A 120,935-nucleotide genomic window follows, 5' to 3' on the forward strand; every position below is an offset into this window, starting at 1 on the left:
TTGGTGACGTCATATTCCTTGGTGATTTCAATGCTAATTTGTTTGGGCCTCGTATGCCAGGTTTCCCAACCTCAACACGTGAAAAGACGCTTAATCAATTTATAGACTCGTGCGATCTGCAACCAGCAAATCTCTTGAACTTATGCACTGGTCCAGTCGAAACGTTTTGCTCTTTTAGTGGACGGAGCAAGTCGACCATTGACTTTGTCCTCTTTCCACTTCACCTTATCGATTTATTGACAATGTGTAAAGTACTTGATGACGACACTTTAAATCTTTCGGATCATTACCCAATTCTCTGTTCTCTTAGCTTATTCATTACGAAAAAAAATCGGAATTTTGTTCCTTCCAGAAAACGCTTAGTTTGGTCAAAACTAGACCGCATCACAATCACAGAATCGTACACTAATTCACTATGTGAAAAATTAGACACTTCCGACTTCACTGAACAAATACTGTCTTGTCCAGTTGACATTGATCGCTACTCATCAAAATTAATTAACGCTCTACGTGAAACTGCCGACAACAATATTCCCTCCTCTCGTTTCAAACCATACTTAAAGCCTTATTGGAAAGATGTGCAACCCTTTCACAAAAAAGCGTGGGAGTTGCGTAATAAATGGATTCAAGCTGGAAGACCGAGAGGACTGCAACATGCTACTTTCCGCAATTATAAAGAATCAAAACGAGAGTTTAGGCGTGAATTGAGACGTCTACAGCGAAACGACAAACGTGAAAAGTACGAATTTATTGAAAATTCTATCGAGCTCGATCAAGCACTCTTCTGGCGCAATGTCAATTTGTGTAGGAAAAACAACTGCGATAGTTTTCCGATCTTGAAAGTGAACGATACTACAATTTCCGAGCCTGCTTCTGTTGTTAATGCTTTTGCGGAACACTTTAAAAAGTTGTACGAGCCAACAGAAGATGACAATTTTTCAAATGATTTTGAAGCTCACATTGATGACGTACTTGACAACCTTGTAGAAGAAAGCCACAACAATACCGAGATTATACTTTCAACACCTTTCTCAGTTGAAGAAATCTTATGTGCAATTAGAAAGCTCAAACGTGGAAAAGCCGGAGGACCGGACTCCCTAACATATGAACACATTATTTTTGGGGGACCATCTCTAGTTAACTGCTTGATGCGCCTATTCAATGCAATGGTTACTGTCGAATATATTCCCTCCTCCTTTAAGTCTGCGTATTTGGTACCCATTTTTAAAGGTGGTAACAAAAGCCGTTTTGACGTCTCCAATTATAGAGGAATCTCATTACTTCCATCGTTGCACAAATTATTTGAATTATGTATTTCTCAACGCTTACAGCCTTGGCTAATTGAAAATAAAATACCGCACTCCCTACAAGCTGGTTATCAATCCGGCCAAAGCAACATTACTGCAGCTTTTGCATTCTTGAGACAATTTATCACCATATTGAAAGACGCAGTAAAACATTCATGTGTAGCCTAGATTTTCATAAAGCTTTTGATTCTATATGGTGGAATGGTTTATTTTACAAGCTATACACCATGAACCTCAATGCAAAACTTTGGCGAATTCTGCGTACCATGTTTCATGGACAAAACTGTCAAATCGCTCTTGGTACTTATGTATCAAATAATTACCCTATTTTCCAAGGTGTAAGACAAGGTAGCGTTCTTTCAATTACCTTATTCTTAATTTATGTAAATAAGTTGTTTGTTGAACTGGAAAATACTAGTTTAGGATGTTATATTGGTACGTCATTTGTAGGGTCACCCGCCTTAGCTGACGACATTTCGATTTTATCGACTACACGCACTACTTGTCAGAGATTACTGGACATAGTTGCAAATATTGCTCCAATTGGAGATTAAAACTCTCGTTGTCAAAAAGCAAAATCATTGTCTTTGGAGAAAGTAACAGAGAACGCAAAAGACTGTGTAAGCATAGAAATATTTCTCTGTATAACTGTTGTCTTGAAGAAGTTAATGACATCACTGTTATTGGCATGCGAATCACAAACACATTATCAACAATGGAACGTACACTTTCAGCTAGTAAAAAAGCTAGATGTTTAATTAATTCTTTACGTAGTGTTGGCATTGGACCACACGGTCTAAATCCTATTGTGAGCACGGAAGTGTGGAAACGCATGTGTCTTCCAGCAGCCTTACATACTTGTGAGCTATGGACTATTACAAATATTGAACTGCAAATGCTTGAAAAGTGTCAGCGTTATGCTGCCAAAGTTATCCAAGGTTTACCTCCCAGAACACCCACTGACTTAGCTTTAAGTGCTTTAGGATTGATATCAGTTGAAGCTTACATGGATAATTGCAAACTGCGTTTTTTTGGAATGCTTTGTAACTGTGATAATTCAGCCATTAGAAAATGTATATTTTTACAACGTCTTTTTGAATTTAAGCTTGCTTCTGTTCAAAACTCTCGGGGATTTATTCCTGATATTACGAGAATTTTGTCAAAATACAACCTTCTGTGTTTTTTTGATGAATTTTGTGCAACAGGGTATTTTCCTCCAAAAGCAATATGGAAAACTATTGTAAAGGAAGCTATTAATGAAAAAGAGTATACTGCTTGGAGACAAAGGCTTGAAGGAAGAGAGGATTTATCTCTTTTTTCTCAACTACACAAAAAAATCAAACCTCTTTATTTATATACTGTATTACGTAACCTCCCGCATCGCAGGTTTACTATTTATAGAATTGTAGCAGCTCTTGCATTACCAGCAGACCTTCTATGTACGAAATGTCAGTGTGCTGTTGAAAATTATTTAACCCACTTGCTCACTTCCTGTATTGATACTACTGAATTGAGAGATGCTTTTTGGACAACAGTATTTGATAAGGTTAATGTACATTTTGCTGTAACTTTATTTAACTTAGACGATATCGGTTTGTTTCTTGTATTTTACAAGATAACAACCACAACTTTCAACAACCACACGAATACGAAATATTCCAAGAACTTGCCTTTGATTTTATAAGTGCGTGCTTGAATGCTTGGTAAGCGTCCGATGTAGTAAACAAAATACATCGCACATGATAACTTACATCTTTTTGATGTAAACGAGCTCTGGATGTTTGAACATTTTAGCTTATTCAGCTGAAAGAACGATCTCAAATGTAATTACCTCTTCTTTTTTTTTTCATTTAATTTGCATCTGTATGAGTTTATTTGTGTGTTGTAACTCTTCTCTTTCTTGAGGAGGAATAAAGAAACACAACAACAACAACAACTAGCTGGACAATACGCTCACTACACATTCCAATGCTACTTAACTGTGACAAAAGTCTAACAAGACTCTCGCACCTACGTGACACATCTCCCCGTCTGTCGGGCTGGTCAAGGTCAAGTAGCAGCCTAGACAAACTACCACTGACGTGGTCACGAACGAACTCGGTGTCGTCCATGTTCAAAATTAACTGCGAGGTCACCATGTGTTTGGGACTCCCTAACAAAGTGATAAGTAGTTTCATGTAAAATGACACCGACGATTTTTTGAAGTCGTATTTGACTATATGTATGCTCATTTTGGCTTGTGTTCGCTGGCTAGTGGTCTAGGGGGACCTATGACTTCGATAGTTGAAAATGGGGAATACGAATCCAAAATGTAGAGTTCCATTGGTGAAAACTTGGAGTTCGAAAGTTGAATGTGTGGAGTTCGAAAGTTGAAAATTGGGAGTTCGAAAGTTGAAAATGTGGAGTTGTATAGTTGAAAATGTGGAGTTCGAAAGTTGAAAATGTGGAGTTGTATAGTTGAAAATGTGGAGTTCGAAAGTTGAAAATGTGGAGTTGTATAGTTGAAAATGTGGAGTTCGAAAGTTGAAAATGTGGAGTTGTATAGTTGAAAATGTGGAGTTTGAATGTTGAATGTTGAGTTGTATAGTTGAAAATGTGGAGTTCGAATGTTGAATGTTGAGTTGTATAGTTGAAAATGTGGAGTTCGAATGTTGAATGTTGAGTTGTATAGTTGAAAATGGGGAGTTCGAATGTTGAATGTTGAGTTGTATTGTTGAAAATGTGGAGTTCGAATGTTGAGTTGTATAGTTGAAAATGTGAAATTCGAATGTTGAATGTTGAGTTGTATAGTTGAAAATTGGGAGTTCGAATATTGGCCTTGATTACGCGCCATACCTGCAGTATTATACTGCGGGAGAATAAGACACGAGGTACAATTGTAATGATAGCACATGTACACGATAGCAAAGCTCCACTCTAACGTGATTGCTTGGCAAGAATAGAATATACTTGGCCCTGACTGAATAATTCCACGAATCAACATAAGCATAAGGGGTCCTATTCTCTCATAATTTATTGGAGGGTTCGAAACTCAATTAACTGCTGTGCTTTCGTCTTTTAGAGTTTTGAGAGTTTCAACAAGAGCTAAAAATAGCGACATGTCAAGATATACAACTCAAAACTGATCAGAATTCCATAGAAGTACTAAAATTACATTGAATGTAACCTCTCAACGGTGTCATGGAAATATTTCGTTTAATACTGTACCTAGCTTATCAACTCTATACTGCCCGCAGGGTTACACCGAGAAATGCAGCAAATACTGCGTTTAGCTTACTGTCAACAACAAATAGATACAAGAAACAAGATCATATATGACTCTCAGAGACCTGTGAGGCACACATCGAGACGGTGACGGTGTATTTTCTGATAACATTCTCACCTGAACGACCATATAAATGTGTGCTTTGCCTGTGTGCCGAACAGTTACCGATCGCGTGAGAATAAGCTCCTTTGTGTTAAGTCTTTTACCAAGTTTGCTATGATTATAAAAAGGGGGAAAACATCAATCCTGCTCACGCCATAGACGAAAGACATCTTTACACACGCAGTCCTGAGGTGATCATTTACCAACAGCGCCATTATGCATCAATGAAATATAGCATTGACAGTAGAGGGGTCTTCCCCCCTATACTGTCTATGAATAAAGGTTTGATACTGACGCCTTGAACTCGACAGTTACCGCGTGACCTTTTACAAGGCCATTTAAGTTAGTCGGCCATATTGTAATATGGATCCCAGTAATCTTGGACATGGTGCATCAAGAGACAGAATTCCCTCTAAGGAAAGATGCTGTGGGACAACTAATAAGAGACCCATGAATAGACGGTGCGTCAAGTCGGTATTGTTGTCATGGAGCAGGACGTTAACCGTCATTTTGTGTCTGTCCGTGTTTGTTGCCCTGTACCTACTGAACAAGTTCGGTTCCTTGCTGTATCTTCGGCGGGCGATTTCCGAAACGTCGCTTGGATTTCTGTTACCAGGCAGCAGTGATGCCTGGCAGAACGGAACTCTGCGACCCCATGATGACTTTGTGGTTCCGAATATAGCTCACTTTACCTGGTTTTCTTGCCACGAATTTGATTTCATCAACGTGCTGAGTGTCATCAGCGTGTTCAAAATCATGAAACCCGAGCGAATTCTTTTCCATACCGATTGTGAACCAACTGGACAGTGGTGGGAAGAAGCAAAACTCATACCCTCCTGGATGTTGTCCACCGTGATCCGCCACGCTCGTGTGTTCGGACGAAAGCTCAATCCGAAATATCCCGAACACTGGTCGGACGTGGCAAGGCTACAAATTCTGTCGAGCATCGGTGGCGTGTATTTTGACACTGACGTTTTCGTTGTCGCCCCGTTAGAGAAACTCAGACGTTATGACTATGTCGTTGGTCGTCCGAGCGGTTATGCTTTGACTAACGGTATCATCTTCGCCTCGCCAAACTCAATATTTTTGAAGATATTCTATGAAAGTTACAAACAATACAACCCACAGTGTTACGCGTGCAATTCCGTCTTCAACCAGCACAGCCTAGCGAGCAAGCATAGAGAGCACATACACATAGAAAATCACAGTTTGGTCACACCGAATTTTCGCCATTGGAAGACATTGTTTTTTGAGCGGTTTCCCTGGCAGCAGGGCCATTACAAAAGTCTGGACAGCTCATTTGGAGAAATGTGTCGATATATTTACTATGGTGACATTTCGGAAATAGCACCTGGTTCTGGCTTAGAGAAACCCTGGTGAAGGATTTGAAAGAGAACGCTAAACAGACATTAAAGCGCACAGGAAGACAGAAATAGTAGACCTCGATCTTTTTTTACCGAAACGGTGTGAGCTAAGGGGGACGTGGATAATTGAAGTATGCGCACGGTAAACGAAACTTAGTGCGTTCGGCCTCAACTCCTCCCCCCCCCCCCCCTCCTAAACGAAAGTTTGGAAGTGCGAAAATCCAACCAAGCCTCGTTCGGTATCATACATATGATTGGTAATTACGTCACTATGAATATACGCTGTTTTCAATCGGGTTCGAACCGACAACATACAGCATCTAGTCACCTAGTAGAGAAGTAAAAGACAGAAATACTTCGTCAAATTACCCATCACGCCAATCTGATGAAAACGTGTCATCAACGATGACTTGTTCCATTATGTCAGATATACTAGTCTTTATGTTATGTAGTCTTTCCATTATATGGTGTGTTCCTGTCATTATGTAATGTAGTTTTTCCATCATGTGCTATAGTCCTGTCATTTTATTTAGTCTTTCCATTATGATGTGTAGTCCCTCTATTATGTTATGTAGTCCTTCCATTATGTGGTGTTATCCCGTCATTATGCTATGTAGTCTTATCATTATGTGGTGTACTCCTGTCATGTTATGTAGTCTTTCCATTATGTCATATATTCCCGTCATCATGTTATGTAGTTTTTCCATTATGTGGTGTAGCCCTGTCATTATGTTATGTACATGTAGTCTCTTTGTTATGTTATGTATTCTATCCATTATGTGGTGTAGTACCTCCATTATGTTATGGAGTCTTTCCATTACGTGGTGTTATGTAGTTATTTAATCATGCGGTCTAAACTTGTCATTATTTGATGTAGTTGTTCCATTATGTGAAATAAACTTGTCATTATGATGTAGTTGTTCATTACGTGGTCTGAACTTGTCATTATGTGACGTATAGTTGTTCCATTATGTGATGTAGTCCCGCCATTGTGTTATGTATAGTTTTTCTATCAAGTGATGCAGTCCTGTCGTTATGTTATGTAGTCTTTCCATAATGTGATGTATTCCTGTCGTTATGTATGTGTTGTCTCTTCATTATGTATATGTGGTCTCAACTTCATTATGTCGACTACTTTGCCTCGATTTCGAATTCCCAAAGGTCTGTACCTATCGCCATGGTCAATCTAACCCAATGCTTTGTTTAGACGTGAAGATGAAATTGTCGATGGTATCATCGTTGTCTAGAGTTCAGTTGATAAAAGGCGAGATAGCGACGAAAGGGAACCGATAGCGGCAGTTATTGTATTTGTAGCCCGGGGGCCGTGCGGCCGTGCGCAGCGGCAGCTGGGGAGTTGACACCATCTCCCATCCTCGCTTGCTAAAGCTCGGTGCCAAGGTCTCTTTTCCGCGCAGTATGTGCTCCCGTTAGTGGGAGACTGCACTGTAGTCGAACTATACGACCCGTGCGAGAAGACGATGCACCATCTCCGTGAAATGGGCTAGAATGTTTTGGACAGCCGTGGCTGTGACAAACGGCCAAACACTGCTGAAAGCGATGCTGGAGTCTGAACTGCAGTCAGTTTTGTACTTTGTCCAATTTTGGAATGTACCCTACCACTCTCTCTTGTAGTGTGAGTGGAACTTGAGTATAATAAAGATCGTTGATTGTTGAACGTCAGTAATTAAATTACCTTTGCATGGCAGGGCTATGGAAAGTCGTTCTGAACCACCGGCATTATGTGAACCGGGTAGTTTGTAAAGTATATGGTACGCTGTGAGTTTTTGCTACGTTCAAACATTATGATACGTAGCCTTACCATCAAGGTAAGGTTTGAAACAGACTTGTCTGACCTGCAAATAAAACTGTCCGTTCTAGTCGAAAAATAAACACAAATCCTACAGTCAGTTACCTCGCTCCATGCGGAAGGCTCTCTACTGGCCAAAAAAAACCTCTCATGTCACGATAAAATGAAAACTTATGTTTTTTTTGGCCAGTGAGTCGAGACGGGTCGTTAGTTCACAGGTGCTCGTTTCAGCTGTCGTTCGCTGGGTAGTCTGATAAATAGATCGATTTTCGGCTCGATCTGTCGGTCCCGTGGTCGGTATGCCCGCCACTGCAACCTAAATTGTAGTGGCGGTCATATCGACAGCTTCAATGGCCTATGTCTTTTTGACGACACTTCATCGCACACAGACTCCAACAAACCTAAATTGCAGTGGCGGGCATATCGACTACGGGATAGACAGATCAAGCCGAAAATCGATCTACTTAGCAGACTACAAAATTCAAGCTAACGAGCGCCTGTGCGTTAGGGACCGTTCACTTTTTACGGCCGGGGGGGCGGCAAAATCCAGGGGGTCATCCTAATTTTGGAATCCGTGAAGGGGGGGTCATCGCTTTTTCACTGGCAGGAAAGGGAGGGGGGGTCACCACATTTTCAAAAACATAATACCTACAATAAAGTTCACTTTATGCCATGGCCATGATCGACCCTCTTTTCCGGCGGGCCGCCTTCGGCGGCCCACAACAATAAATTGACTTTATGTATTACCCATGACCCTCTTAACGGGCAGAGGCCTTTGGCAGCCCACTCCAAATTAGCTTTACTTCGTGCAACGGCCATGATCGACCCTCTTTACCGGCGGCCCACTACAATTAATTGACTTTATGCATTAGCCCATGACTATCTTAACGGCCGGATGCCTTCAGCGGCCCTGTCCAGTAAAGTTATGCAATGGCCATGATCGACCCTCTTTACCAGCGGGCCACCTTTGGTTGCCCGCTAGAATAAAGTTGACTTTACGTAATGGCCCATGACCCTCTTAACCGGATGGCTGCGTTTGGCGAACCACTCCAATAAAGTTTACTTCATACAATGTCCATGGACATATTTTGTCTATGGAAATGAAGTTAAAAATTGCCTTACAGTCGTCCTAATTAGGCCTAACAGACGTTTGCATGGATGTGGCTGAGAAGTTTGTGCACTGGCATCTCTGCTACACGAATAAAGTGCGCCGCGTATCGGAGTTCAAATCCAAACCGTGCGGGTAAATTTGACATATGGGTTTTGGTTATTTTTCAGCAGGGTGGGGGGGGGGGGGGGGGGGTGGGGGGGGGTTGGGTTCATCAATATTTTCGTCTGACAAAGGGGGTCATCTTTTTTCACGAAAAATGCAGGGCGGTCTATATTTTTTTGAACACCGGCGACAAGATTTTGCCCCCCCCCCCAGGCCGTAAAAACTGAACAGTCCCTTAGTTCGACTAAATGCAGTCTCCAAGTAACCAGAGCATCATGCTTGTAACACAGTCATTTTATAGTCAATCAAATCCAGCTAATCGTAGAAGGATGTTTCGAAAATAACGAGAAACACGACAAGAAACACGAGCACACGTGTCACTGCCGCTGGTCGCCGAGAACAGCGCCCTCCCATATAAACATAACGAAGAGACGACCTAACATAATGAAGAGACCTCATAACATGCTGACAAGAGTGTATTACGTAATGGGAAGACAATATCATGCATTGGCAAGACTACAACAAATAATGTCAAGGTTTATTAAACATAATGGACAAACTATATATAACACCATATAACGCGATAAGGGAGCAATCATTATTTACGGCCTGGGGGTCGGAGGAATCGGTTGGGTTCACTCAAAAAATTAAAAGCGACAAGGATGTTGCTCAAAATGTAGAGAGAAAGAAAGGGGTCACTCAATTTTCGTGCATAATAAATTGAAACACCTCTCTGATTCCACTATTGCACACATTAATTTCTCAAAATTTTAATGCGACAGGGGATGACACTCCTTTTCGCGCTCTCCCCGTATTCTAGCAGTTTGAGAAGTAAAAAAAAAACAAACTGAAAATAGCCTAGATTGCACCAGACTGCACAATTGCACGCATTTATTTATTAAATTTTTCACAGGGTGTAGGACAAAACTGAACTGTTGTAAAGTCATCCTTATATTATCACCGTGACACATTTTAATTGACTTCAGTCGTAACCATTTTGACATTTAACCATACCGTAGTCAGTCCTCACATTCACAGCTGGCAGGTAGAGAAATTGCACGGCCGGAGAGTTTGAAAACAAATAATGATTGGACCAAAAACAAATGTGACTTTGACTGATAGTCCTCTGGTATCGTTTACAGAAATGTAATATTTTGCAAATGACACAAGGAGGTCGCAGTTTATAATTCCTGCACTATTCTTTGGTCTTCAATCTCTGGCAAACTGAGAACTGTTCTTCTACAAAATGTAATCATTGTCATTGTTCGACTGTTGAATATTTTGACTCAAAAACTGATCATGCAAAGAAATTAATAAAAATATCAGTGCTCAGTATCATTTTAGACAGTTTTACCAAATGCAAAATAAATAGCAACACCTCTAAGATTACACAATAAACACACATCAATTTCTCAACATTTTCGATGTGACAGAGGGGACCCCCTCTCGTGCTCTCCCCTTTGGGATGTTCTAACAGTTTTACGCAGTAAAAAAACAAAAAAATTAAAAACACCTCTCAGATCGCACCAGACTGCAACATTACACATATCAATTTCTCAAACTTTTCCAACCAAGAGAGGGAACACCCCCTCTGGCACTTCCCCTCTCAGTGTCTTGCGTGTTCTCCCCCAGTATTTACAAATTCTGCCAGGTAAGGTATCCTAGCGGTAATCGAAATACAGAACTAAAATCACGAAAATAATGATAAACTATCAGATCTTTAATTCGTCTTTCAATTTTTTATCTTTTGACAATGAAAATTTGCAATGATATAGCGTTCTAAGACTTGGTTGAATGGTAGGCGGGTTAGCGCTTGTAAAAACATACCCCCTCCAAATTTATAACATAAAGTCAGCATGCCCTATACAATGCTTCAAGAAAATCGAATTTGAATTTGAATTTTTATTTTAACCTTGAAGGTTGTAATATGACTGTTGTGAGGAATGTTTTGTCATAATGTGAAGGCGGCTTTGTTTTGCGACAGAATATCGTCAACAATGGAAATATCCTACATGGAAAGTTTGTGGTCTTTCACGAAAAAAGCTTCGAAAACCTACTCGCATGCCGACACAGTTCAAACAATTTACTGTGTCTGGCCTGATTCGTTTGTTGCACGTCATGATACACCACAAAAACACAAGATTGTGTGGGTTGCAAATGGATACGTATACCTGCAGTATTATACTGCGGGAGAATAAGCCACGAGAGACAATTGTAATGACAGAACATGTACACGATAGCAAAGCGATACTTTCACGTGATTGCTTGGCAGGAATGAAATATACTGGGCCCTGACTGAACAATTCCACAAATCAACATATAGCATAAGGAGTCCTATCCTTTCATAATTTATTGAAGGGTCCTGAAACACAATTGACTGTTGTACTTTCGTCTTGTAGAGTTATGAGAGCTTGGACAAGTGCTAAAAATAGCGACATGGCAAGACATACAACTCAAAACTGATCAGAATATCCATAGAAGTACTAAAATCACATTGAATGTAACCACTCAACGGTTTCATGGAAATAGTTCGTTTGAATGCTGTAAGTTACTTATAACTCTATACACCCCGCAGGGTCACACCGAGAAATGCAGCAAATACGGCGTTTAGTTTACTATCAACGACCGAAAAAGATACAAGAAACAATGTCATATAGGACTCTCGGAGACTTGTGTGGCACACATCGGTACGGTAACGGTGTATTTTCTGATAACATCTCACCTGAATAACCATACTAAGTGTGTGCCGAACAATTAGGCCCTATCGATTGCGTGACAATAAAGTTATTTGTGTGAGTCTTTTACCAAGTTTGCAGGAAAACATGACTCCTGCTCTAGCCATAACGAAAGACATCTTTTCACGTACGGTGGCTTAACGCAGTCCTGAGGTGATCAGTTACCAACACCGCTATGCGCCAGTGAAATAAAGCATAGACAGTAAAGGGGTCTCCCCCTCTACTGTCTATGAAAAAGGTTTGACCTGACTCCGTGACCTCGTCATTTACCGCTTGACGTTTTTACCACCTGTCAATAAACGACCATGTGCAGGTAAGTAAGTCGGCCATATTGTAACATGGAACCCAGTCATCTTCGACATGGTGCATCAAGAGACAGAATTCCCTCTGAGGAAAGATGCTGTTGGACAACTAATAAGAGACCCATGAATAGACGGTGCGTCAAGTCGGTATTGTTGTCATGGAGCAGGACGCTAACCGTATTTTTTGTCTGTCCGTGTTTGTCACCCTGTACCTGCTGAACAAGTTCGGTTCCTTGCTGTATCTTCGGCGGGCGATTTCCGAAACGTCGCTTGGATTTCTGTTACCAGGCAGCAGTGATGCCCGGCAGAACGGAACTCTGCGACCCCATGATGACTTTGTAGTTCCGAATATAGCTCACTTTATCTGGTTTTCTTGCCACGAATTTGATTTCATCAACGTACTGAGTGTCGTCAGCGTGTTCAGAATCATGAAACCCGAGAGAATTCTTTTCCATACCGATTGTGAACCAACTGGACAGTGGTGGGAAGAAACAAAGCTCATACCCATCCTGGAGGTTGTCCATCGTGATCCGCCACGCTCGGTGTTCGGACGAAAGCTCAATCCGAAATATCCCGAACACTGGTCGGACGTGGCAAGGCTACAAATTCTGTCGAGCATCGGTGGCGTGTATTTTGACACTGACATTTTCGTTGTCGCCCCATTAGAGCAGCTCAGACGTTACGACTATGTTGTTGGTCGTTCAAGCGGTTATGCTGTGACTAACGGTATCATCTTCGCCTCGCCAAACTCTATATTTTTGAAGATATTCTATGAAAGTTACAAAGACTATAACCCGCACTGTTACTCGTGCAATTCCGTCTTCAACCAACACAGCCTAGCGAGCAAGCATAGAGAACACATACATATAGAAAATCACAGTTTGGTCACACCGAATTTTCGCCATTGGAAGACATTGTTTTTGAGCGGTTTCCCTGGCGGCAGGGCCATTACACTTTTCACGTGTGGATGAGGGCCTTCAAGTCGAAACACCCGGATGTCAACTTCAATCCGGAGTACATCAAAAGTCTGGACAGCTCATTTGGAGAAATGTGTCGATATATTTATTATGGTGACATTTCGGAAATAGCACCTGGTTCTGGCTTAGAGAAACCCTGGTGGAAGGATTTGAAGGAGAATGCTAAACAGACGTCAAAGCGCATAGGAAACAGAAATGGTAGACCTCGATTTTTTTTACCGAAACGGTGTGAGCTAAGGGGGCCGTGGATAATTAAAGTATACGCGGCGCGGTAAACGAAACTTAGTGCGTTTGGCCTCAACCTCCCCCCCCCCCCTCCCCCAAACGAAAGTTTGGAAGTGCAAAAATCCAACCAAGCCCGTGCTGTATCACACATATGACCGGTAAATAAGTCACTATGAATATACGGTGTTTTCAATCGGGTTCGAATCGACAACATACAGCATCCAGTCACCTAGTGGAGAAGTAAAAGACAGAAATACTCGGCCAAATCACGCATCATGCCATTCTGATGAAAATGTGTCATCAACGATGACTTGTTCCATTATGTCATATGTACTTATCTTCATGTTATGCAGTCTTTCAATTATATATGTAGCGTGGTTTTGTCATTATGTTATGTAGTCTTTCCATTATGAGGTGTAGTCCTGTCAATTATGTTATGTAGTCTCTTGTTATGTTATGTATTCTATCCATTACGTGGTATTATATAGTTTTTTTCATTATTATTATTATTATTGTTGTTGTTGTTGTTGTTGTTGTTGTTGTTGTTACTATTATTACATCTTTATTCGGACAATGAGCATGTCCATATATATAAATGATTACAGAATTGGGGATAAAAGATACAAAAAAGGTGAAATCAAGAAAAATTCATTTATGGCTTTGACCATGAAGATATATTTCTGTACAAAGAAACTCAGATTAGAAGAATGAATTTATCCATCTTCTCCTCAAGTCAGAAGTGAAGTACATCATACACCTTACGTATAATTAAGTTTTCACACATAGAAATCCTTTTCATCAAACTGTTGATTTGCTTTCTAAGCAAAGCGTCAAAAGTGTCAATCCTATTATATACATACATGGTACTGGCGCTGCTGCGTCTGTCATATCGCAGAAATATGCAACCAGCGTTATTGTAAGCAACTTTCAATTGTTTCAGGGCGCTTTTATGATAGCTGACCCACAAATTACAACCATACAATTGATAAGAATATGCTTTAAATAGTTTACAGAGAAAAAATTTCTCAAAAGCATGTCAGCAGAGATATAAAAAGATCTCCTCTGACGCCCGATATCAGAATTGTCACTGAAGGTATTTGTCAACAGATAGCCGAGGTGATCTTTTCTTTTCAACTTGAACAAATCGCAGTTTAACTCCCTTGAGATAAACAGCCGGAATATGTTCAATCATACATCGCTTGGAAATCGTACACATACATACAGTTTTCTCTGTATTGAAAACAATATCATGAATATTGCCATAATTGCTACAAATATTTGAAACTATCAGATCTTTAATTCGGCTTTCAATTTTTTTTATCTTTTGACAATGAAAATTTGCAATGATATAGCGTTCTACGACGTTGACTGAAAATTGCGAAAGGTAGGCGGGTTAGCGCTTGTAAAAACATACCCCCTACAAATTTATAACATAAAATCAGCATGACCTTTACTATGCTACTAGAAAATCGAATTTCATTTGAACCTTGAAGGTTGTAATATGACTGCTGTGATGAATGTTTTGTCATAATGTGAAGGTCATGGCTTTGTTTTGCGACAGAATATCGTCAACAATGGAAAAATTCTCATTAAGTTTGTGGTCTTCCTCGGAAGCTTCGAAAACCTACTCGCATGTCGACGCAGTACAAAGAATTTACTGTGTGTGGCCTGATTCGTTTGTGGCACGTCATGTTACCACAGACACACAAGATTGTGGGTTACAAATGGATACATAATACCTGCAGTATTATACTGCAGGAGATTAAGCCACGAGAGACAATCGTTACGATTGTCTCTCGTGGCTATATAAAGGGTCCTATTCTTTCATAATTTATTGAAGGGTCCTAATACACAATTGACTGTTGTACTTTCGTCTTTTAGAGTTATGAGAGCTTGGACAAGTGCTAAAAATAGCGACATGGCAAGACATACAACTCAAAACTGATCAGAATATCCATAGAAGTACCAAAATTACATTGAATGTAACCTCTCAACGGTTTCATGGAAATATTTCTTTTGAATACTGTACTACTTATCAACTCTATACAGCCCGCAGGGTCACACCTAGAAATGCAGCAAATACGGCGTATAGCTTACCATCAACGACCGAAAATTAGATATAAGAAACAATGTCATATAGGACTCTCAGAGAGAGACTTACGCCCGGGCTTGTGTGGTACACACTGGTACGGTGACGCTGTATTTTCTGATAACATCTCACCTGAATGGCCATCATATTACAAATATGTGCTTTGCCTGTGTGCCGAACTGTTACCGATCGCGTGAGAATAAAGTCCTCTGTGTGAAGTCCTTTACCAAATTTGCTATAATAATAAAAAGCAGGTAAAACATCAATCCCGCTCACGCTATAGATGAAAGGCATCTTTCCACATACTTCAGCCTCACGCCATCCTGTGGTGACCATTTACCGACAGCGCCACCATTCCCCAGTGAAATGAAGGTTTGCAGCTGACGCCGTGACCTCGTCACTCTGATATAACCGCGTGACCTCTTTATCACCTGTCAATAAACGACCAGGTAAGTTAATTATTAAAGTGCGGTCTATGGAATTATTGGTAAGTCGGCCATATTGAAATATGGATTCGAGTCGTGATCTTCGACATGGTGCATCAAAGGACGGAATTCTCTCTAAGGAAAGATACTGTTTGACTAGATAAGAGACAGATGGCTAGAAGGTGCGTCAAGTCGGAATTGTTGTCATGGAGCAGGACGCTGGCCATAATTTTATGTCTTTCCGTGTCTGTCGCCCTGTACTTGCTGAACAAGTTCGGTTCCCTGCTGTATCTTCGGCGGGCGATTTCCGAAACGTCGCTTGGATTTCTGTTACCAGGCAGCAGTGATGCCTGGCAGAACGGAACTCTGCGACCCCATGATGACTTTGTGGTTCCGAATATAGCTCACTTTATCTGGTTTTCTTGCCACGAATTTGATTTCACCAACGTACTGAGTGTCATCAGCGTGTTCAAAATCATGAAACCCGAGAGAATTCTTTTCCATACCGATTGTGAACCAACTGGACAGTGGTGGGAAGAAGCAAAGCTCATACCCATCTGGAGGTTGTCCACCGTGATCCGCCACGCTCGGTGTTCGGACGAAAGCTCAATCCGAAATATCCCGAACACTGGTCGGACGTGGCAAGGCTACAAATTCTGTCGAGCATCGGTGGCGTGTATTTTGACACTGACATTTTCGTTGTCGCCCCGTTAGAACAACTCAGACGTTACGACTATGTCGTTGGTCGTCCAAGCGGTTATGTTTGAATAATGGTATCATCTTCGCCTCGCCAAACTCATATTTTTGAAGATATTCTATGAAAGTTACAAACAATACAACCCGCACTGTTACTCGTGCAATTCCGTCTTCAACCAACACAGCCTAGCGAGCAAGCATAAAGAACACATACACATAGAAAATCACAGTTTGGTAACACCGAATTCTCTCCATTGGAAAACACTGTTCTTTGAACGGTTTCCCTGGCAACAGGGTCATTACACTTTTCACGTGTGGATGAGGGCCTTCAAGTCAAAATACCCGGATATTCACTTCAATCCGGAATACATCAAAAGTCTGGACAGCTCATTTGGAGAAATGTGTCGATATATTTACTATGGTGACATTTCGGAAATAGCACCTGGTGCTGACTCAGTGAAACCCTGGTGGAAGGATTTGAAAGAGAATGCTAAACAGACATAGGGAAAAGTACACCTCGATTTTTTTTACCGAAACGGTGTGAGCTAAGTGAAGATGGATAAAAGTTCACAAATATTTTGAAGAAAATTAATTATCATGTACGAGTTTTTTGTTTGTATCTTTGTTTACTTGTGTCTTTTTGATAAAATACATGTCATGCCAAACACACGACGTCTTTTTCAGATACGTGGAGAACGTTGAATGTTGTTGCCTTTCGAAAATTTCAAATTGTCATGGCATATCTGCAAGAGCCCAACGAATACACTACTAAGTGTGGCCCACAAACTTCATAAATTGTATTTAACGGGATCATCTTGCCCATGTCTTATCGACTAAATGTTTCCAAAGTCAGTCATTTCTATTTTACATAAAATATTTGCACACACATCTCGATCCAATCTGACGGATTTCAATCATAAACTTTATTATCATAGGATGACGTATAATCAATATTGCACGGTTTATTTCTGAGAACATTCTGAACACTCGTAAAGGTCAAATTTCCAAACTGTGATTAAGATCAAACAATTATTCCTCTTTAAAAAGATCTTCATACAATATATTCTATGAGATTGTTCGTACAAAGCAAAATTGTCATAAAATAGAACGATGTTTACCATAAAAAGCCCTGTCCCAACATTGCCCGTCATACATTTAAAACTTAGTAAAACAAATTTCAACGAGTTTTCAAAAAAGGTACCGCGAACATCGGTTATACTGACGACCATAATTCTAGAAAAAAATTCGTGGAGTTTGTGTAACTTTGAATGTTAAAAGGAAGATTTTTAAAAGACTACAAAAACTGCATATGTTCCGATACATAAAGTCGTCATACATTCTGCCTTTTGTGCTTTCCTCCACGCTCGATATTAAAGGTATACAGTCACCTGTAATCTAAATATGCCAATATATGGTCAAAGGGGCGTTCCTTGGTATTCAAAATGCCGATGTGAGGGCGCTGTTTTTAAAAGCGGCCACCCGCTGTGATTGGTTAGATTTTCTCTTTCCATGGTAACTGTGGCAAAATTGGAACAGGTGACAGTATACCATTAAGGGGCCATTGACGCGTGGTTTGCAAAACCCTAGACTGGTCCCCTTTGAATCCTGAGAGCGAACTTTTGGAAACGAAAATCTGCAGAACAGCATTTCCACATTCGACTTTGGGTTTACCGCAATCACACAAAATTGAAGCAATACGGCAAAAATATCACCAACACCCTGGCCCCATCGTCCATTCTCTGATGTCTAACAACCCGATGTAATATTTTTAGCACTCTGTCCTATGTTGAAAGTCTTCAAGTTAAAGTTGTTTTCCTAACAAGACACTATAACGTGTTGCCAGTTGAAACATGAACTACCATGCACAGGCATATCATAAACCTAGCTTTTCACTCCAATTCCCCGTATGTACGTCACACCAGCCGTACCCATTGACCAAAATCGGCACATTTAATGTTTGATGTTGAAAAAATTATCATGCAGCTAAATGAATTACAAAACATTTAAAGCCCTACCCCATTTCCTGTGTAGAGGCCCACGATGCAATAAAAAGCATTAGGTTGGACTAAACCATAGGAGTAAGACGATTTCAGAGGGGATCTCATCGTTGCACAAAATTGGGAGCAAAGCTTTCCTGATGAGCAAAGTCAGATATGGGGACGTAGATGATTAAAACATGCACATGACGAGATTCGTAGCATTTTAGCGAGGATTAAACTCTTTTTGAACTGTCGTGCGCAAATCTGCACCAATGTACTACGAATGCGCAACAGAAATCGTGAATCTGCATGTCAGGTTTTGTTTTGAAATATTTCTTGTTAGAAAATTTACGAATTGAGATACGGACAACCAGTACTTTACTCTTTCTGTGGGAAACTCCAATAATCGTTTTCGTTGTCGTATTTTTGCACTTCCAAACCTTGGTTGAGGGGCGGGGGAGGGGAAAGGCTTTGAGGTCCAACGCGATGAATCGCGTCTACCCTGTGCGTATGTTGATTATCAAGGCGCCCTTTAGAGCAATACTCTGCTGGTCGACAATTCAAAGCTCCATTAAAATGAAAGAAAAATTATCTACATGACACATCGTAGAACGCTATATCATTGCAAATTGTCATCGTCAAAAGATAAAAAATTGAAAGACGGATTAAATCTGATAGTTCATCATTATTTTCGTGATTTTAGTTCTTGCTTATCATGAGGTGCCAAACTTTCCTTAGTACACTGGCACACGAAAACGTATGAATGGATTTCAGAGAACGAATGATTTCTTTGGAATCGCGGGCACCTCAAAAACTTGGTTGCCAAAAATATAGCGTCATCGAAAATATGAACATTACGTATTCGCTTGGCAAAATAAAAGCAGTAATAAGACTACAGAATTTTAGAATAAATAACACAGATAAAACGATGCCGCTACCGAGGTTTACATATTTAGTACCGTACAGAAAATAAACTGAGGCATTCGACCTGCTTCTGTTCATAATTCTTCAGGGCTTGTAATGTCTAACTTTTTAGTTCGGCTTTCAACATCGATGCGTTCCCGTTCAACTCTCTCGGAACAGCTACTATCGTATTAGTACTGGGAGTCTCGCCGTTGGTGGCGCTGTCCGCCGGTTTGGGCTTGAATCTCTCGTACATCCAAGAGGATATGAGAATGAAAAATAACGCGCAGACAAACATGAAGTTCAACTTGAAGTTCGCCGGGAAGAGCATGGAACACAATATTGCTGTGAGAAAGATTGCAAATGTTGCCGAGTAGATCTTGGCGATGTTATCAATGTTTTTGATTATTGCAGCGACAAGAAGGCCTCCAGCGCCCCCTAGCAATATGGTGAGAACCAGGAGCCAGGTGATTGTCATGTTTAAGTTTCCCTGTATCTCCAAAGGTTTGCCACGAGTGACGTAGAGAGCCCAGACGCTGGTCATTAAGACACCATAGAAATACAACTGTATTTGTTGCTCCATGAACGGCCGCCTGTCGTTTTTGAAAAGATACTGTAAAAAATACAGAAAATACGAAAGAATTTGGTCAGTGGTGGCAACGGGAGGAGCTTAAGAATCGGCAGTCTGAGAGTATACACAATAAAATTATCTTTGTCATATCCTCATATTGTACAGCATTGTTAGGGTCATTATCAACCCCGTCACCATCATATGTCGTCGTCATCATCATCATCATCATCATCATCACTGATTGTCACGTCATCATCACCATCATCATAGTTCGGTGCTGAAACTCGGGCAATGGCGTCTACGTTTTTAATATCAGGTTTTTGCGTTACTTAGACTACATCTACACACACTTCTGCTTTAGCATTAATACCTTAAAATCATTCAAATAAACAGTTAATGTGCAACATATTATGACACTACGGGCACGGGCTTCTCAATCAGTCTCTCGGCATTTATCCTTGCCATCATCGATGTTGTTGGCTTTTCAAGACCACATAGTACATTTCACATCAATGTATCCAAGTGGCAGTTTATCAACATTCTATAAAATATTGTCGTTATGATGAAACATTCAATCATCAAGTGCAATGGCCATTTTCACTTCAAATAACTACAACTACAATACCCGCTCATCTAATTAGATTTCGCTCAGATAGTTTTCACTAGGTCATCACGGTCAAAATGTTATAATTTGGAGTAAATCATAAAATTATGCTCCACGGATATATCGGCCGCGGACTACAGTAAACCTCTCGCTATCTTTAGTTAGATTTTTTTGTTATATCAAAGTTTACAGCTTTATGACTTAGCACAACCTGAAAGAGTAAGATCTGAAATACTTGAGCATGTGTTCTGGATCAATCCCTCTTCGGTTCGGTGGAAAAAATGTTATTAACTAGTCGTGAAGCACAAAGCAACCTTACCTCTGTGTAAATGGACGCCGCCGTCGACAATCCTGCGCTTATCAGACTGAGAAAGACTGCCTTGAGAAGGATATATGCGGAGGTTTCGGTCCCTACTTGGGCCGTGGAAGAGCCGGACACCTGCGACAGGCTTATACAAACATGAGTAGAAGGAGTGCCAGCCATCTCATCGGAGGGACGTCCCTCTTGAAGACGAAACGGTAAATCAGCGCCGTCATGATGACACGCGACTGGATCAGAACATTCCACACCGGCGGAGGGGTGAAGTGGAGGGCGTATAGGAATAGATTGTTGTTGATGCCGTATATAAAAGAAGGCACAGCAAATCTCCATGAAACTTTATGGTCTTTAAACCCCCCTGATATCCAAAAATTACAAGGCAGGTGGTGAGCTTGACCATTTCAATCAACACCACTATGGTGGACAAGGAGATGGGATATTGTCCGGCATTGTACTCTTTGACACCGTACGTTATCACTTGCTTGGCTACCTCGAAAGCAACGAAGGCGGCACATATGAGTAAGTTCCGTACGGTATTCGATGCTCTCCTCAGAGATGATGAAACATCCTTCTCCTTCTCAAACCGTTCAATGTCCTCTTCGGTCTTAAATGATGCCATCTGGATGAGCCTATCTCCCGGATCGTAATCGGACTCTGTTTCGGATGAATCGAGCAATCCCAACTCTGGTTCCTCCGAAGAAACAACGGACACCGTCTCCAGCTCTTGTCTCTTCTCTTCCAGGTTTTCCTCTTTAGATCCTGCCTCGGCGCTGTAAAAGCAATGTGAAAAGTGATGAGTGGTATAATAGGTTGGGAAAAGCAGTCCCTAGGTCAAATGGACTGTGGAAAAATCAATATTTTCACTGTTTCTGGCCCGATGAAGCCCCAGGAATTAATGTTCGATGAAACCCGTGGTGACATTAGTGTTCAGTTGTTTCTGTGTCGCGATTTTTTTTTCATTTGTATACACAAGCTGTGTGGAAAATCTGAAAATTTTGCGGTATTGTCAACAAACTCTCGATGAAGTGGTGACACTCACAGGGTGTTGTGTGCGTCAATATTAGACCGTGTTTGAAAACTATCCAATGGACACATTGTACTAAAAGCGATCGCAAGACAGTGGCGAGGCTTTCCTTACGCACAACAATTTACATTTGTTTGTTTTGAAATCAGGCGATGATCAACCAAGGTTATATTTTCCTAGGGAGGAATTCCTGTTCTTTGAACGTTTAAAGAGCCAGTAGCTGTAACGTATTGTTAATTTATTCATCGTTTTTGTTTTGTATGCCAATTGGAAGTGCTTTTCTCCCCAAAAGATGTTGAAACACTCATTATTTAGTTTGTCGACACAGTATCTATACGCGTAAAATGTATTTACATTTGAATTCTCTTCAAGACGAGATTTCACTTGTCAACAGTAAAAAACTGTTCACACATTTGCAGGCTGAGTTGACAAGCTGAATTCTGTACGCTTGGAAAAAAAAACTAAAAAAGTCATCAAAAGTTACAGCTACTGGCCCTTTGATAAACTTTGAACGCAAGTCAACTCTTATAAACACAAATGACAACATTTAAAGGTGTCACTCCCGCCTTCTATGGCCATGTATGGTATCGCCTGTGATTTTTGTAAATAGGTTAAACGTTGTGAGAATCAGTAACTGACCCGGAAACATTGCACCGCCCGCGTCATGCCAGTCTGAAAGCAGTGAAATCATAAAATGGAAAGAGATTTTTCACAGTTTGGTGAAATACGAGGACACGGCACGGTGGCAGTGATCGCGTAATTTGAAGGTGCTATCGCTTGAGGGCGCTTCTGACCCCGCGTCGCTTTCCGCATGCTGTCACTTTGTCCCTCGACAGTACACTTGCTTTGTCAGTGCTGTATGTATGGAACGGCCAAATGACCAAGTGACTTGCACAAAATTTTGTCAAATTTTTGACGGGCTCATTCTCTAGGTATCTAGGAACTAATTAGCAAAGCAAGATATGGCAATCGCTAATAGTTTTGAAGAAGTGTCTTGTGGCCATGTGGCAAAGGTTTAATATACGATATAGACCTAAAATATACAACACAAAATGGTCATGGTCGTACTTTCATCATGGATCTTTAATGGAACGAAGGGGTTGACCTTCTGATGACCCGCATAGGCGCAACCTACCCCGCTACAGATAGCTGGGTTTCCACGGCTAGGTATTGTTTATGACGGTTCCCGATTCCCTTCCGTGGTGTTATTTTCTATGTTCAATGTGTCTTGAGTTAGGCCTACTTGATATTTTTGTTATATGTAATTTAGGGACGAAATGTTGGCCTACGTCAAGGTAATTGTCACAGTTCTAGTGTTGGTCCAGATCGCCGGGCACAACTGGCTCCAGTGGACCATGCAATTTGCACAATGCAATGCTTGAAGGTGAAACTTCTTCACAATCATTGGCAAATAGAACAGTAAATCCGTGTCCATATACATAAATCTGAGTAAGATAAAACTGGCGATACCAGCTCTTTCTGAAGGTCAAAAAGGTCGCCGCTTGTCCATGGGCAATAAGATAGTACAGTGACATCATGCGGCGTTTCTTCCTGTATACGTCAAATACGCATAGCATAGCATAGCATAGCATAGCATAGCATAGCATTTCAATGCTATGAATATCCCTTCTACATTTTGCACTTATTGCATCTACACTTGCCTTTTGCCAATCTGCGTGTCCCATGCATGGTGCATCGCGGTAATGTCATTCTTTGGGTAGTTGTGTGTGTTTGATTGTAGAATCCGTACGCTACACTCCCTATCGTCGTCGTCTCTGCCGCCCGACCCGCGACTTGCGGACATGTTCTAGGTAGCTACAAACCCACAATGCAGAGATCACTCATGCATGCAAGGTCCAAAGTTCAAACCCTTCATCGGGCATCCGGCAGTTTTAAAAAATATGTATATTTACATTTATGGTGCGTTCGTAAAACTGAGATTGAACTGACAACTGCCTAATATCCGTCGCGATGCAGAGGCTAAATTTACAAACATTTTCTTTTCAAAACGAAACAACTTTATATCACATTTTACATTTTGTAGCTGGAACTTCTCGACAAATTTCATAAATTTGAGAGTGCAAGAAAGATTTTGCAGTATTACTCATATTTATAGGTTCTTTCCTGAGATATGGTTCATCGGGGATAGGAAAATTGAGATTCATTCTTTTTATTTTTTCCATCGAACCAACTTTATAATGTCATGAAATCATGTTGTGGAATACAGTGTATTTAGGTTTTACTTGTCAAACTTGTATTGAATTTGCATAAATTAATTTCCAGACCCGGCTGTGGAGTTGACGATAGTTAGGAATTGGTAGGTTTATTTCATTTTATTATACACAACAGTGGGACTTTTTTACTCGATTTTCTGGATAATGCACAATTTTTATGCCAAATGAATATTCTCAATCGATTATGACTCATTATCATCAGTGATTTGCATAATCACAACGATGCTCATAATACAGTTTGCATAAGTTGACATCTACATTTATGAAATCAACCGTACGAGAAGACTTTCAATCCATGCAACTCTAGTTACGAAAATATAGCAATGTTGTTTTGTTTTTTATTTTAGCTCACATTTGGTGTACCAATGTGAGGTTATCGTATAAGCTGAATCAGTTCATTTGCATCTGATTTGCATGTCTGTATGTCTGTATATTTGTGGGTATGTGCGGATGTATGTCCGTCACACACAAAGGCTCCCATACCGCCAAAGCTACCATCTCAGTATTTGGTGTACAGGTAGATGCAGGGGTTGAGATGTGAATTTGTTGAAATGAACACATCAGTGTCAAAAATGTGCAAATGAGGTAAGAAAAAGTGAAATCCTGCAAACGTGCAGGAGGCATGCCAGTGAGAAACAGGCAAACTCCACTGATCTTGACTCATTTCCTGTCATTGTTTATGAACTGTTACATATTAACAGACCAGCTGCAACCATAGACAGTAGATGGGGGAAGACCGTTTATACTAAACTAAGAGGGGCTTGTTTCTGCTATGCATGTTGCTAAAGTTGACCTCCAGTACCTAAAGTTAGACCTTAATTACTTTTGTCATTCTTGTTTTTCTGGTTTAAATATTTCTTGTTGTTTTTCTGGTTGTACTGTGCAGAAATCATTGCCATAACATCAACGTAGAATTTTCCTCCACTGAACAGATAGAAACAACATTTATTGTTGATCATTGGTAACCCATACTGGTATATACCAATTCTGATCAAATTTGAGCGACACCATATAATTGCGGTGTTTTTTTTATTTTTGCCAGCAGGAGAAAACTGCCCATACATGTATAAGTAATTTACCATGTTCATCAGTCATTTAGCGGATTTTGCTTTGCATATGGTATGTATAACAAGGCAACTACATGAACATAAAGGCCAAAGTTGTTGCTGCCTTGCTGAAAAGTAATATGGGTCCCAATGGATCAATCAGTGGGGTGCTGTGAATTTACATTGATAGGACTGACAGTTACAACTTGTTGTTTGCAATGTACATGTACATTTATCATGTAGTACAGTCTGTAACGGTTATTTTGATTGGCTAAAACCAATTTGCTGTAGGAATTCATCATTGAAGTTGCATTCACAAATATCAGGGGAGGGAGCTGGAAGAATTAAGGGGATTTGAGTGTTTGTGAATGGTTTAGGGTAGTAGAGGGAGATTTGAATGGTTTGGGGTGGTACAGGGAGATTTGAATGATTTGGGGTAGTAGAAGGGGGTTTGAATGGTGTGGGGTTGTAGAGGGGCATTTGAATGGTGTGGGGTAGTAGAGGGAGATTTGAATGATTTAGGGTAGTACAGGGAGATTTGAATGGTTTGGGGTATAGAGGGCATTTGAATGGTTTGGGGTAGTAGAGGGGGATTTAAATGCTTTAGGGTAGTACAGAGAGATTTGAATGGTTTGGGGTAGTAGAGGGGGATTTAAATGCTTTTGGTAGTACAGAGAGATTTGAATGGTTTGGGGTAGTAGAGGGGCATTTGAATGGTTTGGGTAGTAGAGGGGGATTTAAATGCTTTAGGGTAGTACAGAGAGATTTGAATGGTTTGGGGTAGTAGAGGGGTATTTGAATGGTTGGGGTAGTAGAGGGAGATTTGAATGGTTTGGGGTAGTAGAGGGCCATTTGAATGGTTTGGGTAGTACAGGGAGATTTGAATGGTTTGGGGTAGTAGAGGGGTATTTGAATGGTGTGGGGATAGTAAGGGAGACGTTTAAATTGTTTGCAAATGGTGTGGGGGGATCTGAAAATAATTTTATCCCCTAATTTTTTAGCTACTATAGACTATAGTCTATAGAAGTGATTGGGATGAGTATCGTCCGGCGTCCGGCGTCAGTCTGTATGTATGTATGTATGTATGTATGTATGTATGTATGTATGTCCGTTTGTGAGGCGCCCGTCCACTCAAATATCTTGAGAACCGCAGTACTTACTGATTTGATATTTGTTGTGTAGATGAAAAATATGATTTTGAGAAACTAATTTTTTTTAATTTTTTGATATTGTTGAAAATAGGCAAATTAATGCCCAAAAAGGCGTTTTTGGTAAAAAATCTTCTTCTTCATAACCGCTGGTCAGACAGCTTTGTTATTTGGTATACAGGTCCCTAGGGACAACCCAACTTAGATTTGTTCAAATTGTGATGAAATATGCAAATGTGTATTTTTAAGGAATTTTTTTGTCATTTTTGGTCCAAATTTGACTTACATTGTATGTAATTCTTGTACTGTATAAACCCTATCAATTCACCCAGAAAAAATAATTAATATTATTTTCAATAATTGAATAATCATCAAAGCCAAAATAATTTTAGTGTAGAATTATCAGAAAGTTCAACTTTTTGACAGTCCATAGTGAAATGCTTACCATCTTAGAGGATTAAAACATGTAAAGGCAACTTTCCTGAATCCCAACTTTGACATATTCTGAACCGTCATTTATTGTGCCCTGTATGTTATCTCAAAGAAATTGCTCGTAATAGTTTGTCATGATAGGGTGGTCAAATAAATAGAGATAGAGAGGTTCTAATCTTCATGTATGGTTGACTTGCTGAGGATAAAATACAATTACTTTTTGAGGAAAAAAATAGAGTGGTCAAAGTGATAGGGTTTTTAAGGTAAAGCTGGGCTGTAAGATTCCTCATGTGCTATTTATAGCAATTATGCAATCTGTGTAAACAGTGCAATGAAAGTGTTACATGATTCCTTACAATGCTTTTGATGACCTTGAACTTCTTAAGTTTCAAACATTTGTCTCTTCAGTGTGCTTTCTCTGAGTACGTACAGTCTCAACTTATTCAACAGAACTTACTTACAATGTTAATTTGAAAGTTAAAATGTGGTGGTTAGGATGAAAATAACCAGCTTAAGATTCTTTATAACCTGACAGATATGCTGTATTTTTATGACGTAAAGCTTGATTTAAGCAAGTCTTGTTTTCTTTAAAGGGGAAGTTTCACCAAGGATGAAGTTTACATATGTGGTAGCTCTGTGGTCATTTACCCAGGAAAAACTATTTCGCCATTTATAACTTGCGCGATTTTTGACAAAACCGATAAAAATGGTACAGGAAGTTGCCCATGTAATTGAATCATGGGAAAAAAGCTCCAAGCTGGAGCTTGCATCATGTGATATGGAAGGGACCATCTTAGGACGGGTATGGCCCCCACATTGTTGACTCACAGTAACACAGTAGTAAACAGCAACACAAATCTGACAGTGGACAGTTTATTAGAAGTGATTGATCGTTTATGCAAGGATACTCAGTATAAACAAAAGTTATGTAAATACGCACAGCCTGGTTTAAGCATGGGTGAGTGGACAATGCCATACCCATGGGAAGATGGTTCCTTCCATACACATTATGCAAGCTCCAAGCTTGGCGCTTTTTTTCCATGATTCAAATTATATTGGCAACTTCCTGTACTATTTCTGTCAGTTTTTGTAAAAAATCAGGCGAGTTATAAATGGCGACAATAGCTTTTCCGGGGTAAGTGACGACAAAGCTAGCACACATGTAAAAATCATCCTTGGTGGAACTTCCCCTTTAAATAGAATGTAATTAACTCTCGTTTATTAGCTACTATAGACTAATATAGTATGTACCATATGTACATGTATGTATGTATGTATGTATGTAGTATGTATGTACGTATGTCCGTTTGTGAGGCGTCCGTCCACTCAAATATCTGAGAACTGGCAGTACTTACTGATTTGATATTTATGTGTGGATGAAAAAATATGATTTGAGAAACTAATTTTATTAATTTTTGATATTGTTGAAAATATGCAAATTAGCACCAAAAAGGCGTTTTTGGTAAAAAATCTTCTTCATAACCACTGGTCAGACAGCTTTGTTATTTGGTATACAGGTCCCTTGGGATAACCCAACTTAGATTTGTTCAAATTGTGATGAAATATGCAAATCTGTATTTTTACAGAATTTGTTTTTCCCATTTTTGGTCAGGCCATCCTGAAATGAGCTATCAAAGATATCCACCTTCTTCATCAATACATGTGTCACAAAAGGTTATTCTCTACATAACACAGCAGAGCTCTGTCAACTGTTGAGTCGCTTGTTTTTCAAAACCGCTGGTCAGACAGCTTTAATATTTGGTTTACAAGTCCCTAGGATGACCTTAGTGAGATAATTTCATACAGTTAGGAAATACTTAATTTTGTATCCATGTCTATAGTAGCTTCAGGGACTTTGGCCCTATGTTTACATTTTCAGATTCCACAGTTTGGTAGGCATTTCAATAAAATACATTGCTATGTCACCAATGGCTCCAATTTTAATAATGATTAAACAAAGTCTGGAATCATTTTATAGCAATTCATGACTTTCATTTTGAAAAGCAAATCTAAATATTATGAACACCATTGAATTTTGATATAAAAAACAACAGTAGACCTGTAACAGGGACAGAAGTTGCAACTGTTGAAATTTTTTGTCAATATTTCTATTCAATGTATCAACTATAGTTTCTTGCTATCTCCCTACAGCATGCTGAAATACACAGTATCTGACTTGTCAACAGACTTGCCTGTCCAACACAATATGTGTATAGTGTTGTTGATGATTGAATTAGAGTCCAGACTGAAAGTCATCTGCCTACAATACAATATACAAGCTGTGTTAGTTAGCTGAATACTGGACAGTTCAACATGCTATAGGGAACAGAACGAAGACACCTAGCTGATATACTGAACAAAAATACTGCAAAAGTTATTAAAGTTAATACAGCTACTGTCATGTCCCTGTGTATGCCACTGGAATAATGATACTAAGTAAGTAATAGATAACTAAATACAGCAATAAATAAATGGATGTTCATAATAATAACAACAATAATGACAACAACAACAATAATATTAACAGACAGCCATGTTTGCATTATTTCAGTATATGGGAGAAGGAAGAACAAGATTTTTGTCAGAAATTTTTTTGTCAAATATAGATCAGAGTGCCTGAATATACAACACAAGAAATCCACAGGTGTCTGTAGCCCTGTCTTTTTTACTTTTACAGAAATGCCTGCATACAGCTACAAAACAAGCCAAATTTTCAGACGAATACCAAGTATCAAAAGTACTGTATATAGTCATGTACTACAGCTACTATTAACATTGAGTGTTTTACAGTATCTGGGGCCCTCTCACATACCAGTGGTAAAATTCACTTCTATTCCTATACGGTGACGTGTATTTGTCATTTTGCAACAAATACATTGCCCATAGAGAGGAACCAAGATCTAAATGATGAGGTGCTATATTGAATTGATATTTTTGTCAACATTTTTAATCTGTGTATCACCATTATTTTTTTCTCAAAACATGTTGAAATGTTTTCACAGCTTATTGACACAGCTTGAGTATGAAAATGTATGTTTATGTAATATTGACATTTCACTCTTGGGCTGCATGGACTGAAAAACTGTACAACTGCCAGCAAAACCAAGTGTACATACACATATGTAGCCTAGGATGACTTGATAAGCTGAATACTGTATATTGCAACATATTACGGTGCACAACAAGAGAGTCGAGTTGATATGAGGAGCAAAAATACTGAAAATTTTAGTTTATTATTGTTGGCTTAAATAGATGTTTTACCATATAATATTGGGGGATTTGAATATTTTTGATCATTTAATGGGGATTTGAAATATCTTTGAGGATACTGAGGGGCATGTACAAATAATTACGATTTCAATCGTGATTTCCCTAGCCTTGACAAACCCAATATTTGTGAATGCAGCCTTATGACTGTGAAACAGGCACAGATACAGAACGAGGTGACCTTTGCCCTCTGACTGACATTCCTGTGATTAAGATGACAAACTGATTTTTATATCATTTTTAGTAAGCTTACCATGCATTACAATACAGTGTTATCATAATATGGGAAACCATGTTAGCCCATATTGGTATAGTTTACTGGGCCATATGCTCAGTGACAAGCCATATATTATATTTGATGTGATATGTGTGTCAACACTCTTTTGCACGACATCTCCAATCACAGTCCCTCCATCAACTATGCTCTGATATATATATATCTGGTGCATTGATATACTTGATGAAGTTTTTAGAAGGGACTATAAATTCAAAATCATAGAAAAAATGCATGACTTTGTCAGTCTGGCATAGTCAGTAAAATTTTCATTCAGATTTAAAAACTAAACAAAAATTTAACCACAGTACAATGCAGTGTGCTCCACCGCATTGAAAAATCTAAGAGGGATGGCTAATTTACATAAAAATGCATAAGTTGTATATTTTATTGTGGTGGAAATATATTCGGTTGTATGGTTATTTACATATGAAGAGGTTGCTCCTAATACAGAGGGGTGGCCCATCCCTCAAAAATCCCCTTTTGGAGAACCCTGCAGTTGACCCCATTTTTGGTGCTTTAGTAATAGAATTGAGGATTTCACAAATTAGCAAATTTAACATTATAAATAATCAAATAGAAGTATACTTGTCTGCTTGCATTTATTTTTATCTTATTTCATGCTCTTGCATATGCATGCAAGTATTTTAGGAATGTTTGAAGGCCCAAACCCCCACCCCTCCCTCTACGCCAACCCCTCTAAGGCTACGGATGTGTACCATGTAATCTGATGTGACAAATGGATACACATGCGTGGACACCAACTGGTGTTGGTCCAATTATCATTGGAGGATGGACTGTGAATTAATCTTTGAAAAGTGTGCTGAGTGATGATAGAATTTCACAAAGATTTTGTGTAAGGTAGTGGTATTTATCTATGGAATTATAAAAATTGATGACCCAAAGTCTGATCTAATCTTTACTATGATTATGTTTAAACTGACTAAATAACTGAAAAAATATGTAAATTCAGTATTTTATTCTACTGTACTTGATTTGAAGACTAAGTTAGCATAGCAAACAGATAACCAATTGCATAAGAAAATGTGAAACCCGTGACTTCAGTTGAACTGAATTTCATAAAAAAAAAATTTAACATGAAAAATGTGAACATCTTGATTTTGATATCATAGTGTCGGTGAATTATGTTGTGACGAAAATTTTGATGGTTATTTATACCAGGGTGCCAGTTAGAATTTGTGAGGGGAAACAAATTATTTTACTACCACACAAATTAAAAGGTATTTCATGATTTATATGTAGTTTGTTTATGTGTATCCAGGCAACCTATAAATTGTCTGAGTAAAACTACAGTAAACATAAAACGTGGCAACCATAATTGATGCATTTTAACATTCAAATTTTTACCGACAGTTGAGTGTGTTTTTTTATTGGCTGTTTCAAACTGATTTTTTAACTACCACATTGTTGTTGATTGATGTCTGAAATATCACACACTTTTAAAAGTGTGTGATATAGTATAAACATGATATGACGTGGACAGAAAGTGATATTGAAGGTTACTTTAAAGCAACATACAAGAAGTGGTACAGTATGTTGGCCAGCCACAAACTGGCAACCTCATACCTGTAAATTGTAATAGACAAAACATGGAGGCCCTTTGGCGGCTCTTTATACTACAGTCTGTTGCCGTACGATTTCTTGAATATTGCCTAAAGACTAGTGATTTATTCATTTACATTCATTATGCAAGTCAGTTAATTTATTTGTTTAAAATTGTTTGACCCATTCTTATCGTCTTCAATTAGGTGCACCTCTGTAGGAAAAAGTGTGCAAAGTTAAAATGAGACAGACAAATTTTGTAAAGGATTGCTTACTTAAGTTTGTTATATCACCGTGGGTGGAGGGACGGTGGTTAAGCTTATATGTACGCATCATCCACATGATTTGCAGTGTACCTTCGTCAGCAACAACCTAGGTACCTACAGACTCTGTGTCAAAGGTCACACCCGATAATGTCTATCACCTGATTACGTCATCTTCTTGCATAGCGTTCATTTCCGGCCATGGCCATTGCAAATCTACATGATACAGTGAATTTGTTGGGACTTGCATGTGATATAACTACAAGTAACGAAGGCAGAAAACAAGAAAAGCAGTCCACGAATTACTGTTGGGAACCATCTAAATATTAAAGTTCTCGGCTACAACTGTGGTTGACGTTTGACCCATGGCGGAGAAACTCGTATTGCTTAAACAATAGACGCCATGGCATTGTTTATAACACCTACGTACGCTTAGTAATTAATGATACTAATTTGTCTCTGATCATGTGAATATCTCACACTGCCACACTGACGTGCCTAAAACGTGAAGATAGAAGGCTAACTCAAATGGTAACCTGTGTAGATAGGGTGTTTGTCAATATCACTCAGTGTATATTCAAGTAAAACGTCAAGTTAGCAACTTGTGTATTGAATTTGAGCTCCAGTTACATACTGGCATAGACTCACTTTCAAGGGTCTTATTCTGTCCCCGGCCCCTCTATCGCTGTGCCCTAAACTACTAAACGGAAATGACGATCACTGAAGCGAACGCTAAAGTCATCTTGATGCAACTGAAAAAAAATGTTATAAGATCAAATACGCAGTGTGTATTAAAAAAGTACATTCTAATAAGAAAACATTTATGTAGTCATATCAAAATATGTCGTTGGGGGCGTTCAAATAAACTGACACGACACACCCGTACACTAATACACGTACACAGGCCTCGTCACTACGAACCTCTCTGAATCCATTAATTATGTGAGACCACAGGAACCCAATGATCTTGAACAAACAACATATCTTACCCCTGAATTTCGGACTGTGGCGCGAACGCCATCGTGCCGCCCGTGTCTTGTTGATTTTCTTCTTCGGCCATGGCCAAAGGTGGCGGCCGCGGGCCGTCTGCAGACACCGGCACTACGGCCATGAGTAACGGCCGTGCGCCTGATCAGCTGAGCTGCCGACACCTGACAGCGCCCGCTTGTGATCCTAGTATGTTGACCCAATATTTGCATACAATAACAAGTTGCCGACGCTGTTCGGAAACTCGTATCTAGGGATGGTACAGTACTGGGCGAGATTTTTACACGAGGACCCCTCGAATCCCCCCCCCGTAAAATTATATTTTACGGGGCGCGGGTATACTGGCGGTTAAATCTGCGTGGCCGGTAACACACCCTGCCACGCAGAGCTAACTGGCCGTTGCTGCTGCGGTTCCGTAGCCCTACATTGCTAGTTGTGTAGGCCCCACTCCCCCAACACGCAAACTGGCCGTAGCGTAGGACCCTAATGTGTTAGGCCTAAGCTTAACACACAGCGTGAAGCTCTCAAAGTTTTCACTGTATGATTTCTGTAAACTAGAAATAAGGAATATTAAATACAATAGTTTACGATGAAAAAAATCGTTAATTGCCTGACGGTACACGTAGAGAGGGCGACAGCTGTATGATGTCGTCACAAACTGTATTTGCATATTAGTGCACTACCCACACGAGTGATAAGCTTTCTCCTATAAAACACCACGATCCTGGGCTAAAGGGACACCCTTATTGCCCTTTCCCTGTTCTCACTAGTTCTTGTTAACATTGTGTATTTACGTGGTCTTAGTCCCTCGTTGTCATTGAAATAGTTATCAGGTTGGTTTATTTGCTTTTAGAAGTTAACAAATGACCTGCCTGAACAAGTGAGCGACGGACGTTTATTGCGTCATCCCATGGATGCCATGATCAGCCATTTTCTAACTGTCAAAAAGACTCAAAACAAAGCACGCGGCTTTGCTCTGCATGCTTGTGTTGTTGATGTTTTCATTTCTGCAAACAGCAGTAACAATTCATTGGCTCATCGACTTGTAAAAATATAAATACTGGAATGATGCGATACCATGGTATCTGATGAACCTTGAGATAATATGCATCAGAGATATAGAACTATACAGGAAAATCCTGTCGTTGTGAAAAGCTGATCGGAAACGGCTGATAAAAAGATAATTTCACTGTTCAGTGATAAAATAAGGTCTCATTCGGCCCATCGAATGTTTGAACACAGCCTGAGTTATTTCTTCAATCGATCGATATTTTGTAGACTTTGTTTAGCTACAACACATGAAAACACGAGGTAATAACCGCCTATAAATCTCTGCAGTGCCATGGTCGGCCAGCACTCGGGTCTTCCGCCTTCGGCAGATTGCGTCAGCGACTTTGTTCAAGTCTGTGATTTAATTTGTGAACTTGTGCGTGTAGTGAAACGCGATGATTTGTGTCCTGTTTTCATATGAACGTGTAAGTGGGGTGAACGCGATACAAAGGAGTTGCACCCAACCTTGTAGAAACTATTAAACTCACTACTGCGCAGACTCAACGGTAACGCGTCGATACAAGAGAAACTGTTGCAAATTATTATATTTTTTAAAAATTCATCGACTTGAACCAAGCCTAATGGCGTAATGCAATGTGAGGAAATTTGTGAATGGATTTAAGGTAGTGTGCGCCTCGAAACTGAAAGAATTAAACTTTTGCTTTCACTGAAGGGGGGGGGGGCGTAGAGAGCGCCCTCGAGCGACGGATCTTTCAGTTTAACTTGTGCTTGACTTTCCTCAAATTCAAGAAACTTTCAACCACTCTCGTTCGAAATCAAGAGCTCAAATCAGGGTTCGCCATTAAAGTTTTGCTACCGGCAAAACAAATTACCTAAGATTTACCGATATATGAAATTCAAAATGACTGCCATCCCTGTGTTAACTTGCGTTATTTTGATTTTCACAAAAATAAGATGCTGAAACTTTATTTAATCTTCGATCTTCGAAATGAACCTGGTAGACCAGAAAAGCATTTAAAAAACCAAGAGTCAGAAGATCTGCCCCGTAGGTTGCTTATATCTGTGTAGCTAAGGGGTTACTTTTGATACTCTGATCGTTGTTGGCTTATTCCTTGTATACAAGGAAAATGTCACTTCGGTCCCAGCCAAATTTGGAGGTCCTGAATTCCGGCTTCCTCTCATCATGTTCCTCAAAAATATCTCGAATGGCACGTTCTCGTTAACACTCATCGATGTTGAGTACCGCCATGGTAACCAGTCATTATGCCAGTAACTGTTTTTGAGTTCGACAAACTCGCAGCACACCCGGCTACATCTTCTTCACGCTAGCAGTGCCTGTCTGAAGATACCTTCGTTTATGATAAATACAAACATACCCCTAAGTGAATGTTGAATCGTACTACAGCTTAGCTTGGGCGCAGTACTCCTCAGCTCTTTGCCTAGTTTTCAAGAGATCCTGGCCTGGTTGATCTACAGTTACATAGTGGGATGTCACATGTGAGAAAGTAATTTTCCATTGATCAAAGAGACGAAAAGTCAAATACACATTTTCACAGAAGTTGATATAATTCACTTGTTCTTCATCAGCTAAAGAGAGTTCGACTCTCTCTTCATTCAATGGCATAACAGGTATCTCACAGGACGCCCCCTCCCCCGCCGCAAGGTCGCGACCTCGATTTGGCTGACCCCCAGTGACATTATTCTTTCAACAAGTTCATATCTCTTCTGATAATTTCACATTCTGATACTGAAGAAACATCACATTTTTGCTTCACAAACCTTCTGTAGCCAGGAATCAAACTTGGGAGTTTAACTTCAAGGCCATCTTCTTGATCAGGGGAAAAGTGAGTATAATGCCTCATTAATAGAAAACATGGAAAGTTAAGATAACTTCAGTTTCAGTAAAATCATGCATGGGCTTACAGTAATAAACAGAGAGACCGTACCGTATTCTGAAAGTCCACATCGTGAGTTGAGCGTCGTTCCGCAGCGCACAGCAATATTTGATGGCACTGAATTGTCTTCTATTCCCGTAGAAATGCGAAAGAAATGCCCTACTGACAGCGACAGTAAACATCTGGTTACCATAAATTTACATAGTTATTTGCATATTAGAAAGTTATGAAACTCATTTTTGTAGTATATGGATTATAGTGGAAATCTTGACACCGTAAGATCGAGAGCGTAAGCCAATTACAGATAGTAAGCTAATCATATCATATCAAGGTGATTTGTTTGAGGCTAGTATCAATCGGCAGCACGCGCTTTCGCAGTATTTTCTAGCTAGTCTTATAATTCGGTCAACCAGCAGAGCGAACGGACACAATCTGTTTACCGCAAGACAGCACACAATGATCTGACTTGTGCCAAGTGACCTTGCGAAATGTCACGGCCTTATCTGTGTTCCGACCATTCTATGCAAAACAGACGCTCTGCATATAACATTGTTCGCCGCTCAATATATACGGTCGACTTATAGGTGACGAGCTGCAGGTTTTGATTAATTGATTTGATATCATAAACAACCATATTAATTATTATGCACCGTTTATCGAATGTTACAAGTCGCTGTGCAGGTCATACGCATATTGAACATAATATGACAGAGCATATCGCTGGGGGCCTTTGGCCGATTGTTGCCAGCAATGAGTCCACATATATAGTTGATCATTAGATGATTATTGACTATGCTAGTGCCTGCGGTATCTATAAAAACAAAAGTACAGCTTCAAACGTAAACATGTTTGCGGGCATTGTATATTTTATCTGCACGAGAAGTACATAAACATCTTAAGATTAAAAAAAAAACAAACAAAAACATGGTGTCTCTCAGCTGAAACGTACGGCATATCAAGCAGACCAGTCGTCCGGGTATTATTGAAGAAAACAAACTCAAGTTGTTAATTGAAACATCGGCTTCAGTTTTTGTGAATAACATGTTTTCCCATTCTTTGCCAAAGTGTTTGTGACGTGTTAAACTGGTTAAGTTCGTCAAACAATGCAGCTCTTTCAATGTCTTTGAACTTCCTGACAAGTGATGCCCGCCCGCTATGAAATGATGACGGTCGCATTCCAAATCGTGACAATCTTGATATTTTTTCGGCAGATCATGATGTCTTTTTCGTATGCTTATCGTAATTGATCCGAATCACCATGCCAAATGACATTAATTCAGATTTGACATCCGACCAGGCGCTATAAGCACGAATTTGCCAAGTTGCTGCCCAAATTGTCGCCCCCACCAAATGCTTCATTTCGCCGAAAGCTATACACACTGTGCACTTTATGCTTGTAAGTCACTGTCCTCATGGGGTCATCGGGACAAGTAAACTTACGCAAAATACTTCTCTGAAGTGACACATTGCCCGTAATCATCAACTGATAAAATTACCTCATGTAATGATCGTAGTAGGCCCAAAAAGTAATTCCATTTTGCACAAATTCTGAAATTCACCATTTTTGCCAAAAAACCATGTCGACGACAACAACTGATCCTTCGATGTGTCTTCAATCAATGCACGCATGCGTGAGTTGAACAATAGTTACCAAGGACGCGTGTCCCGAAGATGCTCAGGACATGCACTGCCGATGTTCAGTTCGTGCTTCAGCCGACTATATACTTCCCCGCGTGTCATCTGATGATAGACCTGTGCTTTACATATACAGGGGCAGCCAAAAGCTCGTCGTGAAAAAAAAGGTATCCTTGAGTGGTTTCATAGCGGACCTATGTTTTCGTTCGCTTCATTTGAGATCGATTCATTCGAGATAGATTTCGATTCATTCTCTTGCTCAGCAAGCAACTCGACAAAATTCAAATGGACCCTTCAAGGAGTGTGATAAGGTTGATTTCGGAGTGTTGCCGGGGAGGGCAAAATAGTTTCGCGAAGAAAGAGAAGTGGGTAGTTAACATCAGCAGACTTTTCTCGTTGGGAGAGAGGACGTTTTCCAAATGGGAAGTGAGATAAGGAGAAAACTAGAGGTCGGGCAGGGGAAATTTTTTCTAATCCCAGCCTCACAGGTTAGTTTCGAACAATATTTAATCCATCCTCTAAATTTCAATGTCGTTCAAAATACGTAAGAAAATCACATTCACATGGCAAACACATCTGTTTTATCACGGTCCCGCAGCCTGTTTGGCTACCCATAATGACAGAAATTGCTCGTGCAGATCGTAACGGGAGTCACAGCCCAAAGCGCCGCTAACTCATAGTATCCAAATAGCCCGGCAACTATTAAAGGTCGCTAAAAATGTGTATTACATTGATCGTCGCTGTACCCTTTAAAGATTAGAGCACATGTCCAACAGATAAGAGACTGAGCGCGTGCACTCAAATCATGTTACTCACTATCCCCAAATTGGCACACGTACGCGCGACAAAGCCAGAGACGAGCAATTTTGTTCGAAAAACCATGATATGATATCATATTAAATATAGCCTGCACAAAGTCTTTGACAGAATCACTGCATTGTAACATGTTCAACAGTATTGGCATGTAGGACACCGTGTAAATCAGTGCGTCCATGTCACTAGGACACTGTTTTACGACGCTGGTTGGAACATATATGAATAAAATTCTCACCCAATTGTTCATGATGAGCCGGGCTCTGAAGTAGGATTTATCCCTTCCGAACGCGTGGTGGTCGAAAAACATAGGCCTTCCGGACTCTGGTTTCGTCGCCCCATCTAATTCTAATTCATGGCAATTAGCGTCTCTCTGTGATCATATATTTGTCGTATGAGGTATCCCCCAACCTGCCTGACCTTATTTTGAACTGGTTAAGGTAATTTTTTTCATTCTAGGTTGTAGGGGTGAGTGGTGGTTGGAGGTGATGGGACACTTCACTCGTTTGTTGACTCGACTGCATTTAGGAAGTTTAAGTCTGTTTTTGCGGTATTGAAATTTGCGTTATAGCAACTGCTGTAGAAGTACGAGAATTAAAAATTTGAAATTTACTATACTGGCGAATGTTTCTACAACTCGTAACACACCCACGATAAAATGGTCTCAACCTCAACGGTTCAGCCAGGTAATGTGTTAACTTCCTATGGTCCGATTTTGATCTTCAGCAGGTTTAGGGTCATGATTTATGGCCTATTGTCCGGGCGTACTACATCACGTGATATTTGCGTGATTTAATATATAAACATGTTTACCGCGGGCAAAATTCAGAGTACTCGAGATTGTTTTGCATGGCTACATCAAGTTAGCAAAATAAAAAAAGGTATGGTTTTCTTTTTGATTTATATGATTCGACGGTTTTTACAATATCGAACTTTGATCGACTTCACGTTAACTGCTGCTGGCGTGCTTCATTTGCCGTCATCATCATCATAATAATAATATCATCATCATCACCATCATCACCACCACCATTAAATATGGCTCTGTAAAACGGTTATCGCATTATGAGAAACATGCTATCATTTCAAGACACGATACTTGAGTGCATTGTATCTGATAGATTCTCTCCCTCAGCTGACAAATACACCGCCGATAATAGCCAAGCCCAGCTACGTTCACACTACACCAACAAGCGAAGGGTTTGCTGCCCGTAACTGAGGAAAAGCCAATGTTGTACAGAATCACAACATTTCAACAATTTCCATGTTTCGGTTTCGGTAGTCGATTATATTTTGAATACTCTGAATCATGCTGAACTGATCCATAAAATGTGCTTTCGATATCCGCTTTCTTACAGAGCATGAAAGGCAACGATGACATGGTTTCCTGTATCTATATAAATAATCAAACCGCTATAGTTGCACAGTCGCTTGTTATTAGGTATACGGTCCTAAATAAACATAGTGGTTGTTTTTAGCTACCTTAGACCAGTCATATTTACTGCAGTAATCATTTGCTCATGACCAGTGCTTGCTAGTACTTGACTATATAGTCAACATGTCCAACAAACATTATCATATTTGCTACGTGCCATTGTCAAAATGTCTCCCTGTTGACAATGATATGATAATCAAGGAAAGAAATTATTTTAAATATACGAAGATAGTCTCCCAGTGTCCTTCCGTCGCGAATGAGAAATCGCTGCAATCTCAGGCAAAGCTTCGTTTTGCTTTCATTATTTCTTGGTCAAATGCATCATTCTTGAGGAATCTTAAGTTGTATATCATTATGTTTCGTGTACACAAGTCGCAATTCAACAGGCTGATGGGCACTTTATTTTCACACTCTAGTGCTGCGTGCACGATCATGGAACGATTGACCTCGTGACCTTCCGCTTAGACCTACGGTGACACGATGATCCTACAGCACTGTAAATGGCGGGAAAAGTATGAAACTAAGTAATAACTACTAAAATACAAATAAGATGGAACACTGTCTGACAAATTTTGGTACTATAAGTAACACACGAGCTCTTATAGTGAGATACGTGAGTGTAATGGGAAAAGTGTCATTTTCCGAGAACAAAAGCAGCTTTATATATTTTTACTAATATTAAAGTGTCTTCTTGTAATATAAAATGAAGTTTTCCAAAAGTGCGTTTTTCCTACAAATTATATCATCATCTTCATGTCGACGTCGTACGTAACGCCAAGTTTTTACCAAACACATGTCGAACATGAACCTAATAAATGAATTGTCCATTGCCATACGTCAGCTTCTTGATGTATATACAGTACGTTTGTCACAGAGGGCGGGCTTCGCTAATGAGACTATGTTGAAATGCTGTTCAAATTTACCTTCCTGAAGAATCCGGGCCAGTTTTCTATTTATGTCAAGCTCTGTAACCTCCACAAATGGTAATAATCTCCACAAATGTAATATCAACCACAATTGTAATAAAATGCACCCATAAATGTAATATCGCCCATAAATGTAACAAAAATCAACCATAATGATAAAAAACACCAACCACAAATGTAATAAATGGTAACCATAAATGTAATAAAAAAATCACCCATAAATGTAATACTTGTCAACCATAAATGTAATAAATCTATTTTGTCGTTGCAATTGAGGAATTAGCCCTTAAATATTGATCTATGTAATAAGGAAAGCAACTCCACACATTATTCATTTCTTAATTGTTTGCGTTTAGTGTGTTTTGCATATTTGAAAGTGTATTTTACATTTCCCTGTTTTGTGTACAGAACTGATTGGCCATGGCTAGACACAGCTGTAATCTGAACGTCAGTGCAGTCTCTACTCCAGAGTGGGGAAGACTGTATAACGCTACGATCCTTTAACGCCGTTTTTTTTCGAAAATTGCCGTACTTTCTTAATCAATCGCCTCAAATTCGTCTTCAGTGGATAAATTGTGTGGAATAATCGATAGATTGTCTGTATTCCTATGTTGTCCCACTTGAAGTTTGTTCCTTCACTAGGGATGCCAGGATGTCTAATTTTGTTCTACTGTGTTCAAGGTAGTGTTCGTATTGTTTTTTACTAGATTGAAATATATGTTCTCGTCAACATGTTTTGTGTCGTAAGTTTCTGTTATAAGGTTTTATATTTCTCTGTTATTTGTTCTGAGTCATCTGTCATAAACTTTGTGTGGTATCACTGGTTGACGAGTTATTTTGACGCTCCTTATTATGTAATTATCAGTGTCTAGAACTGCTGTTCCACTTCCATTATCTAACGGTTTGATCAGTACCTCGACATTTTCTGATAGCGTTCTCAAAATATTCTATTCTGTGCTTCGGAAAGGAAACCCAGTTTCAGGAAAGTATGCAATAACATTACACTAGTCTTATTAAAGTTATTATTTACTCAGGGCATTGATAAACAAATGATCACATATGCAAATTCAAGTTTATTACATTTATGGTTGTGTTTTATTACATTTATGGTTAATTTGTTTATTACATTTGTGGTTGCGGGTTGTTACATTAATGGTTGACTATTTTATTACATTTGTGGTTGATTTTATTACAATTGTGGTTGATATTACATTTATGGAGATTATTACATTTGTGGAGGTTACAAAGCATGTGATGTAATACATTATGTGAATAATACCTATCGGATTTAACCACAGTCGTGACCATATAGAAAAAAACGACTGAAACAAAATGCAGCTCAGCCAAAATTCGCTACGAACAAGCCTGGGGTCGCTTCTTTTCTACATTCGATATATAAGGACTGAAATAAGAAGCAGATCAGTTGCTCACTGTTCGACATTACTATGATGAGGAGAAAAGTCCCCTCTTCGGCCAACTTTTAACCTACCTGCCTCCCCTGACGATGACGGATTAAAATGTTTAGTTCATCTCTGTGTGATCTCATTCTGTTCAGCAGATTGTTGAAAATCACTCAATCATTGAATCAATCATCATTGATCAAAGCCTGATTAGTGAAAACAACAATATATTTTGTATCTATACAATATGGCCATTGTTTGACATTTACTTACTATAAATATGCGCCAGAATAATAATGATAATAATAAATAAAATTATTATTATTATTAATATGCGCCAGAGAGGATTCGGATACAGGCTGATACTCCACTTGATTTACAAAGAGAAAGTAATGGCTTTAGCGCCACAATTTGCCGTCCATCAAACTAATGGAGCAGTGCAACAGCTGTATGGAGTAACTCCATTTGGTCATACCGCGCCGTGTCCTTGTACAGTTTCCAGCCCATGAAACCATGCTGCAAAGGCTGATTACCCATTTACGGGAAGGTTTTACAATGAAAGTATACATTATTTCAACCATTGCCGTTCCCCAGCGATGAAGACCCTTTTGGGAAGACTGCAAGCATAGGAAAGGTGATAATAATTGCCCGGTATTTCAGAAACTGTGGCAAATCGTTGATCTTGCCAAGTAGAAGATATTTTCCCTGGAGAAATACCCTGGACATGCTTTGTCTCGAAATAATTTGTTTCAGGAAACCAATTTCGATCTTACCTAAATTTGGTAACGGGAATGACACAAAAGTAAGTCATACAGGTGCATTGAAATCTGGACTGGTGTGAATTCAAATTTAGAATTAAAATAAAGGAGGCCGTAGAATATAATTATCCCAAACGTACCGGCCAGATCACATCACATACCCGTAGCTGAGAAATCAATGTAGATGATTTGTCGTGCACTTACAGATATTTCTCTGTCAAGCCTAGGCGTATCAAGTCTGGATGCTGACACTCAGATGACAGTCCGCCACGTCCACAGTGACAACACCTCGGTTCAACTGTGCGCAAACAAGAACAACTGTCACCAGCCAACGAAACAAGACAACGGCTCAGATTAGTGTATGGCGATATTTTTATAGTGGCACTGATTATTTCAAATGAATGACGGGACATTAATCCCAGCCAAGCTGTCGCAAGTTTGAGTAGTGTGAGTTCACAGAGGTCTCGCGAGAACATCAGTCCCGGGGCAAAGGCCGTCATATTTCTCCGACAGGTGATGCGCGATAGAAGACACATTCTTTTTGCTATTCAAATGAGAGTTGCCCAATATGTATGCATGATCGTTTATCAAAAAGTTTGATCCATCCTTGAAATTTCCGATTAAATTCAAACATTCAGGTACACTTGTACTTTACTGTAATACTTAGAAAGCAAAAACAGGCGGCAAATTATATAGATATCAGCGCATGTCGTGTTACAGGAACGATTTTCAGACTATAAGCTTAGATACTACGCTTTCTCGAAATTGAGTTTGGGAGTACGGTTTACCAAAATAGACTGCCAGCTTTGGATGGATGGATGGATGGATGGATGGATGGATGGATGCATGCATGCATGCATGCATGCATGCATGCATGCATGTATGTATGCATGTATGTATGTATGTATGTATGTGTATGTATGTATGTATGTATGTATGTATGTATGTATGTATGTATGTATGTATGTATGTATGTATGTATGTATGTATGTATGTATGTATGTATATATGTATGTGTGAACATGTAAGTTTGTAATATGACTCTGTTTTATATAATACGTATTTATCCTGCCTGGATATGATATAGACCTACAGTGAATGTAAGTGTCTTTTTCGTTCTATTTTTATGGACTTTACACATCACATGACACATACCCTTAAATACACGGTAGAAAGAACGACGTAAATGTGTTTATTGGAGTCGTTTGCGATGTTGGACCGTGCGCTCTATCCTGGTTTTATCCTTTGAAAGTTTTCAATACGTAGATATGTTATCACAATAGCATTCAAATCTAGGAAATGGACAAGAGATTGCAGTCTAAAATAAACGGTAGGTCAGGAGAACGAACATTGCAGACAATTTAAAGTGAAATAATGTCAATTACTGGTTGAATAAAAGTTGCCAATCATCACTCAGGTATAGCCGCTACTCGATTTTTAGGAACTGATGTTGCTAGCACCTTGACTCTCGATAACATGTTTGATGAAACGGACAAACTACGAAGATCGATGTAGCGGAACTTTACCTTGTCTGGTTATCCATTACCAGAACACACTGCAATAAAAAGTCCCTTTCGTCACCTCACGCGCCAATGCAAATGAACAAACATATTTACATTTTTACAAACCAGTGAATTTATCTCAGAACTTCACGATGTTTTCTTGCTCCCCATGTACATCGTGACAGACAGTGAAACTGGACCAGCAATCGAATTGTTCCTACATATCTGTTCTGTACGGAACAATGGTACGTGGTAACTGGTGTAGCCCAAGAGAAACTATGTTGTTTTAGCATAGTCATCTGTGGTCTATTCCGCTCTGCGTCTATATATATATGCGCCCCATAGCCATGTGTACATATGTACATACGTCTATGGGGCGCATATATATATATATATATATATATATATATATATATATATATATATATATATATATATATATATACACACATACGAGCAGGACGTAGATTGATGTCTTCATCGGACTGGCAGAGTGCTCAATAGTTGAACTAGAGCTATAGGTAGATGAAAGTCCGGAGCTGGATTATTAGATTAAGGATAACTGTATTTGGCAGTTGCCTGATGACTGCATCGCAAGATGCACGAAACTCTGAGTAGCGAATAAATGTTTTAAGCTAATAATCCAGCTCCGGACTTTCATATATATATATATATATATATATATATATATATATAATATATATATATATATATATATATATATATATATATATATATATATATATATATATATATAGACGCAGAGCGGAATAGACAACAGGTGACTGTGAGTTTTAGGCATTCGCGGCCGTCCGTAGGCTTTGTAATGGACCCATTTTCCATTGAGACAATGGTCTGTGTTCATGACCGTGGTCATGATCATGCCTAACGTTGCTTTCAGGCCGCTTCAGCGCTGATCGTTTAATAAGCTACGCGAGACTGGGCGAAAGTCTTACGGGACTTTCGCGTGATTTTGGCGAAACATGCGACTCTGTAAACACGGTCTTCAGTTTTCCGAATTGTGGACACCAAAACAGTCAACAATTTTGTTAAAAGTAAACAGGAAAGAAGCATCACACAATTCATTCAAAGCTTTGTACTCGAATTTTTATATGCCCCGCCCGGACAGTCAACCATTGTATCGAAATACTTGCTATATGCAGTAAATAATCTGTCTCTCGGTCGACACAGTTGAGAGAAATATAATGAGCGAAATAATTCTGCATATAAAAATACATCAACAGAGATCAATATCACATTTTTCCTTGATTACTGTTTTGATGAATGTGTCATATATATGACGCTTGTCCACATAACAGAGGTTAGAGCAGTGTGGATACTGACAACATATATTCAACTTGAAGATTGGCGGTGCGAATACGGAACAAGGGCAAACAGTGGCCTATCCCGTACTGATATGAAAAATAGCGCCCTCATTGAAGGACATTGGTAAATCTCTCTCTCTCTCTCTCTCTCTCTCTCTCTCTCTCTCTCTCTCTCTCTCTCTCTCTCTCTCTCTCTCACACAATTCTCTCATTTTTGAATATTCTAATATACAGAATTCAAAAATCACTGTTCAGACTCTGAGATTCTATTATACACGATATTAATGCACTTGGTGTGCATAACTGCAGTGTTCACAAACCGAATACTGGGCATTTCAATGAACTCTGAGGAGTAGAACAAGAAATAGTAGTTGATACACTGACATTTAAATGCTAAAAAAATCAACAATAGTTTACACCCACTGTAAATACTGTATTTTTCAAAGATGCGTTTTAATGACTTTGTTTTTTTGTTTTGCTTTGATTCTGCTAGAGAAAAAATTGTTTCAAGGTAACCTTAGGAAAAGAAAACAATTGTCGCCAGGATGGAGAAAAATTATCGCCATACCCATGTCCTCCAGCTTCCCCGTCAAATGGTATAATTGTCGAATGACATAAAATGTTATTCATTTTTCAATGAATTACCTACCAAACTAAGGAATCTTAAAATCCAAAATAAATAGGGAATCAAAATATTTTAGAACTTCCCCCTTATACCCAGAGCAAAACCTTCAGCCCTCCCCCTCTACTGTCCCCAGGATACTCAACATCCCCCACCCGCTCGAATTCCAGTCCCTCAAGGACCGTGGAAATACGAAGCGCACTACAACAGAGTAACATCAACAGTTCCAAAATCAGCAGCCGTTTCTAATTTTGTAGCGTGCAAGAACTGATCAACACTATACGTGAATTACCAAAATTCATATACACGTTTTGATTTAAGACAAGAAAGAATGAAAAAACAAAACACTTACGTGGCCACCCACTTGGTGCAGTCAGAAATTCTGTTTGTACAAAGACAAAACCAGCTTTACTGAGGGTTGTACCTGAGAGTGTCCATTGACACCCGATGTTCAAGACAGAGATTAACATTACCATGCATGCACTGGTCCATGTACAAGCCTTGTTCAGACAACTTATTTGTCCTATCTACACCATAACCAAAGGACAAAAATGGTGTTAATGTAACTAACATACTATTCTCTCTGTGACTGTAGATCAAATATGAATTTTAAGGTGTGTATTTTTCTCCTTAGGGACCAAGCACTATTAACGGCGGGGGGGGGGGGGGCGGAAGAGAAATTGGGGGCCACGAAAAAATGAGTGTTCTTGGGATGGGCCATGAAAATTCCAGGAAGGGTAAGGGGTGGGCCACCAAAATTTTTTACACCATGACAGACAGAGAATAATTTTCAGCATTTTTGTTCCTTGTTGAAGCTTGAGTTCCTTGTTAAACTTCTTGTAGCATGATGAAATACCAAGTCTTAAACCTCACAATGCAGTTGTTATGTGTAAAATGAGCAATATTATTATTGAAAATTGACTTCATTTGTCAACAATAATAATGGTTGGTAATATTACAGAGGCTAGGTTGAAAGTGGTTATTTCATCATGCTATAGATAGGAAGAACTAGAATACGTAGTGGACACACAGGAAAAAAATACTGAAAAAAGGAGAAAAATGGCATTAATGGGTCTTTTATAGTTAGCCCATGAAGGACTATTCCAATGGCAGACTGTCATTACAGTGGAGGAACATTGAATATCTTGGGTAGTCATAGAAAGGCAGACACTGGGTTGTGCAAAGTGCATTTAAATCACAATGGTCATGTTATACATTTTCCCCAACATCTGAAAACATCATACAGATACTCAGTTGAAGTAAAGCATAGGCATACCGGTATATGAAATGCTAAACATGCATACCAGCAAACAGACTAAAAAATAATTTATGCAGTTCAGTTCAGTCTTCTCAGTGACAAATTGTCCAAAAATTCTTACTCTTTGCTGTATCATACTTTGGAAATTAAAAAGACAATGCATTTATTCTATATACCATGGGTGTTTCACTTGAAGTTCTTATTTTACTCAGAGTATGATGAAATGCACAATATTGAGCTTGTTAGACTAACTTGGAGATGTGCAGTGAACACTGTCATCATTAAAATAATTCATGTCTAAATCAATGCTTCAACTATAACAACTATAACAGCACTGAATGAACTTGTAGATTGTTTATAAGGTATTTGGTAATTTATTTTTGCGATTAAAATAGCACAGCACAATACTGAAAAGTAGCTGTAGGTGTTACAAGTAGTAAAGCTTGAACATATGTTCTTGTGTTGTTTATTATTTATATATTTATTTGTTTATTATTTATTTCAAGAATGCAAGAATGTTGTTTTCACTAAAGCATATATTAAAAGTTATAAGGATTATATATATGTGTACAACTTTGTAATCTTAAATTTCTTTTGGGGGGAGGGGGGCCACACAAATTTTGTTGCCGGTGATTGGGGGGGGGGCACTAAAATTTTTGCTGGTGTTAGGGGGGGTGCCTGTAAAAAATATATGCACCGCATATTTTCTCTTCCAGCCCCCTGCCGTTAATTGTGCTCGTTCCCTTATCACAGGGTCTCTTTAGGTTTATGAAAATCAGTGCAGCTGATTTCAGTCCCCCCGCCCCCGACACATTCTCTGCATAATAGATGGTCGACAGTCCGTTGTGCTACCCTTTCTTTCCTACCGCGAGCTGCTGGACACCTTGTGTCTTACGGCACTAGCGGCTGGCGTCTTCGTCGTTATGTTTGCGATTCCCCTACCGGTATGTGCGAAAAGACTACATCAATAAGAGACAGAAAAGGCACAAGGTGACGCTAATAGTAGTGATTGCGAAAAGTGTTCCTTCAGTAAACCATGGATGTACAAAAATAATAAACTAATTATCGAGTATAGGGTCTCTTTTGTCTTTAGGGAGCTGTCATTATTAACGGCCTGGGGGTCGGAGGAATCGGGGAGGGTTCACTCAAAAATTGAAAGCTAGAAGGGGGTTGCTCAAAATGTGGAAAGTAAGAAGGAGGTTACTCAATTTTTTTTGTGCAAAATGAATTGAAATACCTCTCAGATTGCATTATTTCACGCATCAATTTCTCAAAAATTTCTGTGCGACACCCCTTCTCGTGCCCCCCTTGGGTTGTTCCCGAGGGTTGTTCTAACAGTTTACTTAGTAACAATACAAATTGAAAACACCTCTCAGATTGCACCAGACTGCATCGTTGCACACATCATTTTCTCAAAAATTTTCCACGAAAGAGAGGGACAACCCCTCTGATACTTTCCCCGTCAGCCACCCCCATGTTCTCTCCCGTGTACTTATAAATTCTACCCTGTCAGATATCTTCGTGAAAACACTGTCATTATACCAATCCCAAAATAAGAAATGCTATATGGTCGGATATTGGTTATAGTTATGGTTTGTTCTGTTGTAAGCTTAGTGGTTGAACCTTTATTATATTGTTTATATATCAAGATCCTGAAGGTTATGCGATTTAAATAAAGGCTTTGTTTTACGTAAATAAAGGCTTTGTTTTACGTCACTTTACTTTACAACAGAGTAGTGGCCCATGTAAATAATAATAACAACTGAATTCGTATGAATTTTCGGTTTTGCGTTGTTATATTTGATGATTTTGACCAAGATTACTTCTCGACCTCGGCCACTTAGAGAGCGCCATCGATCGCTATATTGGGTCACGTGCTCAAACAAGCTTGCCGTTCTGCGACGACTGCGCACTTGTGTGCAAGTTCAGTGCAGCACCAAACAAAATGGCGATGCTTGGAAGACATCTGAGAGCCGTCACACGACTGACACCGTCGCTCTCCAGAGCTTACAGTTCTAGTTCCTCAACGAATGTCAGAAATTATGCTGCTAGTGCTAATCCTTCCGCTGTAGAAAAGGAGGTAGGTTGACATGTTTTAGACGACATATCTTGTTGGTAAACCTGTCGACGTGCATCAATACTAGTACGGGTCATGATTTCGTAACTATATAAACTCTGAAGAATAGGGTATCGGAAAGTTGCTTTGCGATTCTGAGCTATATACCAGGTGAAGGCAGAAAGACCAACAATCTAGGCTATATACCGGCCACAAAGTTGATTCGGTCATGGTCCCTTGATTCGGTGATACTCACACAGGCGTCGTCAATATTGACACAAATATTTACATGTGTGTGTGTGACTCCGTGGCGCAACATCGTGGACCGGCGAGTCGACCTCGAGCGCCTGATATTGTTGTTTAATCCCTGGTTCCCACATTACTAGTGGCTGCTGATTCTGGCCGTTTTTTGGTGATTTCAGTCCTTTTATTCTCCTTTGAAAGTTGTGCACAGTTTGCTCAGAGATAAAAGTGATAAAAAACCTTCCCTATGCATTCTGGTGAGCAACCCACAGATTTCATGTAATTTTGCACAATATGTCAACGTACACAGAAAGGATCTGTCACTAAAAATGAAAAAAAGTACATGTAATTTCCATTTGGGAAACTGCGCACAGCAGTCAATGTTAAATAATATTGCCTGATTACATGGGTTTATGTGCCCGAGAGCAGGTGACAATTTGCTCGACGCCAGGAGGGCAAATTGTCTCCTGCTGCGAGGGCACCTAAACCCATGTATTCAGGCAATAATATTTTTATTACATGCCTCTTCACAGTTAATGCTATATAACATTTAGTTACATGCAGGGCATTTTCAAACAATTTTACCATTATCGACCAGCATCAAACAGATTTTAACGAAAGTCCAAATAGCAGTGCGCGCATGGATATTTTACGTCTAGCGTTAAGCGTCTGCTTTGACGTCGAAATCATCGATCTTCACTGGCCCGGGTAACCATGGAAACCGGTCAGTACATCGTTCACCGGCCCGCTAACATCCCGGATGTTCCTATTCAAATCAATGCACTGATTTGCAGGCACCTCGAGGCATGTAATAAAACTCCTGGGGGCAACCTCGAGAAGCACAGGATAAATATCAAAAATACCTGAAGGAGTTGTTGTCCTCATTCTTCATGTGAGTTACCTATAGTATATATAGTGTTGCAGCCAGGGATTTTAACCCTTTCACCCCCAGTTCCCTGTATACAGGTCCAACTTTACCATAGAAAACAATGGATTTAGGACAAACCATGGTGGTGAAAGGGTTAAACCAGGGGACACTCTGACCCTCTACCGTATATTTATGGGGACATTTTGTACATTGTAGGGACAACATGTGTCAGTCGTTATATTGTTACAAATTGGTTTCACAAAACAAAATTTAAGCTACCGGGACCATATCACTATGCCTGTTTCAGGCAAGTAATTCTAGCAGCAATAGTATACGGTATCTGCCGCACTTCAGAGAGCTCAGTCAGACTACAAGCAAGTTATAATATCAAGTGCAGCATGTTAATTACTTCTAATCACAGCTCCGAAAGTTTAAAAATATAAGCTCAAAATAATCATGCAAAACAAAGGTTATAGTCAGTATCAGATAATGTTATTGCAGACTACACCAAACACAGTCAGCTCACAAGTGCGCCTTACGTGACCCGCAGTATGCGAGAATGCCCGGACAATGGGCTTGATTTTGTGGACATTGTCGCAACAGCGCGACCACGCTGCAACACTCTGTGTGTGGGTGTGTGTGTGTGTGTATATATATATATAGAGAGAGAGAGAGAGAGAGAGAGAGAGAGAGAGAGAGAGAGAGTACATACATCCACATCATCTGCAGACTGCAAGATTTCTGAATGGTGTTATTCTGAATTTACTTGGTCGGGCAGAATACAAATAATATGTGATTATATTTTCAACTAATGCTGAGTCAGCCCTTAGTTCATCTGCTATCACCTGCGATAACCTTTATTGTTGTATTTGTTGATTGACAGGTTGAGGTGGTAGCCCCAGTGTCATCTTCTGCAGCTCCATCAGGAACGTTTGTGGAAATTGATGACAAAATATATGGCTTGACTGAAGAACAACAGCTGGTGAGTGTACATGTAATATCTTCATGGATTGTCACAGTTATGAGCTCCAGTACTAGTAATTAACCCTTTGAGTGCCTGAGTCAATTTTTGTTACCTTTATAAAATACATGTATATCGTAGTCATTGTTTTCAGATTTTTGTCAAAAGTTTGTTAAAAAGTGTAGCCAACGAAATGTAATGTCCATTTGGCCAAACGTTATCAAGAAAATTTCAGAAAAATCCATAAAAATTAGTAAACTGCTGCTCTAAATTTTTGGTAGGAAAAATAGCAGCGTTCAAAGGGTTAAAACATTATCAGTCACAGTTACAGTATGCAAATTTTCTCTGATCATTGCAAATAATTTGTCTAACAGGCCTTCCATAGTCAGTACAACAGAATATTTTAACGACAGCAAAATTGAAGTTACTCCAGATTACTTTTGGTGAAAACATCTGACAGTTTAAGTTTTGCAACTGTAAGGGGATATCTTTCCAAAGAAGGGGCAAGATGCATGTGTAGACTGTCCCCCTGACTGGGACAGATGCTTTCAACCAAAGTGAAGCCATGTGTTGAAGTTGGTTGGATCAAATACTTGAGTAACTCAGTTGTTGGGCAAATGAATCAGAAAATATCTCTGGATACACTTGACCTCAAATCAACGTGTGTAAAAGGAAATGCTGCTATTAAAGCTCCACTAGCTATGTCTTTTTCCGTTTTGCTTACCAAACAATACCGTCGAATCTACAAAGAGATGCTTTCTATTCCCACTATTAAGCCACATATATAATAAGCCATATCATGTGACACATCAAATGAATCAAATGGAACTTGTGGAAGACAGTTTGATCTGCAAGTTCACAAGAAATTGAGCACACCTAGTGATCTTGAACTGTAAACTATGTATGGTAAAATTTTTAATTTGAACCAATCGATTCTGTCCCCACTTTCCATTTCAGTTGAGAGAGATGGCATTTAAGTTTTGCCAGACAGAACTAGCTCCAAAAGCAGCCGAAATTGATGCCACCAATGAGTTCAAGGACATAAGAGTAAGTTAAAAATGAATTTACTGTATGAGATTGTCAAAGTGTCATTACCTTTGTTTTAGAATAATTATGTTGACACACATAGTGTTGTGTATTATAGGCAGTGCTAATTATCATTCACAAATGAATTGTTTTCTTGATTAGAGTGCAGTAGCCAACAATAATATGGGACACAATGCATGTTTTAACAGGTTTATCATCAGGCATTTCGATATGATTAGGGAAAAGAACACAAGATGGGTACATTAATTTCACTAACCATATCATAGCTTAGTATATATGTACAGTGTATCATTTAAATAAACTATTGGAGTGATTTTAATGCCATGAAAAATTTAGTAGGAAGAGTGTCTGTCTATTGACTGTATGCCAACAATGTCTGCCTGTATTATAGCTGTGAGTCTGTAGTTGTGCTGCTGGCTTTCTCATAGGTTTTCTGTCTCTTACATTCCGTCACCGGTAGCAACATAGCTTCCTGGTAGTCATGTAGGGAAAAATTAGGAAAACATTACATAGTTTAATTTTGTTGGGATTTTGGTCATGGTAACTTGTCCCAAATAACAAGTTATTGATGAGTGTTGGCAGAATGTAAATAAGATACAAAATCGTTGAAAAAATTGGCTGCCCTAGCAGCTTGCACAGGGATTTGATTGCCTGTTTATGGAATATGCCATAGCTGTGTGGCGAGGTGAAATAGTCCTCAAAGTCAAATCAGCACGTGCCCGTTAGAAAACCACAACTACAGCTATGGACCTAGACACTATTGCTAGCTACCTGTATGATTCAATGATACAGGAAATGCAACTTTTTGCACACATTTGATCCAGCTGGCAAAATGTTATTCCATGGGTATGTTCACTGTTGTCATTAAATGTCTTTGGATCTGAACAAAATGCACAATACACAATACATGTTCATTTTACCAGGCAGGGGCGGAATTCACTCTTTGTGTAAATTCCATATCCAACATGGAAGACTGTGACCTACTTTGTGTTATGAACCCATACAGATCTGTATCACAGTGGCTAGCGTGACCTACTTCTGCACCCACAGACCATTAGCCTGTGCTGTCTACACAATCCTTCAATGTGTAGAATGTCTTGAAAGCAAAGTATCTAATGCACATAAATGGTTAGAGATAAAACTGGTAGTAAATTGATTCAATAGTACATGTATATTCAAGTAGGCTTTGACTCTGTTATACCAGCAAAGACTGTATGTTCTTGCATCTTTAATGTGGATTTTCATATTTGGTATTGACGGTACTCAGGCCAATAACAAAAATATCGGTGTTTCAGGAAACCTGGCCTACCCTTGAAAATTATGCGGAACGCAGACAATTGTTTTGTATTTTCAAAAACATTTGAGTAAATGCTTTAAATTTTACTGTATTTTATGGTCTCAACCCACAAAAGTGAAAATTAAAAAGAATTTCCTCCTGTCTGCCTCCCCTAATATTCGGAGGCATTTTACTGGAAACGGAATTCTTTTATTTGGTCATATGGGGAGTGTCTTCTCCATATGTAATAGTGCAGGTACAGTATCTCCATCTTGTCCATGCAGTACATAGAAATGTTTTGTTTATACCGTCCATGCAAAAGGTTGATGTTCTTAACCAATCAAGTTTGAGTTACATCACATTGAAACCCTTGAACTACCTTCTGAAGATGAAAATCTGTAACTGATCAAGTAATGAAACTTACAAAGATAATTATTAAGTATAAATGTATGCCTCTGCCAAAGGGAAGTGCATTTATACTGATAGGAATATTTGACAATACTGAACAGCTTGAGGTTGTGAAAAGCTCAAAAGGCAAGAAGTATGCATTTGACTATCATCTGTATTTGTGACAATTTCATAAGGTTAAACCCCAAAATGAAACAAAGTGGTCGCCCATATTTTGTGATAATGATATAGTGTTTCATCTAGAGAGGGGGATGGGGATTCCCACTCTGTTGACATGTTGGTACATGTACCTCCTAGTAATTTGTCAGGGGGAGGGGGCAGCCCCCCTCCCCCGAAATGGTGCCAGTCACACCTTAGAGATACAAGCAGAACACATGAACTGGTGAAATCCCCCTACAAGGGGGAAAATCCCCCCCGTTGATGCCATCCTGGATGAAACACTCATGGTACATACATGTACTTTTCATTCAACAAGTTCGATGTTATGAAGAAGTTCTGTGTCTTTTTTGCATCATCAGCAATTTTGGAAGAAGATGGGCTCTCTTGGACTCCTTGGAATCACAGCCCCAGCAGGTTCGTCAAAACTTTAGTGTAGTTTACACCTTGAAACTGAAAGTCTAAAATTATCCTCAAACTTTCCATACAAGGACATTCCAACCTGTTTCCTTTGGAAATGAAAAATAGACAATATAGGTCTATGAAAAAATCTGTTATGAGACAAACATTTAACCCAATATTTACAACACTTGATAATCTAAATTGCTGCTATCCGTGAGTTATCTCCATGGGAAAAAATCTGATTTTCACTAAAATACTGGTTAAAACTTTATTGACTCCATGAGCTTTGAAATGAACACCCACAAGTGGTTGACCAAAAATGTATCATAAAATTTTTGCGAGTCTTTCCCGAGGTGCATTTTACCCCATGTTTTTGTTGTGTGTGTGTATGTGCTTCCAATATTACAAATTCATATCAAATTTCTAACTGTGATTTACACCTTGCCAATTTTCATTGCACGTCAAAATTTGACAGCTATCTTTAGTAACATTGTTGAATAGTTGACAATTTAACAACATACCTGATAACAGTAGTATGGTCAAACTTCAAATTCCATATCAGAGTCCAAACTAAGATAATTTCTTGTTGGACGTTGATATTATAAGGATAATGCCTATCTGTATCTGCAAATGTCAAGCTTGTAAAACAACATGAACAAACGCTCATAGATACTAGTCTATTTAAAATGGAAAATGTAGATCTACAGATGCTGTTCAGAAAATACAGTATCTGTTGACTCTTGTTTTCTTGAGTTACATGAATAAAGAAAGTTTATATTCACAAGATGTACAGTAACTACCCTTGAAAAGCCAAATTAAGAAGGAAATTATGAATATATATGGAAAATTTAAAAAGTTTTCTCATACTGTGTGATAAAATGTTAGTTTTTACCAGCAATGGATATCACAAGATGTCACATTTATATATTATGAATAATTACGATCCCATGACTGACAATTTCAGTGCAAATTCAAACCTGCCTTCCTTTCATAATAATTTGATATCTGTACATCGGTATGTACACGTACGCAAGCTGAAATGATTTGAGAAAACAGTGAAATTTGAATCAACAAGAAGAACTGTTGAAACACCCTCCTTCCATTGAATTCTGTTCATTGTCATATGCCACATAAATAAAAAATAAGGACTATTGTATAGTAATTGTACAATTCTTATAGGGCACAAGAATTATTTGATCTCAAGAATTATTTAGATGTTGTCGACAATTCTTGCAGTGAGGTCTGGACCGGTGTTTTTTATTCTGTCAATACCAAAAATGTTCCTTATCCTAAATTGACTCTAATGTTTGTTATTTCAGCACACTTCTGTCTTTCAAGGCAGCATGTCTGTACATATATACATACATACATACATACATACATACATACATACATACATACATACATACATACATACATACAAACTGAAGAAGTGCTTTGAAACCATGACTGACAATGATAAATCTTTAAGTGCTGTATTTTTTCCTGCCAAAAGTTTAGTGCAACATTTTACCAATTTTTATGATTTTTTTTGGTAATTTGTAAATAATTTTGGACCAAATGGACATTACATTTTATTGTCTTCAACTCTTTTTCGAAATTTTGGCAAAAATTTGAAAAAATTGACTTGAGATTATTTTATTTTTGTGGCAAATATTGACTTTGGTGCTCAAAGGGTTAACGCAATATTTGAAAAATTAATCACTTTGATGTTTCTATACAAATTTTTATTTCACAATTTGTCCATGTAGATGAGCTAGGTGGTACGGGAGGTGGGTACCTCGACCATGTGATCATCATGGAAGAATTGAGTAGAGCATCTGCAGCAATTGCACTCAGCTACGGTGCCCACTCCAATCTGTGTGTCAACCAGATTGTCAGAAACGGCAATGCTGCACAGAAAGCCAAGTACCTACCCAAGGTAATACTTTGGTCAGTCAGAGTTGCCACGATGCGTTGTTTTGGATGAAGATGTAAATTTGAGTCATCTCAGAGAGAAAAAGACAAAACCCTGTAATTGGAAATGGCAGATTTCTGCAATCCAAAGGACAGATACCAACTTATTTCCTTGTTGTACCAATCAATCATGATAGAAGAATGTTATACTTCCTACTGATAATCTATTTTGTCCTTGGCTTTTAAAGCTTTAAAGTTAATGTGGCTTTTTTCGAGATGACAAATAGCCAAGGAATGTAACTTTTTTTTTTGTCCAATAAGAAAAATGACATTTTATGCCATCTTTTTCCCCGAAGAAAAGATTTCCTACCAACTGAGACTCTTTTACCGTACTAAAGTAATTCAAACTATTGCTTTCCTGTTTTTGACTGTATTAGCTTAGTATGTAATGCCTACTGTTTGGTAAATGTCCCACTACACACTGTCATGAGTCAGCATTCATGAAAAGCCAGAACCTTTAAGATAAGACCAGATGTAAATATGTGGTGCATCCGGTTACAGGCTAGTTAAACGGGAAGTTACAGGACCGTGGGCGCACAATAGGGGGATTACTGATGACGCAGCCATTTGCATACACTGGGCGGGAGTTATGAATTCTCATAGCATGGCTCTGACCGTATGATAAATTTGAATAATCGTGATGGGCACTCTCGTGACATATGCAAAGAGGGGTCAAATGGTTGTACAGGGAACACATTTTGAAACATATGTGTTCTCCAACAAAAAAACGGAACATTTTTCAGTTTATTTTCGACTCAAGTTTAGTGGCTACATATTCACAGACATCATACACAAGATTCAATAACGCCTGAAACATGGCAAAATTATGGAATTCTGGAACTAAACATGGCACGTCCAATCAGTAGCGTGGCTATTTTACATTTGCATAGTTTACGATAATCCAGCTTTTATAGGGGAAGTTCCTGTTTAACAACATACATGTAAGCAAGTACGTATGCAAGTGAGTAGATGGGCAAAAAATTGAACCATATAAGTATTTTCAACCACAGGCCCTTATAAGTCTTTTTCTACTTTTTTGTAGCTGATTACTGGAGAGCACATCGGGGGTCTTGCCATGAGTGAAAACCATGCAGGCTCCGATGTCGTCAACATGAGTTTACGAGCCGACAAAGATGGTAATTAAGTGACTTATTGTATGCAAGTCTCAATTTGTGTTTCAGTAACTCACTTGAAGAGATTTTGTCTTGTAAGCAAACTCGTAGAGTACAACTGAAAAGGAATCTTTAAAGGCACTTTTCGCAATCCCTGGGATCGCCTTTGTTCTAGTCTGTAACATTTTGTTTTCCATTGGAATTGTAGTCTGGTGGGTAAAGTTTCTGATGAGACAATCTGGTGCCAACTCAGGCCTTAAAGGAACAACAAATACCACTTATAAGATTAGTTTAATTCTCCATATGGCAATTCTTTTTGAAAAAACAACACAAAAAGATTTTGATATAACCAACAAATATCATAATAAGGATTTGTGATTCAAATGAATCTATTAAGTCGCCAGTAACATTTTCTTTTTAAATTACACAAACTATGAATCTCAGAATATTTACATCTTGTGAATTTTTATCTGTCAGGTGACTCGTATGTGCTGAATGGTCATAAGTTCTGGATCACCAATGGACCGGACGCGGACGTCCTTGTTGTGTATGCCAGAACTGACCAGCATGCCAAGAAGAAACAACACGGAATCTCCGCATTTATCGTTGAAAAAGTGAGTGGCAGGTCTTTGTAAGTCAGTGTGAACCACAGAATGCTGTGCATTAACTGATAGATTTGCTTTGAGTCCTGTTCGGTAAATCTTGCCATGATGTCATGGATCACAAGAGGTCAGAGTTCAAAAGGTTATAGCCTGTCACATATAACCATGAGGTCGGGGTTCAGAGCATTAAAGCCTGTCACAGGTCACCTTGAGGTCAGAGTTCAGAGGATGAAAGCTTTGATGTATTATGTTTCTAGATTTGGAACTCAGAACTTTTCTCAGGTGAACTTGAAAAGCTTGACACTATTTCCATTCAATTCTTTGCTCATCAATTTCTCAAAATATTATTTATGCCTTTTTCCAGTCCTTCCCAGGGTTTAGTACTTCCCCAAAACTGGACAAACTTGGCATGAGGGGATCTAATACGTGTGAGCTGGTCTTTGAAGATTGCAGAGTACCAGGTACATTATGTATTCTGTCATTATTGTTGTTTGTACAATGAAGACACTATTCATTAGATAAACATCCATTATACTGTATTTATTCGAGTAAATGCCCCCACTCGGGTAAACTCCCCTCCCCTCCCTCACATTGTGTGGTTCTTTCACCGTGAGGTTATATTCTAGAAAATGCCTCACATTGTGTGGTTCTTTCACCGTGAGGTTATATTCTAGAAAATGCCTCACATTGTGTGGTTCTTTCACCGTGAGGTTATATTCTAGAAAATGCCTCACATTGTGTGGTTCTTTCACCGTGAGGTTATATTCTAGAAAATGCCTCACATTGTGTGGTTCTTTCACCGTGAGGTTATATTCTAGTAAATGCCAAGCACCTAGGCACCTAGAGTGTTTACCCGTATAAATACAGTAATACCATACTCGGCCAAGATACACAAAATGAACAAAATGGCACAGTATAATACCGTAAAAATCCTATTAATTCGACCAGAATAATTTTAAATTTTAAATGGTGGATATATTAGAAAATAAACAAAGCCAAAATAATTTTAGTGGTTGAATTATTAGGGATTTCAACTTTTTGGACAATTCATAAGTGATATGCTTATCATCTTGGATGATTGAAACATATAAAGGTGGCTTTCCTGAAGTCCTGACTTAGACATTCTGTGCTGTACATTGTATTGTTCCATGTATTTTATCCAAACAAAATAGTTTGTCATGATTGGTTGGTTGAATTACAAGAGATTGAGAAAGTTCCCATTCCATATGTGTTTGAATTAATACGGATAAAATAATGTTTTGAGACAAAATAGGGTGGTCAAATTAATAGAGTGGTTGAATAAATAGGGTTTTTAGGGTAGATGCAATCAATTGTAACTGAGGGGTGGCCAATGTACATAGCAATGCATAATTTGCATGTCCTTTTGTCATGAAAATGTATTCCTTTTTTATGGTTATAAACATATGAATACATTGCTGGAAAAACTCAGAGTTGTCATGCTCCTAAACTTCAGCCACCAACTATTCCAATAGAACGTCTATGCATGGTTCAATTTATGTTACATAACAAATACATTGTCCAAAGTCTGATATCATAGTCTGCACACTTTTATGTATTTGATAGTTGTCTTATGTAATCGACAACCTAAATACATGATGAATAAATCAAAACCAACCAAAACAATACTTCTTTTTCAGCTGAAAATGTTCTTGGAGAGCTGAACCAAGGTGTCTATGTTTTGATGAGTGGGCTTGACTATGAAAGACTGGTCTTGGCTGCTGGACCTCTCGGGTAATTCAAACTTCAGCTTATTTTTTAAGTTTTCGTAAAATCTGTGGTAATGATATTCGCTTAAAAGGTAGAATTTTGAATCCCAAGGCCAGAAGCCATTGCTTCTCTGCCTTTCTTTTGAATACGGACTGATGTATGATAGTGAATTCGGTTATTATCGAATTTGGTATACACAAGGACTTTGTAGAATCATAATCCAGATACTCTGAGCATCTACATAGATATTCTACCGAATTGTGAGAATATAGCCCTGCAACAGTGGAGAAGTACATCGTAACAGCACACGAAGAGTATCTGAAGCAGAGAAACCTACAACTCTAATGCCTTTGCCCAATGTATACTCACTGGGGCTATGGAGTCAAAAAATATCAGGAACTAAATTAGTTGTTCATTTGTTCCATTCCGTTCAGCCTCCTGACATCATGTACATACATGTAGTAAACTGCATTCTGTCTTTTGCAATAAAAGCCCTATTTTCGGTCTGACCAGTCAGCTATTCTTGCTGATGCCATCCTGTTTGTTTAGCTCCATATCCATGCCCATGCTCAGCTAGACCTCTCCACTCACACCATGAACAACGGTCAATTTTGCTGAAATTTTCACAGAATAGAGCTTGAGTAGTTCATGTCGACCATGCTCATACGGCAACATTGTGACATCTCTGAGGATTGCAAGCTATATGTCCTCATAGTTTCACAATTATTCATCAGTCAGGTATATGTGAATTTGATGTTTGCCTTGCCAGTGACATACAACCCCAAGGTGTAAATCAGGTAAAAGGTCGGAATATGCTACCTTTTGGTTCTTTTCGGCAACATTAGTAATTGCAGTCAGAGGACTTGCTTAAGACTATCAGTAGCTGAGTTTCATTCATCACATCTCTAAATTGCAAAAGTTAAAATTATTTATCACTGTTGTTTTGTTATTCAGAATCATGCAAGCCGCCCTGGATATTTCATTCCCATACATGCACACAAGGAAAGCCTTTGGCCAACCAATAGGCCACTTCCAGGTGAGTGACAAAACGACCCAGCCACTGATTAATTACTGGGTTATGTAGGCTACTTCTGGGAGAATATTTTGCAAGTCCAAAATGTTTACAGCACATCTGTGTCATTCTATTTAGTATAGTAGCAGCAATAACCTATTCACAACCATTGTTTTGCCCAAAGGTATTGCTATGAATGGTGAGTGTGGACCTGTTTACAGGGAATAGGGGTTACCAGGTCAAGCTATTCCAAAGAGGAAGCGTGCGACAATTTTATCATATTGACGTTGAATGCTCCTCAGGGACACAGATTCGGACAAATTTTTCCAATATTTTTCCACTTTTAGTATTGTCCATAGAGTTAACACAGGGAATGGCAGCCATTTTGAATTTCAAATATTGGTAAATCTTAGGTAATTTGTTTTCTCTAGTACCATACTTTGCATGGTGACATCTAATTTTAGCTACTATAGACTATAGTCTATAGAAGCTATTGGGATGGGTATCCGTCCGGCTTCCGGCGTCAGTCTGTATGTATGTATGTGTGTATGTATGTATGTATGTCCGTTTGTGAGGCGTCCGTCCACTCAAATATCTTGAGAACCGCAGTACTTACTGATTTGATATTTGTTGTGTAGATGAAAAATATGATTTTGAGAAAATGCTTTTTTTAATTTTTTAATATTGTTGAAAATATGCAAATTAGCACCAAAAAGGCGTTTTTGGTAAAAAATCTTCTTCTTCATAACCGCTGGTCAGACAGCTTTGTTATTTGGTATACTGGTCCATAGGGATAACCCAACTTAGATTTGTTCAAATTGTGATGAAATGATGAAATATGCAAATCTGTATTTTTAAGGAATTTTTTTGTCATTTTTGGTCTAAACTTTATTTCATCAAAACCGTTCGTCTGACAGCTTTGATATTGGTATACAGTTTTCTATAGATGAATTAATATGATATATTGAATATATGACGAAATTTGCAATTTTGTGTTTTTGGTGCAATTTTTGCCATTTTTGGTCAAAAAATGTGTTTCTCAAAAACTGCTTGTCTGATGCCCTTGATATTTGGTATGCAGGTTCCTAGGGGTTGTCTTAGTGTGATATATTGAAATTTGATGAAATCTTCAATTTTTGTATTTTTGGGTCACTTTTTGCCATTTTTGGTCAAAATATTTGTTTCTCAAAAGTTACTCATCTGATAGCGTTGATATTTGGTATACAGGTTCCTAGGCTTTATCTTAATGTAATATATTGAAATGATGATGAAATAATCAATTTTGTATTTTTGCAGCTAATTTTGCCATTTTTGGTCAGGCTATCTTTTAATGAGCTATCAAAGATATCCACCTTCTTCATCAATACATGTGTCATAAAAAGTTATTCCCTACATAACACAGCAGAGCTCTGTCAACTGTTGGGTCGCTTGTTTTTCAAAACCGCTAGTCAGACAGCTTTAATATTTGGTTTACAGGTCCCTAGGATGACCTTAGTGAGATAATTTCATACAGTCAGGAAATACTTAATTTTGTATCCATGTCTATAGTAGCTTCAGGGACTTTGGCCCTATGTTTTGTTTTTGATACTGAAAGAGAATGGTTGACAGTTAGCTTGAGGCAAGTTCATGCAAAAGTATGTCTTTCAGTATTGAGGTACATACTACCTTACATCAAAGTACATCATGACTACTACTTTTATGATGAATTGTTCCATCTTATTTGTAGTTGACAAGTTTTCTATCATGAACATTTATTGATTCAGCTTTTGCAAGGCAAGATGGCCGACATGTACACCCGTCTGAGCGCGTGCAGATCCTATGTGTACAACGTTGCCAGGGCATGCGACATGGGACACGCCAACCCAAAGGACTGTGCTGGAGTCATTCTGTACGCTGCTGAGAATGCAACACAAGTAGCCCTGGATGCAATACAGTGCCTTGGTAAGAGGGAATTTTCTCAGTGTAAATTTCATACAGATAATTGATTGACATTGTACAGGTTAAGTATATCAAATCATATTGAATTTGATTGAGACACCGTGAAGTGCAAGTGTCCTGCATGTTCATTTAATCCTCACAGCAAAACATAACAGTATTTATTCCTGTTGCTTTGCACAGTGTTTCAATAACAATTTTAATTCTTGAAATTCTGATGATAATGACCCACTGTCTACAGTGCAAATTTCCATACCTATATTGCGCTAGTTCTAATATTGTTATCTTTTGAATATTTCTTATATAATAGAAATGTGTCAACAATGAAAAATGACAGGACAGTGTGTTAGCAATGCCATTTCTCACTTTCATAAACTTAATGCTTCCACATAACATACCATTTGAACCTTTTTAAATGATGCTTTTTCAAATCAATGGAAGTATGTTTGTTCCATTAAAGGGAGGGGGTTGTTGGAATTGCACTCACAAAGGTCATATAATGGGACCCATACTATAAATGTAAACTCTGTATCCAAGGTTCGACGGCAGTTGATGAAAGTTAAAACATGATTGTCATGATGCACATCGTAAAATTTAAATGTATCATGAAATAGATTGTTTGTAAACTAGAAAGTCCGATGACCTTCTCCCTTTAATACTGTCAGCCCCTTTTAAATGTAAATGCAAAACAGTGCAACTTGACTGAGTTACGGTTGTACATGCACAAGTAAAGTTCATTTGAAAGCACTTTCATCCCATTTAAAAAGAGATAACATATTCTCTATGTCTTCACCAAACACAGGTGGTAATGGTTATATCAATGATTATGCCACTGGCCGATTGCTTCGCGATGCCAAACTCTACGAGATCGGCGCTGGTACCAGCGAAGTACGAAGACTGATCATTGGCAGATCCTTCAACGAAGACTTCAAAGATTAAAGTCACTAAGAAAAAAAACTACTCAAACTGACCAAGTAAATGTAAATATTGTAACTGGATGCTACTGACAAAAGTATGAAAAATTCTACGTGTGATAGAAATGAATTTATAAGGATTAATACTGATGCAAATAGCTTTCTGAGGATGTCTCCTCCAATTTAAAATGTTTTGGAAAATGGAATGACATCTGAAATTTAGATCAGATTGTTGTGTAAAGTTTTTGCTTAGATTTTGAAACATTTTAGTTTTGTGATTTACAAACCATCAAAACTCACACGACTCACATTGTTTACTTTTGTCAGAAGCATCCACAAAGATATTCAATAGATGCCCTCTATCTATTTAAAGTGTAACATGACAAAAATTTTATCTATTAAAAGGGTGACAAGTGAAAAGAAATATGTTTGTTCATAGGAGTTCATGATAAGAGATGTTTCAAAGGGACAGTACCAATGCAAAACACTATGCTGACATTTTCAGGCTTTCTTAGTTCTGAAAGTGAAATGAAGGCATTGAACTAAACTTCATGTCTTAATACAGTTGTTTAAAGGAGCAAAGCCTATTACATGTTGTCACTTACTTTCAAGAAAAATATCACATATACTCTTTTCTCCTTCAAGTACAAAGTGTGAGTCTTGCACACCCATTATATAATGTGCAACATGCAGCACAATGGACGTGTAAATTGCAGTCTTGACTAAACTTCCGTTGTCAGTAATAACACTGCATATTACATATATATACATGTGTTGTTGACTAAATAAAGAAAATGCATTTTTGGCTAAATTTTCAGAGGAGCCAAATAAAACTATATCATAAAATCAGATCAAAAATGAAAGGAAAGACTTCTAAAGTTGATGCAAATTGAGCCTTAACATGATGCAAATAAAGATTATTATTATACACCTACGTCTGTAACCTATGGAGTTTCGTCGTACAGTAAGTTTCGGTATCAGAGGACGCGGAGTCCAATAACTTTGACGCGGAGTACAATAACTTTAGGTGTTATTGGACGCTATTTGACCTTTGACCTCAAAACACCTTTACGTCAGCGCGAGGAAAAAGAAGAGAATATTTTACATTTTTACAACAATTAATACTTCTTAACATTCAGTACTTCACAAAGAAAATCATGGTCAGTCCAAAACCGGTGAATTTGAGTGAAATTATGCTGCTGACGTAAAATTTCTACCACGCGCACTGCGCAGCGCGGGTTGAAATTTCATTCTGTGCGCTTAGCGGACGCGCTGAACGCGTTCCAAGTCTGCTCGCGATCGCTCAGTGCAGAAGCATCCAAAAACGCCTAAATTTTGACTTTTTTCAAGTAAGTTGGACTAAAAAGGTGTATAATAATAAGGTTATTCACAAATACCGGGATTTATGTCCTCGTACATCGTACGCTACGGTATTGTCCTCGACGCTACGCGTCTCGGACAATACTCCGCTGCACGATGTTCTCGGACATAAATCCCGGTATTTTGTGAATAACCTTATATTATTCTTCATACAATTTTGATATTGTTCCCTTCCTCATCAAATATGACCATTTTTTGCTCGATTTGAAGCAATATATATTTGTGTGTATACCCTACAGAGTGTTAGTGTATATATATTACCACCCATATTTCAAATATTTACATCTTAAAAAGTGTGTAATAAGATTATTGTGTGTTTTTCCTCTAATTGGAGTTCCTCCAGTTCTGATCCAATTCATCTGAAAAGGGAATGCCCTCTTTGTAGACAGTCTGTGGCATAGCTGTTTCATTATCTTATCAGGTATCCATGGTAATGGAGGATACTTCCTCTGATCCAGATTTTCACCATGAAAGTAGTGAAATTTTATCAAAGGGTGTGATGAAGAAATATAAACACCACCTTCTAAAGGTAAAAGACAGTGAATATTTGGAAACCTGTGAATGAGAGGATATTTTAAGAAATGACTCAAAGTGTTGATTTTTCTAAAAGAGAAAAGAATAAATGCTTTCAACAGTGTACCCCGGATTGATTATCTTCTTTTTAATACCGGTAATAGGGATGACCAAAGTGTTACAAGACGAGTCTAAAGACTATGGTGTGGCTGTATATGCACTGTTCATCATTCAGTGATCATAGCGTTTGCAAATACTGTTTGAGTGGAGTCAAGTCACCAGATCACAGGAAAACCTCCAATTTTGTTTGTTTCTCCTTCCCCACCCCGAAAATATGATAATGGTGATCAACTGAACAGCATTGCTGGTAAATGACTTTTTTCCTTCTCAAATAAATAAAAAGATGATCAAACAAGTAGGTGAAATTTGAACAGCCAAGTCCATTTCTCATAATATGTTTCCGATGGTGTCCTTGCAGTAAGCAAGTGTTGTTTTGCGCAATAATGGAGTAAAATATTTCATCATATTTATTCAAAATAGCACACAGTGAATTTTTTCCCCACAAAGCAGCTGAGTTTATGTTTGTGGTGGTAGTAGTAGAATAAGTAGTAGGACAGGAATTAATAACTGACAAAAATATTTGTTAAATGTTTTGGACTTTGTAGCTTGTTGTATGTAATCTCTTGAAGGTAGAAAGCAAGATGAAGTAGTGGATTTTACAATGCGCACAATCTGAGCAGGAGAAGCGGGATCATTCCATTCCCAGAAATGATCATTGAAAGATATAAAACTTAAATCATCAAATTCAATAGTTGCTGGTACTTATGTATTTCTCACATATTTCACCCTTTCCTTCCAGGAAATCTCAATCATTTCAAGGGTAATTAAATGATGGGATGTGACAAAAGTAAATAGTATTTTGTATGAGATATGATAATGGATTTTCAATGACTGTGAACTCTATACTTACCAGACAATCAACATGTGATGGTATTGCAATTTGTATGAAGTAGTGGTTATACTTTCCTGACTGTGTAACACCTCTTCAAGTATTTGTCTCAAAAGAATCTGTCCCAAGTGTGCCAACTACATCCAACTGTCAGGCGGTGTCTTGGTCATGCTACCGGTGTCACTGTAGCCATTTTACACTCATTTTCTTTCTATATGCAACTAGACAGTGCATCTTTGTATTAGTTGGTCAAATTTGAATATATATATATATATATATATATATATATATATATATATATATATATATATATATATATATATATATATATATATATATATATATATATATATATATATATCCCTTCAAATTTTTATGGTGCCTGTTAGATCTTTGTCAGTGTCTTTTCTGTCATTGGACAAGTGGCTCATAAAATAGATTTTTTTTTTCCTTAATATATTATCTCCATGTAGAAATGAAAGCTCTCGCATCTTTGCAAAATGATGCACATATAAATGCATTGAAGAAACTAAACACGCACACTACAACGCTACACACAGTCACTTCAATACAACATGATTAACATATTGCAGGGCCTAAGAAGTACCCTATAATTAAGACCTTAGTTGAACTGATGTCTTTGTCACACAAGTGACTACTATACCGTATTCACCACATGTAGAGCTATGGACTATAAACATGCGTATACAAGAAGACTTGTATGTGGCTTCTGATCCCCTCCGCTCCAAGGGATTATGGAAGTGTGACAATCTAATGACAGAATCATTTTATAGCCATGGAAGATGATGTGTTCTTTGCATCTTTCTGCAACTAAAACAATATGATTAAATAACAAATTAGCGTTCTTCAGCTTTTTTACTAAATTGTAAACACAAAACAAAAACAGATTACGGTTCCCATGAAAGGTGGAGGGCATTTTGAATTGCCCTGTTTACATAATTTTGTGAATTTTTGCCATTTCTTATCAAAAGCAAGAAGGGAGGGGAGGGGAGAAAAGGCATGATAAAACCTGCAGTATGTAATATGCCCGTGTGTTCACATCCAAGTGCTAACAACTCCCAATTTCGATGATTGGACAAGAACTGACGTTTTCTACGTGGTATGGCTGTAGACATTAATCACATAAAAATTGGCAAATTTCGAATATTCACCTAGAACTAATTACCATATATTCATGCAAAAATATCATTTCAGATGATTCTCAATGGGGCATTTATATATTGATTTCGACAGGCGGCTATTATAGCATGGATGATGATCAAACAGAAATTGTTATATTCAAGGGGATTTCATCGAATGAAGATTGTCACTACTTGAGAGTATATCAGCTTGGAGTAAAACGTACTTGGAATTACCACGGTCCCTCCATCAGGTATTACTGGGTTTTCGGCTGTGTGTGCATAATGTTAAAGTTCACACAATGCACCACTGAGGGCGCTATTTACTCGGGAATTTTCATCCGGCTCATCGCGATGATGGGAAATATTTGTGGCCAAGATAAAACATATTTTATTTGACTGTAAATTTATAAAAGAACTTATGCAACAATGTGTTTCTTATTTTGTGATAAGACAATGTTTTTCTTACAAACAATATTTATCTTCATGGATAAATACGTTGTAGTACTTTATTTAACAGATGATGAACAAAGTCGATAATTTTATGGCCAAGTTTTCAAACCTTTTTAAACTTCAAGGCAAGCTAAAGGATGCATGCGCTTTAAACTTTTTCCTATAATGATATAATTTTATTGACAGTTCTTTTCACATCTTCTAAATTCAATAGCCACTGTTTCAGAATATCCTTTGTGCTGTTATTGTTCACTTAATGTATTTACAGCTATATAGACTTGACTCTAATTGCTATTCGTGTTGGAATAAATTTAATTTAAAAAAGATCTGGCTCATAGCGTCGTTCCGCCCATCCACCTGCTTGGTTCATGTGGATAGGACTGGTGGATCGCGGCTTTCCCACAGTGTTTCATTTAGGGGGTCCCTGGTCGATTTAAACACCAAAAGATATGAAGTTACGTATTTTTGCGTAGCATATCTCCTATCTGAGGCTATATAAAAAATGTTTCATGAAGATGGAAAAACAAAATGTGTTTTTTTGCTGCAGCAATGTTCAAGCCCAGTGAGATTTGAAGGTCAAGTCTACACCTTGATCTCCATTTATAGTGAAATTACAGTAACAATTGTCATTTAGATTATTTTGGCCATACAGACAGGTAGTTAATCGCAATGTTTTAATCTGAGCTTTCCTGGAAGTTCTTTTGGTTGCCTCGTTTATTTATAATTCTGCTCATGACTTTTTGTGGTTTTTTTTTGGCATGTCTGGTGTCAATATTTATTTTCATTTATAAAGTTAGGCCCAGCCACCCACTATAATTTTTGCCAGGCTCGATCTAGTGACATGTTAAAAACGTAAGCTTAGGCCTACTCTCCTTGGAAAGTGAATGTTGAGTAATAGACATGATAGATCTTGGGAGGGGTGATATTAAAAGTGGAAAAAACAAATCGACAGAATGAAATAGCTGATAGAATTAGAAGCTTGAAAATAAATGTGGTTGCGCGAAACTGGAGACAGGGTGAAATTCTGGAAAGTGTGCAATTTTAGTTTACTCCGAAAACACATACAAAACACATCATTGCCAAACTGAATTTCAGTTACAAACTAACGCCTACTTAAATAATGTAGATACTAATATAAAAATTAATCAAAATAGACATAGCAATGATTTTACTTTTGTATTGGACAGCGACTCTAGGTATTACTTTTATGAAGCATTACATAATCCACACATTGCATCACTCATTAATAATTTTAACAAAACACATTTTGATGCCACAATACAGTCAGTTAATACAGCTTGTGCAATGTTATCAAACATATTCCTACAAACAGCAGGAGCTAGTCTCCATAAACGCATTATAAGGAAAAAAAGGAACAAAAGGGCAAGAAGTTAAGCACCTCTAGGAAACCAAAGTGGTATACCAATGATCTTGGTAATTTAAAAAATGATGTTTACAAATTATCAACTAAGTTGAGCAGAGACCCATATAATACTGAATTACGGAGCTCGTGCTACAATTTAAAGAAACAATATAAACGTCTACTTAAAACAAAGAGAAAGAATTTAAAAGTCAGATTTTAAACAAATTAGACAGCTTGGGGAAATCAAACCAAAATAAGTACTGGGAGCTGATTAATGAGTTGAAATCAGATTCACAAAATAATAGCAGTGAACACACACCAATTGAAAAAGAAGGTGGTACAGTCATTTTAAGGCACTTAATACAAAGGTAGATTTGCCATTAATAGATGAGAATGTCATGATAGATCAACAGAGGCTGGGAACACAGATCTCAGCTTTGGACAAACCCATCTCTGAATTAGAAATTCAAAAACCATCAGTACTTTAAAGAACAGGAAAGCCCCAGGTATGGATAAAAGAACAAATGAAATGATAAAAGCAAGTAGACATGTATTAATTAAACAAATCAAAACTCTTTTCAACGTAATCTTAGCTAGCGGTCACTTTCCTGATGCATGGAATACAGGCATTATTGTACCGATATATAAAAAAGGAGACAAAAATGACCCGAGAAATTACAGAGGGATAACATTGCTAAGTACAATTAGTAAACTTTTTACTTCAGTTCTAAAACAAAGACTAATTACTCATATTGAAATGAAAACCTTATAATTAGGGAACAAATTGGTTTTATGCCAGAGTTTAGTACATGTGATCATATATTTGTTTTAAAACAATTACTTACAAAGTATCTGAGTAGCCTAAGGGGAAATATATTTTTGGCTGTTTCATAGACTTTCAGAAAGCCTTTGATTCAATTTGGCATGTGGGGCTTCTACACAAATTAATAAAGTATGGTATCACAGGGAAATTTTATAACATCATTAAGTCAATTTATTTAAATTCGAAGGGTTGCATTAGGGTGAAAGAGGGACTCACTGAACAGTTTCCCATGGAGAGAGGAATAAGGCAAGGTGACGGCTTAAGCCCACTGCTTTTTAACCTATACATTAATGACATAAAAGATTCGCTTAATTGTGTCACCATGACCCACCAACTTTATTACGGAGTACTTTATCATGTCTACTTTATGCCGATGACTTAATTACTTCTACTATCTGAGACACCTACGGGGCTACAGAATGCTATAAATTCAATAGGGCATTATTGTGAAAAATGGCATTTAGGCATAAACATTCTCAAATCAAAAATCATGGTTTTCAACAAATCGGGGAAAATTTTCAACAAATTTAAATTTACTATACATGGTAATGAGTTGGACTATGTGTCAACATATACTTACCTTGGCATAAAGTTAAATATTACAGGAAAACTAAACAGAGCACAAATTGATTTGAAAAACAGAGCTATGAACTGAAGGCATGTTTTAAATTGAGACAGTTACTCTTTGCAGAATCAAATATTCCAATTAAGGTCCATTTACAAATGTTTGATGCCATGATAAAACCTATTCTGCTATACTGTACAGAAGTATGGACTGCGGACATATGCACAAATGCAAAAACCATACTCACAAACTTAACAAACACAATTGAAAAGTTGCACATTAAATTTTGCAAGCACATACTTAAAGTGAATAACAAAGCATCCAACATAGCATGTTTAATGGAACTGGGTAGATATCCTCTAATTGTTTCAAGCATAACACAAATGGTCAAATATTGGTTAAAAATAAGTAAGAAGGCAGATACAACACTTACTCGTGAGGCTTATGATCTGGGTTGTCAACTGGACAATGCACATACAGATAATTGGGTGTCAGGAATTAAACAATCGTTGCTGCTCGTAAATATTGGAGATGCCATGAATGTAAAAATAGAAAATGACAAACAGTTTAAAACTAATTTCAATGTAAAAGTTAAACAGCTATTTGAAAAATGTGCATTTGAATTGATTAATGATGATACCAGACAAGGGCACCATAAAAATAAACTTCGCACATACACAGAGTTGAAAAAAGATTTCTGTCTCGAAAGCTACCTTCATGTTATAAACAACCCAGATCACAGATCAGCCCTGTGCAAGTTACACATTAGTGCACACATACTACACATAGAAACAGGTAGATTATAGAAACCTTGATGTCATAGACAGAGCATGCCCAATTTGCCAAAACAAACAAGTAGAAGATGAGATACATTTTCTTTTTCATTGCAAAGGCTACACAGACATTAGACATGATTTTTTCAGTAAACTAAACATTTGTAAAAACGCATTCAGAGGCACACAAGACCTTATAAGCATCTTTTCAAGGACAGATAAAGCATCACTATGTGAATTGGGAAAATACATACATACATGTTTTAAACTCAGACAAGACAAAATGAAAAAACAAAGTAAACTATTTATGAACCTGTAATATGTTGACCTCATATATAGATATTTATATTTATATATATATATATTATATATACTCTTTCATTGTTGTTTTTGCAAAACCTTTATTGTACTTTATGATCAAGATCCCAACTGGGATACGATTTCAATAAAGGCTTACTTTACTTTACTTTACAAAATTTTCTCACGTGCATATAGCATCACTGTACAACGGAATTACATGTAAATAACACATCTTGGTTTGATTAAAAGGTGCGGATAAATTTATGTTGCTCCGCAAAGTTATTATGCATCCGCCTCGCAAATTTTAAATCGTCTAACCCATTTTAGGGGTCAAGCAATAAAGGTCAAGGGTCAGATGTGTATGCAAAATGGCGATGCTGGGAAGACGCCTTCTGGCGTTGTCCCGCCTTGTTCGGTCGCTGCCTAGGGCATACAGTTCAAGGTCTTCAACGTCAGTTAGAAACTTTACCGCCAACAATCCGTCTTTGATTGAAAAAGAGGTAAATATGACGTCAAATGACCGTTCGGACTGCATTACATACAGAAATCTAATGTCAATCATGTCAATATCTGTACAACACTGTGCATGAACTCTGACATGACCACTTTAACTCAAGAAAGTTTACGGGAGTCAATCATCGCCCCTATCGCGAGCATAGCCTTCCTTTGTTTCATTATTATTCGGTCATGCAGCACTCGCGAGAATTTTCAGGTGTATCATTTATTTTGTTGTTGTTATTGTTGCTGTACATGTTGTTGTTGTTGTTTGATAATGGAATGGAAAAATTACTCAATCTTTTGTCGCTGTTAACAATTGTTTCACTCATATTAAAACACGTGTTAAATGGTAAAGGAATAGTAATATTGTATCTATATGCAATTTGGCTTCCAAAGCTGTGATTTGGAGCTGCATGGAGCTCAGAGTACAGGACTGGTGCTTTGAATGTTTAAAGGCATATGTGTTAATTTACCCACCAGATTACAATTTCAATGGAAAACAAAAGGCTATCACACCTCCATAATCCTCTTACAGACCAGAACAAAGGCGATCCCAGGGATCAAGAACAGTGCCTTTAACTGTACAGAAGTAAAGTACCCTAAAAAGGGGGATGTATAACATGGTTTTGCCCTTTGGGTCAGTAAAGTCAATCAGATTTGATATATTTCAGCACAAGGGGTCGAGCCAGGATAAACAAAAAACAATCCTTTTCTCATATATTTATTTCTTTATATATCTATCTATATATTTATTCGTTTAATCTGGTTTTTGTTGATTATTTATTTATTATTTCTCACTTATTTGTTTGTTTTGTTTGATTGGTTGGTTGTTTATTTGTTTGTGTATTTGTTAATTGTTTGTTTTGGCTTGTGTTTTGGTTGCTTGTTTATTTATCCTATTTATTGTTCTTTGGCAAAATTATTTTCTCAGGTTGTGGCAGCTACCCAAGTGACTGCTGCTGGAGCACCATCAGGAACCTTTGTTGAAATTGATGAGAAGATATATGGCTTGACTGAAGAACAACAGCTTGTAAGAAATCAAGTATTGTATTATAAGGGAAATAGTAGCTGTTATTGAGACTTGGGAGCCAGAGCATGATTTCCACTCTGCAGACCTACGCAAAAATCAAGGTAGCGCCAAGCTGTTGCTGTAAAGGGGCACATGGTTTACGACGATGTGATTGAGACATATGTGGCTGAGTTTGTAACCTATTTTACAAGTTCAATATCAGCCCTCTCAAAAATAAGTACCACAACTTCCCTCCATCAGCAACGAAAATTACAAATTGTCGCTTAAAGTGTTGGCACAGTTGGGGCCACTCCTTGAGCATTTGCCATTAGAAGATCTAGAGTAACTGTCCATTTTTGGACACCAAAGCATAGTTTTGTAGTCTGAAATCAGAATAAAAAATTACCATAATGCAACATTCTCAAGCTAAGAATACCCTTCCAATTAATCCTGATCGATATAATGTCAGCCGGCAAATGGGTGCTTTTGCCATCTTTGCCTTGACATTACTCACTTAACAGTGTGAAAAAAGTCTCCGCAACCACAAATTTGTTTTCTCAGTTATGCTACTTCTTCTACTGTTCTTCTACTGTTGTATTTGCTCAATTGTGGCCTTGGAAAACAACTCAGCATCAATGACAAGACATGTTCCAGAGAGGGATCCAATGGTGCTGTTTGCAGCATCGGACATTGCTGCTAGAAATTTGGAAAAATTTTGTCAGTATTGTACGCATGACTGTAATGTACTTTGTAGCTTGTGGATTCTGATCCATTAACGTGCCTTTTCTAGCGTTCAACAAAGCATTGACAGTCATCTGTTAAGTTATATTTTCATTCTTGCCAGTGTAATTTCCAAAAATGTAATGTAAATTTTGGCACATTAATTACAGAATAATGTTGTCATTTGCTGACAGTCCTGTTTAAAGGGGCAGTTCTCAATCCCTGGTTCTTGCATTAGTTGTTGTTTACATTGACTGTTTATGTGATTTACTCCTTTAGTCCCCTTTGGAAGATGTGTACAATCAGTCAATTTGCTCAAAGTTAAAGCTGATTAAAAAGCTGCCCCTTTGGGCATTGATACAGCCCGTTACAACACCAATGAGTCAACTCCAACCTCTAGCTTTTGTATCTGGTTTGCCTATAATGAAAATATTTTTCCTGTGTTTATCTAACCACAGCTGCGCAACACGGTGTTTAAATTCTGCCAAGCTGAATTGGCGCCCAAAGCAGCAGAAATTGATGCCACCAATGACTTCAAAGATATGAGAGTAAGTTAATTTTTTTATCCAAGCGTATAATTTTGTAGGTAATAAAAGAAATTACAATGAAGTGTATACATTAGAAACAAGAGGTCAAAAATCCATTCAGCATGGCAGATAAAACTATTGCGTTTTACCACACAGCTGCTCCCCTCTCCCAAACAAAAGTTCATAAGTGTGTACACAATGATAATATTATTATTCATAATTGTTCCTAATATAGTAGATTGCTATAATAGGTGGTTGAAAGTCTAAATGGCTGATAGGATTTCATTTCAAACATTTCAAAACAAAGTCAGAACAGTAATTTCACAACATCTTTATATACATTTTCCGTGAACTAACAGTTGCATGTGGTTAAAGCAACTTTGTGCACAGTAATTCTAAATTGCTTACCTAGCTAAACAGCCCTCCCAAGAATGCAATTATCAATATTTGTTTGGCATGCACGTTTTGATTATAACTTTTTAAAATCTTTTTGGAAAGCAAAACTTAAGTTTGCTTACTCACCATTTATCCTGAAAGAAGTTAAACTGTGTTGTGTACAGTGAACACTGGGAATCAGGGATGAGATTTAAATTATTAGATTAGGAAAACATAATATGATAGAAATTTTATTTCAGAAATTAAACAAATGTGCCATATGTTATCCTTTTCTCTCTCGTAGGAATTTTGGTTGAAGTTGGGAGAGCTTGGCCTTCTTGGTATCACTGCCCCATCAGGTACATTTGTATGTAGACACACACTGGTTATGCACAGTGTTCAATGTTGTATAATACTTTATTAGTGATAAAGTTTCCTTTATTTATGTAATGTCCATTTTCCTGTGTAATACTAGAAATGACAAAATTAAACATACAAACAAAATAGCCATTACAACTACCAGTTTTTCAGTTGCCAGGTCAAAACTCATTAAGTGGGTCAAAGTTCATTGAGTGGGTCAGAGTCTAAATCCAAGCTCTGATTTTACCATTGTCACACATTGTAACGTCAGTTCAATGTAGAGGATCATAACATATAGTTGTTGAAATAGCTCACAAGCAAACCAAACTAACAGATAGTATGTCACCAGAAATCAATAGTACTATGGCTTTGAGATATGGAAAATTTGATGTCATTATAATTACCATGGTTTGAAACGTACCATTCTTACTGAAGCAGAGACCTCTCTTTCTAAGGTCTATTATTGATGGTGCTTGCAAATTTTTAGCTTTACACTTACTGATATTTGGACTGTAAAATATAAAAGATTTTCACAACAGTTACCATAAAATTCCCCGGCTCCAAATACTGCACCACATTATACATGTATATGTTTTATTTATGCTTGTCTGAGATATGCCTCATGCAAGCTTTTAAAATTGACAGATAAAAGTTTTCAAATAAACTCCATGCAGTCTCCTGCAGGAATTTACTACATGTACGCATGCCAGTTTTTAAAAATGTGTTGGTGGAGAGGAAGTCAGTAGGTTGAAATTCATTGTGCAACTATTTTATGATTCCCATCAGCCTCAAAAATGATTAAATTCTATCTACTTAGAGGAATTCACTATTCTCTCCTCTGACATACGCTGTGAATACTACTCATGCCTTCACACATTCCTTTACACTTGTACATGCTTACTCGTACTCATAGGGACATACACTCTAACACACACATACACACAAGCACACATGCAGATAGATACATAGACACACATGATAACAAACATGCTCACGTACATCATGCTCTGAGCATCTTGTAATGTACATTGACAATTCTTATGTCTTCTAAAGTTTGCAAAATTTATCGCTGATAGTCTGAGTCAAAATTTCAAGTCCTAATAGAAATGGTCTAGAACACGATGCCATCTTTGATTGTTAACATTCACTTGAATATATTTAATATCATTTGTGTTTTCAATGACCCAAACCAGAAAGGTACAATCAGAATTTTATGCTATTTTTTGTTTTCTTAGGTAAATTATGGCACCTGTTAATGAAGTTTACCTGATATTAAAAAATATCACATGAAAAGTATAACAGTAATTATATTTGTACCATGAACTTTTTTCTCAGACTTTGAACCCACTCAAGTGTACTGCTGTCACAGAAATTTGATTGTATCATTTCAGTTCCTTTTGAATTTCAAGTGTTGGTAAATGTTGGGTAATTTTGTTCCTCTTGTACTAAACTTTGCATGGTGACCCCTGATTTTTATTCTTGATTTGGTCAAAGAAAAGTAGAAAGTTTCCCTGGAAAAGTTTGAGCAAAAGTTAAAGTTTTTTAGTTTGGAGGCCTGTAGTACCTTAATAACGGTATCACTTTTCATTCAGATGAGTCTGGTGGCACTGGAGGTGGATATCTTGATCATGTCATTGTCATGGAGGAGATGACGAGAGCGTCGGCATCTGTCGCACTCAGCTATGGCGCCCACTCCAATCTTTGTGTCGACCAGATCGTTAGAAATGGCAGTACTGCACAGAAGGCTAAATATCTTCCAAAGGTAGGTTAAAATTTGAAATTGAAAATCTTGAATTTTCAATCCTTAAACTGTGCATGTAAGGTGAAAGTCGTTTTCATGTGTTCATCTCAATTTTCTATGGACTTGCAAAATGATAACTCAGAAGTATTGAATTTCAAGGATGCTTTAGTTGCTGAAAATTATTTTACAGATAAAGGACAAGTGCTGTTCAATCATGGATATATTTGAATATACTATTCAGAATATATGGTGTAATTAGCAGTTACATTGAACACACTTAACCTGAGCACCCTCAATTTGCTGTAAGTGTGTCCACACACTTCATTTGATATTATATTACCATTCCCTGCCCGTCGCATTTTGATTGGTCGAGCTGAACCACGTGACTGACCACAAATACACAGTAATGGTTTTGTTTACATGACCTAGAATATGAATAATAAGAGTAACAACTCAAAGTATGGTAAATTTACAGCTGAAACGTAAATCATAATCAATCACAAAATAAAATGGAGCACTTGTAGGTCAAGTTGAGATACTTTTTTCTAAAAACATCTCCGGATTTGCCAATTTTTTACAGCGCGCGTGACAGTGCGTCGCGTATTGCTCAGTTTCTGGGGCCCAGTTGTCGATTGCTCCTGAAATTTTCGGAAATTTTGACAGTTTTTCTTGGGTTCGCTGATAATATAATGGAAATAACAGACTCTGCTCTGACCATTAACGTTTATTTATGGGCGAGGGCTCAAGAAAGCCAATTAACGGGCTCGGCAAGCCTCGCCCATTATTTTTGGCTTTCCTCTCGCCCTTGCCACACAAATAAACGTTAATGGTCAGCGCGTCGCCCGTTATTTCGATAACAATGGGTTTGGACCAAACCATTTTGGTGAAAGGTTAACTCATGTGAGCAATCCATCCTTTGGACTTTCTGAACATCCATTCTTTCAATATTCTTATTTGAAGATATATAAGACAGTACCGCATTGTTTATCAAGCCTGAATATAGCTGCAATAAACCAAAATACATGGTAAACCACACCTGAAATTTCTAATTTCTTTTTTTCAGTTAATCAGAGGAGAGATCATTGGTGCTCTCGCTATGAGTGAACACAACGCAGGCTCTGATGTCGTCAATATGGGTTTGCGAGCTGACAAAGATGGTAATAACTGTATTAGATTTAACTTGTACGGTGACAGCATGTTGTTTTCAGTTTCATGATACGGAGTGGTAATGTGGATTTTACATCACCGTAGGCAAGCAGAGGATACTTTTCAATATGGAAGTAAGAATTTGAAGATTTGACCAATCACAGTGTAAACCAGGTTCTGATAACAATTTTTAAACTCCACTGACACATCCAACCCTTGGATAAAAAAATAATTGCATAAATCAAGACATGAATATCATTCTGACCTTTGACCCCAAGGTTTACATACCATTCAGGTGATACTTATGTGCTGAATGGTCATAAGTTCTGGATCACCAATGGACCAGACGCTGACGTCCTTGTTGTGTATGCCAGGACTGACCAGCATGCCAAGAAGAAACAGCATGGAATCACTGCATTTATCGTTGAAAAAGTAAGTGCTGATAAATGCTTTTTTTCTTGAATGTCAAGTTACCGTGGTCGCTTGCACCGTAGAGGGAGAGTCTTTTGGACTCTCAAATTTTCAAAACTTATGGCAGACAACAAAGTGTTTGAGGTAGGAAAGTTGATGAGGTGATCCCTTGCAATGTTCCCAATATATCCCTTAGAAAACAGCAAGGAAGCTATAGACTGGTAGTTTAAGATGTACGTATCCTGCTGCTTGCTGCGTGTGTTATTGTCCTTCAATCTCCCTCCTGTCTCCAGCCAGGCAACACTATTCAACTTGGGAGAATAATCTGCAGCCATATGTTCACACAGAATGTTAAAATAATACATATATTATACATGTACATCTCTGCGAGATGTAAATAAACGAATAACACGGGATCATTATAATTATAATAAACAAAATTGTGTGTGCTGAGGTCACATGTTATGGTTTTGTCTCAAGAGCAAGGCAAGTGGAGGGAAACTGAGGGAAGATGTGACATTCAGAAAAGTCAACATGTTTGGGCATATTTTCCTATTCATCTTTTTTCAAAGACAATGCACTGTAAGGAGGATTAGTTTGTAATAAGGGAAATTTATGTATAGATGTGATACACCTATACTTCTGTCTGCATGACCGCTATCCATTGAATTCAAAATTGGTAGCAACAGTTTGCATTCTGTTGCATCTCACCAGAAGGTTGGCTCTTGATCTTATATATACCTCTGTATAAGAAACGTCCATTGTTTAGTCCTTCCCAGGGTTCAGTGCTTCGCCAAAACTGGACAAGCTTGGAATGAGGGGTTCCAACACGAGTGAGCTGGTCTTTGAAGATTGCAGAGTACCAGGTACACTGTGGTACTGTCATTTACATAGCTTTTGTGTTTGAAATTAAGGTAGAATGCACCTCGGCGACAGCTATTCTGACTCTCAAATTTTTTACAACACTTTTCTGATGTACAACTGGTGGGGCTCATTTTAAAGCTCTTGGAGTGAAAGGTTTCTCCATCTTATTTTATGACAGTCTCAAATTTATTTTTTCCCCATTGAGTTAACACATGGCTAGCTGCCATTTTGAGTTTCATGTACCAGTAAATTTATGATAATTAGTTGCTCAGATACAAAATTTGCATGGAGGGTCCTGGTTTACATGTATGTTCTTGATATTTAGAGAGAATGGTTGAATGTTTCCTCCAGGACAGTTTGATCAAAAGGTTGTCTTTCATTTTGAAAGCACATACTACCCTAAGACTTAACCAATGTCCTGTTACAAGGTATTCTCAACTCAATTCGTCCAGAAGTGCTCACATGGACCAACTTACATGTAACTTGCTTTTCCATCATCCTGCATGATAAGAATTTTTAACTGACTTTTACCACTGTGTTAAAATAGTAAAATATGTATCATTATTTTCCCAAACATTATAAGCTTTTATGCATGTTCAAAGCTCAAAATATCTTTAGTCTGGGGTTTATAGTCTGCAGTTTGTATTTGATAAGTTAATTGACAAGATCTACCAGAAGAAGTTTGCAAGAACACTTTAGAAACATACATATCTCTATCATCAACCATGAACTGCAATTGTAAGACTGGAATAGGGTATAAGTTTAATGTTCAAAGCAGTTAGCCCTGTTTTAGAAATTTCAAAAAGTATATGTTCAATAATTCTAAAATGTACACCCCCCCCCCACACACACCACTTTATACTTGCCTTAAAATACCTTACAGGAATCCTATGTCACAGAGTCCCACAGGAATCCAACAGGACTTCTCTAGGATGATTGCAGCATTTTGTCAGTAGTTTGGAACAGTCCTATATGTAGCATGAAGTCCCATAGACATCCTGTAGTAGTCCCATATGCATCTATTGCCACATGTGTGGCGAGATCCATCTGTGCTCTCATAGGGCAGTTTTATCTCCATGGTATGTATAAGCCCACGTTATTCTTATAGGGTATTTTTAAATCTCTGTATAATGTTTGCAATCTGGTTGATTATTCTCTGTTTGTCGTATTACAGCTGGAAATGTTCTTGGTGAAGTGAACAAAGGAGTGTATGTATTGATGAGTGGACTTGACATCGAGAGACTGATCGTGGCCGCATGCGCAGTTGGGTGATTATGATAGTTGTAGTAGCAATCCAAATGCAGACAGCTTATTCCTTCTGTCCTTCCTCTGTCATTTTACATATTTATGCGCATTTGTCAGAAGAAACAATCTGTGAATTCATACTAGATATTGTTTTGAGTGGATTTCAAACCTCTGTGGAACAATGAAATAAAATAGTGCTGCATTGTACGGTCATACTTTTGGCAGCATATTTTGTTGTGATCATTATGAGGTCATGACTACAAATCATCAGGAATATTTTGTAAACTGTTATATACCCAACACTGTTGAGTTTCAAAGTCCATCTTTCAATTTTTTTATGGCTAGTTTTTTTTATCATTACTTGTGTTTTTGTAATTTTTTTGTCAAATTTTTCTTCAGCGTCATGCAAGCAGCTGTGGATATAGCAATTCCATATATGCATACTAGAAAAGCGTTTGGTCAACCTGTCGGTCACTTTCAGGTAAATGAAGATATTCTGATAGGAAAGAGAAAACAGATTTTCAAGGGAAGCTAAATTTCTGAGTAGCATCTGTTGGTCATCTCAGACACTGGGAAAAAAGACTAGTACTAATTTCATACAGTGATATGATTTATTCTGACTTGGACAAATTGGCAGGGACTAACTTTTTGAAATGATATGACAGACAATTGATAGCTTTGAATACAGATATTGTGTCGTCATTGGCAACGCATTTTGGGAAGATTTACTGAAATAAGAGTGGGTGTCGTGTGACTTGTTTATCAGTTTCTCAATGTTATGAAGTCGAATTGTTAATGAGCAAAAAAACATTGACATGATAAATTTTAGTTTCCTGCAAAGATAAGACTGCTTATTTCACCCACAGTTGATGCAAGCAAAGATGGCGGACATGTACACCCGTCTGAGCGCGTGCAGATCCTACGTATACAATGTTGCTAAGGCATGTGATATGGGACATGTGTTGCCGAGAGACTGTGCAGGGTGCCTTCTGTATGCTGCAGAGAATGGAACTCAGGTTGTTTTGGATGCAATACAGTGCTTAGGTATGTCATTACAGAATTTGATAGAAATATCATGTGGTGCCATTGCATTCTGTGCTTTTAGCTCAAGTGGTATGCTACAGATGTTGTAATTGCAATTGGCTTGGATTTGACCTGGGTCAGTATGTTCAGTCAGCAATCTGTTGGTGTATTGTTTTTTGCATCTGAATAACACTTGAGGAAGACATTCATCAAAGTATCAAAGTGTAATGAAGGGGGATGGGGTGGGTGGGGGGTGGTCCACGACATGTTGGAACTGAAATTTTCATTTTTCTGCTTCTGCTACTTTGTCAAACACAGGTGGCAATGGTTACATCAATGATTACGCCACTGGCCGACTGCTTCGCGACGCCAAACTCTACGAGATCGGCGCAGGTACCAGTGAAGTACGAAGACTGATCATTGGCAGATCCTTCAATGAAGAGTTTAAGGATTGAAACTTACATTGAGGAAAAAAATGCAAAAAATAACTCTGAAAGACTTGAAATTAATTTTATATGAAAATTTTGAGCAGAGCAGATGATATTTCAGCAATAAACCACACCCAGCGAACGGTATACCATGAGATTTTGACTATTTCACAACATATATATGCATGAGCGATAGCAAGTGCATATATGAATTAAACTGGTCAAAACTGAGTGGTATACCGTCGCTGGGTATGGTTTATTGCTATTACAGTATATTGAAATTCTGGCTTTGAATGTCAAAAAAGGAATTTTGCTCTCGCCGAGAGCTTGCATGTGTGCCAAATGTGTTATATTGGAAATATAGCATGGTTCATTTCATGTCTTGACCAATCAGATCACTGTATTTGTACCATCAATATACTGCAGCTGGTATGATATAATTCCAGCTCCTTCAATATTTAAGTACTGGTATATAGGAGATAATATCTCTTTTGAAAATCAAGTGAAAACAATTATCATCAGTGATGTAATTTACATATGAAGTTTTGGTACAATTGTCTGATTGTACCATCACTGTTACACTTCATTTACACTGAAAAATCAGGTAATTAAAAAAAAAGTTTTTTTTATTGATGGCAAATTCTCTATTCTACTCAAAAACACAGTACTAGGGTATTGGGAAAAGAAATTTACCCATGTCTTGTGGTATTCATATTTATTTGAAATATTGCTACTAGGCCAGTTGAGAAAAATGAGTAAAGGGTCTAGTCAAATCATGCAAAGAGCAATTATAAAGTTTTTATTATCAGAAATTTTGTAAACATTGTCATTTTGAATATCTGGGACTAATTATGTTAATTTCTTCATTTTTAAACATCAGTACCATTGTTTAGTACAAAGACAAAGCATGATTCAAATATACACCTTTTAATATGTGTTTTGTGTAGTTTGTTAGATTACTGAAGCAAATCCTGCTATCCATATTCTGCCAGGCCTATACTTCCCATGTACCAAGTCAGTAAAAAGCTGTGTTGAATCAAAACCTGTGCTACATTTTTTCACCCACTTGGCGTGGTTTAGCTGGTTACATCGGCAAAACTTATTTTCTTCGTAGTATGTGTTTTCAGAGACCTTCAAACGTTAAAGTCTTCATTGAAATGTGTCAACCCACTTAACCTGGTGGTGACGTATGAACTTTGCAGGATCGGGGCTATAAATACACAGTCAACACCAGCCATTTATTCCTGAGACACGTCAGTGGTATTTACATGAAAAGCAAAATCAATCACAATATACACACTTTCAACTCTGAAGAGATATTCCCAAAGTGTTCATGGTGATGTAAGGCCAAACTGACGTTATAGTTGTGCAACCTTACAGCTGAATGTTTAATCTGAACCCAGGTTTAGGGAAGTGGCATCTACTATATTTTTGAAATCTGAAAGAAAATTTTGGTGATATTTTCTTTTGATATGAGATTTTTCATATACTATTTAGTCTATTTCATAAAAGTATCATCATTAAAATGATGAATATCTAGTTAAGTCATCTGACAATAAACTCTTGGTGTAATTTTTTAACTCCTTAGACAAGCGTTCTTTCCTTTGGTCACGTGTTGCACATGATCCAGGTCAAACGGGTTCATCTGGATCACTGACGGTCTTTACCCTAGTCATGGGCTCAACCCTAGTACCCTGTTCCATGCCACCCTTCGTAGCTTTCTGTCTCAAGCGTATAACACAGGTTGAGTGGACACATACAACACAGTAGAAAGGATGTTTCAGGGAAATCTACTGGATTCAGCCTCATTTTGTCTCTCAATGAGGGACGATGGAATTTTTCAAACTATAACATCTTCCATGATCCTGTACTGCCCATTGTAGTATGATGTGTGACTAAATTATGGTTGGGCAGACAGCAAGCACTCCAACTAGGCATCTTTCAATCAGATTCTTTGTTTGCTGTTTGCAGGCAGGTTTGCTTTTCAGGAAATGATGAAAAACAAACATAGTATTGAAGATATTAAAAATCAAAAAGCTTGACTTGACTTGTTCTTATTGTAAAAGGTTGATTTGTATATCGTAAGCAAGAATTCATGTCTGGTACCCCCTGCTTATAATCCCTTCTATCTCCCTCCTTTAAATTTGCCTTCTATGTCTCAGTTTATCTCTCTCTCTCTCTCTCTCTCTCTCTCTCTCTCTCTACTCTCTCTCTCTCTCTCTCTCTCTCACTGTACTTGCATATGTCATATTGTACAGTCCCTTGCCTAATTAACTATACATCCAAAGATTTTAGAAAATTAAGCATGTGATATACATTTACAGATATACAAAATCAAAAAGATAAAGATATACATACACACAGACACACAGACACATATATGTGTCTGTGTCTGTATGTACTATATCTATCTTTTTGATTTCATAGCTACATTTATAAAAGCATATCACAAGCTTAATTTTCTGATATATATATATATATATATATATATATATATATATATATCTATATATATATATATATATATATATATATATATATATACACATACATATATTTCCATAATGCAAAGATGCAAAGATGAATGCATATATGTACAAAAAGATGATAAAAAGATGAAAGAATACACGTTTTTGCAAAGATGTGCAGTGCTATTTATTGAAAGCAAAGCTGATAAAAGGTGCACATTCAAAACAAAATTACTCAGATTCTAGTATATTCTTCTTGCAGACAAAGCAATTGTTTCAACACTTCAAATCACTTAATTTGTAGCTTGAACAAAGATTTTTTGATGGGAAAAGAATGTTTAAAAGGTTCAGTTAATGTCAGTCTAATAAATGAAGGTGTAAAGGTCAGCGGTCAGAGTGCATTCACTGACCTCTAACGTTTGCATTCTTTGCTTTTATTGCCAACTTATGATTTAAAAAACTTGCAAAGTCAGTTCACTGAAGATTGTGAAGGACCAGTAGCAATAACTTTTGATGACTTTTCTTTATTTCTGTTTTTTAATATTAAGTAGAGTTTCTTGTTCTCAAAAGTACAATACACAGTATTCAGCTTGTCAACTCAGTCTGTACATGTGTAAACTGTATTGTTATTGTTAACAAGGTCAGTTTGTGACTAAAGTCCAAATGTAAACAATACAGAGTGCATTTTATATGTATGGACAATGTCTTGGCATGCTGAATAGTTAGTGTTTCAATATGCTTTTGGGAATAGAACAAGACTTGCAATAAACATACAAATCAAATATACACTCCAAAAAAAGTCCACAAAAGTTAGTTTCTTTACCTTTAACAATACCATTGTTGTTACAATGATCAGCGTCAAGCCAAACATCATTCATATAGTTTCACTATTCACAGTGTAACTGATAGAATTGCAATATTCACAAAATGTTGTCCCGATGTTTTCATTTGTGAAAATGGGTCCTTGACAAGAAAAGTGACTGTTTTCACATCAAACGTGGTTTTGTCAGATTATTGCCAACATACCTTCTATTATTTATCCTTCACAAATGTAGTATACTCTATGTTGTTCTGATGTAGCTTTTTCTATCAACTTTAGCAGACTACTTCTGAATTAAATTCCTACCTATTCGATAAATCTACAATACCACACCTTTGTATTGTAACTGGCCACTACCCCATAGGAAGCCTGTACAAATATGCACCATACATTGGAAGTTCCCTTTCTTCCTCAAATAGACTTTTGACAAATAAAATTTGATAAAATAAAGCCTTTTGACACTTATTTGGATTCTAGCACAAGAGCTTAGCGTTTTGCCAAAACTACAGACTTTTGTGCCTGATTTGACAGAAAATTGTAGAGTTTTAATTTGAACAGTCAAAGGTACATGTATATATTCACTGGCACCGAACTGGAAGTGGGTGCCCTTCTTCCCTAGGTTAGGCAGTGGTATGATTATGAAAAGTATGAACACAGATTACAGGTGAATTGTGTTGTTTTGACTGACAAGACTCGTACTGAAGCAATAATGTACCCCCTCCTGGCCCATAATGGGCGCAAGCAAACTTTGAACAACATAATGTACAAGGCGAAGCTCAGTACATTATGGAGTGCAAAGTTTGCTTGAGTCTATTATTGGCTAGGAGGGTACATTATTGCTATTATTTTATAGTTTTGACAATGCCAGTGAATAGATTTAGAAAACGTCTTTGGCCACAACGCCGGATAATCAGGTACATTATTCAGTAATAATCTGAGGTTATGACGTTACAAAATTTACTTGTATTGACACAGCTATAATATAATTTGTAATAATTACACAACACTGCCATATTATTTTGACTCTCAGAATGAAACGTCATTGAAATAAAAACAAAGAAATTCATATTGTTGCACAAAATGAAGCGTTCAATTCAGTGTGTGGAATGTATGTCATTAAAGATAAAAAGTTATAGCACACACACACCACATATATCTATCTATCTATATCTATCTCTATATCTAACTCCCTCTGTATATATCTATTCTCTCTCTCTCTCTCTCTCTCTCTCTCTCTCTCTCTCTCTCTCTCTCTCTCTATCTATATATATATACATATATATATATATATATATATATATATATATATATATATATATATATATATATAATATATATATAATTATATATATATATATATATATATATATATATATATATATATATATATATATATATAAACTTTCACATATTCATCCACTAAGATTGCATATGATTGATGTTGGTAGACACTCAATCAAAATTTTGTATGAATTCAACATCAGACAAAAGAAGGTACTATTGCTTTCATGAATGTTAGATTCTTTCAGTTTTCCACAGACCCCTTGTATATCGTGTTCATAAACGAATTGTGATTTCAAGCATAACTTCTGTAGCTGTTCAAGCAGATTTGTCATCAATCTTCTCTGTTTCCCAATACAAATAAATCATTGTATAAATGCTTATACGGAAATGGCAGTGGCTGATTTTCAAAATATCTAAAGCTGTGGCTCCCCAAAATTTACGGCAAATGGGTTTCAAGCTTTCAAACGATTCAGTTGCCATATGAGATAACAGCAAAATGATTTGATCAGCGATTTTGCAACTTGCACAGGTGCTGCTGTAATGGCAAATTATACTTCGATACGTGGAGGACTTTGATATTCCTCAAGGCCACATTCATACTTATGACTTCACATGAACTAGTACTAGTCTACTAGTATTTCGTTTAGGATATGAGAATTGCAGTATAAGTATTTTGTTTTGAAGGCAACTTAACATTTCAGAAAAAGATGCAACATTTTGAGATTCTGCTCAAAGACTCTCCACAATTTGACCAAACTGTCAAATTTTGATCTTAACTTATCATGTAGAGTTTTCCCACGACAAGAGTTCGTTTTAATTTACGAGAATGGTAGAATGCAACTGCTTTCAGGTGTAGTTCAGGTATAGTTCAGGTAGAGTAGCAGTAACATGCCGGAATTAGAGAGTCGTTCCTTCTTCATAACCCTTGTCTTGAAAGAAATTGATCACAGTGGAAAGTATCTGTATCCCCTGGGGGGCTTGAAATTCCTGGGAGACAAACGAAACAGGTATACTTCGTCAGAAAGTCAGTCCTAGATAGCGATATGATCAGACAGAAATGTGTGTAAAGAACCCAGTTTTGATGAAGGGTGCTTAATGACTTCAAACAAAGTTCGTCACAGAAGGTTACCCATGCATACAGGCGATTTGAGTCTAACCTTTATAGCAATTTCGTCTTCAATTGCATTATGCTGCAATATGTATGACACCATTTCGACTTTTGAGCATTTTATCAGTTTAGTTAAACAATTGGTGATATGTGATGATAAAACTAGTTAACCTTGGCTGTTCAAAATGACTTTGAGACCACATCTCTTTAGTGGTGTCTTTCTAATGTCTGTAGACAATTCCTAGATGTATTACCAAATCCAAAGGGCTTTAGGAGATTTTAGAAAAAAATCATTCATCCTTTACTACCGTATAGAGATCCTTTTACCATTTGACTAGCAGGCCTTTAGAGATGTGTCATTTGGGTTCCGTTGAAATTTTATAGGTTCTCAGGGAATTTTATCGTGCACAACTGTTATAATCTGCATGACAACATCATCTAGAAACAGCAAACTGTCTGTCATATTGAATTGTCCAGTAATACGTTAGACAAATCATGCCTTTTATTTCCTCCAACTTAATACGTAACACAGTAATAGCAAAGTACGATATGCTTTTTCGCATTTTAACAAATTTATTCATGATAGACGAGGCAGTATCCTGGTAATCTTATGTTTACCTGATATGGGTTAGATCCAACGATGCGCTTGCATAAGTTTAAGTTTCGCAGAGGCCCGTTTCCCTCATTAGTCTGTGTGAGAAGAAAAGGAGCTTTTATTTTTGCAAATTTAGTAGGTAACACATTAATAGCCATCTATAACATGCCCTCACATTTCACGAAATTTATTCATTGGAGAAAGGCAGTATCTTGTCGATCTTACCTGATATGTGTTACGTTCAAAGATTCGCTCGCAAAAGTTTAGGTTCCGTAAAGGCCCGTTTCCATCATGTGTCTGTGAGAAGAAGTGGAGTATCAATTATTTGAAGACAATCTGTTATTACTTTCTTCTCAGATTTAAATTTGATCGATTCTGAGCAATACAAATCATCCTGCCTAATACAACATCCGTCGAAAACAGTACAAAAGAATAGACAATCTTACTTGCTGAAAAAAACTAAGCACAACGTGATTTTAATTTGACACAATTTGTTCTGAAATTCAATTCTCACATCTTCAAGGTCAATACGTATACATACATACATACATATATACATACATACATACACACATACATACATACATACATACATACATACATACATACATACATACATACATACATACATACATACATACATACATACATACATACATGTACATACATACATACATACATACATACATACATACATACATACATACATACATACATACATACATACATACATACATACATACATACATACATACACCCATCTATCCACCAGCCAGCATCCATCCATCCACCCATCCATCCGTGCATCCATCCATCCATCCAGCCAGCCAGCCAGCCAGCCAGCCAGCCAGCATCCATCCATCCATACCATCCATCCATCCATCCATCCATCCATCTATCCATCCATCTATTCATCCATCCATCAATCCATTCATCCATCCATCCATCCATCGATCCATCCACACACACACACACACACACACACACACACACACACACACACACATACATACATACATACATACATACATACATACATACATACATACATACATACATACATTCAAAAAGACGTTCATGATAAACCTTTTACATGAAAATAACAAATGGAACTCATCATGTATTTCGTTGCTATCACATTTGAGACAACGTCTATCTTTCAAAGGTAATTTTGGCTTACTTTTTCTACCCAACGCAATGCATAAACTATGATCACTGAATCCAAATTTAGATAAACTCTGTGAAGAGTAAAATTTTACAAATCGTTAAAGAATTTTTCAAAATAAAATCCAGTCTCGAAAGTTCTGTATGTACGCAATTTGTTACCACTTTCATTTTTCCTTGTATCACTTTACATATTCTTCTTCCAAGTATTCACACACTGCTTGATCTCTTCCTTTTTATGTAGTAAGGAGAGCAGACGTGGTGTGTGTGGATTGGGAAGTGTTTTTTTTGACTAAGCTTGACCTTCTGCTAGACAATGTTTTAACTTTTGTAGAGTTGATTCCTTTATGATTGATTCATACTACCGCCTAGCTGATAATTGCACCTGACAGTGTTGGCAACACCTCCATTTGGACAAAATGTCTAGTTCGCTTAACGCCAGCTGGTCAAGGCAAACCACTGTATTGGAACTGGGCAGCTATCCTCTAATTGTTTCCAGCATAACACAAATGGTCAAATATTGGCTTAAAATATGTAGGAGACCAGATACTGCACCGACTCGTGAGGCATATGATCTGGGCTGTCAACTGGACAATGCACATACAGATAATTAGGTGTCTGGTATTAAACAATCATTGTTGCTTTTAAATATTGGACATTCCATCGATTTAAAATGACAAAAAGTTTAAAACAGATTTCAATGTAAAAGTTAAACAGTTATTTGAAAAATGTGCATTTTAATTGATAACTGATGATACCAGACAAAGGCATCATAAAAATAAACTCCGCAAAGGCAGATAGCTGAAAATAGAATTCTCTCTCGAAAGCTACCTTCATGTCATAAAAAGCCCAGATCATAGATCAGCCCTGTGTAAGTTACGTATTAGTGCATACATAATGTACATAGAAACAGGTAGATTTAGAAACCTTAATGTTATAAACAGAGCATGCCCAATTTGCCAAAACAAACAAGTAGATGAGATACATTTCTTTTTTCACTGCAAAGGCTACACAGACATTAGACATGATTTTTTTCACATTCAGAGACACACAAGACCGTATAAACAATTTTTCAAGAACAGACAAATCATTATGTGAATTGGGAAAATACATACATACATACATACATACATACATACATACATACATACATACATACATACATACATACATACATACATACATACATACATACATACATACATACATACATACATACATACATATGTACGTACATGTTTTAGACTCAGACAAGAAAAAATTGAACATAAGATAAAATATTGGTGAACATGTAATATCCTCATATATATATATATATATATATATATATATATATATATATATATATATATATATATATATATATATATATATATATATATATATAATTTAATATTCTTTTGTTGTTCATTTTGCAAAACCTAATATTGTACTTTATGATCAAGATCCCGATTGGGATACATTTTCAATATAGGCTTACTTTACTTTACTTACATACATACAGACAGGTAGGCAGACAGACAGACATGCATGCAACAGGCATACAGATAGAAAAGCAGACATGCAGGCATGCATAGGCGGCAGACAGGCACAGAGTAAAATGAGATTGCAAATAAGCTGGCATGTGTAGTTTTTATAAGCTTCTCATACCTTACGTTGTATTTTCCCTGTTCCTTGTTCAAGAACGAGATGATCACATCTCAGTACACATGAGAAGCAACACCCCATGACTGCAAAAACGATTAAGAAAATAGTATGTTAACAGTTTTGAACTACAAGCGAAAGGTAGATTAATTAGTTCATTGGGAATTTATCAGAATGTTTTCTTGTCACTACTAAATATTGAAAAGCCTTTAAAAAGGACCTTTTACTAGGTACTCCAATAGAACAACTTGTGAAGATATTTTCCATTGCTTTATGTATTTTCGAATTACAACGCTTTGGTTACTTTCGTTAATTTCGATCAAAATTGACGTGTACTATTTATACTGTATCCAGCTAACAGAAATGAAAGCATAGGCTGTTTTAGTATAAGCTGTAAGATTATTATCCTTAAAAAATAGCTAAAACTTTGAATTATAACAAATTGACGAACATAAAAGAGGGAAATGAGTTTAAATTCAGGGCACCGCGTGTTTTCATCGATGTCTTTACTAGAATCGCACACGCTCTTACCTTCCGAGAAGTTTCCTGATACGATGCTGTTTCTACACTCTTTTTATCACTAAATTTCCTCTTTTTTGTTAGACTAAAAAAAAATTTGACACCTTAGGATTATTTATGAAACAGTTAATGAACGTTTTCGATTGCACTAAACTAATATTTCGTTGTTTTACACCGGACAGTATTGAAGCCTTTTTTTTGCACCCGCCGCCATATTGAATTGTGTCGGGGTTTTACCCCTGGGTTCAAGGGGCTTATAAGCTTGCATATTAAGTAGCTACTACATTAGATTTGGTTCATGTCGATTAATTTTTAAAAATTAAAATGATTTGCAAAAGTATCTCTGAGTCTTTTCTTTTTCATACAAACCTAATTGAAATTTGCAGGTGTCTTTGAGTTTGCGCAGTAATGAGTTAGTTTCTACCGGACAACTGTATTGCCTTCACTCAACTCATCGCGTACACCCATATCACACGTTTACACGCGTTTCATATGAAAACAGAACACAAATCATGGCGTCCACCTACTCACACATTTACAATTCACAAGCTTGACCTTGTCTACTATACACTACATTGGCATCTCGCCAAACTTAAATCAGAGGCTACAGAAAGGGTCACCAGCCAATACATCTTCTAAAGAACTGTTACATTATTCTAAATACCTAACTAAAATAAATTGTGACCCTGGTGAAATAAACATTTTCATATAAATGAGTTTAGAGTAATATGACTAATCCGAGGGGTTTGTGTATTTTCAAACAATTTATGTCAGTCGACGTTGAGCTGTCTTTTCTATATCACGTCATCGTAAAACATTGCAATCAACAAGATAAACCAAGCTAGCGCGTGTATGTACAGATTATTTACGATACTTAAATCCACACAAATCACCCTTTAATGCATACATGTAGGCAATATGAAATTCACATGTAGAATACTTAATAAAATGGTAAAGTAGACATTTTAGGGGACAAAATGTGTGCAATGTTCTAATTACATATTTTCAGCTAAACACTTTGTCAAGAATTTTAGCCGTAGAGGAATTCGGTAGCTCTGCTTTGCAGAATACCTAGTATATAGTCATTATTGAACACTAGAATACACCATATTATATTTCCTATCACCCGTTTTCTGAGAGTTGCATAATGGCATATAATCACTTTTAAACTTTTTAGGGTAATTTTAAAGAATTTTGTCTATCAAAAAAGGCGGAGTTTGGTGGTCACAGCTTCGCTTGCTCTAACATTTTATTCGCTATTATTTAGGTCGTTTAAAGACGGGTCGTTACTCTTTATCAGTGTTGATTTATTATATTCTTAACAGTTCCTTGACACCGTTTATGGTTTGTTTCTAACTAGGCTCCTAAGCTACACACAGGGTGTTATGTTACATCGTTTCTGCTGAACTCCACGTCGAATGAATGAACACATCATGCCGTAATAAACGAACATAATTTCCTTGCTCTACTAATCTCTGTGATCATGTTTCAGAGCAACTGGAGACAATTTCGTTATATATCTTAAAGGTGGTTGAGGAAAAGAAATGCAGACAAATGTTTCAGATCGAGAGTCACTGTCTCTCCTTATCATATTTTCCGTACCAAATAACCAGCGAGTGTCATCAAAAATCGAAAATTAAGGAATTGTTTATTGCAGTCATCGAGTTTCTTTCGTTTTAAAAGTTCTTTGATGAGTAAAGAATTTTACACGATTCCGTACCCTCTGAAGATATTTTCCTGAATGACTTCAGTTATTGTTCTTCCAAGCGATTTGACTAGTGAAATAACCCAGCTGACCCGTTCCATGCAGACTCTGGTCTGATCAACTTTGCATTGTCACCTACAAGTCAACACATACTCTGACTTACCATTTTGCGCCGCACATCATGGTTGTTAAAACTCCAAGCAACTGATTCTGCATCATGTCGTTTTCCGCCCTTTCCTGATGCATGGCGATCTCGGTGCACAACAGCCTCTGAAATCGGTAATAAATAAGTAATTAATACCAATGACAACATTGAACATGTCTTTTACAGTTACTTGATAACAAGACAGGGTACTGTAGCATTAACGCTACTTTACATGCATTACTTACTTAGTTACTTACTTAGTTACTTACTTAGTTACTTACTTACTTACTAGCCTACCTACCTACTTACTACTTAATTACTCACTTACTTACTTCTTAAAGCTCGATAAGCTGTATCTTTTGGCTATTTTTTCAAAACTTTTGTTTTGTGGTTTCCCTACACTTTCTGCATTGAATCCCTAAACTGTAATTTATGCCGTAATGCCAAGTATTTAGCATATCAACACAACCTATATGAGTATAATCTTATTGTTGAAAATTGTATTCAAGTCCGGACTAGAATTCATAGTAACAATAAACAATGATCACTACACACATACAAGCTGTGTTGACAAAAATAATACTCGAAATGTCAGCATGACAAACGGATTAGGGTAGTTGATATACAGAAGCAGAATACTGAAAAACTTGCCACAAGTTACAGCTTATGTCCCTTTAACTACAAGCTTGCTTACATAGAGATTACGAGCTTTTTCATCGACCAGTCATTTTTTTATCTATTCATTGCTTTCTTTACTTATTTGGTGTTTTCTTTTGGTATTTTAGGATAAATTGTCCGCCTTTCTTCTACTTGGAAAGTTCATGAAAACGAGACAACTTCTATATGAAATCAACTACAGAACGACAAAATTCTTGCTGTTTCTTTACTGCATCTTTTACACCACATGGACACTTCACATCAATGGTCTTTGCAAGCTATACACCTGTTTATGCACGAAACAAACATCGCCCTCGACGACGATTATGTGAGACTAGTTTTGAAAACAACCAAAAATGGCCTGATACATCGGTTCACTGTTGTGTGTGACTGTCACGGCTTAGTCGTAAATAACAAGTTTGCTGTTGTTTGCAACTGCATGAAGAAAGGGTAGAGCAATCTCTTTCTTTTGGGGTGCGTTATTCCAAAAATGACAGCCTTTAGGAAATGTAGGGAACTTATGACATATAATGTGCGACATACTCGGCAACAGTGAATATTGGTGATGTTACTTCAAACATTTTTAAACGTCATCCTAAGATATGAAAACACAAACTTATCTAAAGTCAATGTTGTCCTAGTATAGTGATCGATCCTAGTATAGTATAGTGATTGTCACATTTAATTTATATAGGATAAAATCGTATCGACTCATCTACAAGATAATAAATCTGCTATTCGATTTATTCCAAAGTCTAACAACTCGGCCCTACCAGTAAAATCTCTAATCGGTAAGTGGTCATAAATACATCGGTCTAGATATTAGCGTAGGACTTGCCAATACAAACCAAATTCCTTCTTTCCCCAACCTGTGAGGCCGTTTATTCGAACGTCGATGGTGTTGTCGACGTGCACGCAAAATGGTGCGTCGAAATACAGTAAACCGATATCTGAAGAGCTACTTTTAGAGCAACAGAATTGCCTAAAAGAGCTTCACACATGGGTAAAATTGTATTCGAATACTCCTTTTTATTTCTGTTTGAAAAGCATTACCTACAGTATACTGTAACAGAGAAGTGAACTGTTTTAGTTAAATGTCAGTCATGATAGCTTTTTGCTGTAATACACTGGTCACTGATAACCTTATGACCTACTGAGTCAGTAGTGCGTTTACCTATTGTGACAAAGACGTCAGACAAAAGTCGATTTAGAAGGTTTGTATTTACTGTCTTTGTTCAGAGTACGAACTAACAAAGGTTAACCAACAATAGGTAACTAAACACGCGTAAAATTAAACAGGATACTGTTCAATCTTACAAGTCACATGTGTACGGCACTACTATACCAAAACATGACCATATTTGGTGATGCTGCTGAATCGGACACCAGCTATGAGCCAGCCAGTGCGATCCATAGAGTGTACCGATGCATATTATCTTGTTCAACAATGCAATAAGTTAATGACAAATACCAAGCATTCCCTCACGCAAAATTTTCAGGTGTATTAGCTTTAAAATCTTTGAGGCTCTCTTTCATTTTTCCAGCGAAATTGTCGAGTTTTATCCCAAGGGGAAACTAATTAACCGTGCGAGTATCGTCGCAGCCGTATTCAGGAGATACAATGTTTGAACAGGTTTATCCAGTCGACTTTATTTGACAAAACGTATAGAAATTCCACAATGAAAGTCAGCATTTTTCGAGTGTGCAAGTCCTGCATAGCTATTTCCAGAGGTGTTGCACAGTTTCACCGGTATGCAAACAAACGCTATTGATTAGATCTTAAAAGTACGGTGCAAGTATGTATGGCACATGTAAATTAAAAAAGTTTCGTAGGTACAAACAGCAAAGTTTAATCAGTGATTGATTTAATTGACAATCTGTTTGCTTGAAAGTATCACTACTAAATTCTTAAATTGTTGATATCAGGACACATTAGAGAAACAGTGGTACTATTTTTAATTAGTGGACAACGTTATTGATTTTTGCGCGAATTACGTTACGAGACATATTGCTATTCAATAAGGTAGTATGCGCCTCGAAAGTGAAGAATTGAACTTTTGCTCAAGCTTTTCTCGGTGTAACTTATACCATTCCCTAATAAAAATCAGGGGTAATCGTGAAAATTGTGTTCTAGAGAAACAAATAACCCGACATTTACCGATATTTGCAATTTAAAATGGCCGCCATCCTTGTCTGAATATTCTGTCCACTAGGCTGCAGGCAAAATAGTGAATGGATACCATTCAATCGTATTCTTGAGTAGTTTTCAAAAGGCGATTCACTGTAGTTGTAAAATGCAAATACATCGACGTGGACGCCAAATAAAAATGTCAATTTATTGGAATATCTAATCTTGGAAGTTTGCCTGTATATAGAGCCGTACCTATGGTTACCGGCCAATATCATTTTGATAGATAATGCTTGCTCCGACATCATGGTACTCGCCTGCAAAATTAGTTGGGTATAATTTTCCTTAACATTCAATATACTAAATTGTCTGTCATTGCATCGGTCAGGTGAGCTTCTTGATATGGTGATCTCATTACTTAAATAAATCAATGCATAATCACTATGTAACATCTATATTTTATTTTCATGGTCAAGTTTACTACTTTGTCGAATATTCTACAGTTGATCTTCAAATATCGCCATGGAATTGAAATGTTAATCGTACAAATAGGAAACGGTGCAAGCCACACCTTCAGGAAATAAGTTGATATAAGTTGTAACATGTACAGGACACTGTTCGTTTGTTTCCTAGTTTTTCAGATATGTTGTGTAATTAGCTTTTCTCTGAGTTCAGAAAGAATGAATCAACCACTGTCAAATGACACAAGCATACTTAAATTTCCGAGAAAGTTTCGTGAAAGCTACTGTAATATTGAAAATACAGTCTTTTTCACTTTTTCAAAAATATGTTAATTAGATATAATTATGTAAGCCACGCCTAGATAACAGTACACACATAAATAGTCTCCGAACAATACATCTGGTTTGTCTGTCATGCTCGAATCCCGCCAACGAACACATGCGCAGAACGACAACCTAAAGTTTGAGCGAGTTTAGTTGGCAACCTCAATTCTATAGTGAGCGTAAACACGAAATAAGACAGAAGCATAGCCTTTCAGTGGGTTCTACTAACAAAAAATAACGCTGAATGCAAAAAAAGTGATTGAGCGTTAACATTAAGATTCCAGGCGAACAATTCCAACTATACGACAAACACGTTTTGTATTATTGAAGCCCTAGGCGTGTGTCGTATGGTAGCGTCTCAAAAGTAAATCGATTTTCCGAGCAGTGTAAACTTTTGCTAAGAGAGACTCACCGAAATTATCACGGTTTCTGCAACAGCTTTGTCAAAGTAATCTCGTTACATTGTGAAACTTATTTCAGCGCTTTAAATGTCATAGCTTATGAAGATCGCACGCAAAAGTCTTGATCGCCATTCGGGTAAAGTTAGCTCTCCCGGCTAAGTGCGTCACACTGCGAATAAAGTAACTGAAGACAGACAATAACCTTTATGCAAAGAAATGTATTCCTCTGAGTCATAATAACCTTAGTTGACCTATAGTATTCTGACCTTTAGTAGATGCCATCGTACCGTTAAGGATATACCGGACAAGGGTCACGTCTAGTCTCGGTTTACCCAGACTGCAGTGGGGCTCTTCTTCCGGTCGCCCACACAGTGGGAAGAAGAGCCCCACTGCAGTCTTGATAAACCGAGACTAGGGTCACGTCGTATCTTGATATTGTTATCTACATTCCCAAACTACATTTTTGGTGAGTTTAGAGTATCTGATAGGTATTCTCATTCTATTACAGGTTTCTTTTAGGAAAGTACCCATTTCTTCATGAACAGTGATGATGAACAAAAACATCCCTTTAACGTGATTTTTGGGAACACTCGTGGACACCCATTTTTCTCCGAGAATGCCGCGAACGCCACCACCGGAAGTTGATATCAGTGAACTGTTACGCTCAAACCGATTCATCAGAATCGACTGGTCGACTGTCGTAGGCAAAACGTAATGATGAGAACTGTATTTATCGTTCTACTGTTCTTGTTCGTTTTAAAACGGATGTAAGTGCTAGTGCCACGGCTGTACTGAAATAGATTGCAAACCGTTGTAGATAAACTTATTGAAATTTTAACTGATTGTAGTACGCATATCCTATTATTTAAAACCTAAATTGATATATTAAGAGCGCATACTAAGCTATTCATTATTTTTTTCCGTAACACCAAAAACTATGATTTGTTGCTTCTTTGCCGTCACAAACAACACTGTTGTGGGTAGAATACTGTTTGTATTGTTCATAGATTTCATACGGAATACAACCATGTTCTATTGCTATATTTTCATGGTAAATTTCTCTATAGAAGATAAGAAAGTTTTTTGAATCTTAATCTGAATCTGGTTCTAGCATGTATGATTGTTTACACGTTTCTTTCGTTTTATAATTTCGTACAAATCTTAATCAAATATGACCTCTTTAAAGCGTCTATTGTAAACTTAGACCCTCATCCATAAACGTTTAGTAGAATTTACTCCCTGATTCCACAATCCCTCCCCTCCCCGTAAAAGTGGGAGATCCCTTAAAGTGACGAATGCGATGTCGGCTTGTATTCATTCATCTTAGATTAAAGCGATACCTAAGGATTCAACGCTCGCGCGATTGCTATAAAGGCTGGCAGAGTTCCAAATGGTTGCCAATGCACGTGAAAATGTTGTCAGCCATTTTCCATCTATTGAAATGCATTTCGGTAGAATTGTAGAGACCGTCAAGATAAATAAGGCTAAGCATACGTTTTAGAAAAATCTCAATAATATTTGAGATATAGCAAGAAAGGGACTAAAATTGTACGAAATTTTAAGTAAACATTTGATTTCCAAACATAGTGTTTGTTTCACGGCTGACCAATTTATGCCAGAGACTGTGAGGTGTATGTCAAGTATCACTATGTAAATTTCAGGGATTTTGAGCAAATTTGGAGTCTGTAGCTGAATCTTTTCAAATCATACTGTGCTAATCTGCATATCATTGACGCCACGCGTTCAATGACCGGCAATCGTGCGTCTGCTCGGTTTGGAGCTATTATTTTGCATCTTCGGGTCAATAAATTCACAAAATTCATATTTTCCTGGATTTGACGAATTTTCCTTAGCAACCTTTGCCTAGATGCTTGAAGAATATTGTTTAAATATTTTGTACAATCTAGAATTACATACAGGACACCCATTACACAAAGACGATCTGTTGTATTTTTGGGTACACAACACCGGAGGCTCTCTGACGTACGTTCCGCTGTATCTCGACGCCACCTGGACGTCGTTCTCACCGAACTTCAGTTCAGTGAACATGACGTCTAATCCTGGAGTTCCACAGGAAACTGCAGGTTAACTCTGCAGCAGAGGCACCGTACCGAGTAGAAAGCTATGTACAAAATACGGTAAAGCACAGCCAACTACAGTAACACCAACAACAGTTGACTGTAAACAACAGACCATGGTTCATCATATAGAGCGCGCCTCAGACCAGCTATACGGTCGCTTTTATATCCCCAGCTAGGTCATGTGACAAATACCAACCAACCCATAGAATTCCCTTGACAACTTCCACCGTTGAGGGCTCCAGCACAGATGATTGTAAATATCCTTTATTATGATTGCCCAAATACACACTCTTCCCTGTTTTCTTTTTGAAGAGATGGCCGTCTGCTGGTTACAAACTGGTAATGATGGATCTACCACAGACAGTCAAGTAATTCTCTTCCAGGGCAGTGTTGACGAAGGGCAATGATCACTAGTGCCGGCCACTACACATATACAGAGGTGTTCTATGGAAGTGCCTAGATTCACCAAAGGGAAAATTTTGAATTAGCTGGTACTCGTACTATTCACCTGGCTAGGCAGGACCATACTAAACTTTTTAAAATCCTTGGCCTGAAGTGTTTTACTGGGGCCAACAGTGATTAATCAAATGAGGTCTTTGGCAAGCCAGAGAATCCCATGACTACTCAACTTGTTGATGTTGCCGCCAGTGTTGCAAAGGTTGTGTTCTCCAGGCTCAGTTTAGCGACTGATAATTATGATATCATTTCAGCTGGAATGAGTTCTGGGTCATAAAGAGAACAAACCAACAGATTAGGTACAAGCTGAATACGTACAGGGAGAATTATTCGCTGTGAATCTACAAATCATGTACAGTTACCCAAATGCAGTGGCTATGATACTAATTGATGTCAGATAGCAGATCATAAACTGACTACATAGGTAACACATGTATGCAAGTCAACAGAAACACTTCTCTACCTGTACCATAACCAAGTTTCCAGCTCTTTCCCTTCTCTGATGTTGACTTGAGCAAGCCTTCGTAAAAACAATCCCTAACATTGAATGAATATATATTTACTCTCAAATCAGAGTCCTCTTCATGCATTCTCGAGATACTGAAAAGTTTAGTCTGTACATCAAGCTATGCCTTGAAAACGAACGGAAGCTTGATTAAAATTTCACATGTTGACAATTCCTCAAAAATCTAAAAAGACATGCAGAAGTATGCTCTATTGCACTATTTTTTCCTGAGATATACGTACATTGTGTGTGTGCCATGTTTGTATGAGTGCGTCACAGTCGAGTCTACATTGTACATGTAGGAGTACATATTTCTGCCTTACTCCGTTTTTCGAATTAGAAGGGGTCGTTATTAAAATAAATCACACTTATTGGCTATAGTTGGAGGTTATCAACCGCTATCATAAGCTCCTGTGTCACTATGTAGTAAGTGTGAGCTTAGCGTTGTTGGATGTCTTCTTATTTCGTATGGTACGTATTTTGTCATGCTACCATGCGCCATTCTGATTGGACGAGAGCTCATTCCACCGATGCTAAAATACTGTTAGCAGTGCTAAAACTGGCCCCTAAACCAGCATAGAGGGTTAACGGTGAAACCAATAAAGCGGGAAGGCATTTAGCTTGCAGGAAATTTTGGGAGTAATAAATTAAAATAAATAAATTATTAATTTAATAATGAGTATTTTGCAAACACAGGCGTATACTTTTTCACTCTCATTTTAGAAATGCCTCTTTTGGCACTTTGCCATACTTGCACTGTCACTTTTTGTCGTCTGCTTCATTGGACATTCTACATGGCCGAATTCACTACTGAGCTGACAGAGAAAGATTTTCTAAATGAAACACCTGACTTGGTTCAAGTACAAAGCAGCCGATTTGCAGTATTACTGTACGTATTTCGTGTAATGTCGTTGGATATTGTGTGCGTATCATAGTGTTGTCAACGTAATTTCAACTTTAAAAAATGTCCAGTCTCGGGAGCTGAAATTCCCACGTTCGATCTCTCAGACGTCCGTTATCTGCATTGTGGGCTTCAAGTGACAAGAATACTCCATTAAGAAGACAGAGACACACAAGTTGATATCATACTATAATAGCAATAACCTCCGCCGCGGTCGGGTGTACATTCGATTTTGGCACAAATCGCTCCCTATAGCACTCGCCAATTGGCTCGTTTTACATGTCGCGAATTGTATTCAAATCTTTGTATACCCGCCTGTGGCGGGGTTATTGCTAAATGATACTGCTTTGGTATATTTACAATTTATGAATTTCATCCCAGCAATATATTTTATGCAGACAGGGATTCAATGATTGAAGCTGTTGCAATTCCCAGTGTAAGCTTTTATTTAATCGCGTACACATCTGGCATAAAAGTACTGAATATTTCTTTTAATACTGAACGAAAATGCAGTTATTCAACTCTGACATAGTAACGATAGCGAAAAATACAGAATATAGATCAAGAATTTCGATTTTCACAAAAACATTCATTCTTAATTTGAGCTTCAAAGTGAGACCCCACAAGTGGTAGATAAAAAAAATTTTGAAAGTTTGTCAATCCGAATATGGAATGATAAAAACAAATGATCAAAACTTATCGATTACAATAATCTTTCCTATCGGACAAGAACACATTAGCTTTCTTGCAGTTTTCTTTGCTCTGTACACAATTTCAGGCATTCGCACTGTTCCTTCAGCAAACGAAGCGGAACTCTCGTTTTTTCTGCTAATCAATAGTTCTGGAAATCTCTTGAGAGTAGTCAGTTTGATGAGCTGACACAATTAACAAATGAATATTCCGAGGTCCCCTTTGTTCACTGACTTTTATTATGTTGAGTTCGTTACCATGCCGATGCCTTTTACACAAACGACGACATTTTTTGCTAGGGTAAGTGAAAACGAGTAAATGTCTTTGGAAAACCGATAGACTTGTCAGACCCTCCACTGTTAATTCAAAAAAGTTCGATGTATGATGTATACGACATGCATATGATGGCATGTTATGCGAGCTGATGCATAGGTTTAATCTAGCCTGAAAAGGTAGCACGGTAGACAGTTGAGAGAAAACTGTCGCTGGTAGCGCCATCAATTCGTTGAAATACCTTATTCATAGCACCTTGCAGCTTACACTAGATTCTACAATAGAGCCTAAGACAAGACACTACATCTATGACGTTTCTAGATACGGTCTTTGCTGAAATCGTCGTCCTGAAAAGCAAATTTCTTGTCTTTAAGGCTGGTGTTTGCACATAATACTGTACCACTTTAAAATCAGCAGTGCAGTAATGATATTTATACCACTCTAGGTCATGTGACCTATTGTTCTTGCAGTGCATTTATACATATGCACGCATGCACGAACATAAGCACACATACAAGTATAGGTTATCGCACGAGTAACGGATTTGAGTGTAGAATGTCGTCGGCGATACCTGAATTTTATGAACACCGATACGCACATTTTTCAGGATTTCCAGCATACAATTGACCGAATTCTGAAAAACATTGATAGACGTGGTATCGGGGTCGACAAAAACAAGCACCGCCGTACACATGAGATGTAGAATGTAAGTTGTGGGAGAAAGTTTTCTCAGTCAATTCTGCCAAGTTGCGCTGTGTATTTCTACGTCTCTAAAGGAATCTGTAGGTTGTATTCTGATTCGCATTGAACATGGTCCAAAAAAAGATGCATATCCATTTTTAGACAGTGTTTGTCAGTTACATGCCTTTCAAAAATTACATGGCTTTTTGTGTTTATTGTATATTGCTCGAAAAAGATGAATATCCATTTTTAGACAGTGTCTGTCAATTACATGCCTTTCAAAGATTATGTGGCTTTTTGTGTTCATTGTATATTCGTATAGTATGAATAGTTGGAATTCTGAATTTTCAGGTGGTTTCTACCGTTTTTGTATGCAGACTTTGTTATCAGCCACCCTTTCTTTCATATGTTGATAAGTTATCACCACTCTTTTTTTGATATGTTAATTATGTCTATTCATAAAAGTGTGGTGATATCTTATCAACAAATGAAAAAGTGTGGCCGATAATATAATCTGCATAAATACAATAGAAAACGTGTGAGTTTATGAGAATAAATGCACTGCAAGAACAATAGGTCACATGACCTAGAGTGGTATAAGCATACATATGTGTGGGTGTTGGATGTATGTGTGCATATATATATATATATATATATATATATATATATATATATATATATATATATATATATATATATATATATATATATATATATAATCCCACATACATCTGGCACCAAAGTACCGACTATTTCTGTTAATGCTGAACAAAATATGTTGTCATTCGCCTCTGACACAATAACGTTGGCGAAAATTCAGAATATAGAAATTTCGATCATTTCAAAAAATCCCCCAAAAACCAAAAAAACCCAAAACATTTATTTTATTATATGACCTTCAAAGCGCGAGTCAAGAAGTGATACCGGGACCAAAAAAGTTGTGTAAAAGCTTGAGAATCCATATACCTCTCCTGTTCCCTGGTGAATAATAAAAACAAACGATCAATTCTTATTGAGAGGAACATCATCTCCCCCATTGGAAGTTTTCTCTGCCCTGTGCACAATTTAGGGCACTCGCGTTAGTAAGGTTCCTAAAGCAAATGAAGCGTAACTTTCGTTTGTTCGTTTGCTTGGTTATATTGTGGTGGTGGGTCTTATTGTGGACAATTGATGTAGTATTGTTGACTACTTCGCTGCGATGAATAGATCTGGAATCTCTTGAGAGTTGTTACCTTTATGAGTAGATATCAATTAAAGAAATGAATATTCCGAGGTCCCCTTGGTTCACTGAATTCATTACGTAGTTACCATGTCGATGCCTTATACACAAAACAATGATACATTTTTGCTAGGGAGAGTGAAAGCAAGTAAAAATGTACATGTTTTGGGAACACCGATAGACTTGTCTTGTCAGACCTGCTACTATTAATACAAAAGGTAGCACCATAAACAGTGGAGAGGAAACTGTCTTTGCTAGCGCCCATCAATTCGTTGAAATACCTGATTCATGGCACCATGCAGCTTACACTAGATTCTACAGATAGAGCCTGAGACAAGATACTATATCTATGACGTTTCTAGAGTAAAGTCTTTGCTGAAATCATCGTCCTAAAAAGCAAATTTCCTGTCTTCAAGGCTGGTTTTTGCACATAATACTGTACCACTTTAAAATCAGCAGTGCAGTAATAATATTTCTATCTTTACTTATGTGCATGTGTGCATATGTATATATGCATACATATGTGTGGATGTAGGATGTATGTGTGCATATGCTTTATACATACGTATATACAATCCCATAGTAAGCTTCGATTTAATCGTGGATACATCTGGCACCAAGTACTGAATATTTCTTTTAATACTGGAAAAAAATGTTGTTATTCACCTCTGAAACAATAACGATAGCGAAAATACTGAATTTCGATTATCGCGAAAAACATTTATTACGTGTGCTTCAAAATGTGACTCCAGAACTTGTACTGAGACCAAAAAAGTATTGTAAAAGTTTGAGAATCCATCTATCTCTCCCCGTTCCCTATGAAAGTTAAGAACAAATGATCAAATCTATTGAGAGGAAAATCATCTTTCACATCGGAGAAGACCACAAGTTTCTCACAGTTTTCTCTGCCCTGTACACAATTCAGGCCACTCTCATCGGTAGTGTTCCTTAAGCGAATGAAGCGTAACTCTCATTTGTTCTTTCGTTTGTTTTTATTTCGGTGGTGGGTCTCATTGTGGGTAATTAATGCAGTGTTGTTGACTACTTCACTGTGATGAATAGTTCTGGAATCTCTTGAAAGTTGTTACCTTTATGAGCAGATACCAATTAAAGAAATAATTATCCAACATCCCCTTGGTTCTCTAGTGCACTGAATTTCGTTACTTAGTTACCATGTCGATGCCCTATACACAAAACAATGATACATTTTTACTAGGCGAGTGAAAACAATTAAGTGTTGAGGGAACACCGATAGACTTGTCAGACCAGCCACCAGTAATACAAAACGTACGATGTATGATGTATACGATATGCATATGACATATTGAGCCAGCTGATGCAGAGATTTAGTCTAGCCGGAAAAGGTAGCACAGTAGACAGTTGAGAGGAAACAGTCTTTGGTAGCGCCCATCAATTCGTTGAAATACCTGATATATAGCACCATGCAGCTTACACTAGATTCTGTATAGGTAGAGCTTCAGACAAGATACTACATGTATGACCTTTCTAGAGTACGGTCTTTGCTGAAATCTTGGTTCTGAAAAGCGAATTCTTGTCTTTTAGGCTGGTGTTTGCGCCTATTACTGTAGCACTTGAAAATTAACAGTGCAGTAATAACGTCTTTTTCATAAAGTCTCTTCACAGAAAGGATGCTTGTCCTTTTCATATTACTCCGGTTGAAATACACTGATAGCACAATGCTGTATCGTTCAACAAGTCAGATAATTAACTAACTAATCGACTTGCTCGATTTACAAAGCTGTTTTTAAGAATAGATAAATGCGTTGTCAGCATCCACGTACATGTCTTAAAAAATTTCTAAATTTTTTCCTGGGTTAACTCAGGTAGAAGATAATTGTGAAAGAAGAACAAGGATGGGGAGAAAGATACTTTATTACATGAATGACATCAAGAATAAAGTTATCAAGAAATAAAAAAATGTGGTGTGCGAGATAATGTTAGTTCTACGTGTACCGTGAGGTCAAAACTTTTCCCTGACAGAAAAATATTAAATTATAACTTACCATTTTTTCCTAGACACAATGAAGGATGTAATTGTTGATTTCCTGTTGGCTCCCTGTTTTTTATTGCGCGTTTTATCCTGCAGCCCTCTTTACTGTATACTGAAAGCCGTACATAGAAGTAATGTTTGTTTCGGTATGCGAACAAGTCCCAAGCAGAGGATATTCACTTCACATTATACGTAAGTGCACAAAAATAATTATGCAAATAATGTGCGTATTGTTATGACGAACGCCTCACCGTTCTTATTGGAGACATTCGTCAACATGTGTTTATTAGTAACAATACAACTGCTTGTATCCGTAGAAGAAATATGCATCAGACATATGTGTGATTCAACTGTTCTATCTTCTTTGTGCATATTCTGACAGTCATCAAAACGCACAGACAAGTTGAGTATTTTCCTCCTCTTTCCATGAAAACTAAATACCGATGTAAACCCAGTGTACATAATGAAGTCAATGCATTCCTTCAAAAGTGTCAGAAATCACCCCTTTCTTCGGTGAGTGACGTATTGGACGCGCGTCCAATACGTCACTCACTGTGTTCGCATACTGTGAATAACCCTGTACTATTTTGACCCGGTGACATGTTGTGACATATCCCTAAGGTAATCGACTTACACTCTTTTATTATCTGAATATTATAATAGCATGTTTAATATAATATCTCCGTCCCTTCCAAGTCACGATTAATTCGAAGTTTCGTTCACATGTCATTTTTTTCAATTATGGAAGACGCAGTCTTACGAAAACTGGGTTAGTTAGGTGCATCAACGTCAGAGCTTGTGAGATAAGAGAGGGACTCTTTTCATCCGTGGTTTCGATCTCTCTAGTTGTCATATTTTTTTACCTATACCTGACTGTTTTTGTCCGTTTGCCGTCTATCCGTCAATCCGTCTATCCAGCCTTCCAGCAATCGATTGACCAAACCTCCCCTTTTCACTTTCGAGGCATGTATTAGCTTAATTTACTTCATGAATAAACGAACCAGTAAAAGTAGTCATGAAGTTTATTATACTGTAATTTTTCCACTGATCTTTATTCTGTGTAGGAAATACAGTATGTTACCTTTTCCCTGAAACAAAACCCTTTTGATCAAGAGAAAGAAAAGAAACTTGGCCACATTGACTCGGAAATGTTTGACTCAAGCAGGTGTGATTTGAAGAACTTCATTTGAACTGAAAACTACACATATTAAAAAGCTACATTTCTATCGTTTCATGCACAGTGATACACACAAAATCGGATGTCTTTCATCAAGGACAATCTATTTTTTTTTTGTAAACTGTTATATACCCACACTGTGAGATCACAAGTCAATTTTATCCAATTTCTTATATAGCTAGTATTTTTTTAATCATTGACTTTTTATCTTTCCCATTGTAATTTATTGTCAAAGTTTTCTTCAGCATCATCCACTTTATGGGCAGATCATTTCTATTTTGCTCTTTATTGCTCGTTATTGGCTCGTTCTTTCTATTCCTATTCCTATTTCTATTTCTATTCCTAGCTCGTTAGTGCTTACTCTATGAGCACTGTTGCAGAGGTTTTTGGTAATACCAAACGTCGTAGAGGGCGTGATTTCTTAGCTTGGACGGAACGGCGCTTGTAGTTCAATTTAGAGACAGATTTATTTGGGCTCGTTAGGGACTGGTCAGTTTCTTCGGCCTGGGGGCGGGGGCCGGTGGATTAATTTTTGCTGACGTCAAAAAGTGGCTGACCCCCCTATTCCAAATTTTGAAAACAGGGTGACCCCCCTATTCCAAATTCGAAACAGGGTGACCCCCCCCCCCCCGGCGCGCGACATAGGTAAAACAAAAGGTGGACATATATATATATATATATATATATATATATATATATATATATATATATATATATATATATATATATATATATATATATATATATATATATATATATATATATATATATATATAATATATACATATATATATACGAGCAGGACGTAGATTGATGTCTTCATCGGACTGGCAGAGTGCTCAATAGTTGAACTAGAGCTATAGGTCCAGCTCCGGACTTTCATCTACATATATATATTATATATATATATATATATATATATATATATATATATATATATATATATATATATATATATATATATATATATATATATATATATATATATATATATTATATTTTACATTTTACATATATTTATATTTTATATAGTCATTCTATGTTTTAATGACATTGTTGACATGTCAGTTGTAAGATAGGAATTTCAAAGTGTCAATCTTAAAGTCTGAATACAGTACATTTTGAATGAGCTGTATTTTGAATGAGCTGTGAATATATCACACTTTCTATGCTTAACCAGATGTCCTGAACTGTTGTACAGAAATGGATGTCAATCATTAATATCAAAGAGGAAAAAGCAGTGAATCAAAACTTTGATGGGTGTTAAAACTTGCCAACCATCCAATTAAATCTCCTGAGGAGCCATAGAGAGCTTTTTTTAGCCAAATTTGATGTGTACAGTGTCTGAGAGGACCTTTTCTTGTAACATTGAAACCATAAAAGCACAGCTAATAATGACAAAAACTGCTTTTTTTGACTGTTATTTTGTTCATAAAAAGCATCTTTCTACAGAAAACCTGTGAAACAAAGGAAAATAATTGCATCAATGAGAAGGAAAGATATCTTGTCATTTTTCTATCTCTAAAATAAGTCACTGTATCAAATATATATTATGAAATATTTGTGCATGTTGCTTTCTCATACTGAATTCTCATAGAGAGAACAGAAAAGTATCAGGAATTTGTCATCCTTTTCATATGAAATGAAGATTTCATAATGGTACACTTTCACTTAGCAAACATAAAGATATCTCTGATTTATTAAAGTATGGCGCCCGAAGGGCGCGCCGAAAAATATGAAACATCCTGATATCTCTGATATATATGCCTTGTATATTAAAGTCATGCACCTGAAGGGCATGCTGAAAAATGTCTGATATATTAAAGTATTGAGCTTGAAGAGCACGCTGAAAAATATTGAACATACAGATATCTCTGATGTATGTATGCTTGATATGTTAAAGTTAGGCGTGCTGAAAATTATGACTGATTAATAAAGTTACGCGCCCGAAGGGCGCGACGAAAAATACAACTGAATGATGAAATTTGTGGCTGACACTAGCATTTTAGGCAATGATGAGCCGGTGTCAAAATTCAAAACACACTGACCCCCCCTATTGGGCATTTCAAAAACATGGTGACCCCCCCTATCACCAAAGTCAAAACAGGGTGACCCCCCCCCATGATCCACCGCCCCCCCCCAGGCTGAAGAAACTGACCAGTCCCATTACGTCTCGTTATTGGCTTGTTCTGTCGAGTTCTAGGTCGCATGCTCGTTACTGCTCATTTCTGGTCGCTATGGCTAGTTACTGGATTTACAAACACCCGATTAATGATAGCATATCCTGCTATCCATATTCTGCCGGGCCTATACTTCCCATGTGCCAAGTCAGTAAAAAGCTGTGTTGAGTCAAAACCTGTGCTACATTTTTCCATCCACTTGGCGTGGTTTCGCTGGTTACATTGGCAAAACTCATTTTTTCGCAGTATGTGTTTTCAGAGGCCTTCAAATGTTCAAGTCTTCATTGAAATGTGTCAACCAACTTCATCCTGATGGTGACATATGAACTTTACAGGAGCAGTGCTAAATACACAGTCAATACAAGCCATTTTATTCCTAAACAACTGCCAGTCATATTTTCATGAAAAAGCACAGTCAACAGCAATATACACAAATTCAACACTGAAGAGATGTTCCGATGTAGGCCAAGCTGATGGCATATTTGTACAATCTTACCACGCACATTCAACACTGACTAGATATTCCAAAGTCTGACATCCACAGTGATGTTGGCCAAGCAAGCTGTCGTCATATTTGTGCTATCTTACAGCTGATAGATAAAGTTAATCTGAACCCAGGCTTTGTGAAGGGGCATCTGTTAATGAAATCTGAAAGATAATTTGGGTGATACTTTCTTTTGATATGGCATTTTTTAAATATTACATATTTCCCAAAGGTATTATCATTAAAATGATGATTATCTAGTTCAGTCATCTGACTATGGTGTGATTTTTAAAACTCGTCAGACAAGTGTTCTTTACTTTGGTCACATGTGTTGCACATGATCTCGTCAAACAGGTTCATTGGGCCGCTTACAGTTTTTACCCTAGTTGTGGGCTCAACCCTAGTACCTGTTCCATGGCACCTTTCCCAGCTTTCTGTTGCAGAATAACACAGGTAGAGTAAGTGGGCATATGCAACATAGTGGAAAAATGATTCGGGAGCCGTCATTATTTACGGGGGGGGGGGAATTTCATTGCAAACTCTGAAATTTTGAGTAACCGCTGCCAACAATGATGGATTTGAGTAACCCCCCTCTCTGAAATTTTGACTGCCCCCTCTTAAAAAATTTAAATCCCAATACAAGCATTGATAAAATTTAAAAAATACAATGGCAGCAATAGTTTGGATGGGTATCATGACAGGATTTTCACTAGGATATGTGAATGGGCAGAATTTGATAGTACACGGGGGAGAAGAAGCGAGAGGCTGAGGGGAGAAGTGTCCGAGGGGTGTCCCTATCTTGCATTGAAAGTTTGAGAAATTGACGTCTGTAAAGGTGCAGTCTGGTGCAATCTGAGGGAGAGCATGAGAGGGGGTGTCCCTCTCTTGCATCGAAATTTTGAGAAATTGATGTGTGAAATGGTACAATTTGAGAGGTGTTTCAATTTATTTTACACAAAAATTGAGTAACTCCCTTCTTCCTCTCCACATTTTGAGCTACCCCGCCCGAACTCACATTCCTCTGACCCTAAGGCCGTTAATAATGACGACTCCCTCAGGGGAATCTACTAGATTCAGCGCCATTTTGTCTGTCAATGATGGACAGCGAAACTTTTATAAAACTGTAACGGCTCCTATGATCCTATACTGCCAATTGTACATGTGATGTGTGATTAAAATTATGTTTGGGTAGACAAACACATCAAAATCAAGGCAAGTATGTTTTTACGCAAAATAATCAAAAACAAACATGGTGTTTATGATATTACAAATCAAAAAGCTTCCTTATTTGCATATATTGTGGAAGGTTGTCTTGTAGACGGTAAACAAGACTTCATGTCTAGTACCCTCTGCTGATAATCCCTTCTATCTCCCTACTTTAAATTTGTCTTTTGTGTCTCAGTGTTACTACCTGTCTCCATCTGTCTACCTACTCGCTCTCTCTCTCTCTCTCTCTCTCTCTCTCTCTCTCTCTCTCTCTCTGATCTCTCTCTCTCTCTCTCTCTCTCTCTCTCCTCTCTCTCTCTCTCTCTCTCTCTCTCTCTCTCTCTCTCTCTCTCTCTCTCATATGTCATTGTACAGCCTCTTGCCTAATTAGCTATACATACAATACATCTAAAACTTTCAGGAAAATAAGCTTGTGATATACATGTACAGATAAAGATACTAAATCAAAAAGACACGCACATGTATTCTATAATGCAAAGATGAATGCACATTTGTGTACAAAAAGATATAATATATATATATATATATATATATATATATATATATATATATATATATAGATAGATAGATACATACACACTTATAAAAGACGAAAGAATACAAGTTTTTGCAAAGACCTCCTATTTATTTAAAGAAAAGCTAATAAAGCTGCACATTTAGATCAATTAAATGTTAAATTACTCAAATTCTTGTATATCCCTGTTGACAAAGCAAATGTTTCAACTCTTCAAATTACTAAATCACTAGCTTGTACGTCAAAGATTTTTCAATGGAAAAGAATATTAAAAAGGTTCAGTTCAACAGGATGTCATTTTAATAAATAAAGGTGTAAAGGTCAGAGGCCATTGAATGCACCCTCTGACTTCTAACCTGTACACTCTTTGCTTTTATTGTCGACGTATGATTTAAAAAATATTTTCAAAATCAGGTCATTGTAAGATTTGAATGAGCAATAGCTGTAATTTTGATGACTTTTTCATTTTTTTTGTTTTTTAATGTTAAGTACAGTTTCTTGTTCTACTCCACAAAGCATGTTGATATACATAGCATTCAGCATTTACACTTAGCCTGAAAATGTGTAAACTGTATTGTTATTGTTAACAACTCTAGTTCCTGATTAGAATCCAAATGTAAAAAATAAAGAGTGCATTTTATATGTATGGACAATGTCTTGGCATGCTGAATAGTTAGTGTTTCAATATGCTTTTGGGAATAGAACAAGACTTGCAATAAATATACAAATCAAAATACACTAAAAAGTTAAAGCTACTTGCCCTTTAAAAATACCCATTCTTGTTACAGTGATCAGTGTCAAGCCAAACATCACACATATAGTTTCACTGTTCACAGTGTGACTGATAGAATGGCAAGATTCACACAATGTTAATTGTCCCGAAGTTTTCATTTTTGAACGGATCATTGACAAGAAAAGTGAATTTTCACATCAAACTGGTTTTATCAGATTATTGCAAAAACATTCAATTATTTATTCTTTACAAATACAAAATTACAACATACTGTATGTTGTTCTAATGGGCTACAATGTTGGATAATCGGATACATTATCAGTAATAATCTGAGAGTATGACGTCACAAAATTCACTGGTATTGACAAAGCGGTATATAAGTTATAATAATAATACAACAATGCCACATAAATTTTACTCTCAGAATGAAACGTCACTGAAATAAAATTTAAAAATTCATATTGTTGCACAAAATGAAGTGTTCTATTAGGCCAAAGTAATGAAATTCTTTGTTTTGCGTCCCCAGCCGCCTAGGTTTTTAAGGTTTTCATGAAAAACACACATAGTGTATTTGAATAGGAAATTTTAGGACATAAACCGCTTAGCTTTTCTGAACTAAAATTTTGTTACAATTTTTTTATTTGCATGTAATCAAATTACATTGTGCTAATTTTCTCGTGTGTGTTTTACAGCCGCTTAGACGCATACCTTTTCCCATTTTGAGTGGACGCAAAACAAAGAATTTAATTACTTTGGGCTTAAGTGTTTGGAATGTGTGACATTGAAGAATAAATGGTATAGCACACACACAAACAACTATCTATCTCCCGTAAATATATATATATATATATATATATATATATATATATATATATATATATAAGGAGATAGATAGATAGATAGATATGTGTGTGTGTGTATAGAATGTGTGTCATTAAAGATGAAATGGTATAGCACATACACACAACACACACATATCTATCTGCCTCCCGTGTGTATATGTGTGTGTGTGTAGTGGTGTGTGTGTGTGTGTGTGTGTGTGTCTTGCTTCCCTGTTATTTCATAACAAAACAATAAGTTGTCTTGAAATCCAATTCAAATCTGTGTTCTCTGATATTTCCATAGTGTTCTATGGGATTAAAAACCTAAGGTGTTGCATTCGTATATACAAATGTAAGCTTTTAAAATGACTTATTTCTAGAATGGTCTGATGCACGATGGCATCCTATGCAAGCTTTTTTCATCACATATACAGTCAGAGTATCACTATTTTTATATTTGACTGATAACTTAATTGATATCGAAACAAACTTGAGAATATTCATCCATTAACATTGTATCAGATGTTGGTAGGCACTTGATCAAAATGTATGAATTCAAATATGCTACCCAGTGCCACTTACAAACACCAGGCAAAGAACACACAATTTTTAATGATAAATCTGCCATTTAATTTTCCACAGACCCCTTGTATATTGTGTTTCATAAACAAATTATGTTTTCAAGCATAACTTCTGGAGCTTTTCAAGCAGTTTTGTCATGAATCTTCTCTGCCTCCACTTTCAAATAAATAAATGCTCATACAGAATTAGCAGTGGCTCATTTTTTCAAACTATGGCTGTGAACTCTCCCGTCAAAACAACAAGAAAATTTATGGTAATGTGTTTTCAACCTTGCAAACGATTGAATTGCGATATAAGATAGCAGCAAAAAGAGTTGATCAGCGATTTGCAACTTGCAGAAGTGCTGCTTTAATGGCAAACTTTACTTGGATAGTACTTTCAACACTATTCCGTGATATTTCTCAAGGTGATATTCAAGTCCTAAATTCACACGGAATGTTTTAAAACTTCTCATTTTGAAGTATTTACTACGTGACTGCAATGTCGAATATGGCACCGCCGCACAAAGCACTTTCACAGAGCTTCAACTATACTACTAGTATTTCGTTTAGGATATGAGAATTGCAGTATAAGTATTTTGTTTTGAAGGCAACTTAACATTTCAGAAAAAGATGCAACATTTTGAGATTCTGCTCAAAGACTCTCCACAATTTGACCAAACTGTCCTCTGAGTATATCTTACGACAAGAATAGATTTTGCAGATGTTGGAGTGCACTTGCTTTTGAGGTACAGTTGTTAAGGCAGAGTTGCAGTAACGAGTCGTCATTACCGAGCCATAATCCTTCTTCATAGCCTTTTAGCTTGAACGAAATTGGTCACCGTAAAAAGTATCTGTATTCCCTGGGGTACCTGAAATTTCCTGGGAGACAAACGAAACAGATACACTTGTCAGTCCCAGGTAGAGATATAATCAAACAGAAATGTGTATAAAGAGCCGAGTTTTGTTGAAGGTGCTTAATGACTTCGGACACACTTCCTCACAACAAGGTTACCCATGCGTACAGAGGATTGAAGTCCAACCTCTTCTGTAATTTCATCTTGAATTGCATTGTGCTGCAAACTTAACGACACTATTTCAATTTTTGAGATTTTTGTCATTTTAGTTAAACAATTGGCTAAGAATATGTATAATGACACGACTATAGCTTACTTTATTTGTTCAAAATTTGAGACCACATATCCCTATAGCAGTTTCTTTGAAATGTCTTTAGACATTCCTAGATGAATTACCCAATTCATAGAACTTTATGGGATTTTAGAACAATATATCATTCATCCTTTACTACAGTATAAAAATCCTTTAACATTGACTCTTAGGCCTTTAGAGATGTGTCATTTGGATTCAGCTGAACTTTGATAGGGTAGGGAATTTTTATCGTACACTCCTGTTAAAATATTATTATAATCTGCATTAGAAAATCATTTGGACACTGCAAACCAACTGCTCTATTGAATTGTCGGTAATATTCGGAGGTTGACTTCTTAACCCAAAAACTCATTCATCGCAAAGAGTTATCGACTTAAGCCCGATCGTCCCTCTGATTTCCTCAAATTTACCTCTGATTGTTTACGTAACACGTTAATAGCCATGTATACATGTAACATGCTTAATTTTACCAAATCTATGGAGACGAGGCAGTATCTTGTCAATCTTACCTGAGATGTTTTGGTTCTAACGATTTTCTCACACGGTTTTAAGTTTCGGAGAGGTCTGTTACATTCATGGGTCTGTAAGAAGAAGTGGAGCATCAAATACATGTCATATAAGCACCAAGAATTTTGGGCGGGAGAGTAAAATAATTTGAAGCACAGCCGTGTATACAGTGTATACCCACAAAGGTACATATAGGGTCAGCCTTACATATTTGCCACATTGCGACAACATGCAGTTTTGTCAAGGCGCTGACACAACATAAGTTAATACCTGCATATAAGAGTATTTAGCTTCTGTCGACGGACACATGGCATTGTCAAATTTAATACTTCAGCTACGTACATAAGGTCAAATTTAGCGCATACAGTGTATAAATAAAAACGGCTAATACTGTAACAGTACACTATACTCTGTAGATGTGCATGGAAATACGCATCTGTGCAATATACGTCTACGGCTGAGTTTATATAAAATGGACAATGATAATAAAGGACAGCATTTACATCTTGGATCAGCAGAGTAGGCTTTGCTATGACTGCAAAGTACTCATATACTGGAGGTAATATTATCTTACGAAAACCTTCAAGAATTTTGTGTTGAATATTGAACACGATTGGAACTAATTTGCGATAATTGGATCTTGATATTTTTCCAATTTCTCAAAAATGTTAGGTGCCCTGTAGCTGAATGTCGCATTATTACAAATTACTCATAAAACAAGTGTGTAAGTTAAAATAGGAAAACATGAGCTTACATTTGCAGATTAATCAGACATTACTTCACCATCCAATTATCCCAAATTAGTTCCGATCGTGTTATAGCCAAACAAAGTGCTGTTTTAACAGATTATACATATAATGTCCAAATTTCTAAACAGCTGCACACTGGAGATCATGTATTTTTAAGTTGCTTTCTTCAAAAATAATTATTCACCCACTCACGCTACGTCTCTAGCTTTCTGCGAGCGTGATAAAAAGCAGACATACAGCTCGTTTGACTCAGTCCGTTTTAAGGTCGTTCGGGCCCAAGTTTGCTCAAACTTTTCTCAGGCAAAACTTTTAACCATTCTCTTTCAAAATCAAGAGTGAAAATTTGGGGTAGCCGTGCCAATTGTGGTACTTGAGAAACAACCAATCTTTACAGATTTTTGAATTTTTTATCTCCAAGGGGAAAAATAACATTCCCGATTTTCACAAAGCTAAGCAGGTGAAAACCTTACTGATTCCAAGAGCTTAAAAACCAGATATGAACTGAAACTGCTGACGTGTTTCATTCTATATTGCAGTTATGTGTAAATTTGAACCTTTCCGCATGTTGGCAACTTCATTGAAAGTGTTATGATCAACATAATGAACAATATTCACCACAGATTAACTCTAAAGGCCATTGGCAATTGGCTTAAATGAAAATAATTAATTTCTTTGACTGCTGTCATTGTATGACCGCTTTATATAACAAGTGTAATTGCCTTCAGTCAAGTTCTTCAAGCTATATATGCCAAACTGTGAAAGCTCATTAGATATATAAATTTTAAATTAGCTGACATGAAAATGCGAAATGACTTTCAACATTGGTATACCTTGGTAAAATCATCAATGTACATAGCATGTTTTCAACTAGTTAATCCAAGTATATTTCCCTAATCAAGAAAGTTCATTTAATATGCAAATTAGCAATTGACTAAAATGTTCTCATTAAATATACAAATTAGGAATTGGCTGAAATAAAAATATTAAATGACTTTCAATAACGTATCATAGTATCGTTTATGTACATAAGAACTCTCGTCAACTTTGGTCTAGTCAATACAGATGAATATAACTGATTATGAAAGTTCATTAATATGCAAATAAGGAATTGGCTAAAGTAAAAATGCTTAATGACTTTCAATAATGTTCTATCATAGTATCTTTAATGTACAAAGCAAGTTTCATCAATTTTGGTCAAGTAAATTCAAATGTATTACCCTAATTTCAAAAGTTCATTAAATATGCAAATTGGGAGCTGGATGAAGTAAAAATGCTTTACGACTTTCAATAATGTTGAATCATGGTATCTCCAATACATGTAGCAAGTTTCATCAACTTTAGTCCAGTCAATTCAGATATATATCGCTAATTAGGAAAGTTAATTGAATATGCAAATAAGGAATTAGCTGAAGAAAAAATGCTTAGTGGCTTTCAATAATGTCGAATCATAGTATCTTGATCGTGTAAAAACAGATATGTATATATATCCCTAATTAGGAAAGTTTATTTATTATGCACATTGGCAATTATCTTTCATGTCATCCTTTAATAACTTTCACAGCTGATATATCTTGACGTGATCAACATTTACTGTCGATTGAACTTTTGATCTCAACACGCCAGATATTAGTCACTGAAATTTTCGGTTGCAGCACAACAACCTTTGTCAGCAGAATAGCCCAATCTCAATGTCGTGACCTTTCGGACACGTGACATCGAAATTGATTTTGATGTCACGTGTCCATAAGGTCATGATATTTAGATCGGGCTATTCTGCTGACGAAGGTTGTAGTACTGCGACGGAAAATTTCAGCGACTAAAATCTAGCGTGTTGATATCAAAAGTTCAATTGACAGTCATTGGATACCAACACATATGAATTTCCATGCGAAAAAGTGATCAACCTGTGCTGCAAATCTAATCAAATTGTGTGCAGTCGTTCTCAAGATCCGTTTTTTTCTAAAAGCATTAATTATGCAAATGAGCAAAAAGCAAGCAAGCCACACCTATTTGGCCACACCCACCAAAGACTAATCAGTTCTTGCCTTTTGCAAACTGAATCTGTGTACCATATTTGATTCTGATCTGATGAGCCGTTTTTGAGATATCGAGCACATAGACAGACAGACAGACAGACAGACAGACAGACACAAAGAGACACAGAGACAGACACACAGGCAGACAGACATCGCTGCGATATTAGCTCACCTATGTGAACACGTGAGCTAATAAGTCCTCATAAGTGGTAGACCAAAACAGGATTGTAAAAGTTTGAGAGTCCGAATACCTGTTCCCGAGATGCATTCTACCTTAAACTAACTCCGTGATGAGAAAATAAAATTGCTGACACTTTACTTAATGTGTGCTGCTTGGACAAAAATTTAGGAAAACCCAAATTCGAACAAAATCTGTGGTTAAATTTGTTCTAAGATTTGAATTTACTCATACTAAGCAAGGAAATTATCCTGCCTATGACAACACCCGTCAAAAACAGTACACAAGGACAGATACTTACTGAAAATACTAGCACATACAGGTGTACAATATGATTTTATATGATTTAAATTTGACAAAATTTGATTTGTAAATTTAATCCTCACAAGTTTCTTAAAGGTAATCACAACATGTCTGCAGTTCAATAGTGGAAAGAGTTGCTTTCCTTTTATAGTATCAGAGTCACAGGTCAAGACCTTATCCACCCGCTATCAATCAAACCGTACTGAGTGTATGTGTATCACCATGTCAATAATCACCAAACTGAATATGTCAATCTCTTATGGAATCTTCCCCAAAGCTCGTAGTATTACAATAATAACCTCAACCAACAAAATGTCAGAAATAAGCGGCCAGTCTCAGTTTATGCTTATTTTGACAGAATATTGAATATTGAAACCATGGTAAACAAAGCACTTTTCCTTTCTTTACAAAAGTTCAGTATTCAGTATGAGCCTCTTAATCACAATGGCACTACACTTGCGCTAGCCAATATTATTACAGATAAACAAAAGTGAATTCTATTCGCATTCAGGTATTTTCGTTGAATAGAAAGATTTTACCATGATCAATGATGACATTTGCTTACAAAGTTGAAACATTTCGGGAAAAGGATTGTCTACGAGATCGCATTAACTAATAGGTGTGTAATCGAATATAATTATTTTGTAGGCATGCATGGGACATCTCCTTATCAAAGAACAGGTGATCTGTATGTTGCCTCATGGTTCACTACAATGTCTCACTGTACTATTTATGTACAATAATGATTTCAGCATCCTTCTACACAAAATGGAGTACGCGGTCCTTAAACATTAGATACCTTACATACATACACAAATATACATACATACATACATACATACATACATACATACATACATACATACATACAGACAGACAGACATACAGACAGACTGACAGACAGACAAACAGACAAGCATGCAGCAGGCAGACATACAGATAGAAAGGAAGACAGACAGATATGCAAGCAAGTATGCAGATAAGCAGGCAGACAGGTACAGAGTTAGGTGAGAATGTGTATAAGCTGGCATGTGTAGTTTCCATAAGCTTCCATACCTTACGTTTGATTTTCCC

The 120,935-nt window shown here is 37.4% G+C and overlaps 2 protein-coding genes, 1 long non-coding RNA gene and 1 pseudogene across 3 annotated transcripts; 2 read left to right on the forward strand and 2 right to left on the reverse strand.

The window, feature by feature from the left end:
- Positions 1–19,344: 19,344 nt before the first annotated feature.
- Positions 19,345–33,298, reverse strand: LOC139122903 (uncharacterized; annotated as a pseudogene).
- Positions 33,299–49,597: 16,299 nt separating this feature from the next.
- Positions 49,598–65,299, forward strand: LOC139122927 (isovaleryl-CoA dehydrogenase, mitochondrial-like). Its single transcript, XM_070688798.1, has 12 exons — positions 49,598–49,781; positions 51,752–51,850; positions 52,787–52,876; positions 55,079–55,133; positions 56,870–57,039; positions 58,117–58,210; positions 58,664–58,800; positions 59,153–59,249; positions 60,447–60,540; positions 61,471–61,552; positions 63,292–63,469; positions 64,266–65,299. The coding sequence occupies exons 1-12, from the start codon at positions 49,647–49,649 to the stop codon at positions 64,400–64,402; spliced, it is 1,368 nt and encodes a 455-aa protein (XP_070544899.1). The 5' UTR covers positions 49,598–49,646; the 3' UTR covers positions 64,403–65,299.
- A 7,705-nt stretch (positions 65,300–73,004) lies between these two features.
- LOC139122929 (isovaleryl-CoA dehydrogenase, mitochondrial-like) lies at positions 73,005–84,567 on the forward strand. The gene is made up of 12 exons (XM_070688800.1): positions 73,005–73,135; positions 74,065–74,163; positions 75,321–75,410; positions 76,069–76,123; positions 77,717–77,886; positions 78,929–79,022; positions 79,307–79,443; positions 80,192–80,288; positions 81,461–81,554; positions 81,931–82,012; positions 82,398–82,575; positions 82,873–84,567. The coding sequence occupies exons 1-12, from the start codon at positions 73,010–73,012 to the stop codon at positions 83,007–83,009; spliced, it is 1,359 nt and encodes a 452-aa protein (XP_070544901.1). The 5' UTR covers positions 73,005–73,009; the 3' UTR covers positions 83,010–84,567.
- Positions 84,568–89,482: 4,915 nt separating this feature from the next.
- On the reverse strand, positions 89,483–92,675 carry LOC139122370 (uncharacterized). Its single transcript, XR_011549436.1, has 3 exons — positions 92,597–92,675; positions 92,072–92,151; positions 89,483–89,554 (listed from the first exon to the last, which is right to left on the reverse strand). It is a non-coding gene; the product is annotated as an uncharacterized lncRNA (long non-coding RNA).
- Positions 92,676–120,935: the final 28,260 nt, after the last annotated feature.

The sequence above is a fragment of the Ptychodera flava genome, chromosome 22, assembly GCF_041260155.1.
Source record: "Ptychodera flava strain L36383 chromosome 22, AS_Pfla_20210202, whole genome shotgun sequence".
In the NCBI taxonomy this organism is placed as follows: domain Eukaryota; kingdom Metazoa; phylum Hemichordata; class Enteropneusta; family Ptychoderidae; genus Ptychodera; species Ptychodera flava.

Bases quoted from the DNA above. Each gene is read 5' to 3' on its own strand.
- LOC139122927 (XM_070688798.1), top strand. From the start codon at position 49,647: ATGGCGATGCTTGGAAGACATCTGAGAGCCGTCACACGACTGACACCG. The intron at 49,782-51,751 runs GTAGGTTGACAT...GTTGATTGACAG, and splicing joins CTTCCGCTGTAGAAAAGGAG to GTTGAGGTGGTAGCCCCAGT. The intron at 60,541-61,470 runs GTAATTCAAACT...TTTGTTATTCAG, and splicing joins TTGGCTGCTGGACCTCTCGG to AATCATGCAAGCCGCCCTGG.
- LOC139122929 (XM_070688800.1), top strand. From the start codon at position 73,010: ATGCTGGGAAGACGCCTTCTGGCGTTGTCCCGCCTTGTTCGGTCGCTG. The intron at 74,164-75,320 runs GTAAGAAATCAA...ATCTAACCACAG, and splicing joins TGACTGAAGAACAACAGCTT to CTGCGCAACACGGTGTTTAA. The intron at 81,555-81,930 runs GTGATTATGATA...ATTTTTCTTCAG, and splicing joins GTGGCCGCATGCGCAGTTGG to CGTCATGCAAGCAGCTGTGG.